Source organism: Schistosoma haematobium, chromosome 5, assembly GCF_000699445.3.
Source record: "Schistosoma haematobium chromosome 5, whole genome shotgun sequence".
Lineage (NCBI taxonomy): Eukaryota > Metazoa > Platyhelminthes > Trematoda > Strigeidida > Schistosomatidae > Schistosoma > Schistosoma haematobium.
Window position 1 is genome coordinate 4,257,810 of NC_067200.1, and position 115,399 is coordinate 4,373,208.

The window sequence follows — 115,399 nt, forward strand, 5'->3', positions numbered from 1 at the left end:
GAGATATAAAAGCAATCGTATTACCACTTAAACCTTACACCTGTTACTTCTCGTGGAAGAGCATTCACCGTCAACCAACATTCTCCATTCAATTCTTTCCTGGACAATCCATTCCAATCGTTTCCAATTGCTATTCATTCTTTTAGTGTTAGCTTCCAATTCCCGACTCATTATGTTCCTTGATCTTCCTCTTTTCCATTTCCTTTGAGAATTCGAAGTTGATGCTTACCTCATGGTGCAGTGTAGTAGTCTTTGCAATGTATGTCCTATCCACCTTCAACGTCTTTTCCTAAATTACTTTTTACTACTTAGATCATTGAGATGATATTTTTTCAGTCATATTTCCAAGTTCAATCGAATCAACCAACCTTAATTTTCCATTAAAAATGAGTTTTTCAAGTGAGACAGATAGAAGATGTGTTAGGTAGTAAGTTTTATTATATTTGTGATACTGGATTTGTTTTGTTTATTTTTTTGTCAATGTTTTACACAAGAACAATTATATATAAGTTATTTTGTATATCTGCATAATATCTCTGTTTAACGAGGTATCAACTTATTGAGTCTCATGATTAAATAGTACAAACTAAGCGCATTAGACATTTGGAAGTAATCGACAGAAAACATCAAATTTACATTATGTCTGATAGTTGACACTTGTCAATATAGTGTAGCTGTATTCTTGGTGGAATTAATGTTGTATATGGAATTGAAACTGACATCACTTAGTTTCACATTCCCAGACGTTATACTAGTCTATTCAGGCCTTATATTAAATAGCATAAAATATCGACTACTTATATCACCTGTAATACTGCTGAAATTTAGATGTTCACCTAAGTTCTTCAGAATCACCGCCAGCTATTCATTGTTTAGATAAAATCTGACTATTTACATTTAGGGACACGTTTACAAAATCAATGAGTCTATATTTACAACTGATTGATCATTGTGTGGTGATCAATATCATGCATGTCAGGTCCTTCTTAGTGCAGATCGGACCCTATTGACATTGCGTGCACTATGTTGAGATAAAATGGTGGTCGCATGTAGTCAACAGGAAACCCCGGAACTAGGTTTTTTGTTACTTGGCTTAGTGGTGACGTCTCTGACTCTGAAACTGGGTGACACATGGTCGAATCCGTCAGGAAGCATCAGTTCCCGGAAGACTACGGGTACAACTTGCTGACGAGTGCCCGGATAGCACGAAACCTAGGTCCAGGGTTTCTTGTTGATTACTGATTGATAAAATAAGTACGTAATAAATATGAATGCAATTAAGGCAAATTTTTATCTAAGAAGATTAAATAAAAAAGGCTGCTAATAATTCAAAATAACTGCTATGTCTTCTTAACTGCATCAGATCCTTCTTGTTTATTTATGATTCTGAACACGTATGCAAACGCTTCCTCCTCTTTCAAAGATTCAACATCAAGTATGAGTTATTTTCTAATCGGTGTGTTGTATTCCAGGATCCTACTCTCTCTCTCTCCCTTGTAATATTGAAGTCTACTGTTGTGAAAGCCACAGCTATATTGGCTATCTTCACCTACATATCCAGAGTGGCCATTGTACTCCATACTGCTCCAGTTATAAATCAAGCATCTCATGCATGACCGAATCAGCCTTCTTAAGGAAAATATAACAATAATACACGAATAATAATAATAATAATTGTTAGGCGGTTTAAGGAATGAAAATAAATGTTATCGTTGACTAAAATGAAGCTGAGAAGGTCATATGGTACTGATTAGTGAAGCTGTTTATAAACACAGTTGATAATAGTGAACACTGCAAAGTAGAATGCTCATTTCATCCCATTTGTTTACATCGAGTTGACGATTTCTCAATAGGAGGAAACTCACTTATAATGCTTGTCATTCAATGGTATCATCAAGGCGATCCATACAAGATACTCATATACCAAATATGACTGATCAATTGCCGTCATAACCATCATTGGGAATATTCAGATAACCAATACAAATGAATTAAGATAAAATAAATAAATAAAATGGACGTAAATTATCTTGCTCACATGACATGAATGTCTAAAGAAGTATTCGCGCTCGTTATAAGCAAAGACAGATGATGGCTAGCAGTGGATTCCAGGAAACATGTTTCGTCCTATTTAGTACACATCAGATGGATGTACTTGAATCTAATGGTTGATATCTACTCCGGGACTCGGAATCTGGAATGCAGGTACATCCATCTGACGAGTCTCAAATGAGACGAAACGTGTGTTTTGGATTCCACTGCAAGCTAGCATCCATTTCTGTCTATAATGCCCGTGATTTAAGGTAATATCAAGTCAATCTTTACAGGATGTACATATGCCAATAAGAGACTGATCAATTGCAATCCTAAATATCAATGGGAAGATTGAAATAAACAATGCAAAATGAATTATTCAAGCTCATGTGTGTTCAGAGATTTGAGTAGCTTCAAATGTACAAGGTACATTGCTTAAAAATTGTGGTGTACATTATAATTCTTTGTAAATATTATCTTCCAATTGTTTTCAATGTCTGATATCCATTTAAAAATGATAACAATTTAATGTATAACATAATTTTTCCCTGTTTAAAACTTATCATCTCAAAGGTAGTTACTAGCTGAAATTCTCTACTGAGGAAAAAAAACACATTTGTTCAGTTTCAATTACAGCTATTGTGGTGTACGAGAACACAAGTGGGGACACACTCACGAAACCGATAGGTCCTGGGTTCGAATCTCCAGAGGCGGGATCATGGATGCACAATGCTGAGGAGTCCCATAATAGGATGAAACGGCCGTCTCAGTGCTTCCAGGTTTTCCATAGTGGTCTAATTTTAATTAACACATGATCTCAACTATTGAAATGACTATAATATCCACAAAACACCTTCTGATACAATCGAATTACAGAACATCTTAGTGAAATCTGAAAACCATACAGCGAATACGTCATTTACAAAATATCAATCAATCAACTCAGACTTCATTATTCCTACATTTCCATACCAATTGCTTTCTGTTTCTATTATTTCCTTCACGATCTTCTTGACCTTCTACTGTTAGACATTGTATTCATGACTAGTATTATTTACTACTTATGTCGATATAAGTAGCACACACACCATGTTATTTACTCTTTTGAAGTAACTTATATAATTTTTACTCAATACATATTCTTTAAAGTGTATCCAATCTAATTTAAAAGATATACATCTACACCACCTGGTTTTTCATATAGGAAACAGAATATAAATTCAATCCCAAACTGTAACTAAGCGATTTATTTACTAAATGATTTATTAATTACACTTATGGTTTACATAATTTTCATTTAGAAGACACCATCACAAACAGACCAATCAAATATATATATCGAACTATCCATAAAGAAATACATCTAATCACTAAGTGAATTTTCTTATAACTAATAAATAATAAGACGCCAAGTTCGTGTTCGTCTTTTTTTCTTTCTAAAATACGATAAACCGAATAATCTTCCTTATAGTTTACTGGAACTAGAATAATTACCAACAACAAAAAAAACGAACACCATTACATATAAAATAATGTATTGGAGAAATAAAGAATTAAAGAGATTCATTATGTGAATAGAGCATGAAAATAGGATAATTTATACATATGTTTATGAGCTGTGATGCTACCCGAGTGCCCAGATCGAATCAGGTAGTTTTCTTAGGAAACCACATCCGGAACCTTTAACCTAAAGGTGTGATCCACAAGGTAGTAGATCAATATTAGATGTAATCCCATGATAGACGGTGACTAATAATTTTTTCATAAGCCATTTGTTCCTTCAGCATATTGGAACCCATGTGGACCATTGGTTTGTAATCGGGTTTTTTCAGCTATTCTAGATGGACTCTCGATGTCCACCAACACGGTGGAAGCGTCGGACATTTGCTTTTTATCCACTCAATTTCTTAAACAACAGTAATGTCGAGAGAAGGCAGTGAGTAAAACTTCCCTGACAGTGGTTCTTTTGATTTTCTTTCCAAAATACGACAAACCTAATAATCTTGCTTATAGTTTACTGGAACTAGAATAATTATCAACAACAAAAAAACGAACACCATTACATATAAAATAATGTATTGGAGAAATAAAGAATTAAAGAGATTCATTATGTGAATAGAGCATGAAAACAAGATGATTTATACGTACATATATATAGATATATATACTACTTACAAATGGAATGAATTGAATTCTTTGTATGATACTAATGATTTCGTTATGTAGTTATGACATTACTCTGTAGAAAATAAGTACAATGTACTGAACTACTCATTAGTAGATGATTACATATTGCGTAAAACTATCACTAAGTTATTATGTGTGTAATGGCTTAGTTTCAATCATCCTTGTAACTGTTATTATATACATTTCAACAGTGTTTGAAATCAGAAGGTAATAAGAAGTGGTAACTAATGTGCCGAAATGCTATTTAGCCAAATGGATGAATGAATTTCGCGCCAAAATCTGAGACCTGTTATCTTATACACGATTGGTTTGTCCATAAATTATAGTCTCATCATATTCAAGTTTTCAGGAGAAAATTTAATTGTAAAACTTATTTTTGAGATTTGAATAGATTAGTAGCTTCTAGTTTTGTCTAATGGAGAGAATATTTTAAAGACAAATTTTCAACAAATAACCAACAGTTGAAATCAGGAGTCAATTGAAGCTAGACCGCCATGGAAAACCTGGATGCACTGGACGGCCGTTCCGTCCTAGTATGGGACTCTACAGAAGATTGTACCCACGATCCCTCCTCACGAGACTCGAGTCAAGGATCTATCGGTCTCGAACGCGAACACTTGACTTCTAGACCACTTAGTCGGCCGGTATCTAACAGTATGTAGTGTCGGTTATTATGTTAAGCCCATATACTTTGTTCTAACTTTCGGACAGCCAAATCTATTCATTCTACTTGAGTCATATTTTGACTTGTGAATACGTATATTTCGTATATAAAGCGAATGGAATAGAGAGAACAGGAACGACGCAGAGTGGAGATTGGGTTGTTCGAAATTTAGAATAAAGTATGTGGGCTTAACATAGTAACTGACACTACAAGTATTATTGTCTGACTTTAACCAATTCACAAATATGCTCCACCGTTCAGCATTGTCTTCAATGATTTACTATCTCACAATAGACCCAGTTGGTCTCCACTGGTCACTGCTTCTCACTAGAACTCTAGAAAATACCTGTTAAAGTCAGTCACTAGTGAGCATGTGTTGATGAATATCAGAAGGGGTTTTGTGAATATTATAGTAATTTCGATAGTTGAGATCATGATCCAATTGAAGTTAGACCACTATGGAAAACCTGGAAGCACTAGATGGCCGCTTCATTCTATTGCGGAACTGCTCAGAATTGTGCATCCACGATCCCGACCCCCGCTGAGTAGTCCCATACTAGAACGAAACCGTCGTCTAGTGCTTTCAAATTTTCCATGGTGGTCTAACTTCAGTTGACTCATGATTTCAACTATTGAAATTACTAAAATTTCCACAAAACCCCTTCTGAAAATAACTATCAATATAAATTATTACTATAGTGTAGAGGATTTGTAGCTCAGGTGGATTATTTTTATGAAGTTTTTGTTCTCTAAACTGGATTGAATTTTTAGTCGTGGAGATTTCATCGTTCTTCTAAACAATATCATCAGCAGAACTTCGGATAGAAGTGTTGATGATGTCGTTCAGAAGAACGATGAAAGCTTCACGATCAAACTATCCAACTTAGAGAGTAAAACCCCATCAAAAACGTTGTTGCCATAAGAAATATAAAGAAAGTTAATAAAGCAATTCTTATTTTCTCTTTTAGTTTTCTATCACCATATAATCTATTCCCATTCATAATTTCATTCATTATTCTACATTGTAAAATGTAGTGGCTTTGCTTCGTTAATCAATCACCTTTGTAACCGTTATTATATATATATCCCATGGTATTTGAAATCAGAAAGCAATAAGAAGTGGCAACTATAGTTTATTAGCGGATAGTGCAGATTACAAATCTATGAGCACATCAAGCAAATTAGAGGCAGAAGGACGAATATGTGTGTATGCAAACAAATATAGAAGCAAATTTATAGTCAATTTGCATAAGGGTACATCAAAGCAAAGCAAAAGCTAATAATAGGATTTGTGTACATATAAACATTGGGAAAAGAATGAATCATTGAGTGATATTTAAGCAATCAACAATTTATGTAGAGTCTGTCATATGATCAAGTGTACACGTTTATACAGATATGAGCTATTGGTTCACAAGTGAAGTACTTCATTCATGAAATTTTAGAGATCTCCGTTTCCACCAACACGGTTGAGTGGTTGGACATTCACTTTTCATCATCTCAATTTCATAAACAACAGTAATGCCACGAGAATGAAGTGAGTAAGACTTTCTTGGCAGTGGTTGTATGCACGTGGCCATGTGAGAGCATTTGGTGAGGGAGAGCTGACTTTCCCCTCACTCGATCGTACTAGGGCATTTGGGGGCAATTCATCAAGGTAGTCGACATTCTTTATTTTCTTACTTACTTACTTACTTACTTACTTACTTACTTACTTACTTACTTACTTACTTACTTACTTACTTACTTACTTACTTACTTACTTACTTACTTACTTACTTACATATTTACTTGCTTGCTTACTTACTTACGCTTGCTACCACTCATGGAGGAGCATAGATCGCTAGTCAGCATTCTCTTTCAAACTCTTGTGTACAATCCTTTGTACTTGTTTCTAGTTTCTATTCATCCGTCTCATATCTACTTCCAATTCCTGATTAAGTAAATTTTTTTATTTTCCTCTTTTCTGTTTCCCCTCAGAATAAGAAGTTTATAATTCAGAATGTACAAATCTAATTGTTTGTATTAACTTCATTATATCTCATTACCTCTTCTTAACAGATACATCCATTCAAATCATTCAACTTGTTTCTCTCATACAACCTTCTCTTTGTTTATCATCATCATCATCATCATCATCATCATCATCATCATCATCATCATCATCATCATCATCATCATCATCATCATCATCATCATCATCATCATCATCATCATCATCATCATCATCATCATCATCATCATCATCATCATCATCATCATCATCATCATCATCATCATCATCATCATCATCATCATCATCATCATCATCATCATCATCATCATCATCATCATCATCATCATCATCATCATCATCATCATCATCATCATCATCATCATCATCATCATCATCATCATCATCATCATCATCATCATCATCATCATCATCATCATCATCATCATCATCATCATCATCATCATCATCATCATCATCATCATCATCATCATCATCATCATCATCATCATCATCATCATCATCATCATCATCATCATCATCATCATCATCATCATCATCATCATCATCATCATCATCATCATCATCATCATCATCATCATCATCATCATCATCATCATCATCATCATCATCATCATCATCATCATCATCATCATCATCATCATCATCATCATCATCATCATCATCATCATCATCATCATCATCATCATCATCATCATCATCATCATCTTCTTCTTCTTCTTCTTCTTCTTCTTCTTCTTGTTTTAGACTTTGTTGTCTGTTTTCGTTGTTGCTGTTGTTGTTATTGTTATTACCAATTAAGTAGAAGTTCCCATCTAAAATAATCATTTATATAAATAGATTTGTTTATTTACAACAACAACAAAAATTCATTTACACTTTATATAAAATAAATGAAGTACAATGACACTTTGTGTATAATAATTATTTGTCATTTAGACATATTTTGGCGCCTATACACAAAATAAATTATATAAACAAATAATGAATTTGAAAATAAATATATAAACAGAAAAGTACATAGAGATTCGTAGACTCCTGCCCCCCCCTCATTTTTGTGTATCTATGTATGTATGGGGAGGGGGAGAATATGATCAACTGAATTTGTTAATGGTAAGTTGTTTCTTCTTTTTTTGTTTTGTTTTGATATTACACATAAATATACATAAATACATGAAGTTAAAAAAGAAAATGAACTTGATGGATGTCTTTTTAATCTTCATTATTAAGAAATGAATATAATGACCGAATATTTATATATAAGACAATGGAATAGAATTATCTAGTTAAAGAATATAAAAAGATAATCGGTGTGACTATAATTTATGGATGACGTTTAAGTAACGTTAGAATGACCTTGAGGGTGTCCATCTAATAACTAGGTTAATAGCATTCAATCTGCACTGAGAAAAACTTGACACACATGACATTGATCACCACCTAATGATCAATAAATTGTGATTACATCTAAGTTCTACGGGATGTCGGTCGCGGCCCGGATAGCTCATTGGTAACGTCTCTGACTGTGAAGCTGAATGATACGGGATTGAGTCCGTCAGGTAGTATCAGTCCCTGCAAGATTAAAGGTACATCTTACTGACGAGTGCCAAGTAGCACGAAACCTAGGTCCAGCGTTTCCTGTTGACTACCTCCAACCACCATCTAATCTCAGTATAGTGCACAGTGTCGGGTTACCTATACTAAAAGCCACACCGCAACTTGGTCGATAGCATTCGATCTGCACTAATAAGGACTTGACACACATGACATTGATCACCACCCAGTGATCCATCAATTGTAATAACTAGGGCCAAATGAATGTTATAAATTAGTGTGACGAATTCGAATTATGATTTACAGTTGATAGTTAGGATTAGGAATTAGATTTAGGCTTATCATCACTAATTGACATTAGTTATAATGCCAAAATCATATTTTGTCAAATGTATGGATAAATTTTGCGCCAAAAATCCAAGACTCGTTATCTTATATCTGATTGGTTCATCTATAAATTATAGTCTTGTTGAGATAATATGTTACCAAGTAATTCATAGTTGATTTTCATTTTCTCACTTGAGTTTATTTATGTTATTTGTTATTGATTATTATGGTCAGAATGTTAATAAGTAAATACAAAAATCATTAACTAGTTGATATCATAATGGATGAACATATTAACGTTTCTATGATATAAAAGTTTTATGTTCCGTATTAGACGATAGGGGGTCTTGGGAAAGAGTTAGATATTATGGAGTGTTGATAGGATGAAAAATGAAGTTATTTATTGAAATAGGGAAATAATTAAATTATTGTTTAGTCACTATTAGACTAAAGAAGGGTGTAAAATGAACATTCTAGTATAAGTAAGTGTAGGTGTATTTGTACGTGTGTGTGTGGGGTGGGGGGAGAAAGAGAGAAAAAAGGGAGTTCATGCGAGATGAGGTCATAAAAGTAGATATGAAAAAGGAAGAAAGTTACCTGCATCATTTTCCAAAATAAAACATATAAAATAAATGAATGGCATGAAAATAGAACTTTTTGATTTGTTTATTGTAAATGGCGCAAAATAACGTTCAGATAGATAAATAAACAAGTCAATAGATATCAGAAGGGTTTTTTTGATATTATAGTAACTTCAATAGTTGAGATCATGAGTTAATTGAAGCTAGACTGCCATGGAAAACCTGGAAGCACTGGATGGCTTAGTGGTCTAGAGGTTAAGCAGACCGATAGAACCTGGGTTCGTGGATGCGCACTGTTGATGAGTCCCACAATAGGACGAAACAGACGTCCAGTACTTCCTGATTTTCCATTGTGGTCTAACTTCAATTGACTCATGATCTCAAATATTAAAATTCAATAAATAAAGACAAATTTTATGCAATGTCATTGTTAATTACTTACAGACTTACTTACTTACGGCTGTTACTCCCAATGGAGCATAGGCCAACGACCAGCATTCCCCAACCCACTCTGTTCTGGGCCTTCCCTTGCAGTTCTGTCCGAGTGTTGTTCATTCTTCTCATGTGTGTCTCCATTTCTCGGTTCTTTGTTCTTTCTCTTTTCCTTTGGACTTGAGGATCCCATGTGGGAGCTTATTTTGTGACACAGTTGGTTGCTTTCCTCAATGTGTGTCTTATCCACTTCCAGCGTTTCTTGCTGATTTCTTCCTCCGCTGGGATCATTGTTAAATTACATAAAATGAAGGATAAATTATTGTCGTACTCTCCTAATACAATTCTTATTCCAAGAAAAATCTTGAAGTGCTCTTTTATGTATTCCACTGAATATATAGGAAAAGGTGCTGTTTCACAGAACCTAGGTAATGTTTCATTGGTCATTATTTTCTACTAAATCAATGTCAATATCATGACCATATTGGAGGTCATTATTAGTCAGGAAAGTTCATTCATAAACGTTTGAGACTATGACATTGATTAACATAGATTTGGATCATACAAAAGCAATCATTCCTTAGCTTGTGAAAGTTGGATCACTGTTTCCTACCGATTGCTGCCCTGACACCTAGAAATAGTTTAAAGTTGTTTATCATTAAATTTTTTGTGTTGATAAGTGATTCATGAACATCAATATTTTTCGATTAGAAAAAAATATTTATTCAGACTGATCCTAGAATTTGAATAATTGCTTGTTTGAGTTAGATGATAGTTATTTCAATCGTCTGCTTACATCATAAACTCAAACACCTACTTCAGTCACTTGATTGACCTTGATTTGATTACATTGAAAGATTGAACGACTTTTCTCAGACCAACCTATTTACAAAAATGAAAAACTGGTTAGGAATCGTCAGTGTTCAAGCTAATGATGAGAAGTAACTAGGACGCTTGGCTACATACGGATCAGTCTGACCATCAACAAAAGACATATTAACATTCATACATTCAACCTAGAGGTAACGCGATCTATAAGGACTCAGTAGCTAAGTGGATAACATGGTGTTGTTTGAAGCGAACGGTACCGAGTTCGAGTCCCCAAGTGAACATCAACTATGAGATGCAGGCACATCCAACTGACGAGTCTCAAATAGGACGAAATGCACATCCTGGATTCCACTGCTAGCCACTGTCCATCCTTGCTTATAATGCTTGTGAATTAAGACAATATCAAGGCAATCCGCTCAGTATGCACATGTGCCAATAAGAAACTGATCAACTGATCAGTCCTAAACATCAATGGGAATATTCAAGTAAACAATATCAGGTGATGTCACCAGAAATGTTCTAACAATAAGCTTGTCAACATATAATAATTATTGAAGCATTTTACAATTCACCACTTATATTTTTGGCCAATATAAACTACAATCTTTGTGAAAGCTAATAATCTTATTTTAACGCAAATAAATCACTTTACCTCTAGTTTGAATGTATGAATATTAATATGTCTTATGTTGATGTACACTTCGGGACCCGAACCCGGTACCATTCACTTCAAACACTATCGCATGTTATCTACTGAGTCCTAATAGGTGCATATATATCAACAAGTTATTGATCAATTGCAATCCTCAATAACAATCGAACAATACAAGTAAAACACAAAACAACAAACAAACTATCCATCTAACGCAATATAACAATATAAAGAAATGGTCATAAATTTGACTTTATTTAATATGAGAATAACAATATACTACTGAATTATAAATCATATTGATGTTAATCACAATGAGACTATAATGTATAGACAACCTTTGAGAGACACTAGACTGACCTTGAGAGTGTTCACTTAATAACTAGGACTAAATGAGGGTTATAAACCACTGTGAAGAATTAGAATTATGATCTACAATTGATTGTCAAAGTTATGAATTAGATTTAATGTTTTCATTACGAATAGACATCAACTGTAATGTCAAAACTCTATTTAGCTAAATGGATGAATGAATTTCGCGCCAAAAAACTAAGACCTATTATATCTTGAATCTGATTGGTTCGTTCATAAATTATAGTCTCGCTCATTATTTAAATATTCAATGTTCAATAGTTTGTTTATTTATATAAAAATTATAAGAAAAAAAACCGCGCTCAAATGAATCAATATGAATTTATATATTTAATTCATAGGGAAATGTTTATATAGAACAAGTTCGTTTTGTTTTGTTTTAATTTATTTCTCTTTTTTTTTCTTTATTTTTCTGTTATGTCAAATAGGATTTTAAATAAACAAACTAAAATTAATGTTAATAATAATCATAATCATAATAAACATCTTTCAAGAAATGTAAACAATCAAAGTTGTTAAGCATTCAATTCTATTGTATTTCTTAATTCTCACTTTTAACTAATTCAAATTTATCAATATTGAAGAGAATGGCGCCAAAATTTAGTATTCTTATATGTGTGTTGTTTATGTTTCCCACTTCCTTTGTCACTGTGTGTGCACGTGTGCGTGTGTGTATGTGTGTATATAGGTGGGTAAATAGTTCAGATCTGTATACATAAATACAAGTGTTTAAATACTTCAAATAATAAGTTAATGTCATTGTGTTTAACGATAGACGGTGAAACTGTTTTGGGTAACAGATTAAAAAAACAATTTGATTGATCTGTATTCATTGTGGCAAATAGTATGGTTTATTTGAACATTGTCGAGAAAAATGGAGAGACTATAATTTATAGACGAATCAATCAGATTTAGGTTGATTACCTACTTACTTTCGCCTGTTACTCTCAATCGAGTATAGACCGACAACCAGAATTCTACAACTCACTCTCTTCTGGTCCTTCACTTCTGTTCTTCATTTTTCTCATGTCTGTATCCATTTCTTGGCGAAATTTGTTCTTTGGTGTTCCTTTTCTCCTTTGACCTTCAGGATTTCATGTGAGAGCTTGCATTGTGACGCAGTTGAGTGATTTCCTCAATGTATGTCCTATCCACTTCCAACGCTTCTTCGTCATTTCTTTCTTCACTGGAATCTGGTTTGTTGTCTCCCACAATAGGTTGTTGTTGTGATATTGTCTGATCAACAGATCAGAAGTATTTTGTGTAGACAGCAGTTAGGATGATAGGACTTGGATTTTGGCGCGGAATTCATTCACCCAATTATCTAAATAGCATCCTGAGATTTTAATTGATGTCAGTTCGTGAAGAAAACCATAAATCTAATTCCTAACCTTAACCATCAACTGTAAATTATAATCCTTACTCTTCATGCTGCTATATAACACTCATTTAGCCGTAGTAAGTAGGTGAACATTCCTAAGGTCACTTTAGCGTCGCCCAAAGGTCGTTCATAAATGATAGTCTCATTGAAAAAATCAGTCATTCATGTAATTCATTTCAACAGTTGAATTCATCAGCCGATGTAAGCTAGGTCAACAATAATATCCTGGAAGCACTGGACGGCCGTTTCGTCCTAGTATGGCACTGCCCACACGATTGCGTAACCATTCATGGATCGATTGAAGTTAAACATTAACACAGTTAGATTCCAACCAATTTAGTGACTCAGAAGTTAAGCGTTCGAGGTCCTGGATTAGAGTCCCTTTGGTGCGGGATCATGGATGCGTGCTGTTGAGGAATCCTGTACTAGGACGAAACTGCCGTTCAGTGCTTCCAGGTTTTCGATGTCAATCTAGATTATATCAACTCGTGAATTCAACTATTAAAATTACTACAATCATCACAAACCTCATTCTGATCATAATTCATTTTAGTAAACTGAGAAGAATGACATATTTTCACTTATTAAATTTTGTTCACTGTTGAACATTAAAAAGTTAACAACTGAAACAATTGTGAAACACTGTGATATCATTAATGATGACAATAAAACATAGAGAACTTATGACTGGATAATTTCAACCGAATCTTCATTCAGTCTTAAACAAGTGTTATGAGAAAAGTCAGTTATAAAGAATATAACATAAAATGATTACTTGCAAAGTCAATAAGATGAGAATCCGATAACAATAACACTTATATAACATAAACATGAAATGAGTTACAATAAAACATTAAGACATCTGAAAATCTAACTAACATCAAGGTCAGATTTTTCAATACAAATGTCAAGGCAGTTCTACTGTATGGGATGGAAACTTGGAGAACTATGAAAGCCATCATCCAGAAGATATAAGTGTTTATTAACCGTTGTCTACGAAAAACACTCTCTAGTCCGTTGGCCAGACACTATCACAGTAACAACCTATTGTGGAAGACAACAAACCAGATTCCAGTGAAGAAAGAAATGACGAAGAAGCGTTGGAAGTGGATAGGACATACATTGAGGAAATCACTCAACTGCGTCACAATGCAAGCTCTCACATGAAATCTTGAAGGTCAAAGGAGAAAAGGAACACCAAAGAACAAATTTCGCCAAGAAATGGATACAGACATGAGAAAAATGAAGAACAGAAGTGAAGGAGCAGGAGAGAGTGAGTTTTAGAATTCTGGTTGTCGGTCTATGCTCGATTGAGAGTAATAAGCAAAAGTAACGTAAAAAAAAGAAACATCTGAAAATCGTGTTTACCTTGATTGAAATAATTTTCTCCTCATATTATGAAACTCCTAATCAAAGTGATGACAGAAATTTCAGGCACAACACACTGTGACAAATTGTTTTAGACTGTAACCAAACATCTGGATCATTGAATTCTGAATCAGTGTGCTGAAGGTATCGTGTTATCTATTGGAAATTAAGGTCTTTGGTTCAATCCACTATATGGTTTAGGTTTTACACAGCTAAGGAATATGGAACCAGGATAACTTTTTAATAAAATCTTTCTTGATTTCTGATTACATAATAAGTCTAAATATATTAGGTGCCTGTGAAAATGTTGGAAAGATCACATACAGTGCCATAGTCAAGCGGTGCGTGATAAATTATGAACGAAACAGACGATTGGAAGAAGTCGACAATGTACCTATAAGAGATCAGAACCCCATTGCTTCTTTCTGGTTTAAGGAGTACAAGTGTATAAATAACCTATGATTTGTCTACATTATAATTCGGCTTAGCGGTTCAACATTTCCGTTCACATCGGTCTTCTCATCCATATGTTGTTTTTTTATATATAGTAGGATACAGGAATTTTATTGCCGAAAACAACCTTTACTTCTGATACATTAATTCCATTTTTGAATCTCATAAATTACGAAGAGGTTAGATTGAGCGTTAATCAGATATGTAGGTCACCAACATAGGTGATCTGTGTCGATGATTGAGGGTCTACTGGAGTTGGACGATAATGGTATAATCTCCTAGCTTACATCAAAGTCACACCTCGCTATTGATAGCTAACGTGGATTACCCTCTCATGGTATCCATGTATTGCGGCTACTTTGATGACGAAATGAAAAAAATGTAACAACTGAAAAAGATTACAGAAATAGGGTGAGATCATCACCACATGGACCAGTCCATGACATGTCATTAAGTGATGCATGTTAGCTGTCCTTGACATTGAAGGGGATCAATAAACTATTAGACATTCAATGACCCCCCGTCGGATGGCTTGACTCAGGGCTCAATGGCATTTCACAAGGACCATAGATATTTGCTCTAAGAGAAACATTTAATCATCAAATTTAGAAGACTAATTAAGAATTTAAATGAAATTCAGTAACTTTCACAACCCCTTACTGACAGTCATCATATGGTCGCTAGTGGTTAATCTCGAGAGGAAATTTCTGAAGTTTTAGTGAGAAGCCGTAACCAAGTGGAAACAATTGCCTAGGACAGGGTTGAATGGAGCGTATTAATGGTCGACCTATTGTTCACTGTACTGATTTCTACATGCTGCTAATGTAATGGATCATGTGAAAACCGGACTAGTGAATTTGCGATAAATATCTGCCAACTGTACTATTTTACACAAACTTTGTGTAAACTAGATCTGTAAAGCCACAAGTTTTGTAAAAATGCATCACATATACCAAAATTTGGTGCATATGTGGTGGTGTATGCTACTTATGTCAACAAACATAAGTAGTATGTAACACCAGTCAGAAGTGCAATGCTTATCGAAAAAAAAGGTTGGGAAGATTGAACTGAAGTAAACAGACAGAGAAACAAAAAGGGAATTGGGAATTGAAAGAATCATGAAGGATGTAAAGGACAACTGATGGAAGATGTGCAAATGATGTATAGTTTCCACATTTTTCGAAAGAACTCTGTAATTTTGCGCAAAACCAACCAAATCTTCGTTTACAACATATATAAGATAAAATTAATTCCACTTCTATCTTGGAATAGTTAAGAAAACTGTGAAATTCTTGGATTGTTTTGCAGTACACATTTACTACTAACAAGTAGCTTAAATGTTCATTATAAAATATCCTTTGTATAGAGATTGATATAAGGATCCAGTCATAACCGTTTGGATCATTGAGTAATTGTACTCATTTTACAAAATATTGGAAATGTGAAGTCGGCTTTAGTTTTATATTCTGTGAACCAAGTCACTCGATATGTGTGTTTCTTTTAAATTTAAAAATGATAAGAATTAGTGGAGTTTCGTTTTCTGGAGTAGTCGGTTCACATTATGAAGATATCATCCTCCTTCCAGACAACATCACCAGCACAAATTTTACATAAAATTGATCTTTATACATAAAACTGATGAGATTAATGTAAACTAGAGAAGCAATTAGAGTTAATAACTTGCATCTAAATCCTATACAAATAACATTGCACAGAAGAACAATGAAAGCTTCACGAAGAAAAAGAATGAAACTTCAACAAAATCATCTACTTAAGATATAAATCTTTTCCGTCATCTCAGTAATAACATTTGATAGGTCCTGGATTCGAATCTTGCGAGCGGTGTCATGGGTGCCCACTACTGAGGAATCCCGCAAAAGGATGAAACGGTCGTTCAGTGCTTTCAGGTTTTCCATGATGATCTAGTTTCAATTGACTCATGATCTTAATTATTGAAATTACTACGATCTCCACAAAACCCATTCTGATACTAATAACATTTGAAATTAAGAACTATACATTATATTAATTTAATAATTGAATTCATGAGTCAATCAAAGTTAAACCGCCTTAGATGATTAAGAATGAAAGAGAAAGAAGTCTGGGAATTGACTTGTTGATTAGTTCAACATACTGTCAGCTACAACGTAGGATCAGGCACATATATGCATCAGTAAAGTTGCCACACCTAATTAGAACAAGAACATGAACACCATATTCATAGAGGCAGTTAATTTAATGGTGATAATATATAAAGGAAAGATTGCGTATAAGGATATAATATAGAAAGAAAGATATAAAGTAATTATAATCTCACAGTTTAAGGGAAAACAAAAAGTGTATACACCTACGTCATTGTGATCGATTCTAAACCATGTCACCCAAAGTTTTCAACCAATTGGTTATGATAATCATATGAACCCCAACCAGATAGTCTACATCTATCAACATAACTCACAATCCTACCTAGCGAGATTCGAATACTTAATCTTTAAATCATGGAATTGGCCGACATTCAACAATATTCTTATCTAACTTTATGATATATTTCACAGGTTGAAGTCATGAGTCAATTGAAGCTAGACCACCATGGAAAACCTGGAAGCACTGGACGGCCGTTTCGTCCTAGTATGGCACTCCTCAGCAGTGCGCATCCACGATCCCGCACCACACGAGATTCGAACCCAGAGCCTATCAGTCTCGCGCCAAGCGCCTAACCAACTAGATCACTGAGCCGACCGGCATCCAATGGTGTTAATGTCTAACTTCAACCAATCTACGAAGTTGCGCTACCGTACACCATTGTCTTCAGTGAGCTGATATCTCACAACAGACCTGGTTGTACTCCACTGCTAACGGCTATATAGGATATATTTCAAAATGTATATGTATTATTCAATATACACAATGTACATAATGATCATTTGAAGTAATAAAAAAAGAAGAAAAAAAAGAGAAGAAATCGAAATCTATTTGTTTATTTATTTATTGATTTGTTTGTTTGTTTGTTTGTTTGTTTAGTAAATAAACCTATAACCTATAACATAGTAACAAAAGAAATCAATATTTATTTAATAAATTGAATGATTAAATTAAGTAAATATTGATAAACATAAATCTGTAAATAAACATGAACTTAACAATTACAAACATTAAAAAAAGGCATATAGGCATCACTGTATACTGATATATATATAGTGAGTATATTAATGAAATAGGATAATCTCATTGAAATAGTGTTCATTTGTTCATAAGTGAAATAGATCATGTAAAGAAGTAGATAATGAATGATAATCTATTATTAATCATTTATAATAAAGTATTGAATTCATCACACACACACACACATCCACCCACCCACACACACCCCCTCTACCTTCTCCCACTTTATTTATTTATTTATTTATTGTTTAAACAAAATGCTCAAAACGAACAAAGTCCAAATTCAATTTTTTAAAAAAAAAGGTTTATTTATTTAAAATGGTTGAGTAAACTAGAATGATTATTTAAATTCTATACAATTTACATGGATACATAAAAGTTAATATTAGTTACTAAGTATATTTGTAAATATTTTATTATCAGAGAGGGTTTGTGGAGTTTTTAGAAATTTTCACAGATTGAAATCATGAGTCAATTGAAGCTAGACCATCATTGAAAACTTGGAAGCACTGGACGGCCGCTTCGTTCTAGTATGGGACTCCTCAGCAGTGCGCATCCACTATTTCTTTTGTTACTATGTTATAGGTTATATGTTTATTTACTAAACAAACAAACAAACAAACAAACAAACAAACAAACAAACAAACAAACAAACAAACAAACAAACAAACAAACAAATCAATCAATCAATCACTCAATCAATAAATAAATAAATAGATTTTGATTTCTTCTCTTTTAATTTCTTCTCCTTTTTTTCTTCTTTTTTTATTACTTCAAATGATCACTATGTACATTGTGTATATTGAATAATACATATACATTTTGAAATATATCATATATAGCCGTTACCAGTGGAGTACAACCAGGTCTGTTGTGAGATATCAGCTCACTGAAGACACTGGTGTACGGTAGCGCAACTTCGTAGATTGGTTGAAGTTAGACATTAACACCATTGGATGCCGGTCGGCTCAGTGATCTAGTTGGTTAGGCGCTTGGCGCGAGACTGATAGGCTCTGGGTTCGAATCTCGTGGGGTACGGGATCGTGGATGCGCACTGCTGAGGAGTGCCATACCTGGACGAAACGGCCGTCCAGTGCTTCCAGGTTTTCCATGGTGGTCTAGCTTCGACTGACTCATGATTTCAATGTGTGAAAATATTTTATTAATTTTTAATTAACATTGTAAGTATATAGTTAACGTATTTACTAAATATTATTGTATTAATATAGTGATTAAGGGCGATTGGGTGAGATTGATAGGTCCCGGGTTCGAATCTCGCGAAACGGGGTCATGAATGCGAATTGCTGAGGAATCCCACGATAGGATGAAACGGCCGTCTTAGTGCTTTTAAGTTTTCTATGATGGTCTAGCTTCAATTCACTCACGATCTCAACTATTGAAATTACTATATTGTCCACCAAACCCCTTGTGATATCAAAATAAATTTATATTACCTAAATTTATGTATATAGTATACTTTATTCTATTTTAATTCATTTTATTATTATTAAATGAAATATATATTAGGTTAACAGTTGAATTCATGAGTTAATTGAAGCTAGACTACTATAGAAAACTCGGAAGCACTGAATAATGATTTCGTTTAATTATGGAACTCCTCAGAAGTGAAAATCCACGATCCCGCAGAATGGGATTCGAACCCAGGACCTAACAGTTGCGCATGAATGCTTAACCTCTAGACCACTGATTCGGCATATATATATATATATATATATATATATATATATATATATATATATATATATAGAGAGAGAGAGAGAGAGAGAGAGAGGAGAGGGTTAACCTACATAACTAAACGATTTTTAGCTCTTTTTTCTGGTTATTTATAAATAGTTGTCCATATAAGATACTCAATATCCATTAGTCGTATACCATGAGCAACAGTCTACTGTGGGAGACAACAAACCACCTTCCATCTGAAAAGGAAATTAGGAAAAGATTATGGAAATGGATAGGATATACATTAAGGAAATCATCAAACTGCATCACGAGACATGTGCTAACTTGGAATCTTGAAGCGAAGAGGAGAAGAGGAAGTTCAAAGAACATATCACATCGGTAAATATAAGCATATATGAAAAGAATGAATAACAACTGGGAAGAGCTGTAATGGATTGCTCAGGACAGTATTGAATGGAGAGTGCTGATGGGTGGCCTATACTCCTCCATTAGGAATAACTGGCGTAAGTAAATAAGTAAGTAAGTGAGTAATTGAATCTGAAGTTCTTAGTGAATTACATAATGAATCAACTTAAGATTTGTTAAATGATATTGAACTTTATTGGACATTATTATTTAAATAATCATTTTTGTTTGATTATCAGTTTTTTATCAGAAGAGGTTTGTGGAGATTTTAGAAATTCCACAGATTGAAATCATGAGTCAATTGAAACTAGACCACCATGGAAAACCTGGTAGCACTGGACGGTCGTTTAGTCTTACTATGGAACTCCTCAGCAGTGCGCATCCACAATCCCGCCCAAGTGCGAGATTCGAACCCAGGACCTATCAGTCTCGCGCCAGGCGCTTAACCAACTAGACCACTGAGCAGGCTTCCAAGGATGTTATGATTGTTATAATTTTTGAAATTTTTATACATTTTTATTCTTTAACAAAATAAATACTGAATAATAACAGTAGAAATTGGGTGGTCTTTAAAATAATGATCGAATATCTATTTCTATTTACAGGTAATTCTTATAATCAGTAATATTACTGATAATTATTAATGTGGTTCTATATATTAAAGTTTTTGTTTAATACAAATCATATAATGTTTATTCTTGCATCCAGCCACCCAGATACTCAACCACCCTACCTATCTACCCACCCACCCACACACTCACACATACACATACACACTCCGCAACCTGTCTACCACCCTAAAATTTTCGTTTTCTTCCTGCTAACACCATCACCACCACCACCACTACCACCACGAAGTCTGTCAACAGAAGAAAATATAAATAAAACAAAATAATATTTTTCTGAAAAAAATTTGAATAAATAAATATTTAACATTTTGAATAGATACAATAACACCTTAGTTGATCTATTTGTATGTTTGTTTGTTCAGTCTTTTTATTCTATTTAATAAAAACAGATAAAAACTAAGGCAAGGGATAGTGTAATAAATAATCGAGAAGGTAGTTATACGTAGTTGAATAATTATTTCACTGAGCCATTATTATTATTATTATTATTTGAATGTTTAATGTATACATAGAGACAAATGGTGACATTTTGCAAGGAACCCCTTTGGTCCATGTGTGATAATATATAAAGTGTTTGTGTGCGTGTGTGTGCGTGCGCGCGCTCATGTATACATATTTATATGTATGTCTGTATTTGTGTGTTATTGCTTTACACCTGGTTACTGTAAACATAAATTTGATAATTTTTGGTTTTTCAATTAAAAAAAATTATTATCTATTATTATATTTATTTATTTATTTATTTATAATTGAATATTGAATGATAAATATTCAATTATTTCAATGATAATCAGTTCATATAAACAGAATGAAGCAATAATGTATTATCAATTGAAATTAGACCACCATAAATAACCTAGAATCATTAAATGAACATTTCGTCTTAGTATGGGACTCCTCAACTGTGCGCATCCAGGATCCTACCTTACAGGATTCGAATCCAGGACTTATTGGTCTTGTCCGCAAGCGCTTAACTTCTAAAACACTTAGCCGGTCGGTATCTAAAGGTGTTAATGTCTAACTACAACTAATTCATGAAATTGAACGACATATCCATCATTGTCTTTAGTGAGTTACTATCTCACAACAGACCCGGCTGATCTCCACTAGTCACTGCTTCTCATTAGAACTCCAAGAAATACCTCTTGAAACTAATCACTAGTGATCATATATTGATTAATATCGGAAGGGATTTTGTGGATACTATAGTAATTGTAATAATTAAGGTCATGAGTCAATTGAAGTTAGACCACCATGGAAAACCTGGAAGCACTGAGACGGTCGTTTCATCCCAGTATATGACGCTTCATAAGTTCGCATTCACGCATCAATTCACCTATAAAATTACTAAAATCTCCATAAAACCCTTGTTTGACATTATCAAAATGTTTCTTTTTTGAACCAAAAAAATGTAGTAACTGGATAGATATGTGTATATAAGTAGATATAAGTAGACTTGTATCTGTAATAAATTGAGATAAAAGAAAGCGATGGTTAAATTATGATTATTATTGTTGTTTAGAAATGACGACTAAAATAACTTCTTATTTCTTTTTTCATCATCATCATCATCATCATGGTGATAAATATTTGAACAAAACAAACCATACTGACCTACCACATTGAATGCACCTGTAAGTGCATATGTACATAACTATAATAGAGCAAACGCTTAATAATAATCAGTTTTATAGTTGCACATTTATACTGTAGTTTATTTTTATAATCTATTAATGATAAGACCAGAGATCTTTTACAATATACATAGATATATAGATGGTATATAGATTAGAAGAATAAATGGTAGATGATGATGATGATGATGATGATGAGGAGGAGGAGGAGGAGGAGGAGGAGGACACTTGTTAGTGATGATGTAGATCCCCACCTTGATATTATTAGTTTACAGTTTAATTATCATGATGATAGATGTAAACTAGGTCTGTTTCGTGTATTATCATTATGGTTTGTACAAATGTTTACTTTTAATGTATATATATACATAGCCATAGAGATTTGAAATTTATACCTGCATGTTTTGATTACTGATAAATATTGTTTATAAATATTATTTTATCCATATGGGGATAGATTTATTTGATTAAGACGCCATTTTGCTGAATGTAAACCTCATCGACTACATCATTCACTTGGTTTCCAACAAATATTTTTTTTACCACAATAGTAGTTTGGTGTATGCTACTTATGTTGATCGATATAAGTAGTATGTTGCATTGTGGTGCGTGCTACTTATATTGACATAAGTAGTATATAATGCGAGTCAGGAATGCAATGTCTGGCAGCAGAAGATGAGGGAAGATCAAGAAAGGAAGAACGGGAATAGAAAGCAATTAGTATAGAAATGGAAGAACAATGAAATCTGAGACAATTATTGAACATTTTGCAAATTGGGTATTATAGTATAGTTTTCCTATTTCACCAAGCAACTGTAATTTCGTGCTAAATATAGTTCGGTTGTCCTCACCTGTGTTCTCCTTCACTGCAGCGTCAATTGGAAGTGAAATGCCTATGAGCAGAAAATTGAAACAAACTGAAATGAAGAGAAGAGAAAAGAAAACTATAAGCATTCAAAATAACAAAAAGAATGAAGGGAGAATAGAGTTTGTAAGTGACAGCTGATAGATGATATGCAAATGAAGTAGTTTAATGCATAATTATCATATTTTATGAAGACATTCCATAATTCCTGGGTTCGAATCCCGCGGAGCGGGGTTGTGGATGCGCACTGCTGAGGAGTCCCATAATACGGCGAAACGGCCGTTCATTTCTTCCAGGTTTTCCATGGTAGTCTAGCTTCAATTCACTCATGATCTCAACTATTGAAATCACTACAATCTCCACAAAACCCCTTCTGATACTAAATTTACATAAAACAATAAACTGGTATTCCTAGCCCGAGTTCTTCATTCACTGCAATAGTACAATGACAAATCTTTCATTTAGACTATTTTTAAAGATTGTTTAACTCATCTAAATTAGAAAAACACAGTATGTGAGATTTTCGAAAAGATACTACTACTTACTTACGCCTGTTATTCCTAATGGAGGAGTATAGGCCACCCATCAGCACTCTCCATTCAATACTGTCCTGAGCAATCCATTACAGCTCTTCCCAGTTGTTATTCACTCTTTTCATATATGCTTCTATTTACCGATGTAATGTGTTCTTTGAACTTCCTCTTTTCCCCTTCGCTTCAAGATTCCAAGTTAGCACTTGTCTTGTGATGCAGTTTGATGATTTCCTTAATGTATATCCTATCCATTTCCATAATCTTTTCCTAATTTCCTTTTCAGATGGAAGGTGGTTTGTTGTCTCCCACAGTAGACTGTTGCTCATGGTATCCGGCAATGGATATTAAGTATCTTGCGTAGGCAATTATTTATAAATACTTGTATCTTCTTGATGATGGTTGTAGTAGTCTTTCAAGTATCAGCTGCATACAATAGAACTGTCTTGACGTTCGTCTTGAAGATTGTGACTTTGATATTGGTTGACAGAGAGTTGTTTTGAGACCCATGTGTTCTTCACTTGTAGGAATACGGCCCTTGCTTTGCCAATCATCGCCTTTGCGTTTGCATCAGATTCTCCTTGTTCATCGATGATGCTTTTCAACTAGGTGAAGGATTTGACATCTTCCAAAGTTTCTCCATCAAGTGTGGTCTGGTTGGTGTTCTCCGTGTTGTTTTTGAGGACTTTGGTTTTCCCCTTGTGTATGTTGAGACCTGCTGATGTAAAGGCTGCTGCTACACGAGTTGTCTTCATTTGCATTTGTTCGTGTGTATGGAATAGGAGGGCTAATTCATATGCGAAATCCAAACCATCTAACTGGTTCTGAGCTGTCTATAGTTAGTTCTTAGAGTTTTGTTCATAATCTATAACCAGCGGAGTTTAGCCGTGCTGAGCATGAGAAAAGTGTCATTTACGATAATGAATGATGTTTTGACAATATCTTTAATTAACTGAAATTAGGAATGCAAACCAATGAGTGCCAATTTAATGAACTAAACGGTCAAGCGCTCACTGAGATACTTGAAGGATTCGAGTTAGATCCATGATGGGATAATGAATGCATAGAAGTGAGGAAATCCATACTAAGGCAAAACAACTTTCCACTGGTTCCTGGTTATCAGTAGTCATCTTTTCAATGTCTGCCCATGATGTAAAACTTTATATTCAACACTCTCTAAAGCATTACATCGTAACATTTATCAGGAAGAACTATTTGACATTTTCATCAGCAAGTGGTTTATATAATGTTCGGGGAAATCATTCACCTTACTGGATTCGAAACAGCCATCCAGTTCTTACTAGTTTTTAATGGTAGCTCAACTGCGATTTGTCTAGAACGAATACAACCTACTAATTAAATAAACACAAGATCTATTCCATCAGTTAGGCATAATCATGTATTGTTGTGAACACCGAAACAAGAAGCCTTGACAAATTACGGAAGCTATTTTTCGCGACGTTATTTCATTTCATTCAAAACTTGTAAGACAGTAACATTTATTTTTATCCCTAGTCTATTCTACAAATTATAAGCTTTCGTTTGATGTATGATTCACTGCCATAGCCCTTTTTGTTCCAATGCAAATGTAATTTAAACATAATATTTTGCACTCTATTTTCTACACTAATCTCCAGTTTTGGACATACCTGTATTTTCCTAATTGTTTGTACGTTGTAGTATGGTTAGTCATCTATTTATTCGTGTATCTTTTCCACACTGATCAGGAATACGGAAACCAGATCGGAATTAGGAATACATCGAGTAGTGTTTCAGTTGAGTTGTCTTCTCTCGCTCATGTGCTTGTCAGCCAATCAAGTGATAGGACAGTTTTCGTCTGTCTACTCCCAAGCAGTTGATCTCACTTCGAACTCAGACATACTAGTCTTAAAGGTTAAGCCAGTCAACCTATTGCGTTAAGGTGTTAATCTAGATTAGACAAGTTATCCTCAGCACCAAAAGTGTGTAGATAGATCGAGGACGTAACATGTATCTTTATTCTTATTTAGTTTCGTTGAAACACCTTGATAAATGACTGAAAAAAGCATCTTAAAAAGCAATGAAAATGCTAGCGATACTTTAAAAAACATCAGCGCTATTTAGTATCTACCGAAAGAATTAAGTACTTGATGGAAATTCTATGCTAATGTGTATCACTTACTTGTTAAATCAACTGAGAGATTTTGTGAAAGTATTGAACACGATCCTTTTGTTTGAATGTTGAGAATATAAGTGAATGAACCTAGATTTTAGAAAACAAAAAAAAAACGAAACGTGATGGCGTTTGAAGCAAATGGTACTGGGTTCGACTCTCAGAGTGAACATTAACAGCTGATGAGTTCCAAATAGGATGAAAACGTGCGTCCTGGATTCCCTTGTTAACCACTCTCTGTCTTTGCTTACAATATAGGTTTTATTAACAAATGCTCATTGCAAGTATTTTTTTAAAAAAATTTGCTTATATTTTAACTATCTCTTTAATGTTACAAATACATACAAGAGCAAGTTCATACAGATTTAATAGTGTAAAATAGCATTCAAGAACGAAATATATACTTATACAATAATTGATTCTATGTAATTTAGATAAATAATAGATTAATATTAGAAAGGATTTTTGTGGATATTATAATAATTCTGAAAGTTAAGATTATGAGTCAAGAATGTGCACTCTTGACGAGTCCCAAAATAAGACGAAACGACCATCCAATGCTTCCAGGTTTTTCATGGTGGTCTAGCTTCAATATATATATATATATATAATGTATACAGTAATATATCTTACATTTAAGTATGAATTAATTTGAAGAGATTTTCATTTGATTGCTTGCCTATTATCGTTTCCCTCTCTTTCTCTCTCTCTCTCTCTCCCTGTTTCTCCTTCTCATGCACATTCATCCTTTTTTTCCCGTCTCACTTTTATGTTTCGCGCACATCGTTTGTTTAACGTACAATATTTTACATTTTACAAAATTAAGTAAAAGTTATAATGATTGATCAGTAATTGTTTTAATAAACATAAGTATCACTGTAATGTTGTATAGATACTTGTTGTCCTATTTAGATATTTCTTAGAATTTTCTATTTGTTCCCCTTTTTTCTAAAAAAAGAGAAAAAGTCTACCGCATAGATACTATTAGAATAAAATTTGTAGATCAATGAGAAAAAAAGTTAGGTATACCCTACCCCCCCCGTATATGTGCGTATGTGCCTATGAGAGGAGATAAACATATCCACTTTCTTAAGTTTATAAATACAAACTAATTCAATATGATCATGTTTGTGTATATCCATATATATGTGTGCGTGTGTGTGTATGTGTGCATGTGTGTGGGTGTGTAAGTGTGAGCATATCCACTTTTATTAAGTTTATGAATACAAACTAATTTTATCTATGCCCAAATTGTATACTCATTGTACTTTTATATATATATTTTCCCTATTCTCAATTCATTTTGTAATGAGCGCTGATTTTGATTATTTTTAAATAATCCATTAAAAGAATTATAATCATTTCAATGGTTTAATTCAAGATTCAATATCATAATAGGCGTCAGTTCATAGTTTATATAAATAAATAAATAATATTCAATGGAATGATATTTTTCTTGAACAAACTAAATTTTTTTAGTGTGCTTTTGTGTGTGTGTGTGTGTGAGTGTATGTGCGCGTGTGTGCCTCTCGGTGTGTGTGTGTGTATGTGCAAGAAAGAATGGCGACACCGAATTCTTTGAAGTAGAACATAATTACCCTCTATATATTTTAATAAAACGATGAATAATGAAATTTTTATTTAACACAATCATCAAATCTAATTGATAATTGAATTTGTGTAAATTTTTGTTTTTAATTATTTGTTTTTAACACGGTATAATCAACAAATAATTGCAATTTGATAATAATGACCAATTTATACATATTACTCACTTGATATCAACTCCGTCTGGAGTCCCTCCGAGGGCTACTGCCGGTCCCAAGCTCGGATAAAGGAGGAGTATTGGGCATGGGGTTAGCGACTCCATCTCGTAGAAAACTAACTCGCTAAAAAAACGCTAAGCACTTGATATTGTTTTATTTGAATCTTCCCACTGAAGTTTAAGACGGCAATGGATCAGTGTGTTGTTGACATATGTGTATACTGTGTGTACTGCATCGATATTGTTTTAATTCACAAGCTTCATAAGCAAATATGGAAGCAAACATTACTGAGTTCGAATCCTGTAGTGAACATCAAATCTGAAATGCAGGTACATTCAAGTGAATAGACCGAAATAGGATGAAACATGCATCTTGAATTCCACTGCTAGCCATTATCCATCTTTGCTTATATACTACTGTTAAAATCATACTAATACTAGTAGTATTGTTATTAGTATACAGTGTTTTTAGATTTTTTGTAATTCATAAGTTATAAGAAAATGTTATTTAGCAAAACAGTCCATGAATTGAAACAAGCAAATAAACTTATTACGGAATAGATGAAATATAGTTAGCAATGGAATCTGAGATGTGGCTTTAGCCAACTGGATTTATCTGGATCAGAGTTGTTAACCATTATAAGGCACTAAATCCAATATTGTTTGCTTCAGACATCAGCGCGTTGTTTAGTTAACTATTGAATCCGAAGAGTTGTTCACTTGTACAATGGGGATGAGTTGCTAGACACATTCCATTTTTTTTTACATAAACTTATGTCATAATGGCTATTTTAAAGCAGTCCATATAAGATGCATACACACTAAATCTCAGTCAAAATATCAACAGCAGTGTAATCTAAACTATTCTAAACTGAATTATAACAAATAGTTTGTTCTGTAGTGAACGAGAACACAAGTGGGGACAATAGAAAGGAATTGAACATTCTTAATAAAATCTAAGAACCATACAATAAATACTTCATTTGCAAAACATCAATCAATCGTCTTAGACTTCATTGTTTCTTCATTTCCAGATCAATTATTATATTTTTTCTATCTTCTTGATCTTCTGCTGCTAAGTATTTCACTTTCGATTGATGATACATACTACTTATATTTGTTGACATCAGTAACATATATCACAGTTTGACTATGAAGACTAATTCAATTTGTCACAATTGATTGATCACTGGGTGGGGATCAATATCATGTGTGTCAAGTCCTTATTTAGTGCAGATTGAATGCTATCGGTCATGTTGCAATGTGGCCACCAGTCTAGGTGATTCGACACTGCGGGCACTATATATTGGTGGTTGGAGGTAGTCGACAGGAAACCCTGGACCCGGCACTCATCAGCAAGGTGTACCTGTAATCTTGCGGAAACTGGTGCTCCCTGGCGGATTCGATCCGGTGTAGATACTTTTTATCTTGTCACAAACTAAATATAGGTGAATATTTTTCACAATTAAATAACATTGGCCTATTTTGTTTCATCATAGTCTGAGATACTTCATGTCATGAGTGTTGGTAAGAACTTGGCATGATGTATTCATCACAACAAATTACCACGCTACATAAATACAGCTTGATGAAACTATTAAGGCAAATGTTATGTATTAGAACTGGTGACATAGTATCAATGTCAAGTGTAGACAATATAATTCAAAAAAAGAGTGAATTCATGAGATTAAAAGTGTAAATGAATTATGAAACTCAGGATTTAAAAGAAGATAAATTAAATGTAATTCATCCCAGAGGAGGAAGAAATCAGGAACAAACAATGGAAGTGGATAGAACACACATTGAGGAAAGCACCTAACTGTGTCACAAAAGTAAACTCTCACATGAGATCCTCAAGGCCAAAGGAAAAGAGGAAGAACAAAGAACACATTACATTGAGAAATGGAGACAGACATGAAAAGAATGAACTACAGTTGGATAGAACTAGAAAGGAAGGCCCAAAATACAGTGAATTGAAGAATGCTAGTCGTTGGCCTATGCTCCATTAGGAGTAACAGGCGTAAGTAAATAAATTAAATGTATTTGTGTCAGTATGATGAATTCTAGAGTATTTTACATAATGCCCCCAAACATTTGGTCACCATTATTACACAAATCTGAACGGATTAATCCAGTTTAGTCTATCATTTATTGACTTTATGAACTAATAAACATCTTGATTTGACCATCGCTGACTTTCTTTTATCTTACTTGTGAGATGGGTATGCTTCAGCATTAACTTCGGAATTGGTACACTGAATTTAACGCACATTTAGAATAAATTAAATTCTTTGGAATTCGATTCCATGTAAGCACATGTTGGTCAAATGTTAGAAAGTAAGAAGAAAATTAATTTTAATTTAATTGAAGGGTTTTTGTGGAGATTAGTTTAATTTGTAGCTTGTATTCGTTACAAATTACTCCCAGTAGGAGTATCAATGAAGAGCAGTTGTTTTGTATTGGTATTTAACTTCTCATTATTTTGTACCCATGAATCCACCAGGGATAGAAACAAGCGTTTGCCTCAAGATCTGAAGATGCTTTATTCGATCTCTTGCAAGGTCTCGTATGTACAACTTGGAGAAGCTCTGTGTTAAGATAATTTATCTACCCCACTGATACTTAGTTTCTAATGGTTCCACTATGCTTTAGACTGCACGTATCTGCTAGTGTTAGAAATATTACTTACTTACTTACACATGTTACTCCCAATGGAGCATATGCCACTGACTAGCATTCTCCAATCCACTCTGTCCTCAGCCTTCCTTTCTAGTTCCATCCAATTCTTGTTCATTGTTCTCATGTCTATCTCCATTTCTCGGTGTAATGTGTTCTTTGGTCTTCCTCTTTTCCTTTGACCTTCAGGATTCCATGTGAGGGCTTGTCTTGTGACGCAGTTGGGTGTTTTCCTCAATGTATGTCCTATCCACTTCCAGCGCCTATTCCTGATTTCTTCCTCCGCTGGAATCTGGTTTGTTCTCTCCCACAGTTAGTTGTTGCTAATAGTGTCCGGCCAACGGATCCGAAGTATTTTGCGTAGAAAACTGTTAATAAACACCAGTATCTTGTGGATGATGGTTTTCGTAGTTCTCCAGGTTTCCTCTCCATATTGTACAACTGTCTTGACATTTGTATTGAAAATCCTGACCTTGGTATTGGTTGACAGTTCTTTTTTAGTTCCAGATGTCCTTCAGTTGTAAATATGCTGCTCTTGCTTTGCCGATCCACGCTTTCACATCTGCATCAGATCCACCACGTTCATCAATGATGCTGCCCAAAAATGTAAAGGTTTTAACATTTTCCAAAGCTTCTCCATCAAGTGTGATTCGATTGGTGCATGTTTTGTTGTATCGGAGAATGTTGATAATATACATTTATCAATTTATTCTTTGGTCTCAGTATGAGTAAAAATAGATGACATTAGACTTTACAATTAGTTTCAGTCTACCCCCCTGGTTATAAAATTTGAATTATTTGGTGTCTACATTAGTACAAATTAATTAATATCAGTCAGACATAAATATAAGGGATGTAAATCCCTCATGATGACTTATGAAATGTATATCATATGTAACAGAATCAACTTTTTCCTGGTTTCTAAGGTGATGTGAACACTGAATCAAGAAGCCTTGACAAATTACGGAAGCTATTTTTCGCGACGTTATTTCACTTCATTCAAAACTTGTAAAACAGTAACATTTATTTTTATCCCTAGTCTATTCTACAAATTATAAGCTTTCGTTTGATGTATGATTCACTGCCATAGCCCTTTTTGTTCCAATGCTAATGTAATTTAAACATAATATTTTGTACTCTATTTTCTACGCTAATCTTCAGTTTTGGACATACCTGTATTTTCCTAATTGTTTGTACATTGTAGTGTGGTTAGTCATCTATTTATTCGTGTATCTTTTCCACACTGATCAGGAATACGGAAACAAGATCGGAATTAGGAATACATCGAGTAGTGTTCCAGTTGAGTTGTCTTCTCTCATTCATGTGCTTGTCAACCAATCAAGTGATAGGACAGTTTTCGTCTATCTATCCCCAAGCAGTTGATCTCACTTCGAACTTAGACATACTAATCTTAAAGGTTAAGCCAGTCAACCTATGGCGTTAAGGTGTTAATCTAGATTAGACAAGTTATTCTCAGCACCAAAAGTGTGTAGACAGATCAAGGACGTAACAAAAGGTTGATTTAATGATGATTGGTTTAGTCATCAAACAATTTTGACCAATCTCCCAGGGTAGCTATTGTTATAGAGGACATTCTGCAGATTATTACTATTATTAGCTTTATGTTTAGTACAATATAGAATTCTCAGCAAAAGTTGTTTCAACAAGTTTCCATTTCTTATTTCTTGATCGATCCTGGAGATAAATATTGAGTGATCCCCAGTTAGATGTTGACAGTTCAGGAATCGACATCTAATTGATGTATATTCTTTTCGATGCATATTGCTAGCAACTACGATATCACTGATTGAGCTCTTTTGTAACTTGTTCAGGGAAATGTCATAAACTTTTCACAAACGCACCTGAATATGTTGTGCAACTAATTGACATAATGATTTGTTAAAACAAGCAAGCAAAAACAGATAGCTTGTTGAAATATCCAGGTGGCAGGAACAGGTAGCTCAGATATTCAAGCAAGCCGCCTTGGTCGAACCAGATGAGATTTTTTAAGGTTTAACGTGATGCATTGTAATTTAGCTTTATTGAGTAGTAGCTGTATGGAACACATTTTGTCCACTCCTGACTTGTTAATTTTTTTTAGCTCAATATTTGATCATTATGGCTTGGCTTCTCGCTTATTTTGGTCTTCAATTTTCTTATTTTTATTCTATATATGAATATATCCAATAAGGGATTTTGTTTCCCTCTTATTCTCTTGTAGCTGGATATGCCATTGATAGAGTTATGAGTATGTTTGAGTTAGTCTCTATTGAATACCCCATAAAAAGTAATGTTGGATAGTAGTTAAAAAGATATTTGAAAATGGTTACTTCAAAACTAAGCGACTTAAAAAAACCCACTAGTTTTAATAATAGACATTGAAGATAGTGTATAGAACAGTAAAGAAAGCTTCATAATAGTTTGCTCTGTTAATAACAAAGTAAGATCCTCCTTGAGATTTTACTGTTATATTCACATTCACAACATCTATCTTAAGAAGGGGTTTTGTGGAGATTGTAGTAATTTCAGTAGTCGAGATCATGAGTCTATTGAAGCTAGACCACCATGGAAAACCTGGAAGAAATGGACGGCCGTTTCGTCCTGTTGGATGCGCACTGCTGAGGAGTCTCACAATAGGATGAAACGGCCGTTCAGCGCTTGCAGGTTTTCCGTGCTGGTCTAGCGACAACTGACTCACGATTTCAGCTATTGAAAAATCTATCTTCGTTGAGTTGCTAGTGATGGCTTAGTGGAAAAAATGTTACTTGATCCAATGATACTACTGACGAGTAGTGTAATTCTAAATAACAAAAAACATCATTTTTATGCGATATTACCTATGTAAATCTATTAAGTACTGTAAGGGCTTCTGAGTAACTTATAACCAAACAATATAATACATATACACAAAAATATACAACTACATGACTTCAAATTTCTCTTTCTTTAGACTATATAGATCTATTTACAGGTTCACATGAAGATTGATTGAATATACATAGCGCAACGATTGATCTGTACACCAATTAATACGGGATATAATTCAACACAAAAATAGTTCTCACAATTTTCTTTAAAGATTTAATACATCTAGTTTGTTCATTACAGTGTATCTGAAACATCACTTGGTTATTGAGTTTGTATATGAAATCAATCAGTCTCGGAAATGTACTGAATTAGCTGGAATCTAAAATAATTGAGGTTAGATAGATTGACAGACTTGTTTATATATAACCTAAGACGGAAAGTACTTCAGAATAAAACAAATATATCATTTCATGTCATATTACTAGGCATGGTTGATTCCATACATGTAAACTAATAACAAAAGATAGTCAGTACGGGGTTGTGAAGATTGTTAAGTCTCATTGGAATCATGAATCGATCAAAATTACACGACCATTGAAAACCTAAAAGCATTGTACGGCCGCTTCGTTCTAATACTGGACGCCTAAATAGTGTCCATCCACCACCCCGCATGCGGAACTCGGATCCACAACCTCATACAGAAAATTATCATGTGTTCAGTAATGAATAGCTTCGAAAGGTAATTTTCAGAGTTCTAGTGAGAAGCCGTGACCAATGGAGCTAATCTGTGTTGGATGTGGGGCAGTTACTCGCCAAAGACAATGAAAGATGGTCGCGCAATATTATGGATTGGTTGACGTTAAACTTTAACGCCGTTGGATGCCAGTCCAGTGGTTTTGAGGTTAAGCGCTTGCGCTAGACCAATCATGGGTCCAAGTTCCACGTGTGTGGTCATGGATTTTCACTCCTGAAGAACTCTTTACTAGGACGAAGCGGTCGTCCAGTGATTCCAAGCTTTCAGTGGTGGGCTTACATTGCGACAATGCAATGAGAAGACGAAGTTGATCAGAATTATGTATAAGAGAGAGTTATGATGGATCCATCATATGAACCTATACTTAGTTATCTTTCCTTGTCAAATTCATGTTGAATGGTAGATTAAAACTTTATTCAGACAAAATAAATAACTGCCGATGTTAATGTGTAAATCATATTAATTTTAATAAAAAATTGTTTTCTAAGAAGTAATACCATACACTTGTACATGAAGGATAGAGAAATGCCTTGGTATATCAAACTACTTAACATTAGTAAGTAGTATGCTGCAGTGTATAAAAATACAGGCAGTGGGAAAGATCATTGCGAACAATGGTGAAGTAACATAGACTATTTTTGAACTCATTACCTGGAAATTTTGAATTATAGGGCTTATAATAAGTTATTATGCATTCAACGTTTTTTATGTTATTGAAGACGTGTCAGCGGCTAGTGATGCCACTAAGAATGTTCTAAAAGTCATATTTGAATTGTAACTCCTGTAACTTAACGGATCTGTCTTGCTTCTAGAACTCATAAAAAGTACGATGGAACACACTTTCAATTCAATAGTTAATTTGCCTTCTACTGATTTTTTCTAGATTTCCAAAGGTCACAACAAACTACCCATTTATGGAGTTAGTAAGAGGTGTTTTAAGAAGGATCAGCCAATCTAATCTTACTACATACATATGTTAGGAACACTGTTGTTGTATAATCAATTCACCCAAGGCTTATGTGATTTTTAAAGTCTGATTTATACCACATAAGCTAGGCACTATATTGAGTTACTTATTGAACATGATCTTTTAATTTGATTTCGGAGCTGAAATAATTTTCAAATGAACTATGGGATTTTCATGTAACTAATAAGTTCAGTTCCTTACTCTTCTTCAAACACTTCCATAGAATTACTGATAGTTCACACGGTATCTAAAGGACCCAAGGTAGGTAAGATGCATCGTATGCGAACTAACCATTCACTTATCTAAGTTAGAAACTTAGTTGTAGTCATCCGAGTCAGATGATCACTTATAAGTACGAGTGAGTACTCTAATTCAGAAATAAATCTTCAGTAGTTTTTGTCTTCTCCATCTGGCTTGAATAACCGAGTGTGACTGAATCAGACAGCAAACTATAATGGTCACATTGATTTAAGTGTTTAAATTTATTCTTAGTTTACTCATTTTTAATTATTTCGACAGATCGAAATAGTTAGGTCTAACTTCTTCCGTAATGAATACACTACATCTCATCACCATTCGCGATCCTTTGGTTTAAATGGATCAGTTTACCAGTGTGCATAAGATTTCGAAAACCATTTCATCTAACCGACACGAAAATCGCATCAAGCCACCAGAAGTATCCGATTAGTTATTGATGCTCATAATTCTCCGTGCAAATAAATGGTCATTTTATGACTAGCAAATACGAGAACGACGAAATACTATGAAACCTGGCTTCACCGATCTGGGGATGCTAAACAACTCGGTTTGATAACCGTTGTCTCGGAAGATTGCTGACACCAAGTTACTAACCCAGAGGTTCAGCAACGTGTGTTCAAGCGCGTTGACGATAATTCAATTGGTGTAACCACCTTGAAATACCAACATCGGTCGTTTGAACATGTACTACGAATGTCATCCCAGTGAATCGTACATGATGCATTATTTGTGGACGCTGTGACTGGTTAAGAAAATGGACGTAGTCAGCATATGACATGGTGTCGTAGTATGAAAGAAAGCCATGCACGGGACTGCCATCTATTGTTCCTCACTGACTCCATGATGGGGTCCTAAAGATGATACATCACAGTGGCTTGAGACGTTATCAGACATAACCCAGAACAGAAGCTAGAAACGATCTTGCTGTAACTTTCTTCAAGAGTAGCTATAAGAATCCTTGCTGGTTGTATTATTTTAACAGAATCTCCTATTATCACTATTTCACTCTCATACAATAAATCCTACTAATTTCCTAAAATTATAGTCATCTTCATTTCTCTGTCTCTTCGCAATCTCATTTTATTGTGGCCCATATATTTTGGTGTCCCCTTGTATCAGTGTTTATGAGTTTCAATAAATAAATAAAGTGCCGAGTAGAAATGTTTTCTTACAGTTCAATTCACGAGTCGACCTAAGCTAGACCACTATTGTAAACCTAGAAACATGGACAGTCGTTTCGTCCCACTATGGGACTCCTCAGCAGTGCACACTCACTACTCTACACACGGGGCTTGAACATAGGACCTCGTAGGCGAACGCACTTTTCTTCTAAAGATTTCATCCCATCGACATAGAAGTTTAATCAAGGAAGAGCTTATTCAGATAATTAAATTTGCATGTATTTGTGCATTATTATGACTGAGATTTATCCATACACAGTAATAACTACATTGTTAATCCCATACATGTTCTTGTGTTTCGGTTAATTTTTCCCACTTATGTCTGTTACCCTTCATGGAGCATAGGCTACCGACCAGGAATCCCCAACCTACTCAGGCTCGGGGTGTGGCCTCCTGGTGTGTCCTTTGGTCTACCTCTTTTCCTTTAGCCTTCAGGATTCCGAGTTAGGGTTTATTTTGTAATAAAGTTTGATGATTTCCCTAATGTGTATTTTATCAACCTCTTATACCCTTGCCTAATTTCCTCGTCAGCTAGAAACTGGTTTATTTTCTCCCACGGTATGTTGTTGTTTAGTCTAGGGATCTGTAGAATCATGGATCGACAACTGTATATCAATACTTATACCTGTTTGATGATAGTTTCATTAGTTCTCCAAGCTGACCGAGTGGTAACTTCTCGTGAAACTGGATTTTTGATGAAAGCCTCCAATGAAACAAATATAAGTAAATGTTCGTACTTGCAAATATAATCTTATTTTAAAACTATATTAGAGACAATTGATGAAGTAGTGAAACCTTATAAGTTGAGATGGCAGGGACACGTGTTACGTATGCCCAACCACCGACTGCCCCGACGTGCTATGTTCAATGATATAGGAGTAAGTTGGAAGAAAGCTAGAGGCGGCCAGACCAAAACATGGCACAAATACATGAAGTCACTGACAAGTGGACTGAGTCATATTGGTAGGTGTAGACTACTTGGTTGGGAATCTGCGAGATGATATCGACCGATGGTTAGAGACCCTGAATGACATGGCTCAAAATCGTTTGCAATTGCGCAGGTACATCCACTTTTTGTGTTCTCCCAAAATTCTAATCTTCTGAATTCTTCATATCCCTGGATTATACGCCTTGAATAATATCTTCAAGCCCTAATCTTTCTGATTACTGCTTATACTCTTACTACCTCTACCATTACGGGATTTGAATCGACAACTGCATCTCTGTGCTAATGTGGTGTGACAACTCGAACTGATGTATGTACGTACGATATTCTACGTTGTTGCTGATAAATGAATCAGTTCACTTAACATATATATTACAGAAAAACACAAACGAACAAACATTTTTATTTTGTTAGAAAAGCAAAAACAAAGTGTTTCATAATTATTCAGTATTAACAATTGAAAAACTTACATCATATATGAGAGATTGATGAATTACTTTTATCAGTTACATAGATTACATTCTCGTTTTATTACATAATCGTTGCAATAACCATATTTTCTTTGGTTACATAATAAAGCATAGAAATACATCCCATTTTTTATTTTGAATTGTTCTCTATTGTTTCTTCATTGTTATTCATATTTGAATTATTTGCTTTATTATTATCTAATGGTTTACATTCAAGTGTAGGCCATGATATTGGTTCAGCTTTTTTCAAAATTATTTCAGCTTTTAATGGCATTAATTTAACAATAGATTGTTTTGGATCTATAGACTGAAAGTATAGAGAAAAAAGATCAATACAATACAGAAAATCATATTTGTTATATGGTTAGTAACAATTATGTTCTGTTTTGTATCATCAGTTACACTTTAGGTAATTGCCATTGGATGCCAGCAATCCTTCGGAGACAGCGATGATCAAACACAGAGAGGCCACGTTTCACAAGCATAGAGCAAAACTGCTCTCACCGACGCGTTGTAGATCCGACCTTTTACAGCCAGACTAACATCACGAAGGCGCTGAACGATGTTTGTCAATTTCTTAGTGCTAAATCAATTCTACAAATAAACTGTAATCAATTAATGTAAACATCTCAATCTTATAACATATTAACTACGACTACCTTGAAAGATCTGATGCTTCATTACGCATTACAATCAATGTGATGTTGTTGAATCATTAGGATCAACAGTTACATTTAACAACTTCGTTAGAATTTGATTAAACACTAAGTAACTCGAACAATAATATTATTAGTCATTATTCAATAACTAATTGATTGATAACGATGTTATTGAATAAAAATAAAGAGAATTCAGTGAAGAAGCTTTTCTTTTCATTTACTTAAGCTGTACATTCATAGTTAGTTGTTTGGTAAATATATTTGTTTATAGAAAGATAGAAAAGATTATATCATAAATTGATTCGAGACTCTTATTATCAAATGAGGTTACACAATAATGAAGGGGTAAGAGACTGTTGTAATCAATATGTAAACATAATACCTACAATTAGTCGATTACTCACAAAAGAGCATAAATGTTAATTATCTGATCTTCGGAGAAATCAGGATTTAGTGTTGTATCGCCCAGACAAGGGTGCAGGAATTGTCCTTACGGATCATATTAATTATATTCGATATTATCTTATCCTGTTTAATTCTCCAAAAAAAAACCATTCAACAGGATGCAATTGAGAAAACGTAACAGATGTTAATTAAAATCCTAAGGAAGATGAATTTATTATTAATTGTCACCTGTATGAACATCTTAAATCATCGGGTTCCGTCATAAAAAGACTGCATGGACTCCCAAAAGTTCATAAGAATGTCACTTTACGTCATATATTTAATATAAATAACTTTCCATATCACCTGATTGCTAAATGGTTAGCTGATATTTTACAACCCGTTAAAAATCACATTAATCGATACAACTCTGTTGATTCCTTTGACTTTGTCGACTCAATTAAAAAATATCAATGTAAATGGGGAGGAAATGATCTCATCGGATGTCACTTCTCTCTTTACAAATGTTCCTTTCACAGAAATTGTTTTTGTGACTATATTGAAAATAATGATCTTGATATTTGTATCCCAAAACATTATCTAAAAGAGCTACTTCTACGATGTACTCTTAACATGGAATTCAGATTTAATGATTTCTATAGAGCGATCACTTTCCAAACGCATCTCAGAATACTACCTGAAATGGCTTTTAAAAGGAGAGCGCAAAACAATAAATATTTCAATACAAGAGCATTTAATCAAATATGGACACACCGCTCCAAAGGAGTCATTTTTTAAAATAATCTACACAGTCAAAGGAATTGGACCGAAGAGAATCCTAGAACAAATCTTTTACACTGCTGAGGCATTGACAATCCACCAACTCAAGCCCGAACTTTGAGTACAAAAAACGATACATCCAACCTCTCATATCCTTCCTTGGTCCTAGTTCCCTTTTATAGCATGTTTCGAGTTTTTTCATTTTTTATTTGATTATTATTGATTTTTTAAATTAGTCTTTTGTAATTTTAAGCTGTAACTAGTTACTACTACCTTTAAACAATTTTTCATGATTATTCAGTTTTTATGATTGTCACCTTCGTGGATTAGTTGAATTTAGAGATCAACACCGTTGGATGTCGGATCAGTGGTTAAGCGCTTGCGCGCGAGACTGACAGGTCTTGCGTTCAAATCTCGTGAGGAGGGATCGTGGATACACACTGCTGAGGAGTCCTATTATAGGACGAAACGACCATCCAAATGCTTCTAAATTTTCCATGGTGATCTAGCTTCAATTGATTCATGAATTCAACTACTAAATTATTACCTTTGTTTTTCGACTTACTTCATATCTGTCAATCGGACAATTATCTTTCATAATTCTGACCCAGGAATTATTTTCATCTTTATATTTTTTTCTTATCATTTATTCAAACACAAACATTGGTACGAGAAGATACCAAACTGATATGCGCCACATAAACCATTCGATTTATGTGACGGCTGGGATACTGCTCGGGTCCTCAAACCGAAGCAATTGGTTTCCTTAGGGGGCCACATCCAAGGCTTTTGACCTAAAGGTAGTGGAGCAACGTAAGGAGATGCTTTCCCATGGTAGCCAGTGACCAACAATAGGTTCATACGCCTTTTGTTCCTTTAGGATATCGGAGCCCATGTGCACAATTAGTTTGGGATCCGGTTAAGGCGCTGGACATTCGCTTTTCGTCCTCACGATTTCGTAAACAACACCCCCGCCACGAAAAGTCAGTGAGTAGAAATTCCCTGGCAGTTGTTGTATGCACGTGACCATGTGAGAGCAGACTCTTCCCTCTCCTTACCCCTTGATTATTACATAATCTCATTTGATAATAAGAGTCTCGAATCAATTTATGATGTAATCTTTTCTATCTTTCTATAGACAAATATACTTATCAAACAACTATAACTACGAATGTACAGCTTAAGTAAATGATTTTGTCGAATAGAGAAGTTTCTTCACTGAATTCCGTAAACATAAAAACAGATTAAAGGAAGAAAAGAGAAAAAAAGAAAAGAAAAGCGATAACTTACACCGTATAAATTGAAATCTCTTTCAAATGTTTGATAATCTAAACCAAATTTCAATGAAACATGTAACACTATTTGATTAACTTTAATAGAAACAGTTTCAGGCCATATATTTTTAGCATAAATATCTAATGTAACACAACCACCAAATTGATACCAATCAAAACGACAATTTGTATTTGGTTGAAGAGTTAATGTTGCATTTGTAGATTTTGCATCCTATTAGAAGAAAAAAAACAACAACACAACGTGAAATGATTAAAGTCACTTGTTTAAAGACTATAAGTACAAGCAATTGATTTTGTATAAAACTTTGTAAATGTTAGGTGATACTAACTAATTACTCAAATCAAAGTAGATGGAATAGAACTCGAACATGGGGATGTATTTGGTTGAAAATCAATTATTGTTACCAAGTATAAATCAGTGTAGTTGATTTCGAATCAAACTCTATAAGTGTGAAATTAAGCGATACTAAACGATTGCCCAGGTTGAAGTAGGTAGGGTTAGAATTGGGTTTTAGACATCGTATGATTGGAAAATGAATCCTAAGACTATTGAGTCACCTAATTCATAAAACTGCAAAATTATACGACCAGTAGTATTTCATTGTATCAGAATGGGGATTTGCAGACATTGTAATATTGTAACAGTTGAATTCATGAGTGTTGGGGATACTGTGATATGGTGAGCATAGATTCAATCAATTAGATTGCGAGACATAAAATTATTATTTCTCTAATCTTCTGCGAATTATATAACATACTTAATTCATTATATCTGTTCCTTGTAGATCATCGACTGTATAATATTGGTAAATATGTGTTCGCACAGTAAGTTATTGATTAACTGATCTTCAATACTACTCAATTCTATTTATACAAAATTGACGGTGTGTAAATTACACTACAAAAAATGATATATTGATATATCATTTTGATAGACAAATAAATCTTTATCACCAGCCTTTATGTTCTCACTACGCGTCGCAGGATTAGGGGATCCCAGTGCCAACCACAAACCAGTTGAGCATTTAGTAGTCATAATAGACTGGTCATTTTTTGTACTACTATGAGTTGAGAATAGATTATTATTGTTGAGTACGTTGAATGTGAGTTTAACATAAACGAATTATTATTTTTAGTATAGAGTTTTATACTCACTAATAAATAACTTCGAGATGTAATTTCAGGAGTTCTACTGAGAAACAGTGACTAATGAAGTTCAACCATGTTGAGTATGTGACAGTTATCTATAAGAGGTAATAAATGAAAAGATCATCTTAGTTTCTCGACATGTTTAAATATGATTCGTTTATTCAACCCACAGTATCTTGTCTCGATAAATGTAATATACTTTCAACAATCGTTTTCCTTGTAGTATATTAAGTCTATAAACATTAATATTAATTCTTTAGAAGCATTCTTATTATTCCATAAAACTGAACAGCTCTTAATTTACTTGGTATTGTTTTACTTGAATCTTTCCATTGATGTTTAGGACTGAAATTGATCAGTCCTTTTCGTCTAAATACAATTTCCTAATTGATTCTCCTTATGTAAACAAAAAAAAACAAGATTCACATGGAAGTTGGGTAACAAACTTAAAACTTGTTAGATGAAATATATTAGATGGATTTTGATCATCGATGGAATCCAGAATATGCATTTCACTCTCCTTTAGGACTCACCAGCTATATGTACCTATATCCCAATGTTGATATTTAGATTGAGATGTGAACCTAGTACAGTAGCATTCACTTTAAATACAACAACTGGTTATCTACCGAACTAATGAGTTCCAGTAGTCACTAATTAATTCAATGCTTATGACATTTGTATCATAATTGATAAAGGTTTGAACAATCCCATTGTAAACATTCTAGGATTGAATTTTGAACATCAACAATAGAGTGCAAGCAAAGTAGGCTGGAAACTTCCAAATAGGATGAAACATCTATTCTGGATCTTGCTGCTAGTCACAATCCGCATAAAAAAATTAACATACATGAACAAAGATTAATCACAATTCAATCTTGACTGTCAACAACATTATAGTTCAAACATTTTGTAATGATGATTTTCAAGTGAAGATTCTATTCTATGTCGAATATGTATCGATTAAGTTAAAGAGCATTAATATTTCATAATTTGAGCACAATTTTTACACATCGCTACTGCGAAAGAAATAGTTGAAGTAAAACGAGAAACCACTTAAAGTTTATATATATATATATATATATATATATATATATATGAATTGTTAGCGTGTTTTTCTAGCGAAGCAAGGGCCACATTCCTACAATTGAAACACACACGGAACTCAAAACAACTCTCTTTCAACCAATATCAAAGTCACAATCTTCAATACGAACGTCAAGACAGTTCTACTGTATGCACCTGAAACTTGGAAGATTACTACAACCATCATCAAGAAGGTACAAGTATTTATAAATAGTTGTCTACGCAAGGTACTCAACATCCATTGACCGGATACCATCAGCAACAGCCTTTTGTGTGAGAGAACAAACCAGCTTCCAGCTGAAGAAGAAATTAGGAATAGACGATGCAAATGGATAGGACATACATTACGGAAATTATCAAACTGCATCACAAGAAAAGTGCTAACTTGGAATCTTGAAGGGAAGAGGAGAAGAGGAACGTCAAAGGACACATTACGTCGGTAAATATAAGCATATATGAAAAGAATGAATAACAACTGGAAAGAGCTGGAAAGGATTGCCCAGGACAGAGTTGGATGGAGAATGCTGGAGAGCAGCCTATGCTGCTCGACGAGGAGTAACAGGCGTAAGTAAGTAAGTAAGTAAGTATATGAATTGTGAACTCACTTCCACTGTCCAATTATGATGACCTGTAGTACACCCGATTTGTTTAAGGAATGCTTCGAAATCACTAGTTTTCTGATTACAACAAGTCCAATACTTCAGTCTAAAATAAAGCAAAAATAAACACATTTCTTAAAGAAAAAAACACAATAACTAACCGATTATTTCATTTTGAGCGTTATTACCTGAAACTAATTAGTTAACCTTTATAGTAATATACTAAACTAAGTGTTAATTCATTAGAGACTATAAGCATGTCATCTTATCAGATGAAAAAGCCGGTTCAGCTATCTCAGACTACTGATATCTGTTTCACTGTAGATTTGTATCAACAATCTAGTTTCATGAGAAATTATCAATCGGTCAACTTGGAGAACTAATAAAACTATCATCAAACAGGTATAAGTATTGATATACAGTTGTCGATCCATGATTCTACAGATCCCTAGACTAAACATCATCAACAACAAAATACTGTGGGAGAGAACCAGTTCCTAGCTGAGAAGGGAATTAGGCAAGGACATAAGAGGTGGGTAGAACACACATTACGAAAATGATCAAACTGCATTACAAATTAAGCCCAAACTAGGAATCATGAAGGAGAAAGGAAAAGAGGTAGACCAAAGAACACACTGCGTCCGGAATTGGAGGTAGACATCGATAGAATGGATAGTAATCGAAAACAACTGGAGAGGAGGACAGTCTAGGACAGAGGAGCCTGAAGATTCCTGGTCGGAGGCCGGATGGGCGGAATTTCGAGAGGGAGAGCGGGCTATCTCTACTCTCGGTCGTACTAGGGCATTCGGGGAATTGTACTCAATCATAGATATTTACAAAGCATTTTACGTGTGGTTTTGGACCACGAAGTAAACAATGCCTAGGTTGGAAATAAAATACTAAGTAAAGACGGCAAACAGATCAATGATTTATTACATCTACATCAACTGGGGTGGTTGGGACGTGTGTTACATACACTCAACCACCACCTACCTCGACGGGAGGTGTTTTCTGGTGCAGAAACAGTCTGGAAAAAGGTTAGGGTCATTCAAACGAAAACAAGTCATCAGTCCATAAAGTCACTGACAATAAGACCTAAGCATGTTAATAGGTACAGACTGCCTGTTTGAGGTCCGCGTGTTTATCGTAACCAATGACTAGACTTCGGATAACATGACTCAAAATCCTTCGCCATGGCGCGGGTGCATTCATTCTTTGTCTTCTCCCAAATCCTGAGATCCTAAATTCCTCATAACTTCTTTCGCTCTTATTTCGTTAATTTGTGTATTCTTTTCGAGTCGTATCTTTGACCCACAATCTTCCTTATTACCACTGATACTGTTACTATCTCTACCATTTTGGAATATGGCCTGACAACTTCATCTCTGTCTTATGGCAACTTGAACTGATGTAGTAACGTACAGGTTCTACTTTGTGACTGACGCACAAACTGACTCGGATGACTAAGTATTTTTTATATATGCATATGAAATACTACCGTATATTGAAGTAAAACTTGGTGAAGATCTAATTGAAAACAATATTGTTCTCCTATATATTTGTTGTTTTAAATACGTTATTGAGTAATGATTATACACTGAAAAGAACTGCTGCTTAACATGCGTGTAACACTTCAGATTTAAGTCTTGGGATCAGATAATGAGAATCAATTTTTAACGACTAATTTAGGTGCTTAGTACGAAGAAAATATAAACAAGTTGACTGATCTAGTTCTAAACAATCACCAATGTTTAATCTTTTTACTTATAGAATCGGTCACAAGACTGGAAAATGGAGTTATAATCATTTAACTATTGGGAAGAAGGGATGTGGAACTCAGCAATTTATAATTTCAACGAACTTGTACTACTTTTCACTGATTAGGACTTGTAAAATAGTTTTCATGGTACAAGAAGTCTCGTAAATATTTAAACGTTTATCAAATATAAAAAATAGAGATAGCAATGCGTTTACCCTTCGTGAAATACAGCCACACCGGGATGGTATAGACAGAGTCCACTATCTGAATCTGTTCCTGTATAAACCTACAAAGAAAACGTTAGCTGGTCAGCATGGCAAACGAAGATTAAATAAAGGTAAATCGGTCAGTCATCAAAAACAATTACAAGCTATATAACCTAAAATGTTCAACTACTGGTTACAACGATTGCGCAGACCCTGACCAAGTAGTCTGAACATACCAAGCGACTCATTCTAAATGTCAATGAATTTATGGACTGATCCCAAGTTTTGATTTGGTCACTACTAGCTTCCCTCTGACCTACCTCCTCTACGACAGCCGATAAAAGGCGTCAACACAGGTGGTAGTTGGGCATACAATGAAATTTCAATACATCAACCGATTTGCCATCCCTACCTAGTACCCTGCATTTAAGCTCAGGATCACTCGTTTGATCGCCGCAACATATGCGAGCAATGTTTTAAAAACATATGTGACCTAATATTATTAATCCACGAATATCTATTTTTAGTCCGAATTTTATAGAAAAAAGTGAACTGCTGCTTAGTAAACTCATTATTTGGTTGGGCAACAGACAACTCATTTACACCACGAGTGATGCAATTTAAGAAAACCAGATCGAGCATAGTAAATATAACCCGAAAAGAATGAATTCGATCCAGAAATAAAAAACGTGAAATAATAAAATATCAGATTTAAGGGGAAATAAAGAATATAATGGCAGCACATAGGGTCATCACTTATTGATTAGGAAATCGGCACTTTCCAATAAGGCTTGGTCTAATGGTTAATGATTTTATAGACTAATATCATGTATTGATTTGGTCACCACTAAACTTCTAAATCTACTTCTCTGTTAACCAGAAATAAACACTGAGATAGACGATGCGCTGACAAGCGTAATGGAGGTTTAAACCAGATCAATCAATGAAATTATACTTTATTAGCTGATTTACAACTTCCAAATATAATGTCTTGAGTATGCTTTTATCGAGATTTGAGCATATCACTAAACGGTTTGGGTACCCGAGCAGTACCATAGCCTATACACAAATCAAGTGATCTATGTGGCGCATATGTATTCGGTGCCCCTTTGTACCAATATTTATGTGTTCGAATAAATAAATATCACTCAGAACTTAAGTTTTGTAATTCAACGTGAACAGATTAATCCCAGCGTGTCCAATAAATTTAATTTGTGAAACATCAGCCATACGACACCCGTAGAAATAATCTAAATATTAGTACACTGGCGTAATAAGTCGTATGATGAATAAACATGACTTTCGAAGGACGTTTTTCTATCAACATAGAAAATGTGTGTAAGGAAACTTTATAAAATCACTGACATACTTCAGCAAATTTATCTGGACAGCATCCATTTATCGTTATGCAAAACTAAATTAAAAGTCACAGTTTGTATCGCGAAAACTGAGCAACCAAAAGAGTGGTTGAAATATTCCTGTTAAATATGAACTTAACTGTAAGTCATAATTTGTGTTAAAGCTTCGCTTATCAGCTTTCCATAATTATAGGAAATTGTATACTTTGAAAAATACGATTTAAACATTTTAAAATATACACACATTACCTAGACTTACCTGTTTGCATGCAGTGTTCTTGCAATTTGTACCAATTGAAGGACTACCTAACATGGAGAAAGAAGAGGTCATAGCTTTATTTTTGGGTATATTATAATCATGTAAATATACATGGCAACTATGGATGGTAAGATAATCCGGGTTGTCGGTGAATTTAATTAACATTAAAACTGAAAATAACAGTTAAATATGAAACTTTGATTACAGTAGACTATCAGGATTAGTAGGTTCACGTGAGTGCAAGAAACTATTCAATAAACTGGTCTACTCTCGTGCAAAATCTAAAGGAATGAATGACATCATCAGTTGTGAAACACAACCTAGATATATTGAGTGCCCCTAAATGCCCTGGTACGGTAGAGTGGGGAGAGTCAGCTCTCCCTCTCAAAATGCTCTCACATGGCCACGTGCACACAGCCACTACCAGGGAAGTCCTACTCACGGACCGGGTGTTGTTTACGAAATTCAGAGGACGAGAACCAAATGTCCGGCGCTGTAACCGAGTTGGTGGATTTGGAGGATCCACTTAGGGGCATTGGAAAACCACAATTCCAAACCAATGGTACACATGGGCTCCAGGATCCCGAGGAAACAAGACACATAAACCTACTGTTGGTCACCGGCTACCATGGGACAGCGTTTTCCAACGTTGCTCCACTGCCTTGTGGATCAGACCTGTAGGTCAGAGGCTTGGGGTGTGGCCCCCTAACAAAACCACTTGTTTCGGCTTGAACGGCCGGGTAGTATCCCAGTCCTCACACCAATCAAATGATTTCTGTGGCGCATACATATTTGATGCCTTCTTGTACCAATGTTTATGTTTAAATAATAATAAGATATATTGAGTTAGTATGTGAAATCAGCTGACTTTTTGATATAAGCCCCATTTCAACTCAATTATAGGTTGACGAATGGCTATCATTGTGCGTGATCTCCAGTTGTGATCATCTGCAAGTACTATTTAAGCTTAGCGATATTAAGAACTAATAAACGTAATATGAAGTTAACATGAATGGTAATCATGAAAAAACCAACCTTTATTATTATTTTCTATTGTAGAATTCTGTAGTGGTTTGAAGGATGGATCTAGTGATAATTCTTCCAGAGCTGACTTAAGATTTGATGCAACTTCGATTGGAAGATCACGTGTGGGCTCGGTACTTGATGGTCTTTGGGATACAACGGGTTTTGATATTACAGGAGTAGGTGTAGGAATAGGCTATAAAAAAATCATTGGAAATAACTGATGAGAAATTTTCGAATGAATCAAATTTAAAACACGAGACAATGTTGCTAAGATCCTGAATAAATGATTAGACATTAGACAAATACTTGAATGTCAATAGAGACTGTTCAAACCTGAGACTAAGGAGTCCGGAAATAAATAGATAGGTGTAGTTTAGTTTCATTCTGTGTAAGAAATTGAATGACTGTGAAAGGACAACTAAATATGTCGTCTACTTCCAACGATGACGAATTACGTATTTATGACGGTTGTAAGAATACTGGTTAAGGATCACAATATGAAACACTACTTATGGTTCGGAAATATTTATGTACGGATAGGAATATAGTGTTTCAAACAAGCGTGAGTCCTCATCCGTAAGTGGATGATTATGAATCATAGTCACTATAATGCTACTTGGTTATCTAGGTGAAGGCAGATACATTATTTCATAGGATAACAAATACATGACCTCGATTTAAATGTTAGACAGTGGTCCAGTGTCGAGAGCTCCATTAAAAAAAGACTGATGGCTTTCTTCTGGAGACCTTGAGACAAATGATCTTTTCACTCCCAAACACGACAATCAAAGTTAACTTCCCCAAGGAACCTAACAATGAACATGCACTTTTACTAATTCAAATAAAATTTAAACTGATGCCTCTTGAGCAAACCTCGGTTATTATACGTAGAGCTAAAACATTGCAAACCTATTTTTGTCCTAATGAGTTTTTTCTAGTGTGTTTTTGAATTATGATCGGTTTGACCAAAATGAAACCAAGAACAAAATACAAGCGACAGAACACAAAAGCATTGTTGTGTCGGCTTGTATTACGCTGACCTTAACGTACGTAAAACATTAAACGTATAAATTCGAAAATTATTAACTAAAGAAATGATACACAAACGAATAAGTTAGCCAAGCAAAATCTATTGTGATTTTGGGCTTGCCGGTAAATAGCATATACCGAAACATAAGCAATTGGTAATTAAGTATAGATATTTGTGCAAAAACACTAAAATGGATGCATATATTCCGGATTTCATTTTTCGCACCAACTCGTGAAATGGTGGGATCCCCTACCAGAATACGTACTGTAATCACCCGGTGTAGATATATAAACAGCAATAAGACAATTGTGACTCCACGAATTGTGAGGTTTACTATAAGTCGCCGGCCAACTCTTATCAGTGAAGACTTAAATAGGTGTTCCCTAAAACTGCAAAAATTCATCCAGTGAATGATATGGGGACAAAACTTAAAACATTCCAAGGTATTATCACATTACTTTCTGTCCTGGAAACATTTCTACAGCTTGTTAGCGGGAACTAATGACTTACTTTAGTTGGAATATCAGATTTTTTTTCTTTGACAGTGTTATCTGGAGGGACACTGTTATGCTTCCCTACAGCGCATCCCTTTATGCTTAGAAACTCAGAAAAGTCTGTGCTGTACTTATTACAACAGGACCACTTTTTTTTGGCATCATGAAAGATTGGCTCTCCAGGATGGTAATGACAGGAATCTGTGAACTCTGGTAACAACCAGTGGGACCGTTACCTTCCGAATTCTCTTCAGGATCGAACTTCTGAGCACATCCCTTGTTATAACAGAATTGTAAGTTTGCCATTTGAACTATATCAGAGGCTTCGTGTAGATAAATAACCAGATTGTTAAAACTCCCTCTTGTACAAGAAAAGAGGCGAAAAATGGATGGTGAGAAAAAAACACGAGACCACTAATAGCCGAACTTTCAAGTGGTTTTTATGTCAACTGTTCAATATCCAATAAACCAAGTTAGGTTGTTGTAGGTTCAAGTTCATTGAGTTCTGGCCAGAAATGCTTTCAAACATTCCATAAGTAAAACCTTACTTGTCTGCAACAGTATTAATTATTCATGGTTCCAGACGTAGGTGATGCATAGTATCTAATCTGCGACCTATTATTTCAATCACTATCATTAAGGATGGTAAGTCAGTTGACCAATGTTGGCAATTGCTGTAAGCATTTCTGTGAAGATACGGTGTACTCGAAGATATCCGCCCACTAGGCTGATTCCACTTGTCATTGGCTACTCCAAAAAAATGGAATCCCACCACTAGACTGTTAAATTATATGGTGTGGCCGGACATGATTCTCTTTAAATGTAACGGAATGTGTGACTTTGAAGTACACAAGTCATTATTTGAAATACTGATCAACAACACTAGATCACCTCGTTTTTTACAATCATTGCAGTAGATTTTGACTCTTAGATCCCCCTACTTTGGGAATATTGAGGTTTGGCATTAATTTCGCATCTACTCGTTGGAAGCTTGATAGTCCCAGAGTACTGAAAAGCACACATAAAGTGTCTGTTTGTGTGAAGCACTTTGCTTCACGGTCCAGGTTAGTAAAGTGCAGAATTCAGAAGCCTCTACGAATTACTCACCATAGTTTAAAGGCTGTAAGCATGTGGCACGTCACTGTATACATTCAATTCGTGAGTCATGGATCACAACTACTATCAGATCTTTCAGTTTTCGGAAGTGCTTTTTAACTGAAGATAAACTGGTGACTATTATCATAACTGATAAAAATTAGAACTATTTCTGAAACTAACCTACAAACCCAAGCACTAGTAAGTCATGTAAACCAGCTAAGAACTCAGATTCATCTGCACTACTGCCTTGTAACAGTAAACAAATCCCCAGAGTAAGTTGTTCTGTAATTCTTCGACATTTGATGCTGACCACATCAGTCTTACTGGACTCACCTATATGAAGACACTCGGGCACATATCCACACCAGATCACGAGTGTGTACTCTGTGCTACGCATCCACCTTAGAATAGACACTTCTAAAAATGTCGATGGCCTTCTAAATAAATCTTTGTACCACATTATTTTTGACTGCTGATTTGATTGGCGTACTTCGATTATAAATGTGTTGCGCGCAAAGGCGTTGTCAAACCACAACTACATGTGGCATTTTTGGCCCATTATTCTGCAAAAGTTTGCATATTCCGAGAGTAAGTTCAAACGACTCAAAGATTTCTCAAATAGACCGGAGGGCCTTCTACACCTATGAAACCCAAATATACCTAGAGGAGCCAAGTGGTTGGTATTGAAGATGCCACATGTATTTAGAGTTTGACAACGCTTTAACCAGTAATACGTGATACGAATCGTACCCACCACGTGAAATCAAAAGACAGAAGCGAGGAGGTTCGAAGATATATTTGATAAGCTATCAATATATCGGGATCGTCAGATCTAATCTGGCTAGCGATTGTAGAGGATGTTGAGCACGGCGTTCCCACTCGTGATTTGGTGCGGATGCATGACCGAGTGCCTTCAGCTAGATGAGCCCATTAAAACTAATGTGGTCAGCATCCAATATCGAAGACTTACAGAGCTATTGATTTTTGGCATTTATTTACCGCTACATTGTCAAGGGCGAACGTTCAGCAACTTTAGCTTGCAATGCATTCGTTAGTCTGTGATATGTACAAGATACGAATCCTTTGCCTAACGACTAAATAAATCGCATTTGAACATGTAGTGTCTCGTTCCCGTGGAATGAATCATTCATATTCCCATCTACATACGTTCTTGAATCTTACTGATTGCTACTCTTTGCTTCGGCTCGATTAGATTTAAATGTGAACTCACCATTGTATTTGCTTGCTTGCTTACATTTGTTTGATGTTCTTGTAACTTTGTAATCTGCTCTATCCAACAATAATAATTCATGTTTCCTTCTGAATCCACATACTGTTGGGATTTGCTTAATAACGGTTATCAGAGTGATTGACAAACTGAGCCTTGGGAATCAGCTAAAGGCCAAGCCACTAAATCATTAACAAGCTGTATACATGTGACTGAATATCTTTATCAGTCTATTTTACTGTACTTTTTTCTTGAAATACTCCCTTCATTCCCTAATTAACTAGCACACCACTGCCATTCTAATTAACTTATTTCTCTAACAATTGACTTAGTACATCTCAAACTTACGTACTAAAAAACTAAAAGAAATCGCTCAATGGCACATTTCAAAAAGTTGGTATACTTGTAAGTTTAACTGATTTGTGAGGGTGAAATAATTTCAGTAATGGTTAGAACTTCCATGAACAAGCTTTTGAGCCGTATGCAGTGTATTTTCCGTTAACACATCATTTGGAGGTGCTAGAGCATTTGTGATCTATGACTATCATAGACGATCGTACGTGTTTTTATGATGAACATCTTAACACACAAAAATATAAACTGGCACTGTGTAGCTATGCCGCTACACCGGTTCCCATCTAAGACTCGGAATCCAATGACTTCTTAGCATGGATCACCAACTTAGTTCAGATTTACCTGGAGAACAAGTAATGTAAAGGCAGGCGGGATTATATTTGACGAGCTGAAGAAAAGATGGTTAAAGAAAGCGGAACACAGGCAGAGTACCTCAAACACTAATGTCATTTGATTAAGTATTCTGCTGGTGCTGACATTGTTAGCTTCAATGCTTCTTGACAGAATTTTTAGTGTCTGATGGCTGGACTACAGAGATATGGACGTGTTGAATTATGGCCTACTTCGTTATTAGTACTATTATAATAATAGACCCAATCCTAAAATCGTAGATGTGTCGTGATGTGACTGCCTAATCTATATGATCTTATGTGGACGTCACATCATTGTGTACACTGACTAGTCGTATAGTGACAAGTTACAACATGTCTGAAGTTTCTAAAGAACACGTTCAGGCTGGAGATAGAGCGATAAATTTAATGTGAGCAAAGACAAGTTATACATAATAAACATGCTGGCAAGGCTGAGTCATGCCGACTGAATCCCACTAATTCTTCTCGCCTTCCCTAATGCTGATTTTCTCTCCGCGTTCAATGTTGAATATCTGTTTTCCCATTTATCTCGTGTTCAGCTTTCGGGATTGTATAGTTAAGGCCCAACGCAACTACAGATGAACTCGACCATGAAGAATCACTTGAAAACAGCTCATTTTTCTTCCACGGGCCTTACTCATTAATAAAATTTAACCAGTCGAAGATTAGTGAAATAGTGCACACCGTCGCTTCAGTGGATATGTATAATAATGACCTAGTTCGTTATTAGTACACTTATCTGTGCCACTATAACGATGAGCTCAATCATAAAATTGTAAAGTTCTCATGATGTGACTGCCCAATCTTTAAGATCTTACGTGGACGTCACATCAGTATGCACACTGACTATTCGTATCGTAACAATTAATAATATGATATTCAGTACTTTTGAGCATATTAAGGCTGAAGATAGGATAACGTGTTCATTTTGAATAAAGACAAGTTATACAGAATGACCACGTGTTCAAGGCTGAGCCATGTCAGCCGACTGATTGAATATTCCCACGTTTACCATTGTTGGCCTTCTCTTCATGTTAAGTGTTGAATATTTATTTTCCCGTTTATTTCACACCCGGCTTTGAGGATTGTGTGGTTATGACCAATACCACCACACATACACAGTTTTGCAAACAGACATTAGTGAGTCACATCAAATGAGGAAGTGTAAAATGTCAACGAAATCGCCCATATACCCAAGACGATTTGTTGGTCAACACGTTTAGGAACGAGTAATTCCTCAATGAAACTAAACACACTAGTAAAATCATTAGCAATGAGATATATACATTGTTCCCTCACTCCCAACTTCATAATCGGCGTTTCTTATAAAACAATAAATGCCAGTGATTCAGCGGTTAATGTAACTAAGCTGAAATCAAAGAGGATATTTACGTCAGTAAGCCTTTTTATGGTCAGATAAACCTTCAACAACATGTTTCGGGAACATCAAATCTTATAAGCACTATCCCTGCATTTTTTCACAAGTAATAATAAATGGCTAATCGCAGAATAACTCCGCCTGGAGTCCCTCCGGGGGCTACTGCCGGTCCCAAGCCCGGATAAAGGAGGAGGGTTGGGCATGGGGTTAGCGTCCCCATCCCGTAGAAAACTAACTCGCTAAAAAAACGCTAACCAGAAAAAATTGTTCAAACCTTTTAAACTCTGCCCTGGGAGTCAGAAGGTCTTCATTTAGAAGAATTATGACGCCTCATGATGAAAGCCGAATTCCTTCGGAAGTTACGAGGCCGATGCCCCTTCTGACAACCAGAGCAACCATTTATTTAGGTACATGGAATGTTCGTACAATGTGGGACACCGGAAGAGCCTTCCAGATTGCTGCAGAAATGAGAAGATACAACCTAGAGGTACTTGGGATCAGTGAAACACATTGGACACAAGTTGGACAACAACGACTAACTACAGGAGAGCTCCTGTTATACTCCGGCCATGAAGAAGAAAATGCACCACATACACAAGGAGTTGCATTGATGCTGTCCAAACAAGCGCAAAATGCACTTATAGGATGGGAATCTCATGGACCAAGGATCATCAAAGCCTCCTTCAAAACAAAGAAAGAGGGCATTTCAATGAACATCATCCAATGCTATGCGCCTACCAACGACTACAATGAAGACGCTAAAGATCAATTCTACAATAGGCTGCAGTCAATCGTCGAGAAGTGCCCAACAAAGGACCTGACCATTCTGATGGGAGATTTCAACGCCAAGGTTGGGACGGACAACACTGGATATGAAGACATCATGGGACGACACGGACTGGGAGAAAGAAACGAAAATGGTGAGAGATTTGCAAATCTATGTGCCTTCAATAAGCTGGTCATAGGCGGCACCATATTCCCACATAAACGCATACACAAAACCACATGGACTTCACCGGATCACTCTACACAAAACCAAATCGACCATATTTGCATCAACAAAACGTTCAGGAGGACTGTAGAGGACGTGAGAACCAAGAGAGGAGCTGATATAGCATCAGATCATCACTTACTGGTCGCCAAGATGAAATTGAAACTCAAGAAGCACTGGACAACGGGGCGGACAGTATCACAAAAGTTCAATACGGCCTTTCTCCAGGATACTAACAAACTCAACAAATTCAAGATAGTCCTCAGCAACAAGTTCCAGGCCTTTCATGATCTACTCAATGGAGAAGGAACTACTGTGGAGAGCAACTGGAAGGGGATCAAAGAGGCAATCACTTCAACATGTCATGAGGTCCTGGGTCACAAGAAGCACCACCACAAGGAATGGATCACTGTTGATACACTGGATAAGATTCAAGAAAGAAAAAACAAGAAGGCAGCGATCAATACCAGCCGAACAAGAGCAGAAAAAGCTAAGGCACAAGCTGAATACACGGAAATAAACAAACAAGTGAAGAGGAGTATCAGAACCGACAAACGTAAATATGTGGAAGATTTAGCAACGACGGAGGAAAAGGCTTCAAGAGAAGGAAACATGAGACAATTGTATGACACGACAAAGAAACTCTCTGGAAATCGCCGCAAAGCAGAACGACCAGTGAAAAGCAAGGAAGGCAAGGTAATCACCCACATTGAAGAGCAACAAAACAGGTGGATAGAACACTTCAAAGAACTCTTGAATCGACCAGCGCCACTGAACCCACCTAACATCGAAGCAGCACCCACGGACCTCCCAATCAATGTTGGCCCGCCAACAATTGAAGAAATCAGCATGGCCATCAGACAAATCAAGAGTGGCAAAGCAGCAGGACCGGACAACATCCCAGCTGAGGCACTAAAAGCAGACGTAGCGGCAACTGCAAGGATACTCCACATTCTCTTCAATAAGATTTGGGATGAGGAACAAGTACCAACAGACTGGAAAGAAGGACTTCTAATCAAAATACCGAAGAAAGGCGATCTCAGCAAGTGTGATAACTACAGAGGCATCACTCTTCTCTCAATACCGGGAAAAGTCTTCAACAGGGTATTGTTAAACAGGATGAAGGACTGTGTAGACGCCCAACTTCGAGACCAACAGGCAGGATTCCGTAAGGATAGATCGTGTACAGACCAAATCGCAACTCTACGGATCATTGTGGAACAATCAATTGAATGGAATTCATCACTCTACATCAACTTCATTGACTACGAAAAGGCATTTGACAGCGTGGACAGAACAACACTATGGAAACTTCTTCGACACCATGGCGTGCCCCAGAAGATAGTCAATATCATACAGAACTCATATGATGGATTACACTGCAAAATCGTGCATGGAGGACAGTTGACAAAGTCGTTCAAAGTGAAGACCGGTGTTAGGCAAGGTTGCTTACTCTCACCCTTTCTCTTTCTCCTGATGATCGACTGGATCATGAAGACGTCAACGTCTGAAGGGAAGCACGGGATACAATGGACATCTAAGATGCAGTTGGATGATCTAGACTTCACAGACGATCTGGCCCTTCTATCTCAAACACAAAAGCAGATGCCGGAGAAGACAAACAGCGTGGCAGCAGCCTCAGCAGCAGTAGGTCTCAACATACACAAAGGGAAAAGCAGGATTCTCCGATACAACACAGCATGCACCAATCCAATCACAATTGATGGAGAAGATTTGGAAGATGTAAAAATCTTTACGTATTTGGGCAGCATCATTGATGAACAGGGTGGATCTGATGCAGATGTGAAAGCACGGATCGGCAAAGCAAGAGCAGCATATTTACAACTGAAGAACATCTGGAGCTCAAAGCAGCTGTCAACCAACACCAAGGTCAGGATTTTCAATACAAATGTCAAGACAGTTCTACTGTATGGGGCAGAAACCTGGAGAACTACAAAAGCCATCATCCAGAAAATACAGGTGTTTATTAACAGTTGTCTACGCAAAATACTTCAAATCCATTGGCCGGACACTATTAGCAACAGCGCACTGTGGGAGAGAACAAACCAGATCCCAGTGGAGGAAGAAATCAGGAAGAAGCGCTGGAAGTGGATAGGACACACATTGAGGAAAGCACCGAACTGCGTCACAAGACAAGCCCTCACATGGAATCCTGAAGGTCAAAGGAAAAGAGGAAGACCAAAGAACACATTACGCCGAGAACTGGAGATAGACATGAGAAAAATGAACAAGAACTGGATGGAACTAGAAAAGAAGGCCCAGGACAGAGTGGGTTGGAGAATGCTGGTCAGCGGCCTATGCTCCATTGGGAGTAACAGGCGTAAGTAAGTAAGTAAATCGCAGAATATCTCCACACTCTAAACTCCGTCAGGGGAGATGCCTGAAAAGTCTTCACAGAAATCATACTATCGTCCCGAATGAGAACTCAGTTAGATAGCTTGATAGTACGTATAGTTTGAGGCATTACCAAGCAAATATTCACACTAACTGCAAGAAATGAGAAAGAGAAAATGTCAAAATTTGTACCAGATTTTTGGCTGAAGGGCAGTAAAGTCAGTCTTAGACTGACATTTCATGTCTATAATTCTCATTCACTTTTTGTCTAGTAGGTTAAAGTCACTTAATGCAGTGTGATGTTTTGATGAAGATAAATGGATTTCAGGTAAAATATCGCTATTGTACGCTACATGCAAGATGTCATCTATGTTTTGTAGTAAAAGAAAACTTACCTTTAAGCCTCAACAAGGTACACATACATTTACACTAACTTTGCATATATCTTCCTTTGTTAACTGTTTGTGCATATTTGTTGATTATCATCCGCGCAATATTTGTTGGTTGGTACTGCAATCGCCGCGCAGATTGAGTGCGTGGGGATGAATGCTGAGATAGAACCTCATATATTAAAAATGTTCGAGATTAAGAAGAGGATAGGGAAAGGAGTGAGTAAAAATACTTGTTTCTTATTGTTGACGACGAGATTATTTTTCGGACGTTAGTGAAAGTAAAGTGTTTTTGCTTTATAAAACTTTATCAAATATATGTAAAATTACTCATAATAAATACTTCAAGAGCCCTTTTAAGAACAGTATAAAATTTCTGAATAGACTATAAAAACCAAGTTCAATATGTCCATGATAACAATAAATCTAAAACTTGTTCGACTAAATTTTATTTTGTTTGTCTTTAAACATCTTTTATCAAGTTATATATCCGTACATAAGTTGGACGAAGAGGTCTCAAAATATTTACGTGATTAGAGTTAAGTGTCGTCGATATGACAGTAAACCACAACTGTCTAGGTCGAAATATGATTTCACCAGTATATACTTTTAAAATTTATTTGTATATATCGTCATGTATGAGTTTTATTTAGGTAATGCCAATCGTAAATCAGAGTCTCAAAAGTTTTTTGCCTTTCAAGTCTAAGATTCATGAAATCACAACGAACTTCTCAACCCGTAGAGTTGTACACTTCAGGTTTGCTTCCGGCTGTTTTTACTTACTGTAGCTCTGGCACATCTATATGTATATTTACAGCAGTAAGTTAATGACCAATATTATTAGTTTTACACCCATCGAAAAAAGGCAGATATCTGAGGATAATAGCTTGTAGCATAAGGCTCTTAATTTTAAAGAGACAGGTAATGAATTCCTACCTTAGAGCGAACGTTAGCACTCGACCTTCAAATTCTAGATACAAATCCTGGATTCTACTATAAGATACATTCCACATACATTAAAAGTTGTGCCACTTCAAACACACACGTTATAGTATACATAGACGTGGATAAAGGATTTTTTTAATATGACAGATACTAATGAGAATTCGCTACGCTAATTCGTTTTAAGGCGAAGCATAGAAAAATTTTAAAGTAATGTGCAAGTTTTATAATTACGTATAAAGTTTTCATGCACACCAGTGGACAACAATTATACAACTGAAATAGAATGATTTATGTGCTTAGTTCGTGCAAACAAAACTACACGGAATTGATATTAGTTGCGGTAGACAAATGTTTCAAATTACGAAACAAAACAATGTGGAAAAACATAGAAGATATTTAAAATGACAGGTGAGGCATTCACTGATAAAACGACTAACGGAGAGTGGAAAGGTTTTCTTCCTCGTTTTCATTGCTCCCAAGTTACATGGTCAAACATCATCTGCTTATTGCCATTATGAACATCCCAATCAGTAGATAGTTATTTCACTCCAGGTTCAACTGGTAATCCACTTTCTTTAAGTTAGGGGTCTGGGTCATATCATTAGCCTTTAAATAAATAAAGGTGATATTCTGAATCCTGCGCTTGCCTAACGAGTTAAGCTAGAATAAAAATGATCTAATTATGTATACAATAAATACTAGTTGTTGGTAACTTCATGAATCAACTATGCATTACAGTCTTTTGAACACATATATGCACATAGTCTATATGATCGTATCAAACAGCAAGGCAAATACCAGTGACATGTAATTTACAGAAAGCCTGATTCACAAAACTGACTAAAACAATGATCAGTAAATAATATAAGTGGTATGTAATAATAAAAAGGAAAACTCAGGGAATTTCTAGTAAATCAGAGAATATTTTACAAAATGTATTGATAACTTTTGAATCATTACTTATTTAAATGATGTACGGTTGATCTAATTTCTAAAAAACGTAATCTTACCATAAATAGAAAGATTTATTTAGTGGGTCGAACTTGTGTTTATACCCGAGATTTTTATTCGAACACAATAATAATTCATATTCCGTTATTTTTGAACGATCGTTTAGTAAAATAAACCAATGTTTGTTATCCTGGTTAAACACAGAGAAATTAAAGCTTTTCTTCAGAGTAAACATTATATAAAATATTTACAGTCATTAGGGAGAAAACCTTATGTTTAGATTTACTATTTCATAGTGCTAAGCACCATGGAAATTATACAATCTCGTGAATGCTCATACCTTTGTCCACACACTATCACTAACCCGTTCAAGATATGATATCCACCATGTAGGACTAAGCTGAATACCGTGATTAGTTAGTTGACTTTTGCCGGCTTTATCTTATGTAGTTCACTGGTACATTGATTGAGCAGTAACTCTATATGCAAATGTTCTGGTTTACATACACGAGATAACTATAACCATTTGATTACGAACACCAAATTAAACTCATTCTATATTCTCCTTCAAATCTATCCAATTGCTTTTACACTATAAATTAATATTGTACAATCAGTAATTCATTTATTTATCTGTTAGTACTATGCCAAATGACTTAATCCCCATCAGTTTAGTTAGGATTCTGTTTCTTCTCTAGGAACAACTCTAGTTGGTTGATTACGATACCATTGTGTCAGCAGTTTACTAATTTTTTTCTACAGTTCATTATATGCTCAACTTAAGTTAATACAAAAACGATTTTAAATAATTTGTTAATGTGTTTAAATTAAATATAGCTGTTTAAACGGTAATTTTCATTGCAAAAGGGGAAAAATATTGAAGATGAGAGAGTAGTGTATAGTAATTTCGATTTAATTCAGATTTTTTCACTATCAATGACGATCACCGTAAAATATAAAACTTCCACACAGTCGTAAAACTGAGTTAGTTTTTCTTTCCATCGGATAACTCAAAAATACGTTGTATAAATTCACTTGGTATTGTTTACTTGAATCAACTCATTGATGTTTTGAACTGCAATTGATCAGTCTCAAATTGTCATTGCCTCGATATTGCCTTAAGTCACAAGCACTGTAAGCCAAGATGGATATTGGCTAGCAGTAGGATTGAGGACACTCATCTCGTCCTATTTGGGACTCGTCATCTGGATATACTTGTATCCCAAATTTGATGTTCACTTGGGGAGTCGAACCGAGTACCAGTTGCTTCAAACACTATCACGTTATCCACTTAGCAACTATATTTCATCTTGATTGACAGAATCTAATCAACACTAACATTGATCACTTGTTATTCAATGATTGACCATTGAAAATTCTTGTACGACTTAGTAAAATTAAATCACTGATCTTTTCTAATCAATAAATCAAGGTAATACTATTTTAGAATAAAAAAACCCTGATTAGATATTTATCAAAATTTCACCCTGACATGTTGCTAAATGTTTTTGTTTTCCACAAATTATAATGTTGTATGAGATAAAATCTATCAAACTTTACCATACATGGTATGACTTATTTTGAGTTGTAACTTTGGTTTAAAACAAGTTTGTAGTGAATTTTTATCAACGCTTATCTAACTCGAGGAGTTTAGCTTTGTCAAGAGTGTGATATCTATCAGAAAGGACATGAGTAATCGTGAATTAACTGAAGTTGAAAATGCAAGCTGTTTGTTACTAATTTAACAGACTAACGGTGAAGGAATCGGTAAGCGGCCTATAAGTTTCAGGTTCTATTCTTGGTTGAGGTGTATGTGTATGTTGCTGAACAGCTTCAGAACTAGGAAGCAATATTTTATCATCAGTAAGGGTTTGAATTATCCCATTCTCGATATTCTGGGTTGAATCTCGATCGTTTTTGGTGTATGTGCAGTTTGTTTGGATTACCTCAGTACAGAGATTATGTCAAAAAGTATTATATGTTAGATAGAATTAGGTTAGTAGTGGAATACAGGACGCGTATCTCTCCATATTTGTGACCCATCATACATATACATGTATTCTAGTGTTCTTTTCTACTTTGAAACATAAACCCAATATCTTTTCCTTCAATTTCTCAATAAGCTATTCAGATAGCCGCTAAATTGTTTAATATAAAAATCAACACTGAAATGGAGATAAATCCAACTAACGAGTTCTAAATAGAACAAAGCGTACTCCTTGAACTACACTGCTAACTTTAATCTACCTATTCTATTGAATTATGGAGCCACTATTCTGTAATACTTTATAGTTCTTATTGCTTCAGAATGATAAAATTAGTCTCTGATGCTAAACTGTCTCATTGTGATCAGATTAAGACTGGAAATTTAGAGTAATTTCTCTAAGAGACCTTTAACTTATAAATTGGACGCTTATAATGTTATCTGATTTTATAATATAATATTAAGTAATGTAATCTTGACTGTAAACTAGAAAATTACCATCTTTAACTTGAATTTTATTCGTTCTTCGTGATTCACTGTTTAGGAACAAGATAATTAGTTTTTGATTGAGATCATGAACCGATTGATGTTAGACCACAATTGAAAACCTGGAAGCACTGGACGAGGCAATGCTGAGGAGTCCCACAATAGGACGAGGCTGCCGTCCAGTGCTTCTAGGTTTTCAATGGTAGTCTAACATCAATCGGTTCATGATCTCAATCAAAAAACATAATAATCTCCACAACCTCATACTGATAAATAGTTTTAGTAATATTTGAGAAACCTGTGAAAAACACCCCCCTGATTTAATTACCTTGTCAGTTATAAATTTGTTAGCAGGGTAACAACCAATTATCTAATCTCCAATTAGTTACTGAGCTATTATAACCATTGCCATGCTAATTAGTTCCTAATGTCTACAGAGATCTATCGACTAAACTATCAGATATTGTAGTACTGGTTGTTTAACAAAGCAAATGTAATTAGTCGTTACAGTTCACTAGACCAAGGTTAAGTGCTTGTCGATACTCATTATCATTATATAAAAGTTTGAAGGAATTGTTATTCCTTGGTCATTACTGAGGACTAGACAATGTTACTCATTAATACCCAGTAACTTGTTAGTGTAAATAACCCAGCCTTACAATGGATCAACCGAGATTTACAGAACTTCGTATCAGTATATCTGACCACTAGTGTTAAGTAGATTTAAATCTTGTTGTATGCACTAATTCCCTCGAGATCTTAATTTATCTTAACAACAAGTGTTAAACAGTACAAAACTTAAGTTTGGAAAACTTCCCATAGATCGATATGAACCATTAAGTATCGTATAACTGAATGTGAAGAGAAGTAAGGAGTATCAAAGTAGTCGTTAATACTGATCATAAATGAATCGCTGATCACTCTAGATGATATGATGAATTAAATTTATCATGTGATCATTTTTGCTTTTCTAACGTACTATATAAACAATCATCCAGTATCTAGTTTTTTTCACGTAGTAATTTCGATCTTCCAAATAGTTCACCCTTTCCCTCTCTTTCCTTTTTATTTTTTATTTATTTGAATGCATAAATATTGGTACAATGGGGCACCGAATACATATGCGCCACACAAATCACTGTGTGGGCTGTGATACTGCCTGGGTACTCAGATAGAAGTAGCTGACTTTCTTAGGGGGTCACACTCAGAGCCTTCGACCTAAATGCAGTGGAGCAACGTCAGGAGATCCAGACACATGGTAGTCAGTGACCAGTAATTGGTTCACACGCTATTCGTCCCTTCAGGATACTGGAGCCTATGCACACCATTGGTTTGGAATTGTGGTTTTCCAACTTCCATAGGTGAACCCTCTGTGTCCACCAACCCGGTTAAAACGATGGACATTTGTTTTTCGTCCTCTTGATTTCGTAAACAACGGTAATGCCACGAGAAAGCAGTGAGTAGGACTTCCCTGACAGTGGATGTTTATGTGTGGCCATGTGAGAGCATTTCGAGAGGGAGAGCGAACTCTACTCGCCCTCAGCCTAATTTGAATCGCTATGTTTACTGTTGTAAAGAAAGCTAGAAGAGGACAAACAAGCATGTTCTGTCAGTCAATAAAGTCACTGACTATTGGACTGAGACGTATAGATAGATGCCGACTATATAGTTAAGGTCATTGTGAATATCAATGCTAGTGATTAGAATCATTAAGTGAAGTGCATTAGAAGCAGTTGATGTTCACTTCGGGACTCGGACCCAGTGTTGTTCGCTTCAAACGCCATCATATTATACCCTTAGTTACTGAGTCCTGATAGCTACTTGCTTATGCAATGAGGTAACTGATCAATTGATCAGTCCTAAACATTAATGGAAGATTCAGGTAAACAATACCAAGTGAATTTGTCTTGATAATTTCATCACACTATACTGATATGATATGTCAACTTGAACTGATAAAAAATTGTATCCCGTGTTCCATGTTGACTATAACCGACTAAGTGCCCACAACTTACAAGTTATTATTTTTTTATCTGTAGACAAATATAGTTTTATCAAATTCAATACTGATAATTACAATGTACTCACTAGTGACTACCTTCGTGAAAAAGTTCTCGGAGTTCTAGTGAATAGCTGTGACCAGTGGAGCTAATCCGTGTTGGATAAAGACGGGTATCTACCTCAGTACAATGGAGGTTGGTCACGCAATTTCGTGGACATCAACACCATTTGATGCCGACCGTCTCGGTGGCCTAGTAGGTTGAGTGTTCGCAAGCGAGACTAAAGGCTCTGTGTTTGAATCCCGCGGGAGGGTTCGTAGATGCGCGCTGCGCACTAAAACCCAATGCTTCCAGGTTTTCAATGGTGGTCTAACATCAATCGCTTTATGATCTCAATCCATGACTCAATTCATTCTATTCTTTGAATTATTCATTCATTCATTATTGAATAATCAAAAAAGAAGCATTTTTTTCTGGTACTGATCAATGTCATTAAAATCTGTGAATAGAATGTTACTTGCCAGTGATCAGTTTTACTTATTTATTCACTTAGTTTTGTATTTTTTTTGTTTTCTGTCAATCACTTTATACTAAAAAAACGAATATCTTAAGAATATATCACCACATGTTACTCTATTCTTAACTTCATTATTAAATGAATTAACTAATGTACATATGATTTTAACTGTATCGTTTGCATCCACGATACTGCCTCACAAGATTCGAACCCAGGACGGGATCGTGGATGCGCACTGATGATGAGTCCCACAATAGGACGAGACGGCCGTCCTAGTACTTCCTGGATTTTCATGATGATATAGCTTCAACTGATTTATGATCTCAACTATTAAACTTAATATAATAACCACAAAACCTCTTCTGATGTATCGTTTGCATTTGGAATACCACATTATTATGATTATGCTTCAGTATAAAGTAGCATGGGTTGATTAAATTTTTACTCTCTCTCTCTCTCTATATATATATATATGTATATATATATGTATATATATATATATATATATATATATATATATATATATATATATATATATATATAAACCTGGTTGGGGACCGCGAGGTGATATCAACCGATGGTTAGAGACTCTGAATGACATGGTTTAAAATCTTTTGCAATGACGCAGGTGCATCCACTCTTTGTGTTCTCCCAAATTCTAATCTCCTGAATCCTCCTTGTTTCTTTTTTTCTCTTTCCAAATTTATCTCCCTGGATTATACTCCTTGAATAACATCTTCAAACCCTAATGTTTTTGATTACTGCTTATACTCTTACTAACTCTACCACAATGGGATTTGAATCGACAATTGTATCTCTGTACTAATGTGGTGTGGCAACTAGAACTGATGTACGTACGTACGTACGTACAAAGTTCTACGTTGTTAATGACTGACTGATATATATATAACCAGGATGAAAAATTATTCAAGAAATTTCTTCACTTAATTTGCTCTGGAAACAACTTTAAAGGATTTCCCAGGATAGAGTTGGATGGAGAATACTGGTAGGCGGCCTATGTTCCTTCATGAAGGGTATCGGTCTGTCAGTTAGTCAGTCACTTACAACGTAGGATCAGGCACACACATACATCAGTCCAAGTTGCCATACCTCATTAGCACAGCAAGACGAACACCGGACTCATAGAAGCAGTTAACTCAATGGAATAATATATAAAAGAAAGATTTTATGTAAGGATATAGTACAGAAAGAAAAAATTAGTTCGTAGAAAGAAAGATATGAAGCGATTTTAATCTCATAGTTTAAGGGAGGATAAAGAGTGTATACAGCTACGCGATTGTGACCGATTTTGAGCCATGTCACCCAGAATCTTTATCCATTGATTACGATAGTCATGTGGACCCGAAGCAGATAGTCTGCATCTACCAACATGGCTAAGACTAGAAGTTAGTGACTTTGCAGACTACTGTCACGTTTTGGTTTGGCCGCCCCTGATATTCTTCGAACCGCCTCCAACACTAGTTATCATTGCGCGTCATGATAATCAGTGTTCAGGCATGCTCAACACTTGGCCCAACCATCTCGGTCGATGAAGATTCATCAACTGATTTACCATCATTCCCCAATACCCTGCATCTAACTTCATTAACCTCACTTACTCGGCCATCTCAATGATCTAGAGGTTAAGCGTTCGCGTGCGAGACCGAAGGCCGTAGGTTCGAATCCCGCGGGCGGGATCGTGCGTGCGCATTGCCAAGGAGGAATCCAGTACTCCCAGGGTTTTAATGGTGGTCCAACATCCAATCGGTTCATTATCTCAACCAAATAATTCTGTATTCTTCGTTACGTAATACTTCATTACATTTTTTGTTGACAAAATTCGGAAACAACTTTTCTATAATTCATTGAAATACTTCAAGTAATTGATGAAAGAAATAACATTTCTGAAATGGATTAATAATTTTGATGAAGGCTTTGTGAAAACTATTCAAAGTGAAGATTTAATGAACAATCTAACTTCTAAAAGAGAATTAACATGTTTAGTTCATATATTGATTGGACAATGATTAGGATCATTCATTGTAATATATTATGTCTTAAACAAATATTTCCTTCTGAAAACAATCAACATCATCATCACCAAAGCAATTACTCATTACAGTAGTGTGCATTTATTTAATCCAATTAAACATGTGATAATAACAGAAGACCTATAAATGTGTAACCATATTCAATTAATACACACAATCATTATCATTATTGATTACTTTATGAAAAGTTTTGATTATTTTAATATCGAATAGTGAAAAATTAATTATAGTACAGTAACTCTAAAATATAATATCTACCATGGTTACTAACGAAAAAATATGATACCCTGCGTCTAATCTCGCTATTATTTACCCGATGATCTCAGCAGATGCGAACAATATTTCTAAGGCATCTGTGTTTAAATACTAGTAACTTACGAGTATCCTCTATTGTTAATGGCTACGCTTCGTAGCCGTAAAGTAGAACAGAACTAACTGCAGCGCAGTATGCTCATCCTTTATTTGATAGACGGATATCTCGCCTTCGCCATAGGTGATGTAAGTTGGCAAAAATCAAACGAGTTTTTCGAATCCGTGCTAAGATTTTGTCAGACATCAACCCATTTGGGCTGATCAGATACGAAACCAAAACGTGGCATCAGTCCTTGAAGTCACTAATTTCTAGTCTTAGCCATGTTGGTAGATGCAGACTATCTACTTCGGGTCCACGTGACTATCGTAATCAATGGGTAGAGATTCTGGGTGACATGGCTCACAATCGCGTAGCTGTATACACTGTTTGTTCTCCCTTAAATTATGAGATTAAAATCGCTTCATATCTTTCTTTCTGTACTATATCCTTACATAAAATCTTTCTTTTATATATTATTCCATTGAGTTGACTACTTCTATGAATTTGGTGTTCATCTTGTTGTTTGTTTCAACGAGGCATGACAACTTGGACCGATGCATGTGTGTGCCTAGTCCTACGCTGTAGCTGACTGACTGATTGATGTCCGGCATCCAACGATGTTAATGTCTAACCTCAACCAATCCACGAAATTGTGTTATAATCTTCCATTGTACTGAGGTATATGATACCTGTCTTTACTCGACACGGATTAGCTCTATTGGTCACAGAAATCAGAACCATGAAAATGAAAGAGATCTCATAAACTGTTTTTGTATAAATGAATCTTACTTTATATTTTGCCTATCACTGATAATTATGTATTGAGCATGTAGAGGTAGATTAAATTCAATCTTATAAATGATATTCAGTACTCCAATTCTAAACTGTATGATAATGACTAACTACAAACTGTAGAATAGATCATTCTAGATCTATTTGATTTTATTCATCATCAGACCATATACCTCCTTTGTATTGTTGATGATATTCTGCATTATAAAATCAAAGTTTTGTATATGAAACACAGTTTATGAGATTACTATCTTCACAATGGTTCACAATGGTTGCATTACATTTCTATATTGAAATTGATGTTATACTTTATGGAAGTATCCGAAGAAGTTTCAAAACAACTCATTGGAAATCTATGAAATGATTATGATTATTATTTTACGAAGACAATTCATTGAAGGAAAAGATCGTTCTTAAATAGATTAGATTGTGTTTTAAGTGAAATTGTAGTGAATGAGAATATTAATGAGGATAGCCAAATGTATTGGAATATATAAAATTATAGAATCATCTAGTAAAATCTAAGAATCATACTGTTATATTCAAGTGAAGAGTAAATTCTGAGTAACTTTCGAGATCTCTTAATGAACTAATATTATCTATCTATTCTTATGGTATAACTATTCAGTAATTAGATTATATATGTCTATATTTCCCCTTATTATGAGCTTCATTGTGACATATAGATTATTGTGATACGGTTTACTGTTGTTAGGTTATTATCGTCTCCCACGTTCACAGCCGCTTTTTGGCTTCCTCTTGTATGAATGTTACTTCCTATTTCATGGTACGATGCAGTCTGTTTGGTTGGTATATAAACCAAGTATGTTTGAAATTAAAGGATTCGTATAGTGGAAACTGTTATTAGTGTTCTGGACGAGCAGAGGACCAATAAGGACGCTTGGTTGATCAGATCGGTCAAACGTCATTGGCTTAGTACAGTACAAGACTGAATAAATTGTATTTCGACTGACGAATAAATTACGTGATAAAAGGCGGGTCATAAAGTAACAACACATACCATAAATACATCATTTGCAAAATGTCAATCAATTATCTCAGACTTCATTGTTCCTTCGTTTTCACACCAATCATTCACTATTCTATAGTTCTCTATTCTTTGATCTTTTTAGCCTTCTGCAATTAGGCATTTCACTTTCTATTGATAATATACACTACTTATATCTGTCGATATCAGTAACACACACCACAATATTACATTTGTTAATACATTCATTCACTGTTGGATTGAGCCGCGTTCAGGTTTGATTACATGTATGTGGTTCACACAATTACCATGAACAATAGTTGGAAATATTGATTGATATTCTTCAGAATCGATAAAAAACAAGCAGATATACTCATTCTTTGTTTTCATTTAAATCTTGAGTTTCTAAATGGATCTATATTATTTTATTTCACGATTTCAGTATTCCTGCTCAAACTATATTGTATATGCCTAACCTTACCTACTGTAGTGATACTTTTACTAATTCCACAACTATGGTATCAATGGATACCTGTTTTGTTCTAGAACGGAATTCTTTTACAGTGATGAAGTAGTGAAATTTCATCAGTTGAGATGGCTGGGATACGTGTTACGTATGTCTAACTACCGACTGCCACGACATGCGATGTTCAGTGGTATAGGAGTAGATTGAAAGAAATCTAGTGGCGGCCAGATCAAAACATGACACAAATACATGAAGTCATTAACAAGTGGACTGAGCCGTGTTGGTAGGTGTAGACTATCTGGTTGGGGACCGCGAGATGATAGCAACCGATGGTTAGAGACCTTGAATGACATGGCTCAAAATCGTTTGCAATGGCGCAAGTGCATCCATTCTTTGTGTTCTCTCAAATTCTAATCTTCTGAAATCTTCGTGTCCTTTTATTTTTTCACTTTTCACATTTATTTCACTGGATTATACACCTTGAACAACATCTTCAAACCCTAATCTTTCCGATTACTGCTTATACTTTTACTACCTCTACCACAATGGGATTTGAATCGACAATTGTATCTCTATGTTAATGTGGTGTGGCAACTAGAACTGATGTACGTACGTACGTGAAAAGTTCCGCGTTGTTACAGATTAACTGACTGACAGACAGTGTTTACCTAGGACTCTACTGACAGAGGATTATAACTCACATATAATCCATAGACTCATGCCTAGAATCACATTTAAAGTAAGATGAGAACAGTCTGTTAAAGTTATAAATACAAAACAAATTTAATAATACTATGGATATGAATAGTAGAGTTTCATCTATCTATCATCATAATATCTATTGCCTATATAGAATAAATCTTATTACTATAGATGAGATAACTTTCAAACTCTATTACAAAGCATTCAAATAGAATCCATTTATCACAAAACTGTGTTTAAGTACATCAATGAATTAATAGAGAACAATGAATATTCTATTCTATTAGTGTCAACATTAAAAGAGAATCATAAATCAAATTTACAATTACCATTGATAAAATAAGTTATTTGTTACTATGCAGCTAATAATTAATTAATTAATTAATTAGATACAATATCTAATAAGAAGTAGATTTGCCTCAATATTGCCTAAATTCAAAACCTTTATAAGCAAAGATGGAAAGTGGCTAGTTGTGGAAGCCAGGACCAAACGTTTCGTTCTATTTGGAACTCTATAGCTAGATGTACTTATATCTTAGAGTTGATGTTCACTTTGAATTTAAATTTACCTTATCACACAAGCAAGTAACTATCAGGACTTAGTAGCTGAGTGGATAACGTGATGGCGTATGAAGCGAACAGTATTAAGTTCGAGTCCCAGTGTCTAGTAATGGAATTCTAAACTGCACGAGCAGTTGGCTATAAGGACTCAGTAGCTAAGTGGATAACGCGACGGTATTTGAAGCGAATAGTACTGAGTTCGAGTCCAGGAGTGAATATCAACTCTGAGATTCCGGTACATACAGTTGACCAGTCGCAAATAAAACGAAACGCGCATCCTGGTTTCTACTACTAACCACTATCCATCTTTGCTTAGAATGCTTGTGACTTAAGGCAATATCGAGGCAATACGCACAGGATGCATATATGCCAATATGAGACTGATCAGTTGCAATCATAAATCTCAATGGTAAGATTCAAGTAAACAATATCAAGAGAGGTAGATTTGATTTAGTGGAAAGTCACATAAATCTAAGACTAGTAAACATAGATATATAAAGAATGAGTTCGTTTTAATGCGCTACAAATAAGCTTTTAATTAGTAGTAACTAATTAAGAAATCAAATCCATGAATTTCTGGATACCACTTTTACTTACTTACTTACGCCTGTTACTCCTCGTCGAGCAGCATAGGCCACCCACCAACACTCACCATCCAACTCTGTCCTAAGCAGTCTTTCCCAGCTCTTTCCAGTTGTTATTCATTCTTTTCATACCTGCTTCTATTTACCGACGTAATGTGTTCTTTGACCTTTCTCTTTTCCTCTTCGCTTCATGATTCCAAGTTAGCACTTATCTTGTGATACAGTTTGATGATTTCTGTAATGTATGTCCTATCCATTTCCATCGTCTTTTCCTAATTTCTTCTTCAGCTGGAAGCTGGTTTGTTCTCTCACACAAAAGGCTGTTGCTTATGGTATCCGGTCAATGAATGTTGAGTACCTTGTGTAGACAACTATTTATAAATACTTGTACCTTCTTGATGATAGTTGTTGTAATTCTCCAAGTTTCAGCTCCGTACTTTTAGCTATTCAGTAATAGTTACATTGTAATAAGATATCATAAAAATGGTTATTGTTTTTTTATGCTGAGGGTTGAACATACCTTAGTGATTACATATAACTGGTTATTAGTTATATTAATTTCTAATGTAACAGCTTAGTAGTTAGAGCCTTCAATTTTCGGCTACAATGTCTAAGATTCAAATCCCACTCAACTTGTACTTAACTTAATAGTGGGATAATGTCAATAATTATTTCATGGTAAGTATGTTTTAAGATCGAATATATGAATAAGCGCTTCGTGAATCAATCCCATCACTAATCCACCATGTTTGTATTCATTCCTTGGAAACAAAATATTCTAAAAAAATATAACTGTTACATTTAATCGTTTGATTTTTTTCTTTCATATTTCAGGCTTATGGAATAGTTTGGAAAGCATTGAATAAAAAAACAAAAGAAATTATTGCATTGAAAAAAATCTTCGATGCATTTCGCAATCAAACTGATGCACAGGTAGGCTAGAGAAATATAGTATATTGTTAACTGAAGTGTATTTCCTTTATTCCCCCCACCCCCATTTTATCTCCTTTCATCTTCTTTATTTATAGAGAACATTCAGAGAGATTGCATTTCTTCAAAATTTCGGTAATCATCCAAATATTGTACGGTTATATAATGTAATACGTGCAAGTAGTGATAAAGATATCTACTTAGTATTTGAATTTATGGGTAAGATATTGTTTTTATTATTCCACATATATATATCTTTATTAAAGAAACAGATTTGCATAATGTAATTAAAAAAGGCAATATATTAAATGATGTACATAAACAATATATCATGTATCAATTATTGAAAGCAACAGCTTATTTACATTCAGGTGAAGTAATACATCGAGACCAAAAGGTGAGTATATTTTGTTTAATTAGTTTAACTACTCATAAGTAGTTTGAAACAAATACTTGAAATATTTGAACATAAAGCGTCTTCTTGATGTTTTTAAAACTGCAATATCCATCGGAATTTATAATCCATAGTTTTTAGTAACGGTTAATTCTAGTATTCTACCTCATATCCTAAGTGATTTGATAAAATATAAGAAGTTCACATGGTTTCTAGAAGTATCTGAATATCTAAAGTTATACAGGTGATAGTCAGCAATAGAAATTAATTGCAGATATTGAGTTTGAAATTGATAAAAATAGAGGGTCCACTAAACTTGGAGGTGATTGAGTTTAATTCATATATATATTAGTCATTTACATAGAACAATATCATATAGTTGATTTTGAGTCAAAGTATACTGTCAATGAAAGCTAATCATACCGTATAGTTCAGTAAATGGAAGAGTATCGCACTAAGTCTGAACCATTTACTGATTGGTTAAAATTGATTCTCTATCCATTGAATAAATGCTAGTAACCTTTTATGAACTTCCGAGTGTTTGTAATTTATAAAAAAACTAACTTGACTTTTGAGTTCAACAACTCATTTGAAACGGAACAATAGTTAAAGGAATAAATTGTGGTTTATTTAAAACTTGGACTTAATAAACGTGATCAGATCACACATGATGATGATGATGATGACGAAGGTGTTCTAAATGTTTAAAAATGAAGCCATACTGACTCAGTGTGGTGGTGAGACTCTGGAAGATGTGGAATTCATCACGTACCTGGGAAGCATCATCGATAAACAAGGAGGATCTAAAACAGACGTAAAGGCGAGGATTGGAAAAGAAAAGGCAGCATTCCTACAACTCAAGAATACATGGAACTCAAAACAACTGTCTGTCAGTCAATATCAAAGTCACAGTCTTCAATACGAACGTCAAGACAGTTCTACTGTATGCACCTGAAACTTGAAAGGCTACTACAACTATCATCGAGAAGGTTCAAGTATTAATAAATAGCTGTCTACGCAAGATGCTCAACATTCATTGACCGGATACCATAAGCAACAGCCTTTTGTGTGAGAGAACAAACCAGTTTCCAGCTGAAGAAGAAATTAAGAAAAGACGATGGAAATGGATAGGATATACATTACGGAAATTATCAAACTGCATCACAAGAAAAGTGCTAACTTGTAATCTTGAAGGGAAGAGAAAAAGAGGAAGGTCAAAGAACACATTACGTCGGTGAATAGAAGCAGGTATGAAAAGAATGAATAAAAACTGGAAAGAGCTGGGAAGGATTGCTCAGGACAGGGTTGGATGGTGAGTGCTGGTGGGTGGCCTATGCTGCTCGACGAGGAGTAACAGGCGTAAGTAAGTAAGCCGGCTCAGTGGTCTGGAGGTTAAGCGCTTGCGCGTGAGACCGATGGTTCTGGGTTGGAGTCCAGTGTGTGGGGTCGTATGTGTGCACTGCAGAGTATTCCCATACTTGGACGAAATGGACATCCAGTGGTTCAAGGTTTTCATTGGTAGTCTAACATTGATCCGTTCATTATATCAACCTAAACTAACAAATGTTAGTATTTCTATGAATCATTCAGATATGACACTGTTGAAAAGTTCTTTAACAATTCCATGAATTTGATTAAAAACAGATAAACTGAATAATTATTAAGCATTAATAAGCCACTGCACAACCTTATCTACAGTATGGATCTTACATCTTCATCTCTTTGACGATACTTTCAACTAAGTTTATCTATGTAAATAAATTAATGTAATTATTTCGCGATAAACTGATCTAATGAATTGATGGTATGGTGTGTGCCGATATGTCCTATTGTGCGACTCCTCAGCAGTGTGCATCCACGATCTCGCCTATCGAGATTCGAACACAGGACCTATCGTATTCGCTTAAACTCTAGACCACTGATCCGGCATCCAACGTTATTAATATCGATTTCCCTCATTTACGTTCTTGTTCACTACCGTAGTAATACTAGTGTTGTATGTTACTAACTATTATATTATCCATCTACAAAATGTCCAATTTTAACCGTTTTTATGGCCTTCTTCTCAGTTTTCTCTTTTTCAATTCACTAATTTATGTATTTTTGTTATAAACAAATTTTCAGCCATCAAATGTTCTACTGGATTCTGATTGTTTAGTAAAATTATGTGATTTTGGTTTAGCACGTTCATTAAAAGGTCGAAATATGAAATATGATAATGGTAATGGTAAAATCAATTGTAAAACATTACTACCTGCATTAACTGAATATGTAGCAACACGTTGGTATCGTGCACCAGAAATTCTATTAGCATGTCATGATTATACAAAAGGTGTTGATATATGGAGTTTAGGTTGTATATTAGGTGAAATGTTAATTGGTACACCATTATTTCCTGGTACATCAACATTAGATCAAATAGAACGTATTATGGGTGGATTACCTAAGCCTAGTCCAGAAGGTAAGCAATTTAAACAAATTGGTTTTTAATTTATGCTTATTTTGGTTGAAGGTTTTTATGTTGAAGGATCATGTAATAATGTTGAAGAGATCCAGAAAACTCTTCGAGAAAAAGCCAAGAAAAGCTTTGGAAACACTAAGAAGCATTTTATCCAATCAGCGTTCATTAGAAGTTTTGCCAGAACTACATAGAAAGTGAGCGCGGGATACAATGGACATCTAAGATGCAGTTGGACGATCTGGACTTCACAGATGATCTGGCCCTTCTATCCCAAACGCAACAAAAGATGCCGGAGAAGACGACCAGTATAGCAGCAGTCTCAGCAGAAGTAGGTCTCAAAATACACAAAGGGAAAAGCAGGATTCTCTCATACAACACAGCATGCAACAATCGAATCATACTCGATAGAGAAGCTTCGGAAGATGTAAAAACCCTCACATATCTGGGCAGCATCATTGATGAACACGGTCGATCTGATGCAGATATGAAGGCATGAATCGGCAAAGCAAGAGCAGCATATTTACAACTGAGGAACATCTGGAACTCAAATCAACTATCAATCAACACCAAAGTCACAATTTTCAATACAAATGTCAAGACAGTTGTACAATATGGAGAGGAAACCTGGAGAACTACGAAAATCATCATCAAGAACATACAAGTGTTTGGTAACAGTTGTCTACGCAAAATACTTCGGATCCGTTGGCCAGTCACTATTAGCAACAACCTACTGTGAAAGAGAACAAACCAGATTCCAGTGGAGGAAGAAATGAGGAATAAGAAGCGTTGGAAATGGATAGGACACACATTGAGGAGCGCATCGAACTGTATCACAAGGCAAGCTGTCACTTGGAATCTTGAAGGTCAAAGGAAAAGAGGAAGACCAAAGAATACATTACGCCGAGAAATGGAGATAGACATGAGTAAAATGAACAAGAAATGGATGGAACTAGAAAAGAAGGCCAAGGACAGAGTGGGTTGGAGAATGCTGGTCAGCGGCCTATGCTCCATTGGGAGTAACAGGCGTAAGTAAGTAAGTAAGTAAGTACATAGAAAGTGAAAAGTCACATGTCGAGTGTCTGATAAGATGATTACTTATCCTGCTACTATGTTCAGTAGCATTCCAGAATTTTCCGGAAAACCGAAAACATCAAAAATACTATAAAACCGATAGATTTTAGTGTACATAAACGAACGTTTGCAGTAAAGCGTTTTCTTCCATATTTCGCGCTTTTTCTTTCACATTCAAGTCGCTGTGTAGATTATGCCTGGGGGCTACTAGAAGAGCTTAGGAACCGAATCTGGCATTCACTTAGCAAGACTTATCAAATAGTTTCAAATAACTTGAAAGTAAATTTTATTTAAAAGTTTTGATAAAATAAATCCAGAAGCATTACAATACGTTTCAGTGAATATATTCTATGTATTTGTATCTTGAATGAGTTACCTTGATATAGCTAATTTTAGTAACAACAACTGACAAAAAGTTAATTACCAATCATTAGAATATCGTATCTAGACCTCAATGGTGATATTCACTCTGAGTCTTTAAGAATAAACATAACACCCTATCAGACAAGTCAGTGACTACTAGGAGTCAATAGCTTAAAAGATAATGTATTAGCTTTATATTCACTTGATGTTGTTTTACTTGTATCTTCACATTCTTATTTAGGACTGCAATTCTTCAGTCTCATGTTGTCATATGTACATCCTCTGCGGATTGCCTCAAAATAGCCTTAATTCACAAGCTATTTAAACAAAGATGGATAATGGCTAGCAGTGGAATCCAGGATGCGCGTTCCATCCTATTTGGGACTCATCAGCTGGATGTGCCTGCATCTCAGAGTTGATGTTCACGCCAGGGCTTGAACCCGGTATCGTTTGCTTCACACACCACCGCGTTCTCCAATTATTTACTGAGTCCTAATGATCACCTGCTTGTGCATTTAGGTGAAGTTTGTATTCACTGGGTATTGTTTTACTTGTATCTTCCCATTGTTATTTAGGATGCAAATACATCTAGCTGACGAGCCTTAAATAAGACGAAACGCCAGTCCTGGATTCCACTGCTAGTCACTATCCATCTTTGCTTATAATGTGTTAGCGCTTCAATTCGAATATCCAGTTGACAAGTCCCAAATCAGATGAAACATACATTTTATTATAAATATGACATTCATTAAATTATATATTTTGGTTTATCTTTAGATTTAGCCAGTGTAAAAAGTCCATACAGTTCATCGATTTTACAAAAAGCACATATCAGGTAATTCATTAATGATTTTATTCCCACTAATTTATTCATTTATGAATGTTAATTTTATCGAAGCCTACAAATCACTCCATTGAGATATGCGCGAAATCGATGTTCATAAAGCAACAATTTGTTTAAAACAGCGATTCTTCATTAAATAGCATAACCTAAATTAGTTACGTACCTCAACTTGTAAGGTATCTGTGACGTTTACCGAGTCTTTTTGTCTGAAATAAAAAAAGGCACCGATAGTGCAAAAACGACAGCTGTTAGCTGTGTCTAAACTAGGTAATAGTTTATCAACCATCAAAAACCGAACCAAGAGTAAAACAATATAGATTCCAGTGACTAGGTTTGTTAGAAAATTCTCGGAATTCTGGTGAGAAGCCATGACCAGTGGAGTTAATCAATGTCGGGTAGAAACAGGTGTCTACCACAGTACAATGGAAGGTGGTCGCGCAACTTCGTGGATTGGTTGAGGTTAGACATTAACACCATTCGATGCCGGCTCAGTGGTCAAATACGTTAAGCGTTCGTGCACGAGACTGAAGGCCCTGTGTTCAAATCCCTCGAGCGGGATCGTGGATGCGCACTGCTGAGTAGTACCACAATAGGACGAAACGGCCGTCTAGTGCTTCCAGGTTTTCAATGGTGGTCTAACATCAATCGGTTCATGATCTCAGTCAAAAAATATAGAAACTATTGCGTTTAAACAAAGGTTAAACAAAAGTGCACAAAATTGTGAATAACTGCTATAATGACTGAAATAAAGTAATTATAATTACAATACATGTTATAAGTATATGTAAATATTTTAGAGTGATACACGACAAACATGAGTTACAACATAAGCGTAAAAATTGCTAGGAATACAACAATTTACTGAATATTGATAAGTAGTATAAAAAAATACACAAAAGAGCTGAAGGGAAGTGAATAAGGACAGTGAACGTAGAACAGACTTGACATGTATAATAACTCGAAGTTTATAATTATGTTAGAAAGATTACAAATTTGCTTAGCTTTTGAGTTTTAACATGTATTAAAGCTGTCAGTAACATTCTTTTATTCGATTCCATAATACCTTACTGATTTTCACCATAAACATATTGATTCTTTTCTCTTTTAGTTTGCTATTTACCCCAAAGTTATACTCACTTATAGGTAATATAAATAGAGTTATTGTAGTGTTATGATTTCGACCTCTTGTAATAACACAGTTTTTCTGAGATTTTCTTACTTGTTTCCTTAATTACATAAAAGAGATGATTATTAAAATGTTGTGTATCTGACTTACTTACTTTCATACTTACGCCTGTTGCTCCCAGTTAAGCATAGGCCACCAACCAGCATTCTCCAACACACGCTGTCCTGGGCCTTTTTTTCTAGTCCTATCCAGGTCTTGTTCATTTTACTCATGTCTATCTCCATTTCCCGGCGTAATGTGTTCTTTGGTCTTCCACTCCTCCTCCTTTGGCCTTGAGGATTCCAAGTGACAGCTTGCCTTGTGATACAGTTCGATGCGCTCCTCAATGTGTGTCCTATCCATTTCCAACGCTTCTTATTCCTCATTTCTTCCTCCACTGGAATCTGGTTTGTTCTCTCCCACAGTACGTTGTTGCTAATAGTGACTGGCCAACGGATCCGAAGTATTTTGCGTAGACAACTGTTACCAAACACTTGTATGTTCTTGATGATGATTTTCGTAGTTCTCCAGGTTTCCTCTCCATATTGTACAACTGTCTTGACATTTGTATTGAAAATTGTGACTTTGGTGTTGATTGATAGTTGATTTGAGTTCCAGATGTTCCTCAGTTGTAAATATGCTGCTCTTGCTTTGCCGATTCATGCCTTCATATCTGCATCAGATCGACCGTGTTCATCAATGATGCTGCCCAGATATGTGAGGGTTTTTACATCTTCCGAAGCTTCTCTATCGAGTATGATTCGATTGTTGCATGCTGTGTTGTATGAGAGAATCCTGCTTTTCCCTTTGTGTATTTTGAGACCTACTTCTGCTGAGACTGCTGCTATACTGGTCGTCTTCTCCTGAATTTGTTGTTGCATGTGCGATAGAAAAGTCAGATCGTCTGCAATTTTTCTATTATACATTTTGATTACAATTGGTGTTATGCTTTAAGTTCTAAACCATCTACTCTTCATTTGTAGAAATAGTAGAATGAATATTTGTGTTTAAGATTTGTTTTAACTAGTTAATTAAACATGTTAACCACCTAGTGGACTTATATATTAACATTAGAACTTTAAAGTCTGCTTCTAATCTAATTATTGAACTATTGAAAACTTTCGGATCTCTTAGCAAATACTTAGCTTGATCCCTGGCAAGGTTTCGTGAGAAGTTTTATATTAGGATAAATTAACTGTCTAGCATTTGACTGCTTCCAATAGTTACATCAACTGAGGTCAATCAGTGATAAATATCACCTATAAATCTTTTTCTAGGCAGAAATCTATGTAAATATATAGGTATTTATCAATGTACTAGGCTGATTCGCCTTAAGATAATATCCTTTCGACTTTGTTCTTGACAATATTGATTAGTAACATTATGTGCCCCCAAATGCCCTGGTACTACCGAGAGTGGGAAGAGTCCGCTCTCCATCACGAAATGCTCTCACATGGCCACGCGTATATAGCCTCTGCCAGGAAAATCCTACTCACTGCCTTCTCGTAGCGGGGGTGTTGTTTACGAAAATGAGAGGACGAAAAGCGAATGCCCGGTGCTTTAACCGGATTTCAAACCAATGGTGAACATGGGCTCCAGTATCCTGAGGGACCAAATGGCGTATGAACCAATTGTTGGTCACCGACTACCATGGGACTGCATCTCCTTACGATGCTCCACTGCCTTGTGGATTAGACCTTCAGGTCGAAGGCTCGGGGTGTGGCTCCCCAAGTAAACCACCTGTTTCGGTTTGGGCACCCGAGCAGTATCACAGCCCTCACACATATCGACTGAGATTTGTGTGGCGCATATGTATTTGGTGCCTCCTTGTACCAATATCAATGTGTTGAAATAAAAAATAAAAAATAAAATAAAGTAACATTATGTATAGAAAGTTAGAAGAGTCATTGCATATCATAGACAATTATGAATGTTATTATCATAATCATTCGTATTACAGTTATTCAAAACAGTTCCTAGTGAACTATGTTTTAAGTCATTGGTATAGGCTATTTATGTTGACAGATATAAGTAGTATATAGTAGCACTTTGGTAACTACTAGATGTATATCCAGGAGATTAGATATATAACAATTATTCATCATAAACAACAGAAGATGGTTGCATAATATTGTGAATCGATTGAAAGTAAACATATACACTATTAGATGTCGGTTCAATTGTATGGAGGTAGAGTAACACAGAAGATCTTGAATTCAATCATGCTTAGTTTAGTCAATGCGAACTGTTAAAGAGTCTCATATTAAGATAAAACAGTTAGTTAGGACTGGGATACTACTTGAGTGCTCAGACTGAAGCAGGTGGTTTTCTTAGGTGGCTACACCCAGAGCCTTCAATCTAAAGGTCTGAACTACAAAGTGTTGAAACAAAGTCAGGAGATACAGTCCCATGGTATCCATTGACTAACGATCGGTTCATACGCCATTTATTCCTTTAGGATGCTGGAGCCCATTTGCACGAGTGGTTTGGAATCAGGGTCTTCCAACTCCTCTAGGTGGATCCTCCGTATCCACTAACCCGGTTGGTGCGCCAGACATTCGTTTTTTGTCCTCTCAATTTCGTAAACAACACCCCCGCTACGAGAAGGCAGTGAGTAGGACTTTCCTGACAGTAACTGTATACGCGTGGTCATGTGAGAGCATTTCGAGATGGAGAACTGACTCTATCCACTGTTGGCCATAACAGAGTATTTGGTGGCATCTTCTGAAATGGTTTCTAGTTAGCTTATAATTATTGTTTGTATAAAAGGTTTATATAAATTGTTAAAGTGATTATCGTAATTTCCCTTTTATTTTGATGCTTAATACACATTTGATTGCTTTTATTCTTTATTTCATTCAATTAGAAATCGCCGTTCATTAGATCAATTATTAATAAATGTTGATAAGACAGCAACTGATCTTTTGTATAAAATGTTACATTTCAATCCGCATAAACGTATCACAGCATTGGAAGCTTTAAAACATCCATATGTTCGCAAGTAGGTACTTTCTATCCATTTTTTTTTAAAAAAGAACGAAAACTGACCATTTTATTGTAGTAAATCTGACTAATGACGTGTTTCGTCTAATCTGAGATTCGTCAGAAGAATGTGTCTTGATGTTGACATTAAGTCCAAATCTTATTGGAATGGAGTTCAAACCTCTTTGACTACTAATCTACCACTCAGTAGTAAGGATGAACATTAGACGGAATAAGAATCATTATTATTTTTTCCATTACTAAGTTTGGTCTAAGGTTATTTATAGACTTGTCTTATTCAGTATCTTTGATCATCTTTCCGTCCAACTTGTGAGTACTCTATGATTGTCTAATTTTTATTTGGAATTTAATTTAAACTCCTAATTGTTATTATACTTGAACTTTTCATATGGTATGTTAGACTGCTTTAAACTAAATCCTTCATAACAGACTGTTGCCGATGATTTCAGAGGCTAGAAATAAAAGCTTAGATGAAAACTGCTCTCTAATGTATAGTACTCATTCACTAACTGAACAGAAAAATCACCAGAAATTCTGGGTTCAACAAAAAATATGTTCTCCCAAATTCTAATCTCCTGAATCCTCCTTGTCCCTTTTTTTCTCTTTCCAAATTTATTTCACTGGATTATACTCTTTAAATAACATCTTCAAACCTTAATTTTTCCGATTACTGCTTATACTCTTACCGCCTCTACCATTACGGGATTTGAATCGACAACTGCATCTCTGTGCTAATGTGGTGTGGCAACTTGAACTGATGTACGTACGTACAAAGTTCTACGTTGTTACTAATTGACTGACTGACTTTCAATCTCATTCACAAATGGATCATATGTATAGTTAACTTTAATGGAATTTTACTAACTATTGTCGATCCCATTTGATATAGATGAGGAATTATGAAATATGGTTTCTGAATTAACCTTGGATATTTTTATAAACATAATTTCGTTAGCGAATAATTAAATAAAACAAGTCAAATACAAGAAGGTTTTGGGATGCATATACTTGGTACTTCCATTAATACGAACAGATGAAAAGAGTTAGGAAGTGGAAGAGGCAAAGATGAATAGTCGATGAATACTTAGTGACTCAGTATTCCTAAGCATAAATGATATAGTAGTAAGTAAATAAATACATACACGTATGTAAATTCACATGCACAAATGACAGAATGATTGGAAGGATTAGAATAATTTATTTGTTTGTAGGTCAGGATAAATCAATGATCTTGAGTGCTATTAGAGGCATGTGCCTGGTCCTACTTTGTAGCTAACTGACTAGGATAAATCATGCAGGCAAGTAAACAGAATGCTAATTGCTACAGAAATAATGGATGCTTCATTCGATTACCTCAAAAAAAACCTATAACTTAACACCGACTCAGACTATTTCAGATAAGTTTCGTTAATGAATACCTAACATTGACAAATAATCCTTATTGTGGATCACCAACGTAGATGATCCATGTCGAATGATTGAAGGCCTACTCAAGTTAGTGAGACTACCACCTCATGGACCAGTCTATGGCATACGATTAACTGATGTGTGTTGGTTGTTCTTGAGTTTGACAGGGATCGATGATCTTTTTGATATTCAGTGAAACAACTATCAGATGATTTGTTTATGGCTCAGTGACCTTTCACTGGCTATACAATACTCGTTCACCAGATTCAGCGGCCGTTTGACTCGGTACTAAACATTTTGGGAGTAGTCGCGCACCGAAGGTGGCCAAACCATTAATATTAATCCTCCGGGTATTGCTGAGCAGTTTAGATTCCCAACGTAGGTGATCTATGTCGAATGATTGAAAGCCTACTCGGATTAGTGAGACTACCACCTCATGGACCAGTCCATGGCATACGATTAACTGATGTGTGTTAGTTGTTCTTGACTTTGACAGAGATCGATGATCTATTTGATATTCAATGATTGAACTGCTGGATGTTTTTTCTAGGGCTCAGTGACATTTCACTGGCCCTACACTATAATATTATGTAATCTGAAGTTGCATTTATGTCATTTTTATTTGATTTTTCTTTCTTTTCTTTCTCTTTATCTTTCGGTATCATTTCAAAGATTTTACTCCCCAAATGAAATAATGATCATGAATCATCATGTCACTCCACCGTTGGATGACAATATTCAGTTAACTGTTTCTGAATATCGTGATCGTTTATATCAAGTAAGTGATATTCAAAAGATATTGATGTACTTTTAAAGATTATTAGTGAGACTATAAATTATGGATAACCTTTGATTGACGCTGAAGTGATCTTGAGAATGTCTACCTACTAACTAGAACTAAATGATGATCATAAACTAGTGTGAAGAATTGGAATTATGATTTACAGTTGATGGTTGGGGGTTAGGAATTAGATTTGGGGTTTTTTATCACGAACTGACATCAGCTAAAATACTAAGACACTATATAATCAAATGGATGAATGAATTTCGTGCCGAAATCCTAGACCTATTATGTTATACGTGATTGGTTCGTCCATAAATTATAGTCTCGACAAATTGATTACAACCGACCTAAACGTCTGATCCATAAGGCAGTGGAGCATCGTAGGGAGATGCAGTCCCATGGAAGCCGGTGACCAACAATTGGTTCATACGCCATTTGTTCTCTCAGGATACTGGAGCCCATGTGCACGATTGGTTTGGAATCCGGTTAAAGCACCGGGCATTCGCTTTTCGTCCTCTCATTTTCGTAAACAATATCCCCGCTACGAGAAGGCAGTGAGTAGGATTTTCCTGGCAGAGGCTATATACGCGTGGCCATGTGAGAGCATTTCGTGATGGAGAGCGGACTCTTCTCACTCTCGGCCGTACCAGGGCGTTTGGAGGGCTAGCTTTAAGATCAGCATTAGTGAATGTTAAAGATAAATTCACAAAGGAAAAACAACAGAATGTTGTCTATGAGATCAACTGTCATGATTGTAATTCAGTTTATATGGGAGAAACTTCCAGACAATTAAATGTGAGTTTGAATGAACACAAATAATATTCGAAAAGATGTTCCTAAATCCTTGGGTGATCTAAAGAAACTTGAGAATATGTCTGCGATAGTGTTACATGTATTAGAAATAGGATACAAGATTAATTTTGAAGGGATCAAAATAATTCAGAAAGGTTTTAACACTTATAAAGAAAGATTGACAGCAGAAGCACTGCATATATATATGGGCGAACAAGAACATCCTGAACCGTAAGGATGATATTCAACTAGCAACCAGAAGGTAAATATTCGTTAACGAATATTTGGACCCATTCCTCATTCAACCTACTTATATCATATACATCGTTATATTGTTGTGGGTTATTTTAGCAATACAATTATGTAACGGGCAATTCTCATTTGACGTGTATATCAATGATTCAGAAAGAATTTTTCTGCCCTGCACATATTGATACCTGATATTCCTCATTGCACAAGCAGTTGGTCATCAAAACTCAGTAGCTAAGTGAATAACGCGTTGATGTTTGAAGCGAACGGTACCGTGTTTGAGTCCCAGAGTGAAAATGAACTCTGGGATGCAGGTACATCCGGCTGACAAGTCCCAAATAGGACAAAACGTGCGTCCTGGATTCCACTGTTAGCCACTATCCATTTTTGTTCAAAAAGTTTGTGACTCAAGGTTATATCGAGGCAATTCGCATAGGATGCACATATGCCAACAAGAGACTGATCAATTGCAGTCCTGAATAACAGTGAGAAGATACAAGTAAAACAATACCAAGTGAATATTAATAACTCAATCTTACATACATACACAATTCATTCATTCATTTATTTCCACATTGTGAACTATTCACATAATTCACATTTAACTAGCTCATGTTATCATATTTGCTAAAGTCAACATCTAAATATGATTGAATTAATGCAGTATAATTTTGATTTTGATCACTACCCTGAAGAAGTTTAGACAAGTTTACTTGACGAAACACTGAAATTATCCTACATTTCAACCAATCAGATTGTTTCATATATAATTTTCACATATAATGACTTCACTATACTCTAAGTGCCCAATTTTTTTCAAACTGTACCATCAAACATTGATGAATATTCAAACAAGCTTAGATAGTTTTTACTTTTATGGTAAATACTATTATAGTGAATATTAAACATTTTAACGGAAATTAATCATTAGTGCTGTGAAGACAACTAATGGATGAACTTGAGGAAGTTCTAAAAAGTTGAGAAAAAGCCGAAAATATTCTATCCAATCATCTTTTGGAAGAATATTCCATAGTCTCTACTTATAACTTCTTTATTAGATAAATACTTATCTACCCTGTATGCGGATTAGATGACTATAATGATGATTTGATTTTGACAAAAACAAGACTATAAATACTTGATAGTTTCGTACCATATTTGACACTGTTTTGAAATAGCATTCCTTCTTATTTGTTTTCTGTCTTCTCATTTGCGACTCTGAATTGATTAAAGTTATAAAAACCGTGGTTCAGTTGGTTACAGCTTAATGAGAGGGGTATTCTACTCATCATATAAGTGTAAGATTTGGAATTCTATAGCTTTTCCAATCGGAGTAATGTACTTTTCTGAAGTACACATACATGAGACATAGCAGTTAGTTATGGAGTATTAATGGTTTTTATGGTGCCTTTTTATTCAACATCAGCTATCAATGAAGATTTTGTTGTTCTAGATCAATATTCTTAAGGTCTGAATGTTATGAATTATACATTTAAATTAGTAAATCACTCAGTCATAATGAACATAAGATATGGTATAGGTACCAAGATTTATTGGATGGAACATCCGTTTGGTAGGCTTTATCATCCTCTGAAGTTTGAATGTCAAACTGAATACAGTAAATACAAACTTTGATGAATAAGTTTTGGAGCCAACTGTACTGTAACTTGACAGCAATCAGATGTGCCCTTAAGACAACCAGCATTCCCGACGATTTTGTCTTCCAGCAATGTAATTAAGAAGTTAGCGGAGGTTGATTTTAAAGCAACATATCTTATCTTGCCCCACACATATCCATTGTCGATGGTAACAGTTAAAGATTTCAGAGATATTGCATTTAAAGCTACTTACATAAAAATCGTATGTGACTTGACTCAAACAGTTGTCTCCTGTGCTCTATGGTCACTCCTCCAGTTCTTTAAGATCATATGGAAGACAGTTTCTTTTGAATGGCACTTAAGATGAAGTATCCCTGAAGGTTTGAACAATCTGGAAGTGAAAATTACCATCATGTTTGTAATAGCACTTGATGTCATCTTTTTCACGAAATGAATTTTTCATAATGTGTAGGATATTTAACTCGATTCTGTTACTTATTTGTTTTGCTTTTAAATTCATGTGCTTATTTTCTCTCCATCACTGACATCAACACCGTAGATGATCAGTTCTAAGAAAACCAACACAACAACAACAATCATGGTTCAGAATGGTATTAACAAAACGGATTCTACCGAAAGAAAAACTGTCATCACTGGAATTCCCCAACCTATTCCTTACTCAACATATTCACATAATAAAAAGCGATCTACTACTAAAGAGCATCCATCTTCAAATCATCAAACAACAATAATTAAGAGACAAGATCTTCAACATTATCATCAACACCAGGAGCAACAGCAGCAACAATCAAACCAAAAGGACACTCCTCAGGGTCATTGCGACGATAACAGCAACAACAACAACACCAAGTCTAATAAAAAAAATCATGTAGTATGTGTACAAGTGAATCTATTACATAAAGAGCCACAAAATCATTCAATCAATGATCATCATGATATAGTGGCAATTTTAACACCAAAATTAACATCAATGTCATTAGCTAATGGCATTAATAATAATACGAATTGTAATATGACTGGGTTCAATAATAATGCCAATCAATTACACGATAGTCATCAGATTAATGGTAATACTAATGATTATGATTATAATGACAACGTGAATGATGATAAATATGATGTATTTCATCGATCAGCATCATTATCACTACCATCGACTATAACGTCTACGACAGGAGCAACCATAACAGCACAAGCTAAAACAGTTCAATCAAAACAGCATTATCAAATGCGATCAATATCTCAAAATTCTAAGGCTAATTCAAACTTATCAACTGTTCATTATAGTCCAGTGATTCGTTCGAATTCAGTGAACAAAATGACAATGAATGATTATCAGCCATCGAAAAGGTTAGTTACGTGATAAAATAAACTATTAATTTTAATAGTTGAGATCATGAGTCAATTGAAAGTAGACAACCATAGAAAACCTGTGAGAACTAAGCGACCGTTTCGTCCTATTATGGGACTTTCCAGCAGTGCTCATCCACGATCCTGCCCCGCGAGATTCGAACCCAGTACCTATCGGTCGTGCACCCGAACTCTGAGAACTCCCACAATTTGAAAATACAGCCATCCCACTGCTTCCACTTTTTCAATGTTGTCTAGCTTCAGTTAACTCATGATCTTAGCTATTGAAATTACTACAATCTCCACAAAAAACCCCTTCTGATACTAATCAACATAAGTTCACTAGTGACTGCCTTCAAGAGGTATATCCTGGAGTTCTAGTGAGAAGTAGTGACCAGTGGAGTTCAACCAGATCTGTTGTGAGATAATAACTCACTGAAGACAATGGTGAATGCGCCGCTCAATTTCGTGGATTAGTTGAAACTAGACATTAACACCGTTGGATACGATCCGGTTCAGTGGTCTAGTGGTTAGGCGCTCGTGCGTGGGACTGATAAGTCCTGGGTTTGAATCCCGCCCATAGATGAGCACTGCTGAGTAGTCCCAGTGCTTACAAGTTTTCCATGATGATCTAGCTTCAATTGATTCATGATCTCAACTATTGAAATTACTACAATCTCCACTAAAAACCCTTTCTGACAATAAGATGTTTATTGAAAATTGAACTTTATGAAATTGTTGAATAAATGACAAATTGTTGTCAATATTTTATAAGTTGATTATACATATAGATGATTATTGACAGTAAAGTATTGAATATGAGTTTTATCCTATTTGAAATTTGTTTGGATGTATTATATGCACTTGTATTCTGATACTCATACCAGTAAACACCAAGATGTTATCCCGAGGGGGTAAAGTGTTGAATAGTATGTTTATCTCATGTGAATTATAGTTCAAGTTATTGAAATCTTTATTCTCATCCTACAAAACTCCATCCAGGATTCAAGGTTCATAATAAAGTAACTTTGACTGATATAACTTTATCGGTTACTCCTTTCTTTGACAATAACAAACAATAAAACTTATTGTTAACACATTCAGTTGCAGTATGTAAACATCTTAAGCCTAAGCTCATATTAAAATGTTGATAAGTATAGATAGATAATTAGTAGAAACCAGAAAAAACAATGAACTTTGTGTTTATTCCTGGTATGAGACTTAGTGAGCAGCTCTGTTGGGGACGATAGATCCCCTAAAATCATATTTTGTAATTTTATCTTATTGATTAAATATTTGAATGGTAGTCAATTGATGAACTTATTGATTGATATCGGATGGGTTTTGTGGAGATTGTAGTGATTTCAATGGTTAAGATCGTGAGTCAGTTGAAGCTAGACCACCATAGAAAATCTGGAAGCACTGGACGGCCGTTTCGTCCTATTGTGGGACTACTCAGCAATGCGCATCCACAACCTCTCCCCCTGCGAGATTCGAACCCAGGACCTATTGGTCTCGCACGCGAGCACTTAACCACTAGACCACTGAGCCGGAACCCAACGGTGCTAATGTCTAACTTCAACGGCCGTCCAATGCTTCCAGGTTTTCCATGGTGGTCTAGCTTCAACTGACTCACGATCTTAACCACTGAAGTTATTGATTAATTTCTTAAAAAAATTTACCATGACAATATCGATTATAGATATTTGTATAAATACGCTTGATTTATGTGCCTGATTGACCTGACCTGGTATCTGTTGGTTGCCTGTAGACTACACTTCTGCGTCTTACCAAGACTTCTTGATTGAGTTCGCCGAGTCGGAGACAACGGATCAGAATAGCCTATCGGAGTCTCTGAATCCTTGATCCTTCGTTCTGTTCCGAATAAGTCGAATCGGCGAGACTCTTATTTATGGACGAACCTTGAACGAATCTTAAATGACGTTGACAATTATTAGCCAATCAGAAGACAGTTATTATAAAGTAAAAATATATTATAAGAAACTAATGAACTACAGTGGATATTCTTCTTTGACGTGATTTAAAAACTTTTTAAGGTTTGATAAAGGTTCAGATGTTCTGAAATCATAATGCATACGATATAGGAACTCGTCCATATGGCTCCATAATAGTCGTCCTCTAGAGCCGTGGTACGCTCTTAAAAATTCTTTCAATCTCGACCACATGGCTTCAATGTTGTTAGTATGAACGCCAGTAGTAGGGTCGACAAAATGACATTTATGCACTACGACATGATGGACATACCCAAGTCTATGAAGGCATCTATAAGCTCTCTAATCATCCGTATATACCGTGGTGCCTGGCTGCACGTAGTCCTGTATAATTGGTATTATTGTGCTTGCTTGCCGGTTTCTGACCCTCTGAAAATTTCCCTTTTTGCGTTGATCGATCATAAATTCCAAGTACCTGTCAAGTATATTTACAGAAGTGCTACTTACCCAATCTTCGTTGATACTACGTCCCCTGTTGCATTTTCGCTTTTTCACTACTGTTTCATCTATTTCCACAATACTTCCTACTCTTCCGAATGATTGTTGTAGACGTGTCATTTTAAGTGCACATATGTCACGACAATACTCATACCACTGGACGGCTGAAGTTTCAGTAACATCTGCGAACACCACAGCCAGTGTTACTGGTGTCTTTGTTATCCAATTTGCAACTATTATCATGATTTGCCTCAGTTTCAGTCGCGATCGAGCGAAGAAAGTCCCCGTTCGAGCAAACGTTTTCCTTCAACATAAAGAACAACGAACTACAATCTCATCACGATAGTCTGCACACTTTACTGCAGTCATTTGATAACCGCAGTCACAAGTACAGGAACTTCCTAGAAGTATCATCTCTTGTAGCCGCTCAATAATCACCTCTTCTCTAAAATCCACTGTAAACCGATCGTATGTGAGCATCAAGTGCTGAACATGGCTCCGTGACCTTGAAATCGCTCAAACGCTTCTGATTGGCTCGTTCATAAATTAGAGTCTAGCCGCCGAATCAGTAGTAGCACTGATAGAATGAAACCATTGTCCAGTGCTTCGTTTGTTTTGTTTTCTATAATGATCTAGCTAAAGTTATGATTTAATAATAATAATCAACTTCAATGTATTTCTAAGTATTACAAATGATTACACAATAATACCGTTTTACATTTCCCTTATTTAGGCCCTTTGCTTTTAACCATTTTTTTTGTTTTAGATATTTAACCATTACTCCATTATGTTATCCAAATCAATTGATATCCAAATCAGATATTATTAAATCAACTACAATGACAAATCAACAATCATATAGTCGATTAAATCAATATAATAATAATAATAATAATAGTAGTAATCGTAGTGGTAGTAGTCATAGTAACCATTATAAACAAAAACATTCAAATCGTTCCAGTTTAAATTCTAGTTCCAATTCACGAATGAAAACATCAAATTATTATTATTATTTTACTGCTAATGGAACAGATCAATATTCATTATTACCTAATTATAGTAATTCATTTGAAAATGTTATGGTAAGTGTTTATGTTTAATGTTTGTTTAATGATAATTTAATGGGAGCCCTTTGTTTTGTTGTCATTTAGATTAGATGATGTTTGTTGATGAGCTCTCCAATTGATTGGCCCAAGATCTGACTCCAAGGTGATTGTAATGAGTGATTGTTATTGAAATATATATATGTCGCCTATCCCCGTATGTATGTTATAACTTGCGACTGCCGATTAAAGAGTAGTGACTCATCGATCGGATCAAAGACGCGTAAAACACGTGCGAGCAGCTTAGAGTTATAACTCAAGAATGGTAAAACGTATAATAACAGTTTATAGGTTAAAATAAATCTCATAATAAGAGGGACATGAATATGAACAGTTTAGTTACTTAGTAATTATACAATAGAAATATACGTTTAGTATTAGTCCATAAAAGGATTCATTCTGTTTGTTTCTTGGGTCCTAACAATGTAATCATCGATTTTAATCGCGTTAGTCAATAATGGAATTAAATAAGTCAAATAATGAGAATGAACTTTTGGATACATATATTTTGTATATGGAGCGAATGGAATAGAGAGAAGCGAAACGACGCGCAGTGGAGATGGTGGGTAAGCCAACTATATGTAGTCAAGCATTAAACTTTTGAATACTCTTCATTAATGTAAGTTGTTAAATGATTGAAAGATGAAAATATCCATTTACATTCACCATGAAACTTTATGAAACTCTTTCCTAAGTCTAAGGAACATATCTTCCTGAATAGTTTAAATGAAATAGCTAAAATTATTATTGATTAATTGGACTTGAAGTTTTTGATCAGGTGAAGAAAAAGGTGGTTCAAGATATTTCTTTTTTGAATGTATAGCTCCGGTTTCTTCATCTGGATGGTTACTACTTCAGTTATCTGACAACCTTTGGAAAAAAATTACTGAATCAATAAAGGACTGGTTCATACTAGCACTATGACCAGTTTGTACTAAATGGATCAATATTGAGTTGTTCACTTGTTTCACCAGACCTTTAATTAATCACACTGGGAGGTATTCACGAGAACGAAAATGTAAATTCCTAGAATTTCGACCAATTTGACTTGTTCCACAAAAGTAGTTTAATTGACAAATACAAAATGAGGTGGTCATTCTAGGTAATTCATCTTTTAGCCTCGATGTTACCATTGAGCGCATAGAAAAGACTAACCATAGTTCTAATGTTGCCTGAGAGACAAATTCAGATGATCAAAATATTTTCTGTATTTGTTAGATAAATCACATATTCTTGCATATATTTAATCCTGTTCCTAGTATTACTACCAATGAAATGAATCTAATTAGGATTTAAGGAACTGTGAACCTTATTATCTTACAATTAGCATAGTTTTCATGGAATATCTCACTGATATTGTTTTTTAAATCGATAAGAGATAATAAGTTTTGATGTTTCGAATAAGCTTAATAGTTAGCAACTGGTATAAAACCAAATGAACTAAATCTTCACTATACTGATTGATTACAATCAGCCGTGAGTAACTGTTCTTTAGAGGTCTCACACAAGGGTGAGTTCTATTATCATTGGCTGCATAACTAAGATAATTCGTCGATACAAGCCCGACCACCACTAAAGATCTGGTAGCAATGAACGGCCGTTTTGTCTTAGTATTGGACTCCTTAACAGTGTGCATCTACGAATCCACATGTCGGATTCGAACCCAGAACCTTCGGTCTAGCACGTGAACACTTAACCTCTAGACCATTGTGTCGGCCGGGATTCAAGAGTGTTAACTGTTAACTGGTCGTTTACATTTCATCTTTAGCTCGACTAATAACTGCTCTTTTGTATTTTACTAATTTTTTTTTTAAATTAGGTAAATTCACAAAGAATTGTTGGTTTGAATTATTCACAACTACATGAAAATCGTCATATATCATCTCAACCAGAAAATTTACCCTTAGATCATGAGTATGATTATCTTCAAGGAACAAATGATAGATATGAATATTGTAAGAATAATTCTAATAATTCTAGCCATTGTTTCTTATACAATGAAAAACATTGTTCAACATCAAATATTCAAAAAAATTTATTAAATGATAGAACTGACATTAGTATGCATAAAACTAGTCCAAATGAGTATCAGAATGGAATTTCAAAAGTTTCATCATCTATTATTGAATTACCACCAAATGTTGTACAGTCAACAAATAATATCTCTAATAATATTAATGAAACTATAATTGGACGTAAGTTTAGTTTTATTTGGGTTACTACTTAAACAGATATAAGTAGCGCAAAAATCTAACAAATAATTTAGGCATGTTCACCAATTCATCTGGAAAAACACTATAAACCTAATATTCTTAAAATCTGTAGTGTGACAGTAAATTCAATGAAATGAATGTGATCAAAACTCTTTCATTCATCATTTACATTACTTATCAACAAAAGTCTAACTTTCTGAACAAAGTATAAACAATAAAGCATTCAGTCAATCAGCAACAACATAGAATTTCGTATGTACATACATCAGTTCAAGTTGCCATACCACATTAGCACAGAGGCACAATTGTCGATTCAAATCCCATAGTGGTAGAGGTAGTAAAAGTATAGGCAAAAAGGGAAATGGAGAATTCAGAAGATTAGAATTTGGGAGAACACAAAGAATGGATGTATCTGCATCATTGCAAACGATTTTGAGCGATGTCATTCAAGGTCTCTAACCATCAGTTGCTATCGTCTCGCGGATCCCAACCACATAGTCTACATCTACCATCATATCTCAGCCTACTTGTCAGTGACTTCATGGGTTTGTGTTATTCAATAGGGAATGGAATTATTTTCTTCCAAGACTTCTCATCATTTGAAAACAATTATCATTACAATTATAACTTTACATATCTTCTTCAATAAGCTTGAAAATGATATTTGAAACAGTTCATAACTTCTAAGAACCATACTGTAACACTAAATGATTTCAAATAAACCACATGATTTTCACTAGGCCGTTGGAAAGATATTGGGTATTGAAACAAGAAAAGAAAACAAAATGTGTTCTTAAAAATAGTAGTCAAAATTAATGAATATTCATATGTTGATAATGAAGTTGATAGGACGTTTTATTTTGTCACGTTTTCATTGATATATATATATATATATATATATATATATATATATGATGAGAGTTGATCCGTAATGAATGATGAATTCGAATCTCGCGAGGGCGGGATCGTGGATGCACGCTGCTGAGGAGTCTCATACTAGGATGAAACGGCCGTTCAATGCTTCCAGATTTTCTATGATGACCTAGCTTTGATTGACTTATAATCTTAACTATTGTAATGTTTTTTTACTCAGAAAACAAATGAAGCCGTAAAGAAAACCTCCGATTGTTGGGTTTTCGAGTAATCATGTCTTAACAGTTGAGATCGTGAGTCAATTGAAGCTAGACCACCATGGAAAACCTGGAAGCACTGGACGGCCGTTTCATCCTATTGTGGGACTCCTCAGCAGTCATGTCTTGTTGCTATGTCTGTTACTACTATGTTTGCAGTTTTATAACTGACTTGTACTTAATATTGAAAACCTCAAATTCGACGTTGCCTTAATGAGAACAATAAAGACTGGTGATAAGCATCCCTCCGAAATATGTCACTTCTTCAAATCAATAAATAATTTAACAAAATATTCTTTTTCTTTTTAATTCATTCTTTTAGCTATTTCATATAAATCAGTCAATGAAATGACACGTAATCACAGTCATAATAGTCATAGAAATAATAAAGAAACCATAATCAATGATAAAAATTCAATAAAACAATCAATTGATGAAACCTCTTTAACAAATCAATATTTTCCTAATCTTCAACAAAATAGAGTAAATTAAAGTTTAAATACATTTTTGTAATGATTGTATGAAACTTCACAATGATATTTAGGATTATATTTGACCATTCTCTTATTGATAATATAGTCATCTTGTTCAGATTACCACGATATTGAGTTAAAGCACAAGTATTAATAATTAGCGTTTATCTGAACTCAGTAGCTAAATGGATAATACGGTGGAGTTTGGAACGAAACGGTACTGAGTTCAAGTCATGGTGTGAACAACAACTCTGAGATATAGGTACATCTAACTGACAAGTCTTAAATAAGACGAAACGCGCTTCCTGGATTCCACTACTAGTCACTATCCATCTTTGCCTATTAACATATATACTCTAAAGAATAAATAGAAATTTCACTTACTTCTTGACGAATATGTTACTTACTTACTTAAGCCTTTTACTCCCAATGGAGCATAGGCCACCGACCACCATTCTCCAACACACTATGTCCTTGGCCTTCTTTTCTAGTTCTATCCAATTGTTGTTCATTGTTCTCATGTCTATCTCCATTTCTCGGTGTAATGTGTTCTTTGGTCTTCCACTCCTCCTCCTTTGGCCTTGAGGATTCCATTTGAGGGCTTGCCTTGTGACGTAGATGGATGATTTATTAAATGTATGTTCTATCCACTTCCAACGCTTCTTCCTGATTTCTTCCTCCACTGGAATCTGGTCTGTTCTCTCCCACAGTTGATTGTTGTTAATAGTGTCCGGCCAACAGATCCGAAGTCATTTGTGTAGAAAACTGTTAATAAACACCAGTATCTTGTGGATGATGGCTTTCGTAGTTCTCCAGGTTTCCGTTCCATACAGTAGAACTGTTTTGACATTTGTATTAGCAATAAAATTATATTTTTAGATCTAATTTATTCTGTTCAAATTACCTCCTGAACAAATTATGATGTTAGTTAACATTTAATCACATCTCTTTTTATCTTTATTAGTTAATTATTTTCGTTATGTAATTATGCTCAGGTTAATATATCACATAATATGATCTCTAACTAGTCATTAACTTATACGACCAGATTAATGACGTATAAATTAGTACGAGCAGCTTAGAGTTCCTATTTGTTCTCTGAGATAGTAACTTCTCTACTAACTCAGCCAATCCAGACTACAACGCTAACACCACAGCCTCCTCAGTACGAATCATACGTTTTAGACACATTGGGTTTATATTACGAAGAAACCAGATCGTATCATACCATAAAACAAAGAATAATTATTACACAAGATCAAGCCAAAACTTGGCTATGAGCGTTAGAAACTGTTACTAATAGATTGGGAATAACTTAAGAATAATAAATCGTGTAAGAATAGTCAATAGGTCAGATAACTTCGGTTACAATGTTAAGCCCATATGGCTTATTCTAGATTCTGGATAGGCCAATTAATCCATTCTTCTTGAGTTATGTTTTGACCTTGTTAACTATTCACTTATCAATCTTGATTGTTTTTATATGAACGTATATGTGTGTACACTTCTCATCTTACTCATCGCATATCTGTAACTTATTTTTGTTCTAACTATAAATATCAATTCTCTTGTGATTAAATCGAGTTGACTCACATATTTTCTTCATTGTGAGACATTTAGTTTCGCTTTTCTCTCCGCTCTTCACTTCCTTTGCTACGTTTCTCTCATGGTCTTTACCGATCAACGATTGTACAAAACATACGTATTCAAAATCCATCCTGGTATTTGACTTTTTTAATTTCTTGATTGAGATCATGAACCGATTGATGTCAAATCACCATTAAGAACCTGGAAGGAGTGGATGAACGTTTTGTCCGATTGTGGGGCAGTGCGCACCCAAGGTCCCACTCGCGGTATTCGAACCCAGGGTCTTCGGTCTCGAACGCGAACACCTAAACTCTAGACCAGTGAGATGAACGGTATCGAACGATGTCAATATCTAATTTCAACCAATCCATAAAAGTGCGCGACGATCTCCCATTGTACTGAGGTAGATACCTGTCTCTACCTAACACAGAGTAGCTCCACTGGTCACGACTTCTCACTAAAACTCGTAATACACTAATTCGAGTTCAGCCAACGATTATATACATGGATTGATGATATGTATATATCTCAAAAGCAATCATTCATACATCTACCTGGAGCCCCAGATCCTGGGCCACTAAAAATATACATATAATATAGTTACTTAATAGTTATCCAATAAGAATATACGTACAGAAGGAGATTTTGTGAATGTTATAGTAACTTTAATAGTTGAGATCATGAGTCGATTGAAGCTAGACCATCATAGAAAACCTGTAAGCACTGGACGGCAGTTTCATCCTATTGTGGGACTCTTTAGCAGTGCGCATCCACGATCCCACCTCGTGAATATTTGAACCCAGGACCAGTCGCTCTCATGGGCGGACGCCTAACCTCTAAACCATTGAGCTGATTAGTATCCAACGGTATTAATGTCTAACTTCAACTAATCCACGAAATTGAACGACACGTACAATAATAATTCACAAATAGATCCTAGTGGTTACTATTCACCTAATTCTTCGTCCGGATATAACAATTCTGTATTTGATATTAATCGACATATGCTCACTAGTGACTGTCTTCAAGAGGCATTTCCTGGAGTTCTAGTAAGAAACAGTGACCAGTGGAGTTCAACTGGGTTAGTTGTGAGATAGTAATCCACTGATGAAGATCATGGTGTATGTGTCGCTCAATTTCATGGATTAGTTGAAGTCAGACATTAACACTGTTGCATGCCGGATAGTGAATACACACTGCTGAGGAGAACCAAGATAGGATGAAACGATCATCTCATTGGTTCCAGGTTTTTCATGATTATCTAACTTCAATCGACTCATGATCTTAATTATTGAGATTTTATTATCTATCAAACATTAAAACAGTTCAATTACTTCTTTTTTTCTCCATTATTCAACAGAGAAATAATAATAATAATCAATCTAATTATGAATCATTATCTTTATTGAATATTAATCAAAAATTAAAAATTATTCAAGGTTCAACCGATATTCAAAATTCAATGTTTCAATCAAAAATATCTACATCATTAAATAATCTTAAAGCTAAATTTCATAACAATCAATCACAGCAACAACAACCACCACCACCACCACCACCACAACAACAACAACAACAACAACCACAGCAACATCAGCACAATTATCGAAGACATTCATCAGATCATAATAGATCTAAGTATAATTATAATAATCAATCAATTAATCAATTAAATAATGATTATCATTATCAAAAGACAACAAAAGATGAACATGATTTAGATGTAAGTTAGAATAGAAAAAAAGTAGGAAAAAAAAAGAAGTGAAAATGATATAGCGAATTTATGATTGAAACATATTCGGTTATATTTTACCTAAATCAGTTTGAATAACACACAATAGTACCGGTAGTGATTATACAAAGATTACTGTGAATAGATTGAAGTTAGTAGTATAACTTATTAGATGTTATCTGAAACATTTTTTTTTTTTGTGGCGGTTGATGGGCATTAGGACGAAATATCTATTCAATTCCTTATGGTTTTCAATGGTTACCTAATTAATCTCAATCTGTGCCTAATTCAATTAAATTGTATACTTGATGATGGTGGAGGAGATGGAGAATTAGAAAACGAATTATTCATAGGTTTAAAAGAGTAGTTTAACAATTTTTAAATACAAAACCTTTAGTTGTACTTCATCATGTACAACGGTGTAGTAATTAGAAAGCGAATACGAAGTGTTGATTACGTTTATTATTGCACCACGTACAGATAACCAAAATTTCATGTAGCATGAAAGAGTATATATATATATATATATATATATATATATATATATATATATATATATATATATATATATATATATATATATATATATATATATATGTATAGGGAATTGAATGAATCATCGAACGATTTGAGTGACTAACATTGAGGCTGGCAGAATGAATATATACATAGTCAGTAAGCAATGCTCAAGCATACATATTCATACAAACGCAACAATAATAAAGGTACAATTGTATGGATAGATTGTTATTGTACAAATGACTCTGTACTTTAAATCAGTTAACAAAAGGTTGGAATTAGCGTTTTTTAGCGAGTTAGTTTTCTACGAGATGGAGTCGCTAACCCTATGCCCAGCCATTCTCCTTTGCCTAGGCTTGGAACCGACAGTAACCCTGGAAGAGCTACAGGAGGAGTTAACAAAAGGGCTTAACCAAATTATTTGTAAACAAACTCAACTACACGTGAGCTTCTATATAATCTTCAATAATATGGACTTTATAATTTTACAGTTGATAAAAGCTAAAAACGTGAATCAATAAATTATGACTTATAATAATGAGATGTGAATATCCTCAACTAAGTCTTGGTAACAACTTCAATGTGCATTACTTCGAAGTTTAAAGCTTCAAACTAGTAGTCATCGTGATTCATCTATTCTATCAGTCAGTCAGTCAATCAGTCGGCTACAAAGTAAGACTAGGTACATATATATGCATCAGTCCAAGTTGTCATATCTCATTAGAACAAACAACAAGATGAACATTGGATCAATTCTATAAATATATTATGTAATCATGTAAACAATTGTAATCATTTATTATTTTCCTATTTAATTTTTTAGCCTAATTTATATCAAACATCATTAAAACAACATACTTTAACAAATCCTTCACTATTGAACAATCAAGAAAATTTATCCATAAAACGATATCAAACAGAATTAGTTCCATTGAATAATTATGATTCATTAAAAGTAAATGGACAACATTATCAAGTGCATACAGTAATCACTCATAATAATAATAATAATACACTTTATAATAGTGATCAATCCGATCAACGTTTACCTACTAAACAACTTCATAATCGTATCATTTCATTAAGTGCTATTCATAATCATGATCATCATTATCATCATGAACAATCTAAAGATCAAACACATTTGACAAGATTTAACTCGACAAATAATAATTTAGATACACATTGGAATAACAAAAATAAATCAATGATCATTTGTAATGGATCAAGTAATAATTCTTCTTCAATAAATCATCAAGTATGAATATGAATAATCAATTTTATGATTAAGAATATAAACTATTAAAATATTCAATCAATCAGTTAGAGTCAGTCAGTCAACAACAACGTAGAACTTCGTACGTACGTACATCAGTTCAAGTTGCCATATCACATTAGCACAGAGATGCAGTTGTCGATTCTAATCTCATAGTGGTGGAGGTAGTAATAGTATAAGCAGTAATCTGAAAGGATTAGAGTTTGAAGATTTTATTCGAGGAGTATAATCCAGTGAGATAAATTTGGAAAGAGAAAAAATAAGGGACATGAAGAATTCATTAGATTAGAATTTGGGAGAACACAAAGAGTAGATGTATTTGCGCCGTTGCAAAAGATTTTGAGCCATGTCATTCAAGGTCTCTAACCATCGGTTGCTATCATCTCGCGGTCTCCAACCAGGTAGTCTACACCTACCAACACGGCTCAGTCCACCTGTCAATGACTTTATGGACTTGTGCCATGTTTTGATCTGGCCGCCCTTAGCTTTCTTCCAACCTACTCCTATACCACTGAACATTGCACGTCGGGGCAGTCGGTCGTTGGGCATACGTAACACGTGTCCCAGCCATCTCAACTGATGACGTTTCACTACGTCATCAATCGATTTGCCATCCTTACCAAGTACTCGTTTCGTAACAACTGCATTACTTACTCAGTGGACCAAGGATATACGAGCAATATTTCGAAGACACCTATTATCGAACACTAGTAACTTACGAATATCCTCTACTGTTACCGGCCACGTTTCACTCCCATAAAGTAGGACGGAACGAACTGCTGCGCAGTAAACAAGTCCTTTGATTGATAGACGGATATCTTGCCTACGCCATAATTGACGCAAATTGGCGAAAGCTCTTCGAGGCTTCTGTATCCGTGCTGAGATTTCGTCACACACCAGACCACAAGGGCTGATGAGACTTACAAGATAAGTGAACTGGTCGACACGCTCAACTACTTCACTCCCTATCATTAGTTCGGGTGTCGATGAAACTCAATCCTGAAGTAAGATTTTGCATTTCGAGGGGGAGAATCGCATCCCGAACATGCTTGCATTGTTGCTTAGAGTGGTCATAAGCCTCTGCATTTTGTCAGCGTCTTCACCAAATAGACAAGTGAATCTCTCGGTAAAAGTTCAACTCGTGGAAATTTAGATGAGGAAAGTGTTATCTCTAAAAATTAAAATATTACTATCATTTGTTGATGAGAACTAGAATACAAGTTTTAAGATTTGTCCATTGAATGTACCCTATAGATTAGCATTAATATTTTAATATTGAGATTTAAGCCCAATATCTGTTACATTATTTTCCTCAATATTTTTGCCCTGTTAATCATATCTATTCCTGATGTTTTGTCTTCTATCACTTATGCTTCTTCAGAACTTCATTATGCTAACTTGATATGGTTATTTGAATGTTCGCACATATATGTACCAGGTTCAATGTGAAAAGTGAATAGTTAAAATGTCAAATAAAACTTACATTTATGATTTCAGTGTTAGATACTATTTAAAAATTCAATAAACCCATAACAACAAGCGGTGAGGTTATGATTTATGGACGACATTTGAGCGACAGTTTGACGGTTAGGGTTAGGAATTATGTTTAGGGTTTTCATCACCGACTGATATCAGCTATAATGCCAAAAATCTCTTTCGCCAAATGGATGAGTGAATTTTGAGCTTGAATCCGAGACCTGTTATCTTATACATGATTGGTTCGTCCATAAATTATAGTCTCGCCGATTTTTTTGTTTTCACAAATAACAGATAGAACAGAATACTAGTATCAGAAGGCGTTTTGTGGATATTATGGTAATTTTTAATGGTTGAGATCATGAGTCAATTGAAGCTAGACCAACATGAAAAGCCTAGAATCAATGGACGGCCGTTTCGTCCTATCGTGGAACTCCTCAGCAGTGTGCATCAGAAATCCCGCCTTGTGAGATTCGAACCTAGGTCCTATCATTTTTGCGCGCGAACGCTTAACCTCTACACCATTGAGTCAGCTGGTATATAACGGTGTTAATGTCTAACTTCAACTAATCCACGAAATTGAGCGACACATCCACTATTGTCTTGGGTGAGTTATTATCTCACACAAGATCCGGTTGGACTCCACTGGAACTTCAGGATATATCTCTTGAAGCCAGTCACTTGTGAGCGTATGATGGTTAATATCAGAAGGGGTTTTGTGGATATTATAGTAATTTCAATGGTTGAGATCATGAGTCAATACAGATTATAGTCCATCATTTAAAATATGAATGCTGAACCATATAATTTATCTTTTTTGTTCGCTAATAAAATTCCCCCCTGCAAAAAACAACAAACAAGACTTATTATTTTTCCAATAATAGCCAAAGAAGATAATGAAGACGATGAAATAAATCCATTTGTTGAATGATGATAATGTCTTTTTAGGAGAACGGGATTTTTCATTCTTTTATTTATGTTACCCATATTCGTTTATCTTACATACATACTAACTTACTTGATAATGCCTGTTACTCCTCGTGGAGGAGCATAGGCACCCACCAGCATTCTCCGTTTTACTCTGTCCTGGGTAAATCTTTCCAGTCGTTTCTGGTTGCTATTCATCGATTCTATATCTGCTTCCAATTCTCGGTGCAGTATGTTCTTTGGCCTTACTCTTTTTTGTTTCCTTCCAAGATTTCGAATTAACGCTTGCCTCATGATGAAGTTTAATGATTTTCTTAATGTATGTCTTATCCACTTCCAACGTCTTTTCCTAATTTCCTCTTCAGCTCGAAGGTGGTTTGTTCTCTTCCAGAGAAAGCTGTTGCTGATGGTATCCGGCCAATGAATGTTGAGTATCTTGCATAGACAATTGTTTATAAATACTTGTAATTTCTTCATAATGGTTGTTGTAGTTTTCCAAGTTTCAGCTTCGTACAGTAGTAGAACTGTCTTGAAGTTCGTATGATTGACAATTATTTTGAGTTCCATATATTCTTCAATTGTTTCTGTCTTTGTTATTAGCTTATGAGAACGATAATAATTTCAAGTCACTATTCATCCTTTTCATGTGTGCTACCAATTTTTCGATACAATCTATTCTTCAACCATTCTCTTTTCTTTACCCCCCCTTCAAAATATGAAATTAGCACTTGACTTGTGATACAATTTAGTCATCTCGTTTAAATTGACTTATGAATTCAACTATTCAAAATTATTTATTCAACTATTTTATTCATTTATTCTATTTTTTTTTTTTAATTATTTTCTAGATAGTTACAACTAGTCAATTACTTCAAACAACAACAACAATAACAACAACCATAGCAACAACACCACCACCACCATCATCATCATCAAAACCAATCATATTGGATTCATTAAAGATAACAAATTTTCTTCATCAATATCAAAATACTCACTTAATAAAACCAAATTCATTCATAAAACAATCAATGAAAAATGTAAAATTATGAAAACATTATTTTTACCTTTATTCATTAAAACAAATTTCAATCCCCCTCACCTTACACCCTACCCCCGGAACATCTATAGATTACAATCAATGATGTATGGTACAATCGAGAATAATTCTCAGCACAATGTATTTCAACACATTTTCTTTATTTCTTACGTCTTGATTGATTTTGACAATGAATATTGAATGAATCATTAATTAGATGTTGTCAATTCAAGAGTTGATATCTCATTAATGTAAATTCTTTTCAATGTTTATTTGTCAGTAACTACAATGTTTTTTTAATTCGACTTCTTTTCTAACTTGTACAATAGAAGGTTGTGAATTATTTATAAACTCATCTAATGAATAGATTATACATATATGTCAGTCATCATAATGTCTCTCATTGAACTGTTTCTTTTTTTACAACTTGTACAGTGAAATGTTGTAAATGTTTGTTTACAAATACACTTCAATAGAGTTATATAATAAATTGACAATCATGATGTATTAAAATAAACAAACAAACAAAAGATAATTTATTGAAATATCTACATGGAAAAAACCGGTAACCCAAATGTGTTCAAGCAAGTAACCAATTCAAACAATCCTATAAACTATGATCAATTCATTGTCATCATCATTCAAATATAAAAGAATCTTTTTTTAAAGTAAATCAGATCAGACAAAATGGTTTTTTTTTATATTTTGACAAGAATATAAAAAAAGAAAAAAGAAAACCGGTTTGTTTTTCGTCCTTTTTTGTTGTTGTTGTTGTTTTTCTAGAAACTAATCGGTTTATGTTCAATCATTTTTTTCTTTTGTATTTATCATTGAGATTATACAGTTGTAGCAACACCGCCACCACCACCACCACCACCAACAACAACAACAACAACAACAACGAAACAAAAAGAACAACAACAATAAACAATACGATAAAAAGAAAAAAGAAAAAAATCAATGTAAAGATGCATAATTCGATGAGATATACAAATCATTCTTTTTTTAATGTGACATATTTAATATGCTACTTAAAAAGCGTTTATCTAAATCAATAATATTTGACTTTTTCATTGAAAAGTATTATGTTCGGATTGTTTTTTGTGTTTTGTTTTGGTTTTTTTTCTTCTGAAATTTTATTTAAGATTTATTATTGTTAGTCCTATCGAAGGGTCTAGTTCACCTGATTGAGATACGCGCAAAACTGAAGTTTCCAAAACAACGATTTGTCTACAATAGTGGTTCTTTATTGAATAATACACAAAAGTTAGTTATAAACCTGAACCTGTGAGGTGTCTGTGATTTTCAAACGCGTCCTTCAAGTGTGAAAATAAAAAGGCTTCGATAGTACAAAAGACAACTGATAGATGTGTCTATATTTGATAACAGTTTATGAGCAACCGAAACACGAACCAAGAGCTAAACAATATGGAAAGTGTTGTGTTTAAACAAGTGCACAAAACTGTGGATAACCGTTACAGTGATTAAGATACAGTAATTATAATGATAAATACAATGATAAGTACAATAAACGTTATAAGTATATTTGAACATTTCAGAATAGTACATTACAACTTGCTTTACAACACGAGTGTGAAAATTGTTGTGAATACAACTACTTACTGAATATGAATAAGTAGTATAAGACAATATACAAAAGAATGTAAAGGGAGAGTAGGAACAATGTAAGACAAACTTAACAATTACATGTGAATTATTTTTAAAAAAATCTCCTTAGGAACTAATGTATAGTGTTTTAATTCATTTAATAAATTTTATAATGATAAATATAAAAATTTATTGGAAAGGTGGGGGTTTTGTTGTTGTTGGAGTTCTTAGTAATTTTTAATAGTTGATTTCAATGAGCGGATTAAAGTTACGTAGTGAACAGAACACGGGTGGGGACAGTCGAATGTATTTGACACAAAATTACAGGACTTGTTAATAAAATCTAACAATCATGTAGTAAATGCTTAATTTGCAAAATGTCCATCGACTGTCTCAAAATGACTCAGACTTCATTGTTCATGCATTTTCATACAAATTGCATTCTGTTTCCATTCTTTATTGTTCAATCCTCTTGTCTCTCTGCTGCCAAAAATTCTCTTCACGATTAACATCATCTACTACTTATGTCAATATAAGTAGAACACACCACAGTTAGACCAGTATGAAAAACCTAAAAGCATTAGATAGCCATTTTGTATTTGTATAGAACATGTAGAATAATATGTACTCATCATATTGATTGTCATATCAGTAGCGAATCATTATTCATAGATCATATTGTACAAATGTAAATTCTGTAGCTAATTGTTGAATTCACATCTGTTATTCAATACTGACAATAGTGTATAATGAATTATAAGTTATTTGAATAATATTTGATATTTGGTAATATTGTGTTATATCCTGATAAGAATAATGAATGGTAACTGTCAGGATCTTTTTATGGACAAATACTATATGTATACGTTGATTTAATAATTGTTAGACGATTAAACCAGTTATATTCATGTTCTTCGTATCATACGCTTCATTCTGACGTATGGACTGTTATTATACGACTTACTATTCATGAGTTATGCCCAATCTATCAATTACTATCTCCTACATTCACAACCATTTTTGGCTAATATCTTGTACAAATGTTAGTTTCTATTTTATGATGTGATATGATCGGTTTGGTTTGTATGTAAACCCAGTATGTTTGAAATACATGATTCCGATCACAGATTCTGAGATTGATGTTCTGGACTCTAACAGGAAGGGTTAGGCAGGGAGCAGGACCGATAAAGAATCTAGACTGCTCGTATAGGTTTTATGCGTCATGGGTCAAGCCGATAAATCACTGTTCTCTAATTGACGGTATCATTACGTTATGTACTAATAGGGACACAAGATGCGACGGTAATTTCACGCTTTTTGTTCATATTTAATTTTAATCAAAGCTTATTTTATATTGTTCAGTTGTATATGTTTGTAATGACATTACAATTAAGTATTTGAAAGATCTAAGATCACTCATGACTGTAACTATTTATGGTTATCTAGTTTTAAGATGTAATATATTAGCGAAAGAAATCCGTACAAATGAACACCATTTGCTTTTGCTTGTTCGAAATCAATATTAAGTCAGATCATGTTGTTTATTAATCAGTGAGTAATCGATGTATTGGAAATACTTCCAGATATTTTATTAACAGTCCAATGATATTAGTATTGTCAAAACGTATGTTTGAAGGTGTTGTCGAATTGAAATCTGTCAATTTCAGGTATCTACATGATAACAAAAATCATTGGAACAATTGTTAAGAAGAGGAAATAGGTATGTGGTAATCTACAACTAAGCTTCTGATAATTATGGTAAGACTTTTCAAAACGAATACTTTCAACCCTGATTATAATTTACAACTCGGCTTTCACCATGACGCGTCATAACTCTTCTAAATGAAGACCTTCTAAGTTCCAGGGTACAGTTTGAATACTTTGAATTATTTTTTTTCTAGTTAGCGTTTTTTAACGAGTAAGTTTTCTATGGGGTGGGCTCGCTAACCCCATGCCAAACACTCCTCCTTCAACTGGGCTTGGGACCGACAGTAACTCTAGAAGAGCTGCAGGCGGAGTTTTCAACCCTGATACTTATCATCAAAAAGTATGTCCAACTTTGACAAATTAATTATGCTGATGAGTGAAGTGCTTAAAAATATCTTTTCAGATTTGGTCACAATCAGTATCTTGTGGTCAATAAACAGCTTTTCCTTCACCCTACAGTAGACTTACACACTAATAACGTTGAGGCAATGTAGTTAAGATTAACAAACTATTTACGATTGTGCCATTCCTCTAAAGATTTCTCCGTTAATCAATCACATCGATAAACGTTATAATATAAATCTCAACGATGTTTAAAATCAGAAGGCAATAAGAAGCAACAACTACAGCTTACTAGCGGATAGCGAAGATCACAAAACTATAAGCAAATCAAGTGAATTTAAAGCAGATAGGACAATACGTATATACGAGCAAATACATGGGTAAATTTATAGTCAAATCGGAAAGAGCACAGCAAGGCAAAGCAAAGGCTACTAATAGGGTTTGAGTACATATATTTATAAGGTGTAGGATGAATCATCGGGTGTTACTTAAACGACCAACATTTAAGCTAGAGTCTTTCATGTGATCTAGTGATAATAAAGATGATATTATAGAAAGAAAAGTCAATTTTCTATTGAATTACTCATTATGAGTTTTGTTCAACATTACATCCGTTTTGATTCCACGTGAAGATTCATTCATTATTATCATCATCATTCGTCGTCGTCATAGTGTTTTGTGGCTAATAAATCTTCACTTATACCAGTCTTTGTGTTCTTACTTTCGCATCATGGGAATTGCAGAGGTCCCTCGTTCCGCGTATAAGTGGTCAACGTTTCTCCGGCACAGCAACCAGCAACGACCAAATATAACAAAATGTACAAAGAAATAGACGAACTGTCACTGTTCGAATAACATTGTCTGTCAAATAAGTTAGTAAAAGGGATTGACCAAAATTAAGCATAATTGAAATTCATTGTAGAATAGTTACTATAGCTAAAGTGAGTTAATTCTTATAACCATGTATTATGACTTTAATAGAGATAAACAACTTGTCAACCACCCCAACTTCATCAATCATGTAGAAAGTATATATAGATTCTAACTGTTTTCTTTTCTTTTAATAAACTATTCATCTATGTCATCTGCTTCCAAACTGACTAAAATAAATGGATAAAACTTGACAAGGTTATTTTAGAGTTCCTTAAGTTCGTCTATTATAGTCTAGTTCTACTCAAAAGTTTTCAAACAAATCTATATTTTATGGAGTTAGAAGGTGGTTGGAGGTAGTCAACAGGATACCCTGAATCTAGGTTTCGTTTTACTTGGCACTCGTCAGCATGGTGTACCTATAATCCTGTGGGAACTGATGCTCCCTGACAGATTCAACCCCGTTTCACTCAGCTTCACAGTCAAAGACGTTGCCACTGAGCTATCCAGGGTGTGAATGAATTCCTGTAGGACTGTAGGATTCGATCTATACTAAGAAGGACCTGAAATACATGATTTAATCATCACTCAGTGAACAATCAATTGTTTATGCAGTCATTTATACTAAGTTTAAAAATAGAAACATTTTGACAATAAATAGATATTACATAAAAAACAAACAACATTTTTGTTATAACTTTTGACCCTGTTGCCCCTATCAGTATATAACTTAGTGATACCACCACTGACTTGGCCGGTATCCCGTGATGTCAATGTCTAACTTCAACTATTCTCATCAGTGCACAACCCATAGTAGGACAAAACAGTCGTCCAGTGCTTCTAAGTAAACCATATCAGTTATTCACACATTTTTGAGATATTTAAGAAACTTCTCTGTATATAACTAATCAAACTAGGAATTTATGAAAGAAAACATAATTTCCATGGCAAGTAATACATCGAATTATTTAAACGTTCGAGTCATTGATCTTCGAATTTTGTAAACATGACAATAAATCTTCTTGTTTTCTATTTGTTTAAATCGAATTATAATCAATCATAATTATATATAGTAATGAGATATTACAAAGAAGAATTACATAACTGTTCGTTATACTAAATATCAAGAAACTGGCTAGACTATAATTTATGGACGAACCAGTCAGATTTACAACAACAGGTCTTATATTTTGGGCGCGAAGTTCATTCACCCATTTGGCTAAATAGAATTCTGGTATGGTAAGATTCTAATTTATGGACGACCTTTGAACGAATTTTAAGTGACCTTGACAAACATTAGTCAATCAGTAAACAGTCAGTATAGAGTAAAAATATGTTATACAAAATGAAGGAAATAAAGTGGATACACTTCTTATACGTAGTTCAAAAACTTGTGAAGGTTAGAAAGTGGTTCACAGGTTCTAAAATCGTAATACGTGCAGTAGAGGAGATCATCCATATGGGTACAGAATAGTCGGCCTCTGGAGTCATGATAACGTCTTAACAACTCTTTCAACCTCGACCACATAGCTTCAATATTGTTTATGTGCACTCCGGCTGTTGAGTACACAAAATGCTACTTGTTGATAACGACACGATGCACATAACCAAGCCTATGTAGGAGTCTGTACGCTTTCCAATCATCCGTATATATTGTAGTACCTGGCTGCAGCCAGTGTTACGGGTGCTTTTATTATTCAGTTCTCAATAATTATCGTAATTTACCTTAGTTAGGAATTATATATGGGGTTTTCATCACGAACTGACATCAGCTATAATGCCAGAAATTTATTTAGCCAAATGGATGAAAGGCTTTTGCGTTAAAATCGGAGACCTGTTATCTTATACCTGATTGATTCGTCCACAAATTATAGTCTTGGCGTTTTATTTGTTATAACCGCTCAATTATCACGTTTTGTACAAAATTCCCTGTGAACCGATTGTACGTTAGCATTAAGCTCTGAAGTTTGCACCGTAACCTTGAAATCTCTAGAATGCTTTTGACTGGCTCGTCCATAAATTTGAGTCTCGCCATTATAATCCTTATCCTTTAAACTGCTTTATAACCCCCCTGTTTAGTTTGTCTTACATTGTTCCTACTCTCCCTTTACATTCTTTTGTATATTGTCTTATACTACTTATTCATATTCAGTAAGTAGTTGTATTCACAACAATTTTCACACTCGTGTTGTAAAGCAAGTTGTAATGTACTATTCTGAAATGTTCAAATATACTTATAACGTTTATTGTACTTATCATTGTATTTATCATTATAATTACTGTATCTTAATCACTGTAACGGTTATCCACAGTTTTGTGCACTTGTTTAAACACAACACTTTCCATATTGTTTAGCTCTTGGTTCGTGTTTCGGTTGCTCATAAACTGTTATCAAATATAGACACATCTATCAGTTGTCTTTTGTACTATCGAAGCCTTTTTATTTTCACACTTGAAGGACGCGTTTGAAAATCACAGACACCTCACAGGTTCAGGTTTATAACTAACTTTTGTGTATTATTCAATAAAGAACCACTATTGTAGACAAATCGTTGTTTTGGAAACTTCAGTTTTGCGCGTATCTCAATCAGGTGAACTAGACTCTTCGATAGATCTAACACCCTCACTTAGCCCTAGTAAATAGGTAGACACTCTCAATGTCACTTTAGCGTCGCTCAAAAATCGTCCACAAATTATAGTCTCACCATAAATTCATTAATATTCATGAATTCAAAATTGGATAGATGAGAAAATACTGTTTTGGATCTGAACTAATAGTGAACTTTTGACATGAAAAATAAGTCGAAGGTACTAATCGAGTGTGTTGTGACTTTAAGCTGGCTAATTATCACATGATTTATTAGTCAAACGAAACACGATTTATACAAACAAATGACAATCGATTGGTATGAGCAGCCAAGAATAATTATTGATCATTTGTTCTCATGACTCTTCCAGTTGAGCCCAGAACGCCAATAACATCTTTCACTATGCAAAACATGTATTTAAAACATACTTGGCTTATATACCAATCAAACAGATCGCATCATATCATAAAATAGGAAATAAAATTTGTACAAATTCAAGCCAAAAAGTGGCTGTGATTGTGAGAGGCTTTAATCAATAAACTGAGTATAACTTATGAATAGTAAATCGTATCATAATAATCTATAGGTCAAAATGAAGCTTATAATAAGAGGAATATGAATATATATATAGTTTAGTAAATTAACAATGATAAGATAAAAGTATATGTATAGTATTGGAGTTGAAAGACATTTATTCAATATTGCGAATTAATCGAAAGTACTATACTTTAAACTAATGGATGTTGGCTTAGTGATCTATCTGATGGTTAAGCGCTTTTCGTGACGTTTGAATATCTTGATGAAATAATAGATGAACAGTGTTGTGATGTTCAAAAGTAGGATAAAACAACTTCCCAATGTTTAGTGATTTCTACTATGTATCTAACTAAGACCAGTCTATGATGTAATCTGCAAGATAACTTAATCAGTTTTTTGTTGGATTCCACTCTTATTTCTTTAATGAATAGACAAGTAAGAGAATAATCTAACAACTATAATGTTCCCATTTGAGTTTTGCTTAATCTGCTCATACATATATACATAGATTCATAATAATAGATTGTAAGCCAATGAAGACAGAGAATGTGTACATACCATTAACCACTCAAAATACATCAACATGTGCTCACTAGTGACTAGCTTCGGGAGGAAATTCTCGGAGTTCTAGTGAGAAGCCGTGATCAGTGGAGCTAATACATGTCGGGTAGAGACAGGTATCTACCTCAATGCAATGGAAGTTGGTCGTGCAATTTCGTGGATTGGTTGGTGTTAGACACTATCACCATTGGATGCCGGCTCAGTGGTCCAGTTGGTTAAGCGTTCGCGCGCGAGACCGTAGGTCCTGTGTTGGAATCCCGCGAGCGGGGTCGTGGAAGCGCGCTGCTGAGGGGTCCCACAATAGGACGAAACGGCCGTCCAGTGCTTCCAGGTTTCCAAAGGTGGTGGTCTAACATCAATCGGTTCATGATCTCAATCTAAAACAAGAGAGTTCGTTCCAAACATTTACACTTTGATCAAATCTACAACTCTTCTATTTGATGAGTTTTTTCAATCAAGAAATGTTATTATCACTGATCACATATTATTTTCAATAATCAATATTTCAATACCAAACAGTTGATACATATATGTGTGTTATGATATTTGGCCAGTTAATTAATATGATGTGGCTTAATCGCTACTTATATGATGTTAACATGGTGCCAAAAACAATGACATATTGACCAGTACGAACTGTCTAGAGTCCTTATTGATCCTTTTTCCAGCTTAACTCTGCCTGTTAAGTCCACAATACCAATATCAGTCTCTGTGATATGAATTATGTATTTCAAACATACTGGGTATATATACAAACCAAATATAGACCACATTGTACTATAAAATGGGAAACAACATTTATACTTGATTTATCCAAAAGTGTCTGAGAATGTGGGAGATTGTAATTAGTAAACTGGGTCTATGAATCAAACTGAAGCTGATAATAAGAGTAATATGAATGTACATAATCGAGATACTCAATAGTTATACAATAAGAATATATAGATAATATTAGTCCATTAATAGCTCTCAGAAGTTATTCATCATTTAATCCTCACTAGGATATAACAGAATGTAATTCTCGAATAATTACACTTTAGATGTATGTTAAATAGAGTATTATTGCAATACTTCACAAATAATATTAAGAATCCCTTACCTTTATAAAAGGTATATCACTGAATGAAATTGTTATTAAGATTATACTTTTCTTAACCTATGGCTGAGCGGTCCATGGCGCTGCGTCCAAATCACAGTCCACTCTGTAGGCGTAGGTTCAAATCCCACACCTAACACTAGAACCTATGGATTTATGAAGATGAAAAGTGATAATGAATAAAATACGTTAATAATTCAACTGCTGTTTATAATGATGATGTAATTGTGTTGATGATCATCTCGATTAAGCAAAGAGAAATGAACGATTTATTTTTGAGTTAAAAAAAATACTCAGATTAACTTTTATATGAAACAGAATCTAATAATCTGATTATTCACTTGGTATTGTTTACTTTTATCTTCCGATTGTTGGTTAGGACTGATCAATTAATCCGTATCTTAATGAGATATGTGAATACTGTGTGTATTGCTTCGATATTGCCTTATGTAGGTAAGTGGATAACTCTATGGCATTTGAAGCAAACGGTACTGGGTTCGAGTCCTAGAATGAATATTAACCCTGAGATGAAAATACATCCAACTGACGAGTCCGAAATAAGACGAAACGCACATTCTGAAATCTATTACTGGCTATCATCTATTTTTGGTGATATATCTGATTATAAATTTACATTGAACAATCGTCAAATTAGGAATAAAAAGTTCTATGTGTAAAATGTTAACTAATCTATATATTTAATTCAAGCTACGAAAAATATCCGAGAATAAATTGCCCTACATTATCTTGGGTATATAAGAGAATCTCGAACCTGGTATACTGAAGGTTTTGTAAATGATACAATATATAGTAAACGATTTAAATATGTTAACTGTATCCCATTCATAGTATAACGTTACTTAACTGCTTACGCCTGTTACTCCTCGTCGAGTAGCATAGGCCACCCATCAGCACTCTCCATCCAACCTTGTCCTGGACGATCGTTTTCAGCTTTTTCCAGTTGTTAATCATTCTTTTCATATCTGCTTCTATTTACCGACGTAATGTGTTCTTTGACCTTCCTCTTTTCCTCTTCCCTTCAGGATTCCAAGTTAGGGCTTGCTTCGTGATGCAGTTTGACGATTTGCGTAATGTATGTCCTATCCATTTCCATCGTCTTCTCCTAATTTCTTCTTCAGCTGGAAGCTGGTTTTTTCTCTCCAACAGTAGGCTGTTATTAACGGTATCCGACCAATGGATGTTGAGTATCTTGCGTACATAACTATTTATACATATTTGTACCTTCTTCATGATGGTTGTACTTGTTCTCAAAGTTTGAGCTCAGTATAGTAGAACTGTCTTGACATTCGTATTGAAGATTGTGACTTTGATATTGATTGAAAGTTGTTTTGAGTTGGATATGTTTTTCAATTATCGGAATGCTGTCCTTGCTTTTCCGAACCTCGCTTTTACGTTTGCATTAGATCCTCCTTTTACATCGATGATGCTTTTCAACTACGTGAAGGATTCTACATCTTCCAGAGTTTCGTCATCAAAAGTGATTGGATTACTGTTCTTTGTTTTGAATTTGACGACCTTGGTTTTTTCCTTGTGTATGTTGAGGCCTATTGATACAGAAGTTGCTTCAGCTGTTACACTATCAAATTAATTCCGATTTGTAACAATCTATTGTACTTTTGAGTTTATCCAGTATAATATCACTCCTTTCTCTTACAAATCATTTACCTCTTTAAATTCACTGATATCCGCCTTAAATTATTTTCGGAATTATACAATTGTTGAACAATAAGAATATAATTAGATGCACATCAACCATTGATATGAACAATGATTAATATGTTTATGCACTTGAATAGTTGTATAAATCATGGAAGAATAGGTGCAAGTGAAATTCGTTAGTTTTATTTTGTTCAATGAGACTAGAATTTATGAACAATCATTGAACGAAGTTAGACTGACCTTAAAAGTGTCTAGGATCAAATAAATGTTATAAATTAATGTGAGGAATTAGAATTAGAATTTTCATTTGATGGTTAAAAGTTAGGAATTCGATTTACGGTTTTTCATCATGAACTGATATCACAGCTATAATGACAAGACTGTATTTAACCAAAAGGAATGAATGAATTTTGCGCCAAAATCACAGATCTGTTATGTTACACTTGATTACTTACATACTCACTCCTTTTACTCCCAGTGGAGCATAGACCACCGACCAGCATTCTCCAACACACTCTGTCCTGGGCCTTCCTTTCCAGTTCCATCCAATTCTTGTTCATTTTACTCATGTCTGTCTCCATTTCTTAGGGTAATGTGTTCTTTGGTCTTCCACTCCTCTTCCTTTGACCTTGAGGATTCCATGTGAAGGCTTGTCTTGTGACGCAGTTTGGTG

The 115,399-nt window shown here is 34.8% G+C and overlaps 2 protein-coding genes across 2 annotated transcripts; one reads left to right on the forward strand and one right to left on the reverse strand.

Moving 5' to 3' along the window:
- Nucleotides 1-20,405: 20,405 nt before the first annotated feature.
- On the reverse strand, nt 20,406-50,324 carry ITGB1BP2 (Integrin beta-1-binding protein 2). Its single transcript, XM_051217333.1, has 12 exons — nt 50,074-50,324; nt 49,854-50,038; nt 48,323-48,506; nt 47,288-47,334; nt 45,680-45,750; nt 43,712-43,811; nt 40,867-41,082; nt 37,754-38,060; nt 27,704-28,012; nt 25,938-26,018; nt 23,233-23,298; nt 20,406-20,977 (listed from the first exon to the last, which is right to left on the reverse strand). Exons 1-8 carry the CDS (start codon nt 50,141-50,143, stop codon nt 37,884-37,886), a joined length of 1,050 nt encoding a protein of 349 aa, XP_051064718.1. The 5' UTR covers nt 50,144-50,324; the 3' UTR covers nt 20,406-20,977; nt 23,233-23,298; nt 25,938-26,018; nt 27,704-28,012; nt 37,754-37,883.
- A 7,793-nt stretch (nt 50,325-58,117) lies between these two features.
- On the forward strand, nt 58,118-103,750 carry MAPK15_4 (Mitogen-activated protein kinase 15; the record flags this gene model as incomplete). The annotated part of the gene is made up of 15 exons (XM_051219515.1): nt 58,118-58,220; nt 72,215-72,313; nt 72,409-72,529; nt 72,577-72,707; nt 74,829-75,165; nt 77,377-77,434; nt 81,475-81,609; nt 83,691-83,796; nt 87,001-87,812; nt 91,029-91,344; nt 93,185-93,560; nt 95,031-95,191; nt 98,129-98,491; nt 99,843-100,277; nt 103,547-103,750. The coding sequence occupies exons 1-15, from the start codon at nt 58,155-58,157 to the stop codon at nt 103,748-103,750; spliced, it is 3,720 nt and encodes a 1,239-aa protein (XP_051064719.1). The 5' UTR covers nt 58,118-58,154.
- Nucleotides 103,751-115,399: the final 11,649 nt, after the last annotated feature.

What these genes read in the sequence shown, in the direction of transcription:
- ITGB1BP2 (XM_051217333.1), bottom strand. Translation starts at nt 50,143, where the DNA reads ATGGCAAACTTACAATTCTGTTATAACAAGGGATGTGCTCAGAAGTTC. An exon ending in AATAGAAAATAATAATAAAG is followed by an intron (nt 47,335 to 48,322) that starts GTTGGTTTTTTC and finishes TCTCCATGTTAG; the next exon opens with GTAGTCCTTCAATTGGTACA. An exon ending in ATCATAATTGGACAGTGGAA is followed by an intron (nt 41,083 to 43,711) that starts GTGAGTTCACAA and finishes TTCTTCTAATAG; the next exon opens with GATGCAAAATCTACAAATGC.